The following is a 138,792-nucleotide window of genomic DNA, read 5'->3' as shown; positions in this document are numbered from 1 at the left end:
CTTCCGGCGGGGACATATATTACGCACCGCGTAATTTCTACTTTTCCTTGTTGATGCCTAATCTTCTTTTATGTCTATATCTGGGTTTGGTACCTGGTGTTTTGGTGGTTGTATTTTTTTTTTTGGGGGGGGGTTGATCATATCTACTTTTGAAAAAAAAGAAATACATATATGTATATGTATATGTATATATGTGTGTGTATATGTATATATATACAGTTGAACCTCTCTTATCCGGCCTCCCTTTATCCGGATCTCTCTATTATACGGACGCAATCTCGCCGTGATTTTTCTCTTTTTTTTTTTTAATAATTACGGGAGGAGAGGGGGATTCCCAACTCAATCTAACAATGGCGACATACAGTTAACTTTGCCGAGCCGTGATGATCAAATTTTGAAGCGTAGTATCGTCGACTCGTACTGTTTATTTTCAAGATCTACTTGATACATTTCTTAATAATTATTCAGGTAAATCATCCCAAGAATTTATAAAAGAAAATGATTTCATTCTTGCAAACACGAACCTCTATTTTGGGGTCTGTTACTGAGTGTAACAATGAAAAGGTTGCAGTATACACATGTACTGATGTAGCCCATTGTAGTACCACATTGTGGTACTATGGGCTACATCAGTACATGTGTATGTATATGTACATCTTTAAAGCATTGAGTCTCCCGTATCCGGCCAAATCCCTTATCCGGATGAACCCCGGTCCCGACTTGTCCGGATACGAGAGGTTCAACTGTATATACATATATATATATATTATTGTTGTTGTTGTTGTTGTTATTATTATAGGCATACAGTGTATATACACACAAACACAAACACACACACATACACATAATATATGGCACCAAAACACAGAGAAGCAAGTCCACAAAAGGAAATTCAAGGCCAGTATGTGTTACAAACATTATATGATGTTCATATATTTACATACAACAGCTCTGCAAATAATATGCAAAGTCAATTTCAGATTCATGTACAGAAGGTGACTTCCATATTAATGCAACTTGTCGGCAATTATGATGGTAATAAGCAGCATTCAAACTGATTCCCCATGTCACTTCAGTAGCTAGCTTTTAAAACATGAACTGATTGTTGTGAGATATTTCAAATACACTGACCAAAATGTGAGAAGAAAAGCTATCAAAAGACAGAGAAGCAAATACAGAAGACGAAATTCAAGGTAAATGCGTGTTACAATCATTATATGAGGTTCATATATTTACAGACAACAGCTTTGTAATGCTAGGCAATTTATTTCAGATTCATACACAGAAGGTGACATCCAATGCAACTTGTCAGCAGCTATGATAGCAATGAGCAGCATTCAAATGCATGCGCTATGTCACTGTACAGTGCAGTAGCTAGCTTTCTAAATAGGCAATGATTGTAATTCAATATTTCAAATGCACTGACCCCGCAGGGTAAGATGCTCAAGGTACAGCGAGAAATTATCAAGAAACAAAAACAGAATAATATACAAGGCAGACACAAAGAGTGTGACGCTATGTAAAATGTAAGAATGAACAATTATGCACAAGGCTAGATCTTCAAAGACTCAACAGATAAAAATGAAACTCCACTTATGCATCTGTTTAAAAAAAGAAAACAAAAATTCCAAGAAGATGCTACAAGAATAGACAATTTTTCTTCTGTTTTTATTTTCAGTTTTCAGTAAAAAAAAAAATGTATATGGAGGGGGTGGGGGAATAAAAGACATTAACAGCATTTGCCTTTATACAAAGTCAGGATCCTGTTTCATGTGTTACAATATGGGTTGAACCACTGAAACAAGTGTCTGATTCAGCCATGTACTCGCCCACACAGATTTCTGTAAAACAGATCTCAATGAGACATATGGGTTTTACAGCCTAGGAAGCCACTGATTAGTTCAAACAATTCTTTTTTAGTTCCTGAGTGACTGTCCCATAAAACGCAGGGAGATCAGTTCAAAAGACATGGCAGGATTCAAGGTCAATCTAAAACACAGGCAGGGATCCCAACTTGCCTCATAATACCAGCACTAAAAAACCAAAAAACACTGGTTCACTTGGTTATAACAATTTACAGAAGCTTTCTGTTTCACTCACTAGACTTTTTAAACAAGTTGGGGGCACTTCCGTCTACAAATGATTTGATTTAAACATTATCTGACATTCGTTGTAAGCTTTTACCTTGAAAAGGGTTTTAAATAGACTCACAGCCACAGCTCAAGTTATTTAAAATGCTAAATAAGGATAAAATACAATAATTCAAAGACAATGAGCAACAAAGCAACTCCACCTTTATTTTTGTAGAGACAAAATTGTGAAAATAATAGTAAAGAAAAAGTAAAAAGTGGGAGTTACCATCTTTTTGATGTGCTGAACCCCAAAATAGACAATGAAACAACGGCCACATATACCCTATCCCTTTTGCTCCCCATGCACCCTTTTGATGCAAGCACTCCCGTTAGTCTTTCGGATATGTCTGGAAATTTGATCTTTTACTGTCCGTGTGACAGACCTTTTCAATCCAGATATAAGGACACATAATATTTCACTGTGTTTTTGTAAATGTGTTTCATATTTTATTTTCAATTACTCTGGGTTGTAAAACTGGATATCCAATATGAAAATGTCTAGCATTGAAAGATATCTACAAAAAACATAATCACGCCACTAAGCTTATTTTGAGCTTGTAAGACTTTGTAGTTGTTGGATACGCCCTATGAACTTGGATAAGGAAGTATTAAACTAGATCATATTGAAGAAAAAAAAATCAGATCAGTCTTACCTATGCAATTTGACATGAAAGATCACAGAAACATGCTAACATTTAGAATTATTTTTGTTTTCTTTTCTCTTACTTTTTCCTATTCTTTCGTCAATCTCCATCCACTATATAATTCCTGTCAGTACATATAATATAAACCAATCCCACCCCCACCCTTAAACCCACCACACGTGTATAAACTCATACCTCATTTACACATCCTACACACACACACACACATAGAAACACACATAATTCAATGAAACAGTAGGCTTTATGAGAGAAAGCATCAGGAAGTTTTATCTTTTAAAGGCAGTTTGGTTGAAGATTTGAGAATGAAGTATTCTACGTTTTATGATGTTTAATCAATGATTCCAATGCAGCAGCATGTACCTTATTTTTACTATACAGCAGGTAACCACAGAATACAAAGAATGATTTCCAAATCAGACTAAAATATCAGCCACATTGGAAAAAAAAAAAACTATAATGGTCAGACTCACAATTATTTGCTCCAAAGTTCAAAACTGCTTGTTTCTGTCTGCAAATAGGCCTACAAAACTATTAATACCAATCACAAATGATGAACAAACTTCTTTAAAACATATAAAAGTGGTGAGAGTGAAGTCACAAATACTGGTCATAGCAGTCCTAAATACAATACTATAATGAATGATGCTGATATCAAGCTACAATAATAAACATTTATTAAGTGCATATAAAGAAATGGTGGAGTATATCTGATGCAAAATAATGTCAAAATATAGAGGAATAACATCTTCAATTACAATATGTACAGCATAGTACATTGACGGGTAGATTTTCATTCTTATGATAGAAAGACCTACTGTGGCTGGTGGAAAAAAAAAACAAAGACAAAAGAGCATATCAAGTTCAGACATGCAGACACATAACGTCACTGGGGCGACAAGACCTCATATCTACAAAATGTCAAATGTTCAGAAGAGCCAAAAAACATGGCGGCTAAAGCACTGTGGTGATTGGGATATCCTTTCTTTTGGCATGCCGTGGTAGCTTCATCTTTGGAGTAAGACAGTTGGGATTTGGACAGGAGATCACTTAACCCATTATTTGACTATTAATCAAAAAAAGTCATTTTCACCAAAATTGCAGATACAAGGTCTTGTCACCCCAGCGACGATAAACTGATATGTAGATGTTGCATGTGGCCCACCATCATGAGAACCGAGAACCGCATATAGCTACTGTGCATCCATATCCCTATTATAGTATCTATAAAATCTCCATGGCTCAGAGTTTTCCATTAATAATGTCTTCCCCAACTTTACTTGTTTCAAAACACCTGCCATATAAAGTGTAAGTAGGCCAGTCATGAGATAATCACAGTTTTAGAAAAATTATCTTTGAAGCTTGGTGCTGTCATGCATACAGGCATAAATCACTGAATGATATAGGGTCAGATCAAAACACCACATGAGCATGCTTTTTATTATTTAAAAAAAAAGAAGAAAAGTTGTTAACTTCAGTAATTTGGACAGGAAGAAGTTGAAATATCAAAACTATTAATTACAATCTTTTAAAAACAACTGTCAATTTCTTTTATTTCTATGTTATTGAGTTTTTTTGTTTGTTTGTTGTTTTTTTTTTTTTTTTTGGGGGGGGGGATAAATCACCCTTCTTTTTTTAGTTTTGTATTACAAGCTTATATATTTCAAGACTTTTATCACAGTTGGCATGGTGGTGGGCCACATGTGTGAGAGCAATTATTTTTGCAAAACTCAGTCCACCACTTTATGAACAGTTGGACTGAATTCATGTCTCACTACAATGTAAAAACACGTAAATACAAGCAGCAAGAGCAACACAGCAACATCTTTATTTCAGATTAGGGTAAATCAGGCAGCTTTCTCAAGCAGTGTACAGTACTATTCAAATGGATTCTGTTCCAGGACGCAATAGAGATTTTGACTCAAAGGCACACTGACTCCAGCTTTCAAGGCATGAAGATTAATTTGTCAGAGACAGATGATCAGGATTACATTTACCAAGTCATGTGATGTCACCCATTTTGTACTCTAAGTGTGTTTCACAGAGGACGCAAGATGGCGCACTGCCCGACCCAGCCCAGGAGACAGCATGCTGACAACCATGCCTTAGCCCCACCGTTGGTACCGGACTTTCCTTAGCCCACTTTCTGTTTACACTTGTTTTTGCGAAAGTGGGCTAGCCCCACCGATAATCCCGTACTATCTGGCCCTGCAAAATAGTAGGGTTAGCACCGCAATTGCGGTGCCAAGCAAACGAGTGTAAACAGAACGAAAAAATAATCCGGGGCTAAGCGACGGAGACGAAGTCCGACCCCCCACTGACAAATCAGAAACGAGGTAATCAAGTGCTGCCGGTGCGTGCGTGTACTTGTACAGTGCACAGCGTAATCATGAATATTCATGTGGTTTCGAAAGTACGGGGCTAAGAAATACGAGTGTAAAAAGGTCAGTTTTCTCCTTAGCCCAGGACAAGAGCTTAGTACGGGATTTATTGGCGAGTGTAAAAAGCTGACAAAATTGGTACGGGACTAACGATAGTCCTGGGTCAGAGAAAGTATGGGGTTAAGAAACACAAGTGTAAAAAGGGCTTATGATTATTTGCATGGCATTGTCACGTTTAATAATTTAGATGGAACAGAATTAAATGTAAATGTGAGAAACATATATTTTCTTATAAATGTGTCTATTTCAATGAGATCATGGCTCATTGAAAACTGTCACTCTATGGAAACACTGTAGTGCACTGCCAGTTAACTGGTGCAGCATCAAAACTGTAGTGATTTCTCACAGTGAATATGACTGAATAAATTGTGTGCACACATTTTGCAGATTTTTAAAAGTTTCTCAGACAAATCATTCACAGCAAATAATTCTATAAAATGTACTATTATCACAGATGTGGAACATAAAATGTATAAAACATGAAGAAAATTGTATGCCAGCTAACATCCCAATGACAGATAGATCCAGGTAAGTGATAGGTGGATGAGTTCGGATTGTACTGATTTATCTCTTGACGACCAGACTGTGACAACTTCATGCAAATGCATTCAAGGTTTTCATGATTTCAACAAGAGTTAAATGATGCTGGGTGCACATCTCTTGTAAACACTCGCTCTACACATTAGTGTAATATTTCAATCGAGAACACCACAAGAATTGAGGTTGTATGCAGTAGTTGAGGAATGCAGAACACCTAGAAATGCAGATCACACCAGTTTTTGACAAATGTGAGATGTTGCATGGACTATATGCCTGCAAGATCTAATGCAACCAAATTCATCACTTTAAAATTCTCGAGTGGCTTTCTCACAAGATATTGAAATAGATCACACAACATTTAAATGTCATTCCAAAGATTTTAGATTCACAGAAATATCTAACAGGTCTTCATGTTTTAAATCCACATTGGAAATCTCCACACATACACATCTTAGCATTTGAAATCTCTCAATATTTCAGCACAAGTGTAAACAGCCCCTTTCACTCTTCATTCAAAACACACCCTACACTTTTCTCTCCCCTAAATCAAACATTTGCAGAGTGAACAACTGCGTTGGTGTCATTGTGGCTGGTGGTCTCACTCTTCATCTGCAGTCCTGTGGTAAACACCATCTCTTCTTCCTCCTCCTCCTTGTTTTTCTTCTCATTTCTCTCAGCATCCACCCAGTTGACTGCATCAATTGGGGCATCTATCCACAAAGTTAAGAACAATTGAAATTTGTTTTGATTAAAAGTAATGTATATGAATATAAATAGATAGATAGATAAATGAATAAATAAACAAATTTAAAACATATATATATATATATATATATATATATATATATATATATATATGAAGACTTTAAATGTAAAAACTGATGTATGCATTTTATCAACTTGAGATTGAGATTGAAGCTGCTGAAAAACAAAGAAAACAATCAAATATCTTCAAAAACATTTCTTGCCATGTAACAAGTGCAGCATCATTGAAAAGATTTAATTTTCTCTATTTGATGATAACATTACTTTAAAAAAAAATTATCACTGAAAATGGTATGTTTTTTTTTTGCATTTAACATGATATAAACATACATAGATGTATATGTATATATACATATATATATATATATATATATATATATATATATATATATATATATACATATATATACATATATATACATATATATATATACATATATATACATATATATACATATATATACATATATGTACATATATATATATATATATATATATATATATACATCACATATACACTGTACAACTGTCCTTGTGAACAAACAACTTATCATAGACACAAACTATAATTTATGTCTGTTTATTTTAAAATGTCTTCTTACGTGACTGCATAGACATGTATTGTATATCTTACTTACTCACCTCTGCAGGCTAAAGTTTCTATTTGAAAACCCACATGCAAATGTGATCATCACATCCCCTTTTATACAATATTCTATTGGTAACTGTCATGAATTATGACATCTTCTCAATTCTGCCAAACTGAACATTGAGCAACCACAACTGTCAAAAAAAAATTATATGTCATCCTTTCACAAAAAGCTGTAAACCTGTCAGAGATCAAAGTAGAGAGAGATTGATATATTCCAGGTTGAAACATTCCACAGATTATTCCAGAGATTGAAATATTCCAGGCAAGATAAAGAGAGAATACACACAAATACTAGTGGGAGAGTAACATAGGACATAAGGATAGAAATCAAATTTAGAGACTTTGAGTATGGAATGAAGTTGTTTTGTGAAATGGTTTGTTGTTTTGCTGTAGTTAAGTAAATTGATAGTTTATCAAAATTATACAATTACTTCTTTGTGTATCTAATTAGGCCCCAGATATTAAGCTTGGCCTACTGGGGATCCTCCAGCATGTCAGTTTGATGTTTCCTTATGTTATATCTCTGCATTCTCTCATGATGATTCTTTACCTCTCAAGCACAAAGTTAGGCATGATAAATGATGAATCAATGTGGGTTTTTTTTTTCAAGTGATTTGTTGCTTTGTACCATGCAGAAACAATAAATAAACATGGAATGAAATTATCAACCCATCACTGCTGCTCACCTTTCTTTCTTCCGTCTCTTTCTTCTCCTTTCCCTCTGTCTCCTTTTTCTTCATCTCCTCCTCCTCCTCCTCCTCCTCCTCCTCCTCCTCCTCCTCCTCCTCCTCCTCCTCCTCCTCCCCTTTCCAGCTCTTTGTCTCCGGATCCCACCTCCATCTCCTCCCCCACTTCCTCCTCCTCCTCCTCCTTCTGCGCTCCTGATCTCTTCCCTCTCAGCAAACACTGAGTGAAACTAAAGTAGATCACCAGCGCCACGATGCACATGGAGCCCACACACCGGAAGAGCACCCTAGCTCCAAACTTGTGGTAGATCATGCCTCCAATAAAGTTGCCTATACCAGCACCTGAGACATAAAGACAGAATCATGTTTGTTTTTCATTAAATCTGGAGAATTCTATTGTAGTTGCACTAGACTTTGAATCAAACAGAAGTCAATAAAACAAAGCAGTTTCCCTCATATTTTTCTTCTTATCTCTTCCATTTTCTGTTCTTTCATGGAGTTCACATTACTACAGTCTCTCTCTCTCTCTCCAATACAAGCCGGTAATTACAACAATGATTATCAATACTCTTGTCCGCCTTGTCTTTCCAAATAGCTGTGGAAGTATAAGTTGTTGTTTAAGAATTTCCTTCCTTAACTTTCAGTGCAATAATCAATTTTAAGATTCCCTGCGTGAACTAAAGTCCTAGTTTGGGGGTTTTCCAATCAATAAAAACATGCAGATAATATCCAGGAATATATGGTATATTCTGGCTTTGCACCACAACGTGAGATGTATAAAGTCTAGAAAGTCAAACCAGAATAAGAAAAAAAACAAACAAACAGACCTACCAATTCCCATGAATGAACATGCCACTATCGACTGCAGAGTGGCGGCCATGCCCTTTGGGGCCACAGTATTGGCAAAGGCGGTGAACATGGGCCAGGCGAGGCCGTAGGTGACCCCATGGAGAAGCTGGACAGGAAGAATGAACCAAGGGTTGCGGACGAGGGAATAGCCGAAGTAACGGATGACGTAGGCTATCAGCGTTATGTACATCACACCTGGAATATGGGCGAGAGATTTTGTAGTAATAAATGGCATCCCATTGGCACAGATGGTGTCCTACATCTGAGCAAACACTTGTAAATGGTACAAAGTGTAAAAATATGATAATTTGCGCTAAACAAAGATTGAAGAAATGGAAGAATGTAATTGGGATCATGTGTGTATATAAATAGCACACAGACAAAAAAGTAAAAGCCTGTAAATATTTGGGAATTTATAGTGATGGAAGATTTATTATGGAATGCATACTGAATATTTGAACTCTAAAGTATAGAAACTTTTGAGTCTATCAAAGACAATACGGTATCGTATTACACAGCAACATTAGCATTACTTCATAATTATGTAATCCAAGCTCATTTTCCCAGCTGTTCCAAAGTGTGGGATAATACCAACAAAACAAAGTCAGACAAGTTACAAATTTTGCAAAATAGATTGGCAGTGTTAAGATTGTGAATCAGTTATTCCCAAGTAAATTATTGTACTCATTATTAAGATTAAATCGACTGCACATCCGCAGATAAAAGCATTTAGCTCAAGTTATGTATCCAGAATATGTTCATCATACTGCCCCTCTATATTTGGATGAACTTTTCACAGTACATCACTCACATTATTCCAAAAGCTCTGGCGACTCGCAATTAATTATGATACGCCCTAAAACAGTTTATGGTAAGAGATTTTTGGCATACAGAGGTGCTTCTCTATGGAATGATTTGGTTTAATATGTTCTATTTAATATTTCCCTTGATACATTAAAAAAAAAATGCATGATTATATAACGTAAGTATGAATGTATGATGTGCAGTCCAATGGAGTACCAACCTAGTACTTGCACTAATCAATACACAGTCAAGATATCAGCAGTACCAATTTTTTTACCCATTTGAATTTCAGTCTGAAATGTGTTTGTTTCTTCTTATTTTCCTTAGGCATGTTGTATCTCACAAGTTTGTTGTTTAACCCTTTTCTTTTTGTGTCTAAAAAATAGATTATATATTTTCATTTGCATATGTTTCATGAGTTATATGTTTGTAACTGTATGCATGTGCATGTACTGTATGTATAATGCTTGTATTATAAACCTGTGTGTGGACCCCTCTGAAAATCAGCCTTTGGCTGACAAGGGGGTTTCACCCCATGAGTGTAAAAAAAATGGATTGAACTGAATTAGCAATCATGATTTTAGCCAAGACATCCATATTACCGGTATATCATAACTTTTTGTTTGCACTTGAGAGTTTTTGCGGAGTAGGCCTGATAAGAGGTATATTATCATTATCTTTAATGACTGTGCCTGAAATTTATCAAGTGCATCATTCAAAGCCAATATTTCTATCATCACTCACTCAAAAATAGGAGGTATTTCATTTTCCTTGTTCTATTTTACAATAATCCTGGTCTTTTATCCAAGTAATAACAGTAAGAAAGGTTATGTCTTTCCATTATAAAGTGCTCTCAAAATGCAACTTTTAACAATTTTTGTGCCCCCCCCCCCAAAAAAAAACCCTTATTCATCCTCACCCACTCACTCACTTCACTCCCTCACTGCTTGCACCCCCCCCCCCCCCCCCCCCCGCATTTTAAAAATCCTGTGTCTGCCACTGCAGTATGAGTTCAATTTTATTTTAAAAAAAATGCTGTAGGCCTGTTGATTAAAAAAAATTCTTCAGGGATTATGGGAATATATGGGCAAATCAAATATTTCATGATTCTAGTCATTATAATCTCAATCAAAAATCTATGACTATGTTGGAATCCCAGTTGGCATATTCCTAGTTACCATCACATATGACAATGCATCACAAAACTAACAAAAAGTTACACAACTAATTTTACTCAAGGAGTCACAACACACAAAACAAGTCAACCCAGTCAATCTTTAGTTTTGTATATTTTCTTTCAGATGTAATTCTAAATCTTGAGATCATGGAATGATATTTTTTGGCATGTTTTTAGGCTGTCTCGGTTTTATGCATTAGGAGCATGGCAAATCACTCTAATACAGATGTTCCATGTTCCACTTTAATAACATTTGGGAGGATAATGGTAATTGCATTGGAAATTAATATCAGTCATGAATATATTGTTCTTAATGAGTGTGCAAAATTACAGCTTTATCTGATCATTTCATGTCATTTCATTTCATTTCAATTTATTTTCATATTTCTCACATATATCACAATAAATAATATAAATGCCCCAAAAAAAATACACAGAACATAATTTAAAATGGATTTCATCGAAATGTTCAAAAGTTTGTCTTGGTATAAATAAGAGGTCTGTATACATGCGAGTTAAACTAAGGTCATAATGCGAAAAATATGATAGGGCCTGCATAAAAGCAAGCTTGTAGAGCCTTATAGTTCTTGCTATGAATTTCACATCCTGTTTTTTTTTTTTTTTTTTTTGTCCAATGTAGGTTCCCTCCACACACAATTTTATTTATCTGTCATGAATGTACCCTTGAGAATAATTTCAATTGATTTTGTAGTATGTAAATCCTTTTTGTATATACCGAACTTATAACTTATAATTTTTGTGTCACTTTACATTGTCATTGATGGATGTTGTAAACACAACACTGTATGATTTGTGTGGAAACCTAATAAATGAAATGAAATGAAATGAAATCATCGCACAGAGCACCGCTGGTCAGGATTACACTTGAATATCTCAAATTAAAAGCCTCTTTTCTCAGTAAACGCTTTTCAAGTTGTGTACTTTCTTTCCATTATCTAAATGGGTACGGGAAGTCCATTTGTATTGAGTTATATATCATGTAAAGATTTGAGTTTTGTTCTTTCTGAATTTGTCTTGATCAAACATCCACGTCTGCCACCTTGTTCGGTAGTTTTGTGATGCAAGATCACTTATCATGGTGATGTGTTACCAGATATTACTACCAAAAAAATGTATATCTTTCTCTTCTTTACTGATGTACAATTCAGATATTGATTTCACCCTACAGGAATAGTTTCATACATATAACTGCCTTTCTGCCATAACATAAAACCTAATGAGTCCTATGAAAAAGTTTGTGGGCAAGAATACCAGAAGCTTGTCATGAAAATTCATGGCGCGTCTTGCCTGATACACAGCATTAAAGCACTGCAATTCACCTGACCACTAAGTGTTTAAGAAGTGGGTGCTAGCAGTTATTGGGGCATCACTTTTGATGGACAATTACCTGTTTGTTGAGGATCGAATGAGAGGGCATAGACCTCATAAATTGTGTTTCTGATTATATCATGCACATCGATCTACATCACAAAGGACTCAAAACATATGACCATCTATTCTGTCTGATATCAACCGTTCGCTACTGTAGTTGTGGTTTACGATTTAACCCCTTGAAGACTAGTCCCGAGAATATAATGTATGTTGGAGCAAAATCAGCCCATCCTCAACGGGTTAAAGGGATGGTACAGTATTTGTGGAGATGAAAATTGGGCTTTTAGCTTTTTGCAAGATACCAAGAAAACACTTATGAAATAGTACAGAGCATACCATTTTACGAGGAATTCAAAGTTTATTTGATGAAAACCGGGTTTGGAATGACTGAAACATCCAAAAACAAAGTAAAACAAAGCAATCGTAATAAAATGTGGGTCCCACACTTTATTAGAATCGCTGTTTTGGATATCTCAGCCATTTCAAAACCAATTTTCATTAAATAAACATTGAATTCCTCATGGAATTACATGCTCTTTCATATTTCATAAGAGGTTTCTCATTATCCCACCAAAAAAATGTTAGAAACCTGAAATTAGGTCTCAACAAAAACTATACAATCCCTTTAATGTAAATAAAAAATGAGCACAGAAATGGAATTCCATCAGGACTGGAACCCAAGACCTCCCTCGCACTTATCCAAAAGTCGATATCTACTCTTACGGTGTATATCAGGTTTATGTAATTTTCTGAGCATACGAGCATTACAGATAAAGGGGTTTCTGGGACGAACATCGTACTGAAGCTTTCCATAGCTAAGTCTGTAAGATCACCAATCTAACAGTCAGGTGGTCTTGGGTTTGACTCCATATGGAATCCAATTTTCCCTGCTCATTTTTCATTTATATTGTGAGTTTTTGGTCAGTGGCCTCTGTCTGCATTCACTACAACTGAAATCAAGAATTAGCCCGTTGAGGACAGGTTGATTTTGCTACCATACACATTTCCCACAGACACTTGCCCGAGTATACTCGGGACTCGTCCTCAACGGGTTAAGCCTCTGAGTGATTTTGATATACAGGGTAGAAGAGGGCAACATAAATTACATTTTGTATGAATAATTTCTAGATAAAACTGCAGACGAGAATTACCTGAATACCCCGCCCGCTTGATGATATTTCCTGAGAAATACATGAAGGGAATCTCAGCAATGGCGGTAAGAGTCACAGCAAGGCCAAGCAACAGGTAAGGGCTCTTCAGATCCGTCTTCATGAATATGAACACGTATGTGAATGTCATCACAAAGGACATGCCCGTTACCACGACGATGAAGAGGAAGAGGATGATCTCTCCTTTGCAGAGGAGGGACTGAAGATTCTTCTTCATGGCATCCGGCTTCCGGTGCTCTGGCAGCCTCATGTTGTAGACAATCAACCCGCAGATGGTCATGCCTACGAGGTAGATGACGAAGGCCGGCTCAAAGCGGTCAGTCTTAGCCCCGGTCAGGTCGGTGTAGACATCCACGGCCACTCCACCAAGGAATGCAAAGAGACCCCAGCTGACCGCACCCCACACTCTGTGCTTGCCATAGTCTTTACGACGGTCTGAGCAGAAACATTGATCTCATAAAGACATCACTTTCACCGCTTGTTCAAGGTGAAAATTACATGAAACATACACTCATTTGCTATACCTGGTACAAATCAGGACTATAAACAATAACATACACCTGAAATGCCAATGATTGACATCATTAAGTAATGTGCCATATTCACATAGCCCTGCCTCATTATAGTCTGATGAAAAATGGTGAATATCAAATTATTACTGTATGCTTATATCTAATTTGCATGTACTAGAAATTCCAGCATTAAACATTTATTAAATTGCAAGAAAACATCATAAGGATTAAATTTACCTCAATCTTTCATATCGACATATTATGAGAAATATTATTGACATCATATACTTCCTCTTTACCTTTCAGCAGCTCCATGGTAAATGCATCAAAGAACATCAAAATGTTGCAGTTAAACGACACGGCAAGAATGCCAAGAAAAATGCAGATGGCAAAGGTAGCCCCCTTCCTCGGGTTGGGAAGTTTCTCTCTCACACATTGGCAGCACACAAGCTGCTGGCAGGAATCACTAACATTTGTAAGAAGGAGATCAGGGACTAAGGCTGGGCTGCTAGTCCCTGTGTTACTGTCCGAGAAGTTGGCAGAATAACCATCCAAATCTCTGCCGCTCCCACTAGGGCACACCACGCTAAACACAACGAGGGCACCATCAGCAGTGCCTTCTACAGTTGTTCCAGCACACTTGTGACATGCCACTTCCTCATCTTGTCCAAAACAGATCACCAAATTACCATCTCTTACACTCCTACCGGCTTCTTTACCAGCTTCGCACAGCTCTGTGCACTGTTCAGTACTTGAACTGTTTGTGATATTTCTGGCATCTCCTCTTATTGAGCGCTGGTGCATCATGTGGTCGGTGCTGAGCTCATTGGCGCACACCAAGCCCTGGTCTTCTAGTCCCGCTTGCATCGGGCACTCCGTAGCAACATCGGCCACCAACGAATCTGGGTGGACCCCTGTCATGGCAGGTACAAAGAGGAAGGTGAAGTAGAGTATGCCGGCACCAGCAATGGCCACCGTGGTAGCCAACCGGTGCTTGCTGAACCGGTCAGCGAGGGTGCCCCACAGGGGACTGAAGATGAATGTTAGGATAGGCTCCAGTGATCGCAAGAGGCCAACCTGCCACACTGTAAGTCCGATGTGGATGAAGAATACTGAAATGAAGGGTAGCATGCAGGCGAAGGCTTTTAATAGAGAAGAGAGAGGGGAGACAAAAAGGAGAAATTCATCACAAAATGTACAAATGAATAAGTTTGGCATTAAATTTCTTTTTAAAGCATGATAAAGAGGTGGATTTTCTTAATTCCACCTCAAGACCAATCCACAATAATATATTCTAGTTTCAAAATATCTGAATGCTGTACAAGACAATTGACTTGGAATATACATATTATAGGACTGTCTTGTGGAAAAAGGGAAAAAGACCTATTTTTATATGTGTGAGTTGTAGTAGCTCTGACACTGGACATCCACTTAATGTCCTATATCTGAGGGACAGCGTGTTTTGCCTCATACTAGAGAGGGTGGTATGATTAGGCCTACATACCGGTACAACATTGCTCAGCTAGACTCCGGTATCAAACATGGGTTCTTTGGTTATGGAGGTAGACGTGCTACCAAGTGAGCCAAATCACCATCCCACACAGATCATATTATACCTCATGGACATCAAGTATTACGGGTGAAAAAATAACATGTCACTGAAGGATATCTAAAATTTTCATAAGCAAAACAAGATAAAAATCATTATTTACCATTTGCAGATGAAACAAAAACCCAGATATTGTGCTTCAAAATAGATCTAAATGTGAGTTTGGAATAAAAATCATTATTTACCATTTGCAGATGAAACAAAAACCCAGCTAGTGCTAGTGCTTCAAAATGGATCTAAATGTGAGTGAAGAATAAAAACAACCAGTGTAAAAAAAAAAAAAAAAAAAAAAAAAAAACTGAATTAGTACAATAAATATCAAGTATTGTTGAATATACAAAATGTGAACTATAATTATGATAAAAATGTTTATAGACTAAACTGTCTATGGTTATGGTTTATTGATAAAATTGTGATATCTCCCTATATTTTAGGCTTTATTGCAAAATGTTTTAATGGTAGGATTTTTTTTTTATACAACTGAACCTACACATAAGCATCAAAAGTGATATCTCAAACATTTTTTAAATCATTGCTTCCAATGGTAAACAGTGCCTTTAAGACAGTGCTAGCACTCTCTCTTCCTACTGAAAAGGCAGGATGCCAGCCTTTTTTTGTGTGTGATTTAATACAAGAATATTGGATAAAGATTATAATCTTTGTCATTGTTATACAAACATTTTTCGAGGCAGAGAAGAATGATAGGGTTATGCTACTATCTTGAAACATGGGACAAACAAGGAGAGAATTGATGAATTGTGAATTCAGAATTATGAGGGCACCCTCAGACAAGAAAAATAATAAAAATAAAAATGAATAGCACAGGGAGGGGGTGTCGCAGAAACACTTTATGATTTATTAGCCATTCCATGAACACCAGCTTCCCTATTCAATTCAATTGCAGAAAGCTGAATAATGTCTTTTGCTGTAATCATTTTCTTTGTCCTTTTTTTTGTGTGTGTGTCGTCAGAGTGGAGCTTGAATTTTCTGTATAATTTTCTAACTTTCTCCCTACGTCAACAATACAAGATATGTGTGGCCCACATCTCATCTGCTTGGTCAAATCTGCCACTATGGGAAAAGGCTGTTCCAAAAATCTTTCTGCACACAGTACATCCATATCACAAAAGAATGGCTGAAAGTTTAACAGTATGGATTCGAAGTCGGATTGATAGCTTGCCCCACCTCCCCCCCCCCCATATCTCTCCCACACTGATGGCATACCAGTAACTCAGACAAGAGGCAGTGGAAAAAAATAGGCTTGCCTGCCATTACATTCACACATGGTATATTCCTACTACAAGCAATATTTTTTTTTTTTTTTCAGGAAGGCATGAAATAAAATTGATGAAAAATGTATCATTATAAGCACTGGAAGTTAGCCAGGTGCACGATCATTCAATCTCACTTAATCTTAAGGCTGCCTATTTTAAAAGATTCTAATTTTCCCCCATATTTCAAAGAGGGACCTAACATGTCCAGAGAAGTCAAGCATTTTTGATCTCCGATGCTGTGAAAACATACACGTGGATGGCTACAATATTCCACATTGCATCACATATTGAATGCCAACTGAGTAATGGGTCCTTTCAGATCTACAAATGATCTTATGTTGTAAGTCCAACTTAAAGTTAATTAATCCTTCTATGATATGTCAAGCAAATCAAAAGTGGCTCTTCTTTGTATAAAGGTGTTTCTTGATTAAGTTTTTACTCAAATTTGACCAGTTTGACCTGTAACACACAATTGAGGAGGTTTAGCTTTACGTAACCTTTTAATCATTCACCATATAGTGATTAAAGTGCATGTTAGTGTATTGTGGAATGAAACCCAAGATGTGGATTGATTGAATGCAGCAATATTAGTAGAATATATCAACAAAGTTTAAAGAAAATTGGACAATCTTTTTAAGCTACAAACTTTTTATAAAGTTTCAGTGCAGCCATCTGGATGAGGAGACTGCTAGAGTTGGTGACAGTAGCCGGGTTCACATGTACATCAATTAGCGGGATACAAATCTCGAGATTTGCATCGCGATCGTCATCCCGAGTTTTTTGCACGTGTGGACAGAAAAAACCCGAAAATTAGCGGGATAAGCATCGCGATGCTAATCCCAAGAAATCTTGCGCTGGTTCGCCAATTAGCGGGATAATTGGCCCCGCGCTGGTACGTGTGAACGGTCGGGATTAGAATCTCGAGTTTTTACATCCCATCATGCAATGCGCACATCACAACAGCGAGGCCTCTGCGAGGAGGTCCTTCACCTCTTTGGAGAACAATAACAACAGCGCGCGAACCACACCAATGACGCGTAAAAGACAATGGACAAAGGAAAGTGCGCACAGGTGGTGATAGAGAAGGGCGCTGTGTGACCCAGTTTGCAGGCTTTGCTGTTATCTCTATCGGCAATTGGCGGGATAATTCGGTACGTGTGGACGCTCGCCAAATTAGCGGGATACCGATCGCGATCGCTATCCCGCTAATTTGGTACGTGTGGACGCTCGCAAAAAAACTCGGGAAGAGCATCGCGATCGTCATCCCGCTAATTTGTACGTGTGAACCCGGCTATTAAGTACTACAATATATTAAAAGGAAGTACAATGAGAATTCCACAAATTTTTGTTCACTTGTGACTGACATACAATAAAGGTAATATCATTTCCCCCAGCTTTCTGAAAGAAGTTGGTTAAGCGCTCTTTTATTATGCTAGAAAAGTGAAAATATGTTGAATCTTCTTGATATCTTTGTAAATCATCACAATGTGTTGTTGTCTTCTCATCCAACGATGGCTGCAGCAAAACTTTAAAATTTCACAGCTCTAGCTTGAACGAATTGTCCAAAATTCCTCAAATTTCACTCATGTCTTCTTCCAACATTGCTGCATTCACTCAATCCACATGTAATATATTTGGGTTTCATTCCTCTCAATCGTTCACCATATGGTAAATAAAGTGCATTCTTCCATGTAAGTGTATCACAGACTGGAATTTTTTAATTGCCAGATCAAGGAGTTAGTGACAAAGCTTCAGTGTCTGAATACCCTGTAACTCTAAACCCGAATTGGAGATTCATGACAAAATTGAAATTCAAACGAGAAGAAATGGGTAGTCTAACACCACTAACTCTGTATGCTGTGTTCTTGCTTGTTTGGTACGTGTTCATTTCCCTACTTTAAGTGCACCCCAATGGATTCGAGGGCAGAGTAACATGCAGCCACCAAACACACAGAAAAAACGTCTAAATAGCCAAGTTTGCCTCCAGACTCGTATCTTATTTCACTGCCTTAGAATGAACAGCAGTGGATAAATCACATCCTCCCTGATTTCCCATGGGACTGTTTTATCGGTGCAACTGTCTGCTATAAACAAGAGAAACACATTTCATCTCACCTTCCGTTCCCAGTTTCAGAAAGTGTTTGCAGAATTGAGCACCTAAGGAATGTTATCCCTCTGGCAAGTCAAGATACGATGATTGTTCTTTTGAGACACGATGTTCACTTTTAGCCAGAGTGTGGTAACCATATCAAATGCATGAACAACTGAACCTGATGTGATGTTATAGATAGAACAAAAACATTCTGTTTGTATACATACAAAACAGTCTGTAATTTTACACATGCATGCATCTTTGTGCATGTCTATGCAGGTACATCGTCATCTTGTTCTACTTTCTGTTTACAATCAAAAGTATTCTTAAAGTATGTTATGACATGAATATTCAGATGAGTGAATTGATAACATCATTACCTCATGACTTGCACGTAATATATGATTTTTCACAATGATTTTGTATATGATCAATGGAAAATTGTGATGCGCAGACATCATCAGCTTGCTGTTTTACATATTCAAATCAAGTATTTGAGAATTCTTCTGCATAAATTAAGGAAACTTCACAATTTCATAACTTTCCTAATCATTATCCAATTTTTTTACATATTTTCACAGTTGTGATTACAAAATATTACTTTTTCTTTTCATACTATACTTTTAACTAATCTGAAATTCCTATTTACAGGTATCAATGGCACAAAATATGGTCAGTTTTACGGTAAAGGGTGTAACTTTCAATTTTTAGCCTTTTGGCCCACCCTGAACACATAGATTTACAGATCTCAAAGATTTTTTCCCATGTGAGTCACCTTATGAGTAGCCACCTTGGGTAGCATAATCAGGTCCAGGTATTGATGCGTTTTGTTTTGACAGTCACATATGTACCCTAAAAATGACTATTTTGTTGCATTGAAATTTATATAACATTTTTGAAATGTTAATAATTTTCTACAGCAACTGCAGAGATCTAATTTTTTATGTTAAAAGCATAGTTGTATGGTCAATTGAAATGACCAAATTAGTTTGGTTTGTATCTGGCCCTTTATTTTAGAATACTATGACTTCAAATTTGAGGTTTCGGAGGCTTCATTTTCCGTTAACAATTGTTTACAAACTTTGATGGACAGTAATGATCAGTGGATGTGTTTTGGTTACTTTCTTTTATGCTGAAAATAGTAAGGTACAGCTAAACTTTAGACTTACATCAAAGTTTACTTGATTCTAGGGCTATTTGAAATTTTGTGATAATTTTATTCCATCAAGTGAAATTTCCGTTAGCAGTTTTGAAGCCTCCGAAACAAAGTGTTTAGTCAAATAATATGAATATAGATAAGAGAAGCGACCTAATCTATATGTCAAAATGTAGGATATGGGGCCCTAACCTAATAGACCAAAAATAGTTAAGATCCGCCAAACTCTCTGAAAATAGGAGACAATACAAATTTTCCGTTAACACGTGAAGCCTCCGAGACGCATGAAGCCTCCGAAACAGCAAAAACATCTAATTTGACATTTCTGATAAATTCTTTGAGTGTCTGCCCCAAATTATGCCATGAAATCATCAACAGACATGGACAGACAACAAAAATAATAAAAACATTATGATACTGCAATAATTTTTTGAGCTAATACACTTTATAGAGAAAAAGTGGTTTCGGAGGCTTCAAAAGGATGTTAACACTGCATTTTTGTGATTTTCTCTGGACAAAATCAAATTAGATTTATTGTTCACCCACCCAATGATCGCTTATGACATATCTAAAGATATTTAATCACATTCAGTTTTCTGGCTGCTTTGTTGACTCACCAATATAGATTTACTATACGATTTACCTATTTTTCTTAAACAGTGCAGACGTGTCACACATAACTCACCTTTTCATTCAGCAATAAAATATTAGCAGATGAGGATGTTGCCCCACAAATATGTTTAAACAGTGTATATCAACTAAAAAAGACACAATTTACCCATCACTTTCTACATAACATACATGATTTTCATAAAAACATAAGGCATACCAGATTAATTTTCCAGATGTTTCGGAGGCTTCATTTTATGTTAACAGCATGTAAATGGAATGTTTTGATTACAATTTTGTAATTCTAAGTCTATCAAATAACTGTTTGGACTGAATGAGACTTAATGATTCCTCAAGCAAGGTGTAGATAGTTGTTTAAATGTATGAAAAGCATTTATTTTGTAGGTTTCCTTTTGAAACAATGGAACAGGCTAGATATTGTGAGTAATGAAAGTGACTTCCAGCTTGCGTGCATGCCCACATCATGCAACAGTAGTGCAACAAAGCAAGTAGTTGTGGATACATCAATGTTCTTAAGTTGGATAACTCATTTTTACTCTTGAGAGAAGTTGAAGTGTTGTGACCATATTTGTATCACTCTTTTGACTGGTTAGACTTTGATAATGAAGACCAAACAATTACTTGATTATTTAGTGTTAAATACACTTTTTTCTTTTTTTTTTTAAAGAACTGAACACTATTCCTGTCCTGAAGATTCAAGGACTTTAATAGATGGTTATTCAAGAGGGAAGCATACACTTAACTAAGAAATATATTACTTTTGAATTTAAGGTTGTATCTTTTATGCATGATCCAGAGCAAATGGTGGAAAATACTTTTTGGATTTTTACACTTTCGACTCACTATCATCTGAGTGTAATAGTTTCGAAACACAATCTTTTACATGTCCATTTATAACCCATTGACATATCCATTCCATTGTTACTCACATGGCATTTGTTTTTGCCATACTAAAATCTTGACTTTTTCAGCTTTCCATTTCTTAACAGTTCTTTGGCTTTCATTTCCAATACTTATTTGGAGGAAAATAATTAATCAATAAATTTGTGATTGGATTTGAAAATAGCTAACATCTTGCAGATTATCATTTCTGTGGTGTGACTTGGATCACAGGGTACTGTTTTGGAATTTTGACATTTGATTACTTCATTCAGACAGGTTTTCATATCAATCTGTATGTCAGATCTGAGGCATGCAAGGTGCAACACAATCTTGATACTACACCCTATTTTCCATACTTTATCATGCTGGCAGTGACCACTTGACTATTTTTGATTAAACAAAATGTAACTTGTGTTACGAAACATCTCTTCGCATACATGTGTGAGACTCTATGACATGTTTGCGGATGTAGTTCTCAGTGCAGTAAATGGACAGTAATGGTTGGGATAGGATTGTTTATAAATGACATCTAGACCTCTACTTATAAATAGCCTGTTGCCATGGGGTACATGTAGTTTACATGGGTGGGTGACTGGAGAAGTTATGTTCATGAAGAACAATATTGAAATGATTGAAATCTTTATAATCTGTTTAGTCCTGGCTTTTCTGGAAAAAGTTACAAGCCCCTAACTATTTTGAAATTCAAAGGTTTAAACTGTAGTCTGTGGGTTTATATACTATTTAAAACAAACTTGTGGGTTTCTAAAAAACTTAGATATTTAAACACATTTGCTGCTTTTTAATTTTTTGCTAAAAAGGTTGTCATTTTTAGAAACAGTAAAAGTTCTGTTAGCAATTTCTCAATGCGTACCTTCAAAAACAGGCCTCCTAGCTGTCACAGGAGTCACACAAACTGGAATTTTATAAAATAACTATAAAAAAAAAGCCTTTGAAGAATTAAAAAAAAAGAAAAATAAAATGATATGAAACAGGGGTGACTTGTATACCACAGAAAAAGAAAGTAAAATTCTAACTATCATATATTATAGGGAACTATACATTTGGTCAACATTTTTTTTTTTAAAATTCAAATTCGTACACAGTCATGGGTAGGGTATGTATATTTATCTTTTCAACAGGCGATTCAAAAAGATGACTGGGATCTTGACCATTTCAATTTCTATTGAGCTCCATGATAATATCACCAATATATTGATTATTCCAACTCCATTTTGATGATGACAGTTTGATGATGACCCTTACATGGAATGGCTGATTGGTGTTTAAGATTGCTGTTCTATGACCATGATCACTGCATTTGATAGCTATAGTAGGGGATATCAGGCATGGTCATATGAAAAAGAATGTTAAACCTTTTTTCCCCTTTCTATATTTTACAATGCTATGTTGTAATCTAACCGTCATGCCATCACATAGTCTATTTTCTATCCCTTTCTCATCAACAGTTGAAATTGATTTCACATACACTGTGTACATATGTATATAAAACAATTATGATGGGTGGTTTATATCAATATACATCCCACAAACTGCACTTATAAAACAAGCAAACATAATCTTTGCATTAAGTCTATAGCTACAGTTCTAACTCATTGAAAGTAATTCTTACTGCATTATGATGAAAAGTTTGACAAATGCATACAGCTGTTCATGTGAGTAGCCTAATCATGTTCTGCATTGCCAAAGTCATGGATATGCAAATACAGTGTATGTATACAACTGAGCATAAAGATTTAAAATATTTTTCTTTGTCTCTTAACATATATGTTGGAAAGTCTTTTTTCTGCATACAAATAAATACTATTTTACATGTTACAACATTGTTAGTTATTTGGAAACAATCTGCTGCATTAATGTACTTCATATCACCTTAAAATGGACCATTTTTGCATGTTAACAGTCATGATGAAGCCTCCGAAACATGCGTTGCTGCTAACTTTAAGCCGCAAAAAAAAAAGATGTTCCTAATCAGTGTACTTTTATTGCTAAACCTGCAGTTTCCTTTAGAATCATATTGCCTCATGTAATGTCATAAATTCAAACTGAGCATTGCTCAAAGTGTACACGGTTTGTTATTCACTTTTGTGGAAGCCAATTTCCTTGTAATAATAAGTACATTTTGTATGAAGGGTAAACATTATGCACTGCCATAAAATGTACATCTGTATACTGTTATTCACATTTTATTGATGCCTTGTTCTTATTCTAGCATGTAGTGATAGTTGCTTACTGTAGTTTTATTATTTTAAGTGAATACAGGACTAGAACTTTGTGTTAGCAGTTTTGAAGCCTCCGAAACACACTAGTTTGTTAACTGAAGCCTCCGAAACTCACAAGTCTGAAAATTTCAACTTTGTCAAAAATAATCAAATTTCTTTGGGATTTGGGTTGATAAATGTTTGTTACCAAGAGATAATTTAGGGCTATGTTTAGAGTGGCTCTTGCTTCTAGAACATTCTTTTAACTTAAAAATAGTTTGTCAGGTACCATTTTTACCTTGAAATTTGAAGTTCACATCCAAATAATTGCAAGAGCAAATATCTGTTGGGGGAAAAGTGTTTTGATATCTCAAATATATGTTCACAGCAAATGAAAAGTTGCATTACCTCCACCATTTATCTTCATTTGGTTGCTGTGGGTGACCAAAACATTCTTGTTGTTTTTACCTAAATTTATCTAAAATTCCATAATAGTCACTTCATTTTTCATATTTAGCCTAAGAATTAAGCTCTGGAATGACAAAATATTGAAAATATAGACATTCCTGTATAAAATAAAGGCAAAGATAAAAATGGAAACACAACTTTAATTTTTGACCCTTGCCACATCAAAGTTACACCCTTTACTGTAAAACTGACCATATCTCAAAGCACATTTACGATCAAAGGGTAAGTGCGATAATATTTGAAGTGTTGTTTGCATCCAAATTTGGAAAAAGAACCACAACAAATCTCAAACCTCTGATCAAAACCCTTAAACAAGGAAAAAGAGCATCTCCCTGTGAGAATTCTACTTCAGGTTTAGTGTCATTGTCAGTGATCGTTTGCTCCTCCTGTGGCACCGGTGAAATCTCTGGTTAAGCCGGAGTGGAGTGGGGGGGGGGGGTGGGGGAGGGGAATGGAGTGGGGGAGGGGCATGAAGCGTGATGCCATCTGACTGGCAATAAATCAAGGACATCCCTAAGCACTGTACGCAGACTGTTTTAACACGTTCCAGGAGTGCGTATGTTGAATGACAATTGTAATGACGCATCACTAGAATCGAGATTCAAAGTAGACATTTTTGCCCTGTGTATGCAAACTGGAATCGCGGTTGGTGATTTGAATCGTAATTCCAATCATGATTCAAATGATGGTCTGGAGATGTTTTCCACTCATGATTCTCCAGAATTATGGAATGAAAAAATTAATCACGCTTTGTGGGGGGGGGGGGGAACTTACGGTGACCTTTCAACCACTTTCGCAGAAAAACCGCGCTCCTAAAATGCTCGCACAGCAGTCAAAGCATGCACAACTGACCACTCACTAGTGGTTAATAAGAACTTTTGAAAAAGTAACACCTCCCCTCCTCAATCCGAAAGCCAAAACTGCAGAATCCGCAAAGCCTTCCTTGGTCATACGTGTGGACACTAATCCAAATCGTAATTGTAATTCAGTATTGCAATTACGTTTCTCGAACCTATGGAATGGATGCTATTCTCAGCAAAGGTGTACAGCCATAACATATTATGATCCCCTTTTACACTGACATTACCCCTTCACTGCTCATCATTATAGCAGTGGCCCAGGGCCTGGCCCACCAAATTTCTAAAAAGGCTACCTTTTGGTAGCCCAATCAGGCAGCTAAACTTCAGATTAAATTGTTAAATTTATTTTTATTTTGGGCCAACCTTACATTTCTTTTTCATGCCATCTAAATTTCAAATTTAAAGCTTTCAGTGATCAAAATGGACCATCAGAGAAAAAAAAAAGTTAAGTGACGAGCCCTGCCCTTGGATAATTTCACTTGTTATCATTATCATTATCATTATTACTGGTGATGATTCACCTCCACTTATAAATCAAAGGTGACCAAGTACCTTAAGTCACACATGCAAACTGCAAATCACAGATATCAACCTTGCTAGCTCTGTGCGTAAATCAGCTCACCTGCCTAGGCAGGGTAGTAGCCCATTTCCCACGCCACTGAAAAGCTGTTGTTGATTTCTGCAAAGTTGCAGAGGGAGAATTTTTCAGACCAGTATGTTATGCAGGCTTAACAAGTGGGAAACTTGTATTTGTTTAGTTTTGTTTTATTTTGTTTTGACTTTTTTTTTTGGAGGGGGGGCTGTTGCTGTTTTTGGGGGAGGGTTACGTGTTATGTTGGAGTTTGAAAAAAGGGGTTAATCGCTGGAAACTTTTTAGATGAAAGAAATTCAGCAGGTGCAATTTCTGTTGCCCCACTAAGATTTACCCCTATTGGGAAGAATTTGGGGAAAATGGATTGTTTGATAATCTCACACCTGTTATAGTTTTGTAATTCATGGTCTAGTCCTTGACACAGGACTTGCGAAAAAGTCTTGGCCCCACAAACACAGCAAATCTCATTGAGTTGATGTTCCCACAGCAAGAGAAACTATGTGGATGGTAAATACCAAGAGTTCATAATTAAAATCAATGTATATGTTTCAGTTTTAGACATAGGTACCACAACTTGTAAAATACTAGTACTACACTGTCAAGTTATGTGTTGTTGCTGTTTTCATAGCTTTTCCCCCATTTATCTCTCTGACCTGATATAAATATAAATATAAGTATACTGTATATGTGCATACATATTATGTATGTATACTTATATGCTGTCTGTTACGAGTAGCTAAATAAACCCACTTGCAAATGAATCTTGTGGACCTTAAATAAAAGAAAAAAACATGCATTACATTTGTTTTGTTTTTTCAACCTCATACCTCTTTTACAGCAAAACAACTTGTAAATTAAACTGCAGCTAAAACATAACATAAATTCTCCTGCCAATGGATTCTGGTTATCAATACCTTAGTGTAAAAAAATTTCTGACAACACAAATTCCTATATATTCTGAGGGGAGAGCATTAAACAATAAAATCCTCTCTCCTTTCATTTAAGCCTGCATGCAGCCAAAAACAAGTCTCACACTAGTCTATACTGTTCATGTGTCATAAAAATACTGGATTTGTGCCAAACACAATAAAAGAAATTTGGCAAATCAAAAGAACTTTAGGGAGAATTAAAGGACAAGTTCACCTTCATAAACATAAGGATTGAGAGAATGCAGCAATATTAGTAGAACACATCAGTGAAAGTTTGAGGAAAATTGGACAGTCAATGCAAAAGTTATGAATTTTTAAAACTTTTGTGTTGGAACCGCTGGATGAGGAGACTACTAAGGCTCGTGATGTCATATGAGTACAACAGTCTCAAGAAAATGTAAAGAAAATTCAACATATTTTCACTCTTTTTCGCATAACAAAAGAGCACTTGACTTGCCTCTTTCTAAAGGCAATGGGAATAATATTACCCATAACATATGTCAGTAACGAGTCAAGGGAACGTGTACTTTTTCTCAAAAGATGAAATTTTGTGAAATTCTCTTTATATTTTCCTTATATTGTTGTACGCATGTGACATCATACACTGCAGTAGTCTTCTCATCCAGTGGTGACTGCGCAAAAACTTCAAAAATTCATAACTTTTGAACGGATTGTCCGATTTTCCTCAAACTTTCAATGATGTGTTCTAATAATATTGCTACATGCTCTCAATCCTTATGTTAATGAAGGTGAACTTGTCCTTTAAGGAACAGTATGTGGCAGATTTTGTTAACAGAAGTAGATTATCAAAAACATACCAGGCAAGATTGTCCAAGACATAAAGAAATCATTCATGAAATGAGCTACAATTTTTCTTCGCAATTTCTCTTCCTTAACCTCTTCTTTTCACCCTTTTTGTTCCTTTTGTAAATCTGATTCATTGACTAGCCCAAATCTCCAAAGCCTGTCATTTACATGGGCTTCTATTTTTTCAATACCACAATAATTTCGAACGAATAGAATCATATAGGTTATGGAGTTGCTCATTTTCTCTTCCACTTGAAATCTATGTTTAAATATTCTGTATTACATTGGCTTGTTTTAATTGTTGTATCTCAAAGAATTTGTGATATTGGAAATGAAATCTAATAGAATTGAATTGGATCAAAATTACAAAGCATGTTGGCAAGACACAATGACAGGATCTTGTCTATATTTTACAGTTTGCATTTCCCTTTAGATTTCTTGGTTTGTGTTTGTTTTTGTTTTTAAGCCTGCATTTGCTTGACATATAACTACTGGCTCGATATGGCAAAAAGGTCAATTTGAAACAGGTTGTTTAAAGATACAATTGTGAAACACAATGCTAATGTTCTGAGAAATTTGTGTAAATTTTTGATGCAACAGGGTTTGAAATCCTATAAGCTTGTAGTAGACAAACTTAACAAACAAACAACCCATGAATCCTCTCAACAGGAAGGAGTAACACAGGACAGGAGGGGAAGCTGGTCAAAATCAGCTTATAGTCCTCAGCTAATAGGGGCGCTCTCATCTGATATTTAATTCCACAAGGCTTTATCAATGTATTCTTGGCCAATTTTTCCTCTCAAGGCCTCCACAAAGAGCAGCAATACCTTAATGATTTTTCTTGGTCCGGGGTATATCCTGACGTTGGAAACTGAATCACTACAAATGATTTCACATCTTAGGAAGACAGTCATCTCTTCAGGCGATTCCTCATTTGTCTTTCCTAGCTAGCGGGGCAGGGAGTGGGCGATATAATATGATACCATGCATCTGCATTGCGCACTTGACTGAGAGAGGAAAAAGAGAAGAAAAAAATCCTGTTGTCATGGTAACCTGCAGGTACATCTTTCTGACTCTTTCATTTGATTATCTTTCCCCTTAATTGAGCTGTTGTGCTCTTCGTGTAGCCCAAGGAAACCACATCTCCGGCATTTGAATGCCTCTTTTCCGGCCCATCATAGAATATTGACTCAACGCGTGGGCATGAAAAAAAAAAGGAGATGGAGCAATGACAGCAAAGCAGTGTCCATCCTTGGGTGACGGCAACATCCATAAAAGTAAAATTGTGATGCAAACAAGAATGCCTAGCTGTAATAAGGGAAGTGTTTCGTAAGAACACAAACACACACGCTATATATATATTTATCACCAGTGCCTGTGATGGTGGCTTAAAGATTAAAACAAACAACCCCGTAGCACAGGAAATGATGATCATTAACATCTATGAATACAGTGTATCTAGTGATGGTGTTGGAGTGTGCAGATCTTGCTGGCAATGGACATGTTGCGACTTGCGAGTGATGTTATATACACACACACTTGCAACCATTAACAACATGACAATGTGATGAAACTCACTGTTCACTGGCTTGTGTGGGAAGAGAATTCAAGAGTCTGTGCACTGGATTTGGTTTGCCCTCAGCATGTTGAATAACTGATTGTGAAATGAAAACCTGGTAACATTCAAGTTGTGCAAAATATTTTTGAGGGGAGAGTTTTTAAGGACAACCCACTATGGTTACATGACTAATCTATCTCTCTATCTAATCCCTATGACCAATGTTATCTTTACATTTAGGCTTATTTGTGACCCCTCAACATATGTGACCCGCTACAACAAAAGGATCCTAAGGTCACTGACGGGTGAGCCGAGAAAATCGAGTTTGAAGTCAGATCACCAAAATCTGTCAAAACGTTCGGATTTCTGTTTTTAACATAATTTTGTAGTCTAATGTATCTTCTATCATCTGCCGAAATTTCCATACTAAATGATCAAAGGAAAGGCCTGAAAATAGCATTTTTCTGGGCCATGCTTGGTTCGCCCGTCAGCGACTTTAGGATCCTTTTGTTGTAGCGGGTCACATATTGCCAAGATAAAGTTACACATATCACAGCCAAGAATGCTGCAAAATGATATAGCATGAGAGAAAAGCATATTTTTTATACTAGTTAATTCAAAAGTGTGGATTTCATACTCAAATAAAAAAGAACAATAATATGATGTTCTGAAAGTTGTGGTAGGAAACCACAACTACTAAATGATAATATGAAAGAAAATAAACAAAATGTAATAATGGTAAAATAGATTGGAACATAAAAAGTAGTACACTGTCTTATGAAAATTTTGTATTAACACACGAGCTGCCACAAACGCCTGTATGTATGGTTATAGCATTACATCACTCTACAGTGGTACAAATACATAGTGCTCATCCCCGTACCAAGCTACTACTCCATTTTTTTTTCAATATAGTGACAAAATGTCTTGTTTGATTTGATGTGTCACTTTTCATACAATATATGGCCCATTTTTTCTAAAATGAGGTGACATTACTGTAACACCAGGGCCCCATTTCATAAAAAGTTGGTATGATAGCAACTCTTGCGGGAATGTCAGTCGTCATGGTAATGACGAGAATCCAGCTTCCTGATTGGCTGTTGCTATTGGAAGTTGCCATTCCAGCAGGAGTTGCCATCCTAACATCTTTTATGAAATGGGGCACAGAAACATGAAACTTTCCCAAATTGGAACCACCAGCCTCTTTTGTGGCAAAAAAAAAAAAAAAAAAAAAAAAAAAACTTTCTTAAATTGCTGCTGGCATTCAAAGCATTGTATAGGCAAAATTCACCCCAAAAAAATCATGCATGTCATCATTTCTTATGTTACAATATATTCTAATATTGTCTTGGACAATCTATAGGTCCTAAGCTTAGAGCGCTACCCCAAACACGATCACATAGTCCTCAGCTATCTCTGAAAACAATAAATGCACAAAAGATGATGAAGACACACACACAAAAAAAAAGTGGCAGGCACTGCGACCCCATGATCAGTTATGTGAGGTTTATTTCATAGATTATCAAAATCATCTATATATCTGCTCATTCACCAAGCAGAGCTCTGCAGTCCTGTTTTATAATGACGCATGCATGCATCGTCAACAAATTGCTAGCAACATTATCAATGCAACTGAATGAACACAATTCAGTACCAGCACTGAAAAGTTAGCGATACATTATCCAGTCATGTCTGAAATGCTTTGAAATGGTTTTGAATATCTACCTCCCAGATAGCTGAAGTACACCATCTTGATCGGCAAAAATTCCCTGTTGATTCTGCAGGTCATTTTGGTCATCCTTGCCAATGTTCAACTGCTGGAGAGAACTGTTCTAGCTGATTGTTCCTGTGTCACTGCAGCCTGGTTGTAAGTGACGAAATGTAGCTGGTTGAGCAGACTGGAGGGTTGAAAAAGAAGAATGCAACATTTATTGCATCCGTAAAATGAAGGGATACACAGGCTACCAAGGTCTATATGTCTTTACAAAATTATTCCTCTTGAAAAGATGGGATATTTTTCTCATCTCATTTGGCACAGAGTCTGAAGGAAAACTATGAAAGCCTTGAGGAACAGCCTTTAGTAAAGGTGTGACAAAATATTCCACCCACGCTTGAGATTCCGAGACATGCCAAGGAATAGATGTCTGGGGAAGACAAGGTAAATACCAAATTAACCCTTTCCACATCACTAAGACAATAGGTTTTGCTGCAGAAATTTTCACACTGTGATCTGTGATCACATTTCCTGGGGCACATCTTTAATGATTTTCAAGGTTACATGGCACTCAATGAAATAAGACTCTTTAGTAACTTCTAATAGCACATAGCACTCCATACCATACCATGAATGCATTACAAAACCCTGTGTTCTGGTAATCAAACAAGCAGCTCTTAGAACATGAATTACATTAGATTTGAAACATTTATCTGGACTCAACAGTGGTGGCGGCCCAACTAAATTGGTGTCGGGCCACCAAATTTCCAAAAAGATTTCCTTCCGGTGGCCCACTGGCAAACTATGATTCAAATTGGACTGAAAGATTTCCTTTTATTTCTGGCCAATACATTTCTTTTTTGGTCCACCAAACTTTCAAAATGAAAGATTTCAGCTGCCAGAACATGCCACCAGAGAAGTTAATGTTGTGCCCTGGACAGTGTGTACAATGCTATGGGGTTTTTAGTGCGAATCGGCACTCGAAGCACACATAGGACTAATCACATTTCATAGCCATAGGTCAAACTGTTCAGACTGCAAACACAGAACAACATTCAACAAAACTTGGAAAGAAAAAAAACACTCAAATCCCAAGGGGTTGACCTGGGTTTGAAACCTCATTAATTCTAATTTGCTTCCAGACTTAAATAAATAACTAGATTAGCAGTAAACATTATTTCGACAAACTTTTTTTTTTCTCAAAATATCAAATTCAACTGCAGTCTGAAAGCTCACATTGTTTCATCATAGATTTGCCCCAGCAAAATATCAACTCTGCCCTTATCACACTCCCTCACTGCCTCACATCTCCCTGCCTGGTGAGGACATTGCCCCCATCATGCCATCTAGATGGAGCGGGGGAAGAAAAAGAATGAACAGCTGTGATTATCTTCTCAGAAATGGTGTTCACATATGCCACATCGCATATAACATTTCATTGTCTGAGGGTTGCCTGAGAGCTTGATGGGTTTTTAAAGAGAGCTGCTTGAAAATGGTTTCTCCTTTTTGGTTTGTCTGTTGTTGGGTTTTTTTTTACCCAGGGAAAAAGCAATGCAGATGGAGCAACAGGTGTAGATATTTTATGCAAAATTGAAAAACCGGCCTTAAAGAGATCATAGAGTTCTGGTTGAGACCTATTTTCAGGTTTCTAACAATTTTGGTGAGATAATGAGAAACCTTTTATGAAATATGAAAGAGCATGTAGTTCCAAGAAGGATTCAATGTTTATTTGATGAAAATTGGTTTTGAAATGGCTGAGATACCTAAAACAGAGCAATCCTAAGAAAAGGTGGGACCCAGATTTTAATAGAATCACTTTGCTTTACTTTGTTTTTGGATGTCTCAGCCATTCTGAAATCAATTTTCATCTAACAAAGTTTGAATTCCTCTTAGAATGGGATGCTCTGTTTTATTTCATTAGTGGTTTCTTGATATCTCGCAAAAAAGTTCAAAGTCGTTCAGAATTATTTCATTGGTGGTTTCTTAGTATCTTACAAAAAATTTCAAGGTCCAAGTCTCATGTCCACCAATACTATACTATCCATTTAAAGAGCACCTCTTTGTTGCAGCTGAATTACTGGTGTTCCACAGGAGTCTATACTAAGTCTTTTGTTATTCATTCTTACGTAAGTAACATTTGCATCTTGTTAAATTGCTTGAATTTGATTCTGTATGCAAATAACACAATTGTGTTAATGTCCAACACTAACATTCAAAATGAATAAAAATGTTTTTAATACAAACTTAACAAATGTTTTGATATTTTCAAACCATAAAATAAATGTTAATTGTAATTCTACAAGAATTAAGAATGTTCCGAGTATACTCGGGCAAGTGTATACTCGGGCAAGTGTCTATGGAAAATGCATGTTGTAGCAAAATCAGTCCATCCTCAATGGGTTAAACATCTTTCACATGTCAAATATTTGGGTATGTGACAGACAAATAGAATGGAACCAGCACACTGGTGTTGTCTCCAACAAGCTTTTGAAAAATATTGGTATATCATAAAGATTCATTAAAATCTAAAAGAATTCTTACTATTACCATTCCATTCTCTTTTAAAGGGGCATAGTCCCGGTAGTGTAGAGGGCGCTGTTGATGATACTGCCGATCACCGTTAGCATTGATACGAAGATTACCGAAGTTGAGCTGTCCTCAAGAGTAAAGTGCGTAGGTGTTGCTAAGTAACGTTGCCTTTGTTGTCTTTTCTGCGCATCGCGCAGTCGTAGTAATGCCAGGGTGCGTGCATATGAGCTTGTTATTATGACATCACAAAAGAAGTTTGCTAAAGCTGTCATCCCCCTCAGCCGAATCATGAACCGAACTGTGATCTGACCACTGACTACAGTGAATCGGACTTCTTCGGACTCGGGGAAGTGGGCCAAAGCGTAAGCGCTAAAGAGGCGTCGATAGCGTAGGTCTCTATAGGAAACCTGCACCGTGCGCCCACGTACACAATTGACTAAAACACCGGGACCATGCACCTTTAATGCCCAACTTGAACTATTGTTTCCAAATTCAGGCACACTGTAGTGAACAGAATATGTCAAGGCTTTATACATTAAAAAACTAGAAATGTCGCTATGGCAACTGATGCCTCCGCCATAATGCATGATTCTCCCAATAGGTGTATGGTACAATGTCTTCACAATGTGTTATGACAGTTTCACAAAACTAACAAAATATTGAAATGACAGGTTTGTCAGAAATATCTTGAATGTTCACTTCCCTTGAACTAGATTTGCTATAATTGTCTAAGAGTGCAGGTACCTGTATTTGGGGAATTGAGAATTTTTACTTGACTTCTGACCTACCCTTTTATAAGTTTATGCATTGAGTAATTTTCAAGGTATGAAGAAAGAGTGTAATTACAGTATAATATATATATGTATTTGCATTTAAACCTGACCTTTGACCTTTGACCTTCTGGCCGGAAATTTCTCAGAGAATCTCCATTAGGGAATACATGTATATATCAAGTTTTAGTTTTAAAAATAATAATGTAAGCATTGCATATACTAGTATATGAGGGAAATAGTAAAATTTTGAGGAGTTGACCTTGACCTTTGACCCCCCTGACTAGTGACCCATGACCCCTACATTCCCTAGAACATCCCTGCCAGTCAGTACATGTGTATGTACCAAGTTCCATGAAGATACATTGAACCATTTGCAAGAAAAGTGAAATTGTAACATATTCACCTAACCTTTGACCTTTTGACCTTTGACCTTATGACATGAAACGCTCTCTGGAGAATCTTTATGCAGTAGTACATGTCTACATTAAGTTTCAAGATAATACCTTCGGGCATTGCATGGATATGGGGGAAATAGCAACGTTTTTAGCATTTGACCTTGACCTTATGACCTTTGACCTCTTGCCAATGTCACTAAAATCTTCTCAACTAATTGCCCCATCATACATCATCCTTGGACCAAGTTTGGTGAAAGCTGCTTCATCCAGTTTTGAGTTATCACGTAAACAGATAAATTTTAGGATTTGACCTTGATCTTTGACCTTTGACCTCTGTCCAATTTCACTCAAAAACTAATCAAGTAATTGTCCTATCATACATCATCCTCAGACAAATTTTGGTGAAATTTGCTGAATCCAGTCTTGAGTTATCGCGTAAACAGATACAATTTAATGATTTGACCTTGACCTTTGACCTTTGGCCGATTTCACCCAAAATCTAATCAATTAATTGCCCCATCATACTTTATACTTGGACCAAGTTTGGTAAAATTCCAGTCAATATTACTCAAGTTATCGCGTAAACGAATGCGGACGGACGTACGTAAGGACGTACGGACGTACGGACAGACGGACGGACGGACAACCCGAAAACATAATGCCTCCGGCACCACTTCGTGGCGGAGGCATAAAAAACCCACCATTTGAATTATTTCTTCATAGCAGTTACCATGCTCATCCAAGCAATTATTTGATCATCTAAAAACTCAGACATATGCAACATTCAATCAGGCACTCGTGTTTCCATGATTTAATATCTCACAGTGGAATAAAGCTACCACTACCACCAGATTATATAAAAACAAATTAAATATCCCATACTTCTAAAACTCATCTCAAACATTACCAGCTTCACATGCAATCCTCAGATTTTGTTAAGCCTAGAAGTTTATCATATAACATTCTGTTAAAATTTCACGTAATATTCAATCAAAATTTTAAAAAGGTCTGCCACCGATGGACTAGTCAGACTCTTCTGAATGGGCTTATTTGTTCGCTGCCCTGGTTCATCTTCCCCTGTAAATCATTTTCCTTCTCCTTCAGATCAGACAGGAAACTGTCCAATCACATTGCCATGATAGTGCTAAGTAGGGCAGGGTCAAAGGTCAAATCCATCACCTGCATTTCACTGTTCCCCTATCCTGCTCCCTCATCAACCCCCACCCCCCTCATCAACCCCCACCCCCCTCATCCCCATCTCCTAGTTTGGAATTTCATTTCAACTGGTGGGACCCACATTCCACAAGCTTTGCTTTTTAGTGGGTTCCCCCCCCCCCCCATCTCCATCCTCCAATTCATTTATCACAAAAATGCCTATCTCTGCAATCCCCATCAAAAGCATAATGTACCTCCCTTTTTTTTACTGATTTTTATGTTGACATTTCTCCAGTCAATTTTGAATTTTTCATATTTTCTGAAAAAGCAATATTTCTTCCACATTATTGTAAATTTTGGGATCATGAAATGAATGGAAAATTGTGTTTCTAGCCACTTTTCTAGAACACTTTTTTTTTTTAGAATACTAGTGTGATAAGGAGTCTCCTTTTCATTTCTTAAAGACCCTTTATACACTCCTCACCTTCAACTCAACTAACTTTTGAAAGGATAATGCTACTGCTTTGACAGTTTGTGTTAGACATGGGCAGAAGGTGTTAATAGAGCATGCTTGGTTTTAACTTAATTTGATAATCCTTTCATTGTTGTTGCTACGAAGTTAAACATAGTGGGGTTTTTTCCCATTCACTGCTCAGAGTAGGGCTGGTAAGATTTAGTAGCTTTAATAAACCCTATGCTTCAGGTCCTCTTTTCTCAGTACGGGTACACACTTTTCCAGAATGTGTGCATTCTTTGTAATATTTGAATAGGTTAGAAAAGTCCATTTGAATTGTGTTATATATCATTCTAAAGCTTAAATTCTGCTCTTTAAGAATCTCCTTTAAATTAAAAATCCATGTCTGACGACTTTTCGTTGGTTTTGTGATGCAGGGTCACAAATAATTCATACCTGCAGAAGGATATGACAGTTCTCTTTAAAGAAATCCTCAATAAATGTAAATTCAATAAAGAATCTCACATCAATATTTTGAAGAGTGTAAATTATCACACTGAAGAAGTCATATGATTAGAATAGGTTACAGTAACATATTGTACAAATCACTGATGATTAAAATTTCAGTTTTGGTTATGGATTGAGCAGCTCAAATTTCATTTCTTTGTCTATGATTATTGCTGAATCATATCACCAACAAAAAAGCAAATGATACAATTCGCCTTTCGATTCAAGTTCATATATTTGATAAGGGTGGTCACTGCAATTTGTGAGACTGAGAAAAGTGTGCGGTTATTATAACCATCAAATTATTCATAACCCTGGGGACAACAATCACTGTTTCCTGAAGACAGGTGAAACTCTCAGTCCGAAATATTTTTTTCTATGCTGTTTTCAAATTCAAACTCCACCTGTCCATTAATTCTTTCCCTAGCTTCTTCTTCTCATACAAAACTTGGAAGATGGAAGGGAATTTCACTCTTCAGGACAGTGCCCCCACCCACTCCCCACACACATAGAATATTTGGTGCTTTTATTTGTCTCGGGCTTATAAAAGAAATATTGTGTCATTTCCCTCATGGAAAATAATAGAGCATTTGCAACATATATATATACACAAGCACCTGCTGTTAACCGGAACTTCATGGTTCACCAACATGTTAAATCCAGAGCCCTTATGTCACAAATCTTGCAACAACTAGGACACAAAAGGCCTATAAGTTATAGTTATGCTGTCTATTCAAATTCACAAATCTATTTCCCTGATGACCCATTAGCCACCATTTGCAATTCACCTGTTCCTACTAAATACCTGGCAGCTGGATTGTATGCATAACTGGGTATTTGTGTTATTGTGTCAGACACAAGCCTTTAGTTAGTTCATAAGTTGTTGGGACTGAGCCTTCTCAGATGGGTATGTACAAAATTTGTGATAGTAAACCAGCCTTTTCAGAATGATGAGACTACCATAAAAATTATACATCAAAGAATTTACTCATTTTATGTTCATAGTAGCTTTGCAGCTACTGTAAAGCATGATATTTTTATGGCACAAAATTTTCATGAATTGGAGTCAACAGTCTTCTTAGCGGAATGACATTTTTTGTGAATCGTTACGGCCATTCCATGCATATAGTGTAGACAAGAACTTTTGCATGAAAATTAATTGTGTGAATCTTGGCTCCCACAAAATTTGAGAAATTAAAGTGCACACTCATATTCCTTGTTTTACAATGATATTTTGTCCCTGAAAGATACCTTACAATATCAAAAAGGCCCTCTTTACCCATTCATCTCCATCCCAACTAAATCTACTACAAATACCATCACAATCACCACCACTAGGATCACCACCATGCGCCAAAACTACCATCACAACCAGGACATGTGATGAATGGATGTGATTTGCCATTTCTCCGCAGGCTACCACTCGGATTGATGACATGCACAATGAAATCCTGCAGCAATTTAGTGAGATCCCACAAGCATCATCGGTAGTTAACGATCATGTGTGTGTCACCATTTACCCCAGTTTAAGAGTCTCTACTGAAGAAAGATGAAATGAGACACTGTTTGCAGAGGACTTTTTTTTTTTTTGGGCCTTGCCGGAGAGAGTTCATCATGCATACAATACCCATCTAGCTTCATCACTGCATGTGATTATTGAAATGACCATGTCCATTGTGAACAAGCAGGTTTAACTGAACACTTCTAGCTTTAAGGACAAGTTCACCTTCATATACATGCGGACACTTCTAGCTTAAAGGACAAGTTCACCTTCATATATATGCGGATTAAGTGAATGCAGCAATATTAGTAGAACACATCAGTGAGAATTTGAGGAAAATCAGACAATCTGTTCAAAAGATATGAATTTTTTAATTATCTGCGCAGTCACTGCTGGATGAAAAGACTACTGCAGTGTATGATGTCACATGTGTAGAAGGTTATAAGGAAAATATATAGAGAATTTCACAAAATTCAATTTTGTGAAAAAAATGCACATTTCCTTGACTTGTCACAGATGTGTGTTAAGAGTAATATTATTCCCCCTTCCTTCTGAAAGAGGCAAGTGAAGTGTTTTATTATTATTCAAGAAAAGTGAAAATATGTTGATTTTTCTTTATTTTTTCTATACATTGTTGTACACATGTGACATCACAAGCTGTAGTAGTCTTCTCATCCAACCGTGACTGAGCAGAAACTTCAAAAATGCACTGCTTTTGAACAGATTGTCTGATCTATGAAGGTGGACTTGTCCTTTAAGATATGAATGGGGAAAATAATCAACCAGTCTTAAGTGATTTTTTACCTTGAAGGATTGTGATAGGGTTTTAGGTTTGATGTGAGGATTAGGATTTGGGTTAGGGTTATGTTTATGGTAGAATTTTTGTTTGACTTAACGTGCAGATATTTCATGGGAGCAATTGTGGCAGATGCAAATGTAATGGAACCATCTGCACTATGGCAGTACATTAATGAATCACTGTCAATAAACATTGTTCAAGGGAGGTTCTATAATCCAAGACAAAGAATTCCTCAGACATAGTTATGAATGAATTGTTCATATAGAAATATTATTTGTCCTGTCATGACACATAGGGAATCCCTTGAGCCAAGAAAAGGTCAGACAGCGTGAAAAATATGATTCGTTCAAAAACCTAGTATCTTATCTACCCCCTGTCCATCTGCAAAGTCTCATCATGGAGCTACAAGAGACAGGCCCCTGGTCTCATGTCTCACTGACACACAAACTCTGGCCCAGAAGTGCTCCTGAAGTGCTTTGATTTATGTTCCTTTAAGTTTGTGCATACAGAGAATCACCGCTTGCTGACACCACTCATACATTACGTTAAGATACCAGTAACAAAAATTTTTATGGTGAATGATTGTTATTTTTATTCAATCTCTATTTTCTTCCTTCAACTGCATCATGCACCAACACCTGCCGTATCCGGCCAACTACCCCCCCCCCCCCCCCCCCCCCCCGCTAAATACTGGTTAGTGGTACAATTAGAGTAAAGATTAGGGTTTGGGCTAGGGTTAGGATTGGGTTCAGGATTAGGATTAGGATCAGGGCCAGGGGAAGGGTCCGGGGTAATTGCCCAGGGGGTAATTGCCCTAGACCCACACCTGCAACTGCAATGCACCATGGACCTACAGGTCCATGACTGCACCCACCCGATCTCTCAATTTCCTCCAAGATAGTTACGAGTGTCATTGGATAGTCCTTCTATGAGGCCCCATTCATTTCAAGCTTAATCGCTTACGATCAAGGTCTCCTGCATTCAATTATCTCTGTTATCTATGGAAAAAATACTGTATATTTATATTATGGTTCTGCGTATGTATACTGCTCAATGCAATCACTTAAGTGTATCTACTTGTGTACTGTTATGGTTTTATTTCACTGCACTTGGTATTGTTTGTCTTTGTGCTTTTGTAATTTGTATTCAATTTGTATCTGATTGAATGCAGAAATAAATCAAATCAAATCAAATCAAACCACTCTTAAAGTGTTTGAGAAAGACAAGACCTGTCATGGTGATCTACACGTACGTGGAAACTTCTAACATACAAATTAGGTACATTCTCAATGTAAAAATTTCAAAATTAATGTCGCGATTTGGGTCATGTCTCTTTGACAGTGCGTTCTCAATGTAAATCTTTTTTAAAGTTTCTGGGTTGTGATTATTTGTGAGGAGCTGACCTGTGCATGCACATGAATGGTATGCTTACTATGTCACAATGCCAATTTAATATACTACAGCACGCCACAGCTGGTAAAAATAGCAAGGAGCGATACACGCAGTGCATGTGGGATATTAACTTTTTCACTATCTTTCGGTCGCAATTCACACTGCACAACGTCACATCTTTTGTGAAAAAAATCGCCGAAGTAGGGCCTACTGATACTTGGATCGAGATGCAAATCTCGCAATCCTGATCGCCACCCAAAATAACATGTCATTTTTTTGATGCAATGAGATGACAGTAGCACTACAGTATGCAGAGCTTGCACACCACATTCCACTTCCAGAGCACTCTAAACATTGGTGACCATTTATAAAGAATTCAGAGCACATTGACCAGGAGGGCTCCTGAGTCTAGCCTAGAGAGGGGCATAACTTTGGAGTGCTCCAGGATTGTCTGTTCAAGTAGACTTTAGAGGGTTTTGGGAACCTTCCTGGAGTGTTCTAAATGCCCTGTATGAATGGGGTACAGGACTGTTGTTTCAAAAAAAAAAATGTTGAAATCATGTTATGAACAGACCTCTCATGTTTGAATGGCCAATTTCTAGCATACCTGACTCCATGTAAACGTCAGAGCCCATTTCTACACTACTGTGTTTATTTGGTGGCTGATGCTCATGCCATTTCTGTTGGGCTGTAGGGGGCATTCATGATGGTAGCAAAATGCCAGCATTTTTCTCACAGTCATCAGACTTTCAGTTCTAATGCAGCTGGACATCTATCCAAAGAACATGATGATAAGGATTTTGGAAAGCTGAGTTGGCAAATCATACATCACTGAAGGGCATATGGTTTTGATTTTGATTTGATTTGACTTATTTCTGCATTCAATCAGATACCGGTACAATTTGAATGCAAATTTCAAAAGTAAAAAGACAAAGAATAGCAAGTGCAGTAAAATAAATCGATAACAGTACACAAATAGATACACATAGGTGATTGCATTGAGCAGTGTACATACACAAAAACATAAAATAAAATATACGGTATTTTTCAGTAAATGACAGAGATCATTGAATGCAGGAGACCACCATTGTAAGCGATTAAGCTTGAAATTGATGGGGGCCTCTGGTCTAGAGAATACAAATACACCACCATGGAAATCAATGTTCTGAAACATTCTGTTGGTTTGTGGTCATTGGTTCTTTGCTAATTCCTGTGACTTCTCTCTAACTCTTCTGACAAGAACATTTCAATCTAATGTTAATCTAACTTTAATCTAATGTATCAAGGAACATTTTGTATCAAAACACATCCACACTATTGTCCGATTATTTTCTGGACTCTGTAGTATCGCAAGTGTTATTTGTTTAATTTGTTTTGTTATTTTAAGGATACCATACCATGTATGCACGTGACCCAGTAATGTATGCACACGACTCCGTAATGTAGCGCTACATTCAAACATTATAGACTCCATTAGTACAATAACGAAGTTTATTTACTGTTCTCTATTTGCTGTCTCTTTTTCAGGCAAACACCCAAAAAAAAAAAGAAAAATATTTCTTCTTTGAAACATAGTCAAATCAGTGAGCCTAATCCCCATGAATACAACAGCAACTAATCCTGATGATTAAAATATTATAATCACGTAATTATTTCTTTACAAACAATGCAGTGCAGCTTTCCAAATTTGGGTATTGTTGTTCTTTTTGTGTTTGTTCTATTTTTCTTTTCTTTACAAAAATTATGATTCAATAATCAATTTTCAATTCAAATAAATTTATTGGGAATTTTCTGCATTGGATATATATTACAAATGAAATACAGTCATTTCTTTTTATTTTCAAGACAATAAAACATACAGCATGTACAACCAAACATAACTGAGATATACGTGTACAGATTGAAGAAAAGAATAAGAGAATACATCACTTGGGAACCACTCGGGATAAAGTGAATCAAATGATCTGACTGAATTATGGCACATGTATTGGGAGTGTGAATGCAGAAGACTGTTGTCAAATAAGTATAGCCTGAAAATATGACAGCCTTAAAAGAGAAGAAAAAAAGAAAGTGGTCAAAACATACATCATGTATGCTTCTCAGAAACAAAAGAAAAAAATAAAACAGAGTCATTCTGGCATCACATTGCAACAACAAAAATTGTATAGACACTATATGTACACAGTATGAGCAATAGATAGGCCCTATCAGTTGTGTGGGTTTTTTTCACAATTATCACAGAAGCTGTTTCCTTCTATTTTGTCCCCTTTTGTTTACCCCTCAGAGATTATTGTTTTTCAATATAGAGAGACAAGGGGACTCATTGGTAATCCTTCCAGCAAGATTTGATATTATCCAACAGAGATTGATTGGGTGGATCACTTGTGCAGACTTGGAATGAGTTTGCTAAGCTCCGACATCTACACAGAGCAAGAGCAGCAGGCAATTGCTTCTGACATTTGGAAGCATTAGGCAAAGGCAATGAATAATAAATCTTTGCTGAGGACATTCAAGAACCTTGGGGAATCAATAAGCAATAACAAATATATATAAATTATTGTTGTCAAACTTTATTTTCAAAAAGAAGATGATGCACGTCATCTTTTGCAAGTGTCTACCAGCATTTTGGTTATATTCTTTTTTTACTTTACATTTTCCTTCTCTTCATGTAGGTTAAGTACAATAAATTTTAAGGCCTTTAAGGCCAGTTTGACTCTATATATACCTGTAGATTGTCTCACTATAGTACATGCTTTCTCTCCTAATAATGCATTGATCTATTTTTCATCAATCTATGAAGGGAATGTAAGAATGACCACCAGCATCCATTCATCTCAGTCAAGTAGAAACAAATCTTTTTATGTAACTAAACATGTCCTCATATGGTCACGTTTTCCCCCATGGGAAATGCGATGAGCTATTTCTATTCCCCAAAAAAACAAAGTACTTGTAATGAATTATGGTATCACTGCAGTTCTGTCTGCTTTCAGTAAATTTAACTCATGGAATCTCTGAAAGCACATTTCCTTGGTGGTTTGGTACTTACCTTTCATTTCTGTATACCGGACCCAGACTTTGGAATAATCTAGATAATAGCTTAAAAGACTCACCCTCATTCCTCCCATTTAAATACAAATTCAGAAAACATTTGTTATCTACTTATAATTCTAGATAATCTGAATTAATTGTTTTAATTTATGCTTGAGGTTTAACCTGTCCTGATGTCGCAGCACTTGGCGTGTTCTGTATGCAAACCTCTCTTCTCTCTTTATTCTTCTTTCCTCTTCCTTCCTGTCTTTGTTCCTCGTAGACTTGTATTGTCACCGTCTTCTCTCTTCTCGGTACTGTCTCGCGTCGTATATGTGTGTGGGTAACTGAATGTCTGTACGAGTGTGTCGTCCTTCTTATATTTTCCCGGTACACCAGTTCAATGAACACCGTCTGGGCATTAGCATTGATACTTATTTCCTATTATTGTCGAGGCCAACGTATAGCTACATTTTTACAAACGACTTAATTAATCTATATTTAATATAAATGCTGTAAGAAAATAATAAAACAAACTTGAATAATATATTGCTTACTCATCAATTATCTAGGGATCCACGTCCTACAAGCTTAGCTTTTTTGTGGATCGCTATTTTCCAAAATTGAAGTTATTTTCTGAAAGCTCGCGAAGTATACATGTATACGCATCGTTCCTTCTGATTATTGTACATATGTTGATGTATATAATTTATTTCGTATATTACATGAACCTTTTGTAAAAGTGTAGACAATATCATTTTATGATGTATACTTTGTATTATGTTTTGATTTTCTTTGATTGGAAATAAACTATGATTGATTGAACTTGAACCTTTTTGTCGTAATGTTACACTCTTCTTTCTGTCTTTGTTAGTATATCATTAGGTACAGTTAGACATTTTGTCTTTCACTTGTATCCCTTGTTGTTTGCTTTCTGTTGCAGAATGTTTAAAAGCCTCTTAACTGCTCAATTTACAAGTGACTGTAAACTTGGAAACACATTTTAGAACATCAAAGTTCTAGTTGCTTTCTCAAATTGGCAATTCTCTTGAATCCTTTCCCCCCTCTGATTTCAGGTAGAAGTAATGACCTTGTCCATTTCTGTCTGATCTCCCTTTATGATTATGAAATAAAATTAAGAGTTGCCAAATTAAAGGGGATGGCTAGTAACTGATCAGTGGGAATCAGTAGGAATGTTGGGGGATGATTGTTCCAATTCTTGTGGGATTCATTTAAGAGTACATTATATATCTATTGTTGTGTGAAAATCACTTGCTTCAGAATGGTCTCATATTCAAGTAATGTGCAGTTTAATGTTTCCAGGTTAGCATGCCTAATTTTCACACAACAATAGATATATAATGTACTCTTAAATAAATCCCACAAGAATTGGAACAATCATCCCCCAGCATTCCCACTGATTCCCACTGATCAGTTACTAGCCATCACCTTTAATGATTAAAAGCTAGCTGACGATTCCTGCAGGAAAATTCCTTTGGATGTCATGGGTTGATAGTACATAACCTCAGCATTATGAAATCAAATGATACCCATAATGGCTTGAGAGTGTCCAACTTCAGCACTAAGGAGAAGTGAGATGGGTGAATAAAGGGGGATTCAATTCTTTTACCTCACCCAGTCTGAGAACAAGACTATTCAGAGGACATTGACTGTGGGGGATTAGATCCATGCTTTGAACCCCTGTCAGGCTAAACCTGAGGGGTCTCTTTCATTCATTTTAAGGGTTTTTTTTTTTCCCCTCCTTTTTTATCCCTCAAACTTCTCAATCTAACCACAAATCCACTCTACCCGTTATATACCACAGGGCACATTCTTATCTTACCTTTTCCTGCTTATAAAAGAAAAGTAGTGTAAAACACACAAAAATAAGCTGTAGGGCATCACATTTCTAATCCATCAGCATGCATACTTACCCACAATGCATTACCACAGAGGCACTCAACACATGAGGAAAAAATAATGTTGTGCTTATTCTGGTAAGTAATATTTCATTGGATGTTGTTCAGCTAGGCAAGAATGAATGAGTCACTGGTGAGACTGAGGCAAGAATTTAAGTCCTCTTCCAGCAATTATTTGTTTGTTTGTTTGTCTGTCTGTCTGTATGTATGTATGTCTATCTGTTTCAGTTTGTTTGTTTGTTTGAACTCCTCTACATCAAATACTGTATACGCCATATATTTCGCGAGTCTAAATTTTTGTGAATTGGGAATTCTCTACTATTTCGCGAGTGGTTAAATTCGCGATCGTGGAGTTCCTGTACTGAACAGAGAAGAGTACTCGCATACGGTACATTCACATCGGGATGAGAGTCAATATTTTCGCAGGTCTCTAATTTCGCGAATAGCACCTGACTCGCGTAATTCGCGAAAATAAAAACCTCGCGAAGTATTCGGCGTATACAGTACACCACCTATTCTTGTAGATCTTTACTACCCCATCTAAGATTTGTCTTCTTTTACACTGCATGGCTTCTGTTGCTGATAAAATTAAGTTCATCTCGAATAGGTGCAAAAAGCCACACTGTTTAACGCCAGCACATCTCATTGCTGTTTGTCACTGGATATGCACAAACGGCACCAAAAGAATACCACAAGTCCCAAAATCGATGTATTTGTGAAATGGTGACATTTCAGCGAAGAAATCTAAAACTGACAGTAAGCCAGGCCATGAAGAGTATTAGTATGCTGGGGCAGAAAAACAAAGTACTTGATATCTTCAGCGCACTCACACTTGTATGCACTGCACATTAGGGAGCTTTAGATTTTAGACGCACGGACGTTCAAAGGGAAAAAAACATGGTCTGAGCGTGCGCAGTAACTTGACGTGCGCACGCTCAGACCATGTTTTTTTCCCTTTGAACGTCCGCACGTCTAAAATCTAAAGCTCCCTATTGTCTTTGTGTGCTGCCCATTGCATCCACTGCAGTGCCGTAGAACTGTCTTAAAGCTGCAGCTAATTTACAATGTGCTAAAAAGGAGGTGACACTCTTGCCCCATACCAGTATTTATGACACTTATTCAGAGTAAAAAAAAATAAATTTGCGTATCTTGAACTATTACGTTCTTCCTTGAATGTTCAATATCTAAAGATATTAAATATGTCCCAATTTGAGCATTATTTCAAACATGTGTACAATTTCAATAAAATGGTTACAAGGCACACATCATTGTGAAATTAGTATAAAAAGGATCAGCAATGACTGATGTTACTTTTTTCATCCTTGTGGCTTGAAGTCTTGTCAGTTAGATGCTTGTGTCTGGAGATTGAGTGTACAGTTGTGTCTTGTTCGCAGGTGAGCACATGTGCATGGGTGCATATATCCGAGACGTACATGCATTGATTAATCCTTTGAAGATGAGCTGATTTGCTGTAACACACATTTCCCGGAGACAAAAACCTGAGTATGGACCGATTCGGGTTCGTTGAGGGCAGCAGACATTTTATGGCACTGGGCGCAGCCATGAGCTCAAATTGCGGTGTCTCAGCCGACCCCCCCCCCCCTGCTCTCCCCCACCCCCAGGGCAACATGTTTATCGCGCACTTGTAACAAAGGTTCGCGCACTATGCAAGCATTCGCGCACTCAGTACGAGATGCCCATTGGCTAAAGCAACCATGCATCAGTTTTTCATTCCGCACGCGTGCTAATGTAGGGAGAGGGGTGGGGAGTGGGAAGGGGGGGTCGGCTGAGACACCGCGTAATGGCGCTGCCCATGCCAAAAATACACATAGCGCGTCACAGAATCGGTCAATACTAGTCTTCAACGGGTTAACTCTGTCATAATGACATTGTATAATCATATGAAAGCATTATGACGATCTTTTCTCAATTTACGTCCTCACTTTAAAAATGATGTTTTTAGGACAACACTTTCCACAAGCATGCTTCCGAAAGAGACAGGCAAATTCCAGTATGCATATAGTCTGAGAACTAACGTACTTACTGGTACTTGACTTCACATCAACCTGTCAGGATACATCATTCTACGTAAATGAAAACATGATGGAAGTTGCTGTTGTCTATCTACTCACTGTAAAGGAAGAAATTTTTTGTGGCATCAAAAATTTGTGAATTGGAGCCAACAGTCTTTTTGCCGCATGAAAATTTCCTGAATTGCCACTGGCTTTCATTCAATGCATGTAATGTAAACAAGAACTTTAAAGTATGGAATCCCCCCCCCCCCATCTTAATTTTTGTGAATCTTGGCTCTCGTAAAATTAAAATGCACATGAAAATTTCTGGTTTTACAGTATGAAATGCCTGGATCTACTACTTAGGCCTGTCGTCTACTTCTGTGCAGTCTCCCATCCTTAGAGGATTCATGTTCACATTACTGTGAATTCATGAATGCACATTATGACAGAGGCCTCATAAGTACTTGCATGTCCCACTCCTGACCAAACATGGGACTCAACCTTCAGATACAGTAGCTCTCTGGGTCTTTTGAGGTGGCTTGTACATTTCTGAATTATTTCCTTTCACTGTCACTTACATCAGTGCCATACAAGTTACATGAATACACACCTTCCATTTAAAAAACACCAGAATTAGAATGATGAGCACAATGATACTGATGCATGATAATGATTATAATGACAATAATGCTTATCATCATTATTAACATAATTATTGTCATTATTTTTACTATACTACTACTATTATTATCATTATCATAATCAGAATTTCATCATCATTATTACTATCATCATTATTATCCCCCCCCCCCTGCAATGTCTTTTCTTAATCAAATCAGTAACATATGTAAGTTATGCTCAGTCTATGGTAAGGTGCATTCCAATGTCTTTGGTTAATCATACATATTATTTTAGCAATGATTGACAGATGATGTCACTAACAGAATCTTGATTTGGAAGGTTTTTTGTGGGCATATCCATGTATTGTGAAAAAAGTATTTTAAAAAAGTATCAAAAAAATTAAAAAAAAAAATATATATATATATATTGCATATATGTAGATATTCTTTTGGCAACATGAAGGGATGTTGAAGGTATCATGAATCAACACAAGTCAACATGCATTTGCACTACACAGTTCCTTTAACTCACTGAGAGCCAGACACCACATTTGTGTGATTAAGTGCAGCATCTGGCTTTTTAAAATTTTTATTAGGTAGGCCTACAGTCAAACCTGTCAATAGCGGCCACCCAAGGGAGGCAAAAAAAAGTGGCCGTTATAGACAGGTGGCCGCTATAGACAGGTTATCCAATTTTGTGTGCTTTGCCTATATGTACATGTATCATCGTTGTATACATCTATAACTTACTTACATGTACATGTATGTGTGTACGTATGCACACGTGTGTTACGTGCATTGAACAATGCCGGTGTTTATGAAGTTGTTGCACAGTAGCATGTGTACAGTCGTGAAGAAAGCTTAATACTCTATGACTGAATGAGTGATGAATGCAGCGTTGGTGATCACTAAACGTTGCTCATGAACGACTGGCACGGCTACAAAGCAGAAAAACATGCTGTATTACCGGCTCGGGTACAGCTTCATTAGGTCTGTGGTCGCTATAGACAGGTTAAAATCTACCGCGGGAAACAAAATTTGTGGCCATTGGCCGGGTTAGACAGGTGGCCGCTATACACAGGGTCTTTAACAGGGTTTTTCTCTCGGGGGGATTTTTCAGTGGCCGCTATAGACAGGTGGTCATTATAGACAGGTGGCCGCTAAGGCAGGTTTGACTGGTATCTTGCTACAATTGCCTTTTCGATATCGGGGGGGGGGGGGCACCCTCTTTATCTTATTTATTTTTTATTAAAACAAAAGAAATAAAAAGAAAAAATGGGAGGAGCGCATGCGCCCTCCCTTTAATTTTGTAAAGGCACCCCTGCTTTATGAAATTCCTGGATCCGCCCCTGACTATACATGGGTATATTATGTTTCTCTTGGATGTAGACATTAAAGCACATTTTTTCATAGAATTGGGAGACTATTCCACGTTTTGGGGCCAAAATAGCTTTTTGTGCATTGCAAAAACTCACACCTGAAGGTGGGTAGTTTATAATAGTACTTGGCCTGTCTTGTGCAATATGTATTTACCTCATTCTTTTTTAACAAAATCAAAATCAAGAAAGTATGGTACCTTTAATATTACTTCAAAACAAATACATAACATATTGGTTAAATAAAACCAAAATATTTGCCAAAGCCCTAAAAATTATGAAAATCAGATATTAATTTCAAGTGAACATCTTCAAACTGAATAAAATCTGAATTTAGTTTAATTCTCATATGATGAAAGCAAAGTCATTTCATAAGGTATACATAACTTTAAAATTCCAAATATAATAGTTCATGACTTACCTTTTGCACTTTAGATCTACCACAGTCCAAGTTGACTTTGATTAAAAGGATAAAACCAAACAAACAACAGTATATTCTCCCCTCTTTTCTCAGTCCCTAATATACTTCATAAGAAAGAGATAAAAATGAATAATATAAAGGATAAAACTGGCTTTAATGATGTATTTCACGTTGATGTGCAGCAGAACAAAGAAAAATGTTGAGATCGATATAAATGATATCTAAGTAGGGTGCCAGCATGTCCTTTTAAGTACAGTCATTATTTTCTACTACCAGTGATGTGTACTTCTTGATGGGAAAATTTTTATCTCTCTTCCATATGATCTTTAGCAAAACAAAAATGAAAGTATCACGGCATAGAAATTTAAAAAAAAAAGAAAGCTGAAGCAATTATCTATATGATACATTAAGAACTAGAATGTAATGGACTCTTGGATCCATCTATCTAAAATAATATGATTGAAATGAAGAGGACTGTTCTCGTGTCAGAATGTTATTTTATCATTGTTTACTTTTCTGTATATCTTGTTTGTTTATTGTCTTGTTTGTTGTCTGTCTAAACCATGTATTAATTTGCATTAGTTTGCTTTTCAGTACTGTCTTGCAGTCTGGCATTAATTCGGTTAAGTTCATGATATAACATTGTTACTACAATCATCACCTGCATCATCTCATATGTATACCATTCATCATGGTTTATGCTCAGTGTCAGTCCAAAGCACAAAATCAGAAATACTTGCTGTGAGGGGGTTTGCAGGGCTTCAGGTTGCATGCAACAAGCTTGCAACAAGCTTGCAACAAGCGCCATGCAACAAATGTGCCAGGCTTGAGATTGCACACTGAAAGTTTTAAACCAGCTGAATTTAGGTTTTCCTGCAAGTTGGAGCGACGGGCTGTGGGCTGATCCTAGCTTGCCTGCATTTAAGAGAACCCTGGAATTTGGAATTCATAGGCATAAGTTGGGAAATGTAAAGAAAAAACATTATTTGAAAAGCCCACAGTTCTTTGCCCTTTTTTCAAAATAGGGATTGCCTTTGGTGCCAAGTAATGAAGATTTATCAAGAGTGCAATTCCATGTCAACACTTCTCAATTCCTGCAACCCAACTCTGCAGGAGATTTTCCCTGAAAATCTTGGTTCCCAGGGGAGCTGTCCCCCCCCCCCCCCCAAAAAAAAAAAAAAAAAATGAAGAAAATTGTAGATTTTTGAAAGGCAAAGGCATGCTGGTCTGATTAAATGGAAGCTTCAGTTCATGTTCACACTGACATGAACGACTGCAGTAAAATCAAATAATGACAGGGGTGGATCCAGGAATTCTGTAAAGGGGAGGCGCATTTAAAAACTTATAAAGGGGGCACATCCCCTCCATCTTTTCTTTTTATTTCTTTTGTTTAAACAAAAAATTAAGAGAGGGTGCACCCCCGGTGCGCCCCTCTCTGGATACGCCACTGTAATGAGGAATATTCACAGTAGCATCAAAGACAAATAACAAATGAAATAATCAGAACATTGAAAGTTCTGCTCACTTTCAAAGAGCAATCACATTGGTTACATTCATGTAGACACTGTTACATGAGAAAATGTCATTCCCTCACACATGCCTCCCATTTTCATCTATCCAAATCTTTATTAGATTTCCCATTTTTTAATAAACTTTAAAAACAAAAGAGAAACAGTGTATCTTGCATCATATCATTCTAGAGTTAGAATAACTTAGCAATGTTTATTTTAATAGAATGGAACCTTATTGGGATGCAATGACTAAAAAATGACCAAAAAAAAAAGATCTTCATTTCATATGAACAAAACAGCAAGAGAATTATGAGGGAAGTACACAATGCCTCATTTAAATTGCAAATATTGTAGACATATAGATTTGACCATTTGACACACAAAAGCGAACAGCAACACCTAAAAATAAGTTAGTCAGCACTGACAAGTTGTCAGTCTCTGACAATAACCATAGTAACAGTCAGTGACCAGAGCATCTCAGCCAATCAAAACCAAGCATTTTGCTGAAATTGTCAGAGACTGACAACTTGTCAGCGCTGACTAAATTGATGAAACACCCCCCTGGTGTTAAGTCCCACTGACATTGAACCTGGCTTCATCATCTTTCTGTACCTCATGCATCCTACCCATTCCCTCTCCTTTCCTTCACCCCATCTTCTCTCCCCCCCCCCCCCCCCCCCCCCGTCTCTCTCTCTCCTTCTCTTTCTTTTTGAGCAATCTACACAATTTGAATCAGACCATCACCTTGCATTTTTTAGTCCTTTCAACTGTTGATATGACAGACTGCATACCAAGACTTCTCTCCCTATGAAATTGATTGCTGCTTCCAGATCATTATTGTTATTCTATTCCCCTTATAAAGATTGGGTTGAGAGTTTAACTAGGATAAGCCCTAGATGAAAAAGGTATAAACAATACAGATTAGAATACCACAAAAATAAACAGTAGCATAAAGTGTCATCTGATGGATGGTCATGCCATCATATTCTCCTTATCAAAATGATGCTGAGAGTTTTACTGGATCAGGCCATAGATTGAATAAGATTGATAGATTATACATGTGGCACATGTACCATGAAAATAAACACAAGCATACAGTGACATCCCGATGAACTTTTGCTTGCTGTCTTTACTTCACCATGCACAAGTTGTTCATCTGTTGTCAAGATGTAATCATGATGAATGTGTGACAAAACTAAATTTCCATACCACATTTTATACATAACTTGGATATATGAATGAATGAATGAATGCACCCAAGCTCTTTGTTTTTAGTGAGGTTCACACAATGTTTATGATCATTACATGTTTAGTGTCAATGATTAGCTTGAAGTTTTAAAGGGATCGTATAGTTTTGGTTGAGACCTAATTTCAGGTTTCTAACATTTTTTTGGTGAGATAATGAGAAACCTCTTATGAAATATGAAAGAGCATGTAATTCCATGAGGAATTCAATGTTTATTTGATGAAAGTTGGTTTTGAAATGGCTGAGATATCCAAAACAAAGCGATTCTAGTAAAGTGTGGGACCCACACTTTATTACGATCGCTTTGTTTTACTTTGTTTTGGATGTTTCAGTCATTCCAAACCCGATTTTCATCAAATAAACTTTGAATTCCTCTTAAAATGGTATGCTCTGTACTATTTCGTAAGTGTTTTCTTGGTATCTCGCAAAAAGTTAAAAGCCCAATTCTCATCTCCACCAATACTGTACTATCCCTTTAAACTATGATGCGCTTCCACATGTCATCTAATCTTTCAGATTAAACTTTTAAGGAGAGCCAATCTCAATGTTAAACCACAGAACCAGAAAAAATAAATAGGTACCTACTTGCAGCCTTATCAAAGCCATAAACCCAATCATATATGATAATACAGGAATGAACAACTTGCACTGGAAGTTGACCCAGACACGCAAAGGGGAATGGGGTTCACAGCGAGGTCTCAGTAACGTCTGGGGTCATTGATTGTAAATTATGTCCACATAATTATTCAACTATGAGTGGGGACCCCATATGGCTTGTGGAAAGAGTGTAAATTCTAAGAAATCTTACGATTCTAAAACTTGCAATTGCATCAACACAGGGCTAAATTACAGGATAATCATTACAGTTTAAAACTTCGAGCTAGCCTTTAAGACCAGGAACATCATGTGAACATGACTTTTACCTGAACTGAGCTGCTAAATGGGACTTTATGGACATCATTGGGAGACCACCCAATATACTGCATCAACAGAACAAAGCCAACTGTGCCTTCTGAAACATGAAGGGGAACAGTATGTACCTCAGAGCAACCCCTCCCAAATTCTTTTTAAACACTTTTGTCTGTCAATGACATGCAGTGTCAGACTTATTGACTCTCAGCCGCAGACAAAACTTTTGACCTGATTGGCAGTAAGACATGAAAGAAATGTTTTCTTTCATCTTTACTTATTTTCCATCAAAGGCCTAGGGACCTCTCCATTTACCGATGGCAACAGATGGTTGATTCATAGCGGTGTTTTCTAATTCTACTCCATGACTTGTTATGTAAAGGAACATAGTGCTATCATTCTCTGTTCTTTATTCCATTTGTTTGTTTGTCTGTTTGGTTTTCTTTTCTTTTCTTTTTCAGGTTCAGGACCACTGATGGAATCTTACATAGTGGGGATGATAATAAATATGATTTTAATCAGTCAACACTGATAAAAGATATATACCTTTATTCACTGACGGGCACAAATTCAAAATCCATCCCATTTTCAGGTAAATCGCAAATAAAACAAATACTACTCATAAGGGGACACAAACTTGATGGAAATTAGCCTAGAAAAGAAGAAAGGTACAGACTTGTTGTTCCATTATAGTATGTGAAACATTAAATTGATTACAAAGGTTGCATGAACATTTCCATGTCACTACCCCACAACTCACCCTTTTGATTTATTGTAAGATTATAGCTTCAGCTTTGAAAATATTAAAAATGACATTCCCTCTTCCAATCTGAATATGCTACATGGAGAATAGTTGACAGTGAAACAACTCTTGATACAAATTGACAGATTTCTGCGTGATTGCAAAATATTTCTTTGAATGCACACAATGAACATGATATCAAGAGGTTTTAACACAACTGACACATTACTTCTCATTCAGCATACATGATCTATATCATGGTTTGACAATTTTTCAAGAATCTTCACGATATAGTCAAATCACTTCCTCATTTCTTCTGATTTAAATCATATATACCCTTCTTTCATTTCTTTTCAATCAACCTGCATCATCTAAAAATCCAATTTATGATATGATCCTTAACATGACCTGGGCAATAATGAATGAATGAAAATCTGAAAGATTTTGCAGAGTTGGTACCAAATGTCATCTTTGGAGAATAAGTTTCAAGTTTCAAGTTTCAAGTTTATTAAAAGTTTCCACAATACAAAAATTACATAAGAACAATAATATGTAACAAGGAATACATTGTTGAATATGTGATTAAAACAATTTGCAGAATTGAATATAAATTGACAATGCATGTAGATGCATATAGATGTAAAGTGGAGGGGTCTTAGAAAAGCAAGCTTGTATAATAAGAACCCCTGGAAAGGCAAGTTAAGACATGTAATATAACAACTCACTACTATATACAAACATTAAAGCCATAAAATAATTCTAGTGGAATTCCTCAATCCCTCACACACACACACACACACACACACACACACACACTACCTATGGAATTTTAAAGCAAAACATAATTGGCATTAGACTATGTTACTCAAATGGAAAGCGATGAGATGAAGTCATGTATGTAGAATTTAAAAGGAGCAGCATCAATGAGACTGAGAATATCGATGAAGCGAATACTTCCGAGCCAACACTTTAAATCTAGAAAAAGTGGTACTATCTTTAACATCTGAGGGCAACATGTTCCATTCTTTTATGCAAGACACATAAAAAGAATTTAGGGCAACACTGGTAGCTACACGAGGTAGATGCAGAAGGTTTTTCTGTCGTGTATTATGGGAATGAACAACTGAGTTTTTGACGAACAAATCTAGAAATAAGGAGGGAGAACTGGACATGTGAAGCTTGTACATGAATGCCAATGAGTTAAAACACACTAACTCATTTAGAGGTAAACAACACAGCTGTAAGAACTGGGGGGCACTTGGCCTAGTAAAGTGTGAGCTTGTTATTAGCCTGATAGCTCTCTTTTGTACAATAAACAATTTATGAAGATGGCTGTTATAAGTATTACCCCAGGCAACATTACAATACATCAAGTGAGGCATTATGATGCTATTATACAGTGTAGTCAAGACACTTTTAGGAACAATAAATTTTAGCTTATGCATCACACCAACACCCCGAGAAGCTTTGGAACATACATTTAGTATGTGTTGCTTCCATGACAGAAATTCATTGATAGTAATACCAAGGAATAATACATTTTCGCTTGTAGCTACTTGATGTCCACCAATAATGAGAGAAGGGGTGTTTACAGGTATCCTCTTATTCCTTGTTCTGAAAATAACACATTGTGTCTTCTGAAGATTAAGTGACAATTTATTACAACAAAACCAACGATAAAGTTTGTTAAGTTCTTCATTTGCTGAAGATATTAAACTGTACGCATCCTTGTGGGAGGACAGAAGACTTGTATCATCAGCAAACAGTGAGTAAGTAAACAATGATGTAGCACTGATGATATCATTGATATAGATAAGAAATAATAGTGGGCCTAACACTGAGCCTTGAAGCACTCCACAATCAATGTGGGTGGAAAGCGATTTGGTCCCATTGACAACCACAAACTGCATTCGGTTTTGCAGATAGCTTTTGAACCAGTCTAAAGGAACTCCACGAATACCATAAGATTTAAGTTTGCAAATAAGAATGTGGTGGTCAATGGTGTCAAACGCCTTGGACAAATCTAAGAAAATGCCTAGACAAAATTTCCCTTCATCAAGTGCATGAGCAATAATGTTAGTTAAATGCAATACACCCATACTGGTAGAAGAATATTTGCGAAAACCAAATTGCTCGGGGATCAAAATGCCTTCTACAGCTAAATAATTATTTACTCTTGAGCATACAATCTTTTCTAACAATTTAGAAAATACAGGCAGCAAGGCAATGGGTCTGTAGTTTTCAATGTTTCTGTTATCACTTTTCTTATACACAGGAACTACTTTGGCAATTTTCATCTTGTCTGGAACTATTCCTTGCGACAGAGATTTATTAAATATGTCACACAATGGGACAGCAATGCTATGGATACACTCTTTGACAACCCTAGGAGCTATATTATCAGAACCTGATGACTTAGAGGATTTCAGTGATAAAGCTAGCATTATTATTTCAGATGCAGTAGTGGGCTTCAAAAATAAAGATTTGCTGTTTTTTGTAGGTTTCAAATAATCCTGAAAAGTATTGGATGTACTTGGGATCTTTTCACTTATCTTAGCAGCAATTCCTGCAAAATACTGATTGAAATGTTCAGCCTTTTGCGTATTTGTACTTAATGAAATATCACCATTATACATTTCTGAGGGAAGGTTGTGACATTTCCCCTTTCCGATCAATTTGTTTATATGGAACCATGTTTTTTTGATATCCCCTTTTATATCAAAAATAATAATCAGGATCACACAAAACAGAGCTTATCCCTTGGTTGGGGAGTGCTCTAAGAAAGCATGACCACGAGGACATATTTTCTCCCATAAAATCACTCAACAACTGGAGTGCCCTCATACCTTTTGAGCACTTCACATACCTCATAGTTTTTCAGGTAAATCAATATAAAGGCCTAGGCCCTCATCATATGCATATGAGAAATTGTCTGTGTGGTTGTGGCGTGATGGCGGGGGAGGGGGAGGGGATTGAACACTCATCTTTCCCTGTTATTCAACTCTTTTACTTTTTAGAAAGTCACCCTGCAATATTGATGAAAGAGTACTTTCAGCTACAAAAAACAACAACACCAAACAAAGACAAACAAAATCACCACAGACACGACAAATATTCTGTAACCATCTTTCAAATACTAATTAAGTCTGGACAAGAAAAGGATTAATTATTCCGGCAGGCAGACGATATCCATTATACCAATTTACCAATGCTTGAAACCGTAACATAGGAAAAAATGCTGCCCACAGAGCGAACGTGACCAAATGCTGCAATATGGCTTCAAAGCTTGCAAAAATAAGCAGCCAATTTCACTCTCTGATCCCCTAAACAGGTCACGGGAATTGGGTCAAAAAACAGGTCGTACTTTCTTCTGGTCCTCCCCTGTCTGCAGCGTCTAGTGACCTAGACTGGGCTGAACCCAACTATGCCTGATAGTCTTTCATCTTCAGACTCTGTGATACATATCTGGAAGACCCACAATTAAACTTCTGATTTTTTTTTTTCTTCTTGGTTTCTTTTTCCATCCCTGAGCATTATGTTTGGAGGAGGTTGGAAAACATCACAACTGCGCTGAACCGCACAGTTCTCACTATGTACCTCCATTATTTGGAAGTCACACAAACAACTTTGAATAATTTCTTCTGAATCTGCCTAAGTTTCATAATTTCTAGGAGAAGGAGAAACATATTTGGTGTACACTGCATTGTGAGCAATCAGATAAGTCAACTTGTGACCGCTTTACACTGCAGTAGGCAGTATGCACTGCAGGTTGTTAATAGCACAATAAAGACTATATCTGCTTTCCTAATGGAAACAAATTATAAAGATGCAAATGTGTAGATTTCTCTGGACGGAAAATTTGTTCTGAAGTATATTGTGCCCATTGTAGCCTTCAAATTAAGACTCTCTCTATAGTCAACATGATACTAAATATATTCATGCAATGAATGGATGACTGACTGACTGTATCAAACCATTGATAAACAACATAAATACATATCTAGATATGATCTTAGAAACAATTTGACTAATTCTAATTACTACTTAGAGATATAATTTTCACTAAAAAAAAAAGTTTGAACAAAGTCTAAAAAGGAAGAGGTTTATCCAATGTCCATGTCACAAGTTGCCAGCCAAGATAATTCCTTTTATCCTCTGAGCACTATCAGATTAAAGGGTGTGTACAGTTCTGGTTGAGGTGAGGATTTAGCTTTTAATGTTTTGCGAGATATTCAGAAACCACTCTATAAGATGTCAAAGAGCATGCACTTCTAAGGGGTATCAAAAGTTTATTTGATGAAAATCAGTTTTGAAATGGCTGAGATATCCAAAAACAAGGTGAAACAAAGAGATCGTAATAAAAGGCGTGGCCTGTTGTCTTTATAATTATCACTTTTTTTGGATATCTCAGCCATTTGAAAACCAATTTTCATCAAATAAAAATTGAATCCTTCTTAAAATTACATGCTCTTTCATATTTCATAAGAGATTTCTCATTATCTCACTTAGGAATGTTCAAAACATGAATCCCCACCTCAACCAGTACTGTACAGTCCCTTTAAACAAACAGACAAACAACAACAACAACAACAACAACAATATTTAAATACTTCACAGTAAAGTTGATAGTGGGAATGATATGTTTAAAGGGATGGTACAGTCTTGGTTTAGATGGGGCTGCAGGTTTTCAATTTTTGTATGTGTGTTTGTGAGATGAGAAACCTCCTATGAAATAATGAAAGAACATGTAATTCTTAGAGGAATTCAATTTATTTGATGAAAATTGGTCTTGAAATGGCCGAGATATCCAAAAAAAAAGTGATCCATATAAAATGTGACAGGCCACAACTTTTATTAGGATCTCTTTGCTTTACCTTAATTGTTTTTGAATATCTCAGTCATTTCAAAACTGATTTCCATCAAATAAACTTTCAAGACCCCTTAGCATTGTATGCTCTTTACAATTTCGTAGAGTGGTTTCTAAATCTCTTGCTCAACGATAAAAGCTGAATCCTCAACCAATACTACACCCTCCCTTTAAAGGACAAGTCCACCTTCATATACATGTTGATTGAGTGAATGCAACACTATTAGTAGAACACATCAGCGAAAGTTTGGGGAAAATCAGACAATCCGTTCAAAAGTTAGGAATCTTTAAAGTATCAGCGCAGTCACTGCTGGATGAGAAGACTACTACAGTGTATGATGTCATATGCATACAACGATATAAAGAAAATAAAAAGAGAATTTCACAAAACTTCACTTTTTGAATAAAGTGCACATTTCTTCGACTTGTTACTGACATATGTTAAGGGTAATATTATTCCCCCTGCCTTCTGCAAGAGCGAAGTCAAGTGTTCTTTTGTTATACGAGAAAAGTGAAAATATGTAACATTTTCTTTATTCTTTCTGTATATCGTTGTACACAAGTGACAACACAGGGTATATTAGTCTTCTCATCCAGCCGGGACTGAGCAGAAACTTCAAAAATTCATAACTTTTGAACGGATTGATTGATTGATTTGAACGGAAAAAAACAAAACTGGTGACCTGTGATAGCACTTACTAGTTCAGTATTTATCAACAAATGCTGATATATAGCCTCTATAACAGAGGAGGAATGTACACACACAAGTGCAGATTGTTTACAACCCCTAGAATTGTGTTTTAGCCTCTGGACAAAGGCTCTGGAAACTACTTGTCATGCTGAAATCTTGAATAGTTTGCTGTTTTTCTCTTAAAAGATTTTGATATTTAAAAAGGCCATTCACTGGAATAAGTCCTCCTTAAAATATGATGCTTTCTAACTTGAGCAAATAACATGTGAGGGCAGTTTTAGTGAGGCTAATAGATAGATAGATACTTTATTTTCTGCAAATCAATATACATAAGTTACATAATTATGAACATGTAGGAAATAGACAAAAACACAGAGTCGTTTGACTTGCACAAACAGCAATATATAATCAAAAGTTACATAATCATGAACATGTAGGAACATATGCAAAGTAAATTTACTACAGAGTCGTTTGACTTGCATGAACAACGATATAAAAGGAAATTAATAATATAATATACAGTATGCATGTCTATGCAGCAGGGATTACAAAAACAATTGTAGTTAAAGGGTGTGTACACTTCTGGTCGAGGTGAGGATTTAGTTTTTAACGTTTTGCGAGATATTCAGAAACCACTCTATGAGATGTCAAAGGGCATGCAGTTCTAAGGGGTATCAAAAGTTTATTCAATGAAAATCAGTTTTGAAATGGCTGAGATATCCAAAAACAAGGTGAAACAAAGAGAAAGATGTGGCATGTCACCTTTTATTATTAGCACTTTTTTGGATATCTCAGCCATTTGAAAACCAATTTTCATCAAATAAACATTGAATCCTTCTTAAAACTACATGCTCTTTCATATTTCATAAGAGGCTTTTCATTATCTCACTTAGGAATGTTCAAAACATGAATCCCCACCTCAACCAGTACTGTACAGTCCCTTTAAGAAGCAATTATGCAGAGGGCCGCCATTATAAGCATTGCTTGAAAAGATGGCCGGCCCGAGGAAAAAATAGGGACGTACTAGATTCATAACAATACAAATAAATCATCATAATCATTAACCCGTTGAGGACTAGTCCCGAGTATACTCGGGCAGGTGTCTATGGGAAATGCGTGTTGTAGCAAAATCAGTCCGTCCTAAACGGGTTAACATCATCATTTTTATTACTGCCAATACCTCCACCATCAACAGCATAATCGAAAGTATAATCAAAATCATCATCATCACCATAACTATCAAAATCACAAAAGGCATCATAATCATTATTCTCAACATGACTAAACACCACCAACATCATCTTGATCATCATCCTCATCCTCTTCATTACCAAGAGCATGATAACTATCATCACTACAACAATCAACACCACCTGGCCTACCACTAATTACATCATCATCATCATCATCATCATCTTGTGAATCCATATCTGATATCATCATCAAACGTTTCAGTATCAACATCCTGTAGCGCATGACCATGAAACTTTTTTTCTTTTTTTTTCAAATTCTTCTCATTCCTTGCTTTCATTCACCATCATCAGCATTACCAATACTCTATCATCAGCAGGTAATGATAATTAATAATAATGATGACCCCCTCCTTGGAGATGACTACCAAGACCTCAACGGAAATAAGCTGCATATCATTCATACTGCCAACAATGGGCAACTCCCGCCACTTCATTCACTTATTTGTATCCATACCTCTCTGTTTACCCTTCATTTATTCCTTAACTGATGCCGTTCAGCCAAACAACATTAGCATCATTTGGGTCTTCAAACATTCATTAATGTTATATTACGTTCAGCAGCACCACGGTCATTTGATAAAAATTTCATTGCAGCCATGCATCTTTTCAATAATCCCATCTTCATCTTCTGCATCATTTCGTCACGCAAGGCCATCTTTCACACATTAAAGCCAGCAGTATAGATGGAATTTTCTTCAACATGACTGACATTAGGGATCATTGCATCCCCCTTTCATCGTACCAGCTCTCCCTAATTTTCCTGCAGACCATTTCGTTACAATCCAAGCTTCATCCTCTAAGGTGCCTCCAATGATGCATCAATCACCCACTATCATCCTCACCCACTATCATCATTACCCATCAGTGGCAGATCCAGAGGGGGTGCACTGGGCTCACGCCCCCTCTTTATATTTCAGTAAAACAAAAGAAATGTTTTTAAAAATTGGGGTGCCCCCTTTAATTTTGTAAAGGTGCATCCCCTTTATGGAATTCCTGGATCCGCCCCTGCCCACTATCATCATCACCCACTATCATCATAACCAACCATCATTATCATCCACTATCATCGTCACCCACCATCATCATCACCATATCAGCATCATTATGCCATCACTTTCACAACCCTGTCTCATGTTAAATGTTCTTGCCGATACTTTATATACTCAGGCCCATCTAACCAGACGTTTAATACAGAATTGGTAGGCATGCCTGGCAAAGATAACTTGCTAAATCCCCATTTTAATACCTCTCCATCTATCAATCTCTCCCTCCTCCCCCCCCCCCCTACCCCCTCTCTCCTTCCATCTCATATTGGTATTGCTCTAAATAGAAAAACAATTCATGTTCCATATAGTATACTATTATTCACACTGTCAATGCCCCATGATGCCTTATGCTATAGATTCCTCATGGCAACAAAAAGGTCTATGGACAAGTAAGGTATAGAATCAAGCAACAACTAAGGAACACAACAGGTGTGGACAGAATCTCTCGTTGTAAAAACCCTGTCAAATCAAATACTGACACTCTGAAAATACTCACAGTAATAGATGACCAAAAGCTGGAAACAATTCAAGTGAGTGGACCCTGCCAGATAGCTGCGTAGTGTGTGATGATGGCGGAGCTGGTTAGAGCAACGAAGGACTAACTAGTACCTCCTTCGGCTGAACAATGGCAGAGTAACGGTCGTTGGTCGATCTCTTCTCGCCAAAATTAAAGGGCAGTCCGTCGCAAGTTTTGTCAAACCATGGTCACAGACAGGCAGCTAGTGTCATCCATCACAACCTTATGCCGACTGACCTGAGGAAAAGGAGTCCTTTAGTCTGCGATGAAAAGTCCGCACTAAAAGGACAATCACCACTTCTCGCTCACGCTAGCACTAATGGGAGAAAATGAAGAAGGTGCAGCTAGAACAAGCAAGTTTATTATTCTGACATCAGTGTTCTGCATCCCTCGCTCACGACACTTCAGCTCGCGTGCGTACAACGCTACGATACCCGCAGAATTATGGACAACAGTCGGGTAGCTGACGAGGTCATTGAGGGAGGTACCCGGGAGTTGGGCTGAAGTTTAAACTTCAGGGTTTAGAGGGTTGCTGAAAAAAAGAAAAATAAAAATAAAAAGAAACTCCGTCACTTCATTGGAAAGTTGTGCACGCTACCATGTGGGATTCATTTCCGAGAGATAAATAATTGCATAAATTATACACTAAAATATTTAGCAGCTATATCCTGCCATGTTTTTATTACAATACAACCATACTTGTATAGTTAGACTAAAAGGGAACATGATAATCTTTTTTTTTTATTTTGTTTTTATTAGAAACAAATTGAGATCAATTACAACATTTACAACAATCATTACATGATTACAAATCACAGCAAAACAAAAAGGTTACACAAAATAGAAAGGCACATCAGCAAAAATATAATACTCTTAATTAACATCATCCATCTCCCTGCCCCCCCCCCAAAAAAAAAGCAAAGTGATGACTTTATATAAGTTTAATCTAGACAAACTTAAGTGATTTAGTAAATATGATAAAATTTACAACAAAAAAGTCATAATAAAAATGCAGTAGTTTTCTTAGCAAATAAATGATAACATTGGTGGACAACAGATGATCATATAAAGCAATATACATGTATAAGATTTTCAATTACTACATCAAATAAAATGAATTACAATTACTAAACTTGGGTTGTATGACAAAATATGAAATATGTCCACAATCAAGTATTGCTAAAATAAACACATAGGGTGCAGTATCGTAACAAAAGAAGAAACACTAAATCTCAGCAAATTATCTTATTTGAACATAAAATAAAACAATTATGTTCTAATGTTCTTATGATGTGTTGACTATAAAAAAAAAAATTATATATCAAATCGCCACTTTTTGAAATGTGCAGGTAACTTATTTCTTTTCTTGGCTATTGAATATTCTAGCTCCTGTTGTTTTTTCACAAATGCTAATCCTTTTTATTTCATATCAATTCTTAATATTTTTATTTTTACGTAACATGGAAAAGAATGATTATACATCAAGTTAAATTATGTATACTAATACTCATTCATATTCCGGAAGTTACTCGCCGAGATGTTGCAAAGTCAAACTTTCATTCATCGCTTTAACCTAGGCTATAGAAAAGTAATTTTTCACCTCCGTTGACTCGTAACATCGTCGAAAATATAGAAATTGGTTATCAGGTTGATTCAATCCATTCCAGTGGCGGATCCAGAGGGGGGCGCAACCAGCGCATGCCCAACCCCCCCCCCCCTTTATTTTTCGTTAAAAACAAAAGAAATAAAAAGAAAAAATGAAATGAAACCAGGAAGTGACCCCAGAAATATTAGTTGCGCCCCCCCCCCCCACCCCTCTTTACAGAATTCCTGGATTTGCCCCTGCATTCAGTCCTGTGAAAGAGTGTGCCAAGTATATCGTGACTACGGTGTATATGAACTATTTTACGTCACTAGAGACCTGCAATTAACTTCACAGATACCCCCCCCCCCCCACCGTTTCGGGGTTATCAGGATTGATAATTTCGTATAAATCCCTGCACGACTATTTTTGATCTTGTCATTACTTCTGGGTGACAGTTTCCTATGCAATGTCTTCAATATTTTTGAGATGTTGTTCCTTATGAGGGTTAATCTACAAAGCTATAATTCAACGATGAATGAAAACCTAAGTCAATTCCTTGATAACATTTAGACGATTGTGTCTATGGAACTTTTTTTTTACCCCATAACCACCCTGTTCTATCCCTTTCACCTTCAACAGTAACAACATCTGATGCAGCTTGGTGGATCCAGAGTTTGCTCACCGGGCGCGCGCTCCTCTTTATTTTTTGTTAAAATACAAGAAAAAATAGAAAAATGGGGAGGAGGCACATGCGCCCCTCCCCCCACCCCCTTTAATTTTTAAAAGGTGCCTCCCCTTTACGGAATTTCTGGATCCGCCCCTGATTCGTAATGGTTTCAAATATATAGAATATGAATAAACTAGTCGAATCATTGCATTACCTTGATGTTGTGTTATTTTGTGTATGAAAATGTTGTTGGAAATGAAATAAATGAAATGAAATGAAATGAAAAGTGGTATACTCGGCGAACTATGTTAGTAATTGAAGCAAATATAAGCAAATTTTACTGCATTTGATGCATATTATTATCAACCTGGGTACGGGCCAAATCTATTTTAGTTAAATACTTAATAATGGATTCCCCTCGTGCATAATCCACGCAATTCGTGCAAACCAGTCTCCGACTACCGACTGATTCCCCGAAAACCAGGGTAAGTACGAGTTGGCGTGTTCATTGTTTTCACTACACAGCTGATGGGTAATTTTTCGATTTTCCTGTACGATAAATGTTGATATCCAGCACGTGATTATGGGAGGTTTATTTATATTGACTCTTCGTGCGTCACGGTATCAAAACTTTTATTCATTGGGTGGCGCATTGCATGCTCAAGATTTATTGCGATATTACGATAAAAGCTTTGTTGCTTTTCTAAACACATCTCGGTTTTTATTCTTTAAAGGACTCTAAAGGATATTTTGGGAGAAAAAAAGAAAGTAGAAAGGTAATATTCAATAGAGCAAGCAACAGGGACATTTATGTGGGAGAAATTACATAAACATTTTTGGCGCACAAAAAGCAACAGTATTGTCTGAAAGTAATATTGCATGCTTAAAGGGTCTATGCAATGCAAATGATAAATGATGGCTTATGTTGATTTATGATACAATGTACCCTGATCATTATTAATAAAAGCCGAATGAATATCTGATTACGTCCCACGTAATTATTTCATTATATTTTTTCTATATTTTTCTTCAGATTTCTTTGATGAAAACAAATAAAAAACAAACGAATATTCAAACCAAGATTCTGTCTATGACATCATCTATTAATCACTGGTAATGTACTCATAATAATAATTGATAATAGATATGGAAGTGCATCTTCCCCTGAAGGAGCATAACCTGCATACATTCATATTCTGATATGGTTAACAAAGGACATATAGATCCTTCTTAAATGAACTCTCAATGTTCTTGAGAGGAACTGCTTTCAAACTCCTCTCAAATGGATCAAAGACACTTTGTTCTTACTTCGGAGACAGACACGACTTTCACACAAGTCTCACCAAAAGACAAATTATTATGACGGCTACAGTTTATCATTCCGAAGGTTCGTTAATCCGAAAATGAAATAAGGTTCGTAATTCCGAAAGTTTGTTAGTACGCACTTTTTTTCCCATTTTTTGGATCGACGAACCTTCGGCATAGCGAACCTTATCTAATTTTCGGATAAACTTCGGAATAACGAACATCACCCAATATGACAATGATCAATCTTTTAGTCTTAAACCATGCTTTAAAAAGAATACGGAGAGACGCACATGCTACTCGAACCACGCCCGTAAGAAAACCACGAGTCATCCAGGGATATGGAATTTGTTTGACCATTTCTCTCACGGCTATAAAACTAGCTTCTCTCACTAATATCTTACGATGCATTATGCTCATTGTGGTTTTGATATGTAAGTTACAGTCTCCATTTCAGTCTCATTTTCCTCTAAAGGTCTTCATATGAAAATTCGCATTACATTCGCACGTTTTGTATCCTTGTGCGTAAAATAAATAAATAAATAAATAAATAGAATAAATTTATACCTCGCAATCACGTGATAATTTTACGTCTTGTTTCATGTATGACTTTATTTTGATGATACAGAAATCAAAGATAATTAACACGTTTTTCTATTACGAAATTTGTGTGATTTGAAATTCTTTATTCATGTAAGCTTTATGTGTATTACCTTGTATTACTTTATATCGATATCGAAATAAAATTATTTGAATATTTCAGTTTGAAAAAAAAAAAGAAGAAGAAGAAGATTAGTTTGGGAAAAGAAAACTGACAAAGTGCTGGAAGACGAGAGAAATGCTTCAAAAAAAAAAGAAAGAAAGAAAGAAAGAAAGAGGCTTATTGACGAAACAAGAGAGACAATATTCAATATTGGATCATTTATGTATATTCAGTTGCATAAAGGTAACCTTCAAAATGTGTTTTCTCGATGCGCGTTCGTTAAGAATATAGTGAAGTACATTTTTATCCTACATGACAAAGAGATTCGTGATTTCATCTCTCTCCCTTACGAGTATCTGCCCTAAAAACAATAACTTCAACAGGAGACAATTTTCGGAATGATCTGCACAGAAGAATGATTCAATCACTTTATTCCTGTAAGCATAAACTCAAATTCGCTCTTCCAAAACCATCAATATCTGTAGCATTTTTTTTTTTTCTTTCTTGCTCTGCACTCTAGGTTCAAGCTTCACATTTCTTCAATTGTATTGGGGTCTAGTCTCGCTCGGCCGATCACGCCGCTCTTTTCATAGAAATGTAACGGATATTCATATTGTTACATCCTTCCACATTCATTTTCCCACCTCCTACTTTGTCATTTTTTACAAGTACAAATACTTATGATTCATTATAAGAATTCACTTTATATCATAGCTTCTGGCATACAGTGCCTCCCATTAAGTAACGCTTCTATTCAGATTCTTCATATTTGTGCTCTTAGTTGTTATATTACACAAGACAGTGTTTATGATTTACTTGTAAAATATGGAGTATTGGACCTAAAAACAAACAAACAAAATGAGAAGCATCTTTTGCACTGATTTTGTTTGGATCAATGTATTTCCTTACACTGTCGTTTTAGCTTCTTCTTTTTTTCTTTTTTTTTTTGTTCCCCGTGTATCGGTCAAAAGCAGCTGATACTTTCCAAGGTTCATGAATTTGTGGCCCTCTATTTGTTTCTTTTTCTGTTCGTTTGCGCCGGTTTGCGTGTGCGTGTGTGTGTGTTAAAAACATCTTGATACATGTATTTAAGGAATTCGTGTGCTTCGGAATATTGAACCTGCGGAATAACGAGCATCCCCCGATTTTACATGTATTCACGAAGTGACGGAGGTCGCAGTCAATTTGGAAATGATAAGATGAAGACTCGTATAAATCACTTCTTTCTCTGACATGAAGTCAAGAAAAACAGATTCAATCCTTTCCAATCGAGAGTTTAACAAAGACCGCTTTATCTTCAGAGAATTTTTACTAGACGGGGTTTGTTCCATGACATTTGCTCCTGCGACGATAATGCTCCCATGAAATATCTGCAAGCGAAGCCACACGTAAGTTTTACCCACAAACACAACCATAACCCTAATCCTAGTCCTCATACCAAAATATCCGAACTCAAAACCCTGTTACAACCCTAACCCTAAGTCCTTGGAGAAAGTAGCGCCGGAGCAAATGTCGTGTCACCAACGGGATTATGATTATGTGAGCAAAGTTAAGGCAGAAACAAGAATAGTGAGGAAGAGAGAGACAAAAAGGAAAAAAGGAAGGAAAAATACATGAAGTAAGAAAAGAGAAAGAAAGAAAGAAACTATAATCTACATAAAAGCGATGAGGGTAAGGCGGAGCAAGTCTCGTCAACGCGACAAAGTGAACAAACCATCGTAGATGGCGTTGTAGAGATTTGCCGAAATACAGTGATCAGCTGTTGCAACACGGCTGAAAACCACTATTCTTTTGGGAATCCGTTCCCCTGCTTACTTACTTAAGTTATTCTTATTACTATTATCGTTATTATCATAATCATCATCGTCGTCGTCGTCATCATCATCATCATCATCATCATCATCATCATCATAATTACCATTATAACCCCTGTCATTGTTATTACTATTTGCTCATCTTTACTTCCGAGTTTGGGCTGTGTAGAACTTTGAATCATACATGGGTTAAGTCCCGATATGTTGGTCAGATAATGGCACTTTTGACTGAATGCTCATAGTTACTGTATATTTTTTCAGTGCAGTGAAAAACTCCTGGTACCGGGTACAGAAACATGAGAGAGACAAAAACATAATCTTCCATACCTTACAGTGATGCTCCTACCTATCCTTGCCAGATAAAATTTCTTGTCTGTTCTGCATCACGTCTTTGTATAATTTCCGTCTATGCAGCGTTCCGTCTGTTTGTTTGTTTGTTTGTTTGTTTTGAGTGGGTTTTTTTTTTTTTTTTAGGGGGAGGGGGTATTTGTCAAAGCACGGGCCATACAGCCTGGACATCGTGGAAGTCTTGGGAATTCTCATATTACTAACGAATTCATCACTACATCAAGGAAGAATGAAAGATTTTGAACAAACTTCACCAGAGCTCAAATCTAAAAAGATTGACCTCTAGCAGTAAGCATTCAGATGATAAGAGATTATCCTGACAGTCGGAAGTAAACATAGGGCGCAACTAACAGTTGAGCTAAAAACTTCTAAACGACAGATGTATGATTCGTGTTGAAATAACCCTATTGTTATTTCTTTCATGTACGTATTTGCAGTTACTTTATCCCAGTGTGCCTTTTCACCTGCTTGTGCAAATAATCATTGTTACTTGTAATAGTTTTGCATAATTTTGGATACGGAAAATAAATGAAATGAAATAAAATTAATTTCTGATATGTAAAGGAATGATCTCACGAGGGATAAAATAAACATATATTCTTTTAATCCTTTGACCTGCCATAGCATAGAATTAATTTGAATCAAAACTTATTTTATCAATCTCAAGCCTTTTTAAAAACATTATTTCGAATTTTGGCTTAATGCAAAGGTTAACTTGGGTATAATATAATGTTAAGAGGGATGTGTACATTGAGAAGCAATGAATGAACTTTACGATTGCAATAATTGCATCCGCGTGGTGACACCACAACAGCTTTCGCTCAGGTGTGGTCATTGACCTGTAACAATATGCAATATTTTATCAACGTCTAAAATTGAAGAGCGCCACCTTTTGGTAGTGCGTTTGCAGTCGAGAAGTTGTGTCGGGAGGCTCAGCATAACACAGCATTTTATTTATCTCGTTTTGAGGTTAAGTGGTGTTATAATACATATAATTCTGCATTCTACACAAGTGAGTGAAAGATTCTGTTGACTTTTTTTTTCATCAAAATTGAGGCCATTTTAGGCCATCATTGATTTAGAACAGGGAAGTGAATTTCCTCTCACCTCCCTATGAATAGAATCACTACTTTTCTCTCCTGTTGACCGCAGATGCGAGGGTGTGGTCTAACATGAATCCTTTTGGTACTGGTATACAGAGTATTTTGTCATCCCAACATGGCTGTTGTCATTAAGAGAGATTGCCACAATTGATACCATCACCACCACCACCACCACCACCACCATCACCCCACCATCACCATCATCAGCACACTTCCCACTGTCAACATCTCCTTGCAAATTGTCACAAATTTTGGACACTTACATTCACAGCAGTAGGACAGAACAGATGAAGATCTTCAAATTCGTGAAATTCTTCCGTTGAGATGTTTTTATTGCAACTGATTGACAAATTGCCCTGCATTGACGTAAATTACGTTGATGTAGGGCAATTTGTCCATCGGTTGCAGATGTAGATCTTACTAAAGTGGTAGTTGTGTACGCATGTTTATCATATGTACACATATGAAGAGTTCAAATGCAAAAGCAGATACATTGTACAGTATACCCATTCTTATGAATTTGAAATTTGAGGTTAAAGCTGCTGAAAAACAAAGATAACAATTGAAATACATGTATGGGACAATTTTAATGTCTTCAAAAATATTTCTTGTTGGGCAACAAGTGCAGTCTCATTGCAAAGATTTTATTTTTGTTTGATGACCTCACTTTAAAAAATCTGTTTTTGTATTCAAACTCTTCAATCTATATATTTAAGTATAAATGTATGTATGTATGTATGTATGTATGTATGTATGCACTTTTTATAAATGTTTGTTCAAATGTGAAATGTCATTCATAAAAACAAAAAACCCACAAATCTGTGTTCTCAGCATGTTAACCAAGACATTCAGGGCGTTTACGAGACCACATTTGAATACATGGGACTACAACTTTATCGCATGTCCCTATCATCATCACACTCAAACAATAAACAAATGTCACTATTTTGTGACACATATGCTGTAAAAAATGAAAATGTTGAATTTTCTTTTGTTTTTTCTTTATATTATTGTCTTGCTGTGATGCCACCTTCTGTTGTAGACTTTTTATCCCACGATGGTGGCAACGACACCCTAAAAATTCATAACTTTTGAACAGATTGTCCAACTTTCCTCAAGCATCATTGATGCATTTTACTAATTTTGCTGCATTCACTCAATCCACATATAATTGGGTATTACTCCCTTGTAAGTTTATCTATACATCATACACTGTGATCAGCAGAGACACACACAAACACACATAAGGCATACAAACACACAATATACCAAAAGAAACACACAAATACTGGCACACACAAAGAAAGAAGTAGCCAGTTCAACATGGATTTCCACATCTCTTAAGATATATTTATCACATGAAACAAAATCAGAAACATCCAACCCCACTTTGTCTTTTCTTTCTGATAGAGTCAAATCACACAAGAACAAGACAGAAAATAGATTTTACACAAGACTTATTTTCTTCTTAATTATCTGTTATAGTTTACAATAAAGTTTTATCTTTGTAACATATGATACAATAGTTTTATCTGCTCACACTAGGCCATTATTCCTACACCACTAGCCTGTCCTGTTATAACTTTGGGTTTTTCTTTAAGAGCAAGTCAGTCCATTCTCCTATGATATGGATCACTCCACAAGGCAACGTACGTGGAACTCCCACACTACACTGATGGAGTGTTTACTTTTAGCACCGACAAAAGCTTGTCTCCTTTGGCTGTGAGGACCTGGTTTGTCTCTGTGCTGGGCAACTTGCCCTTCATAATTACACAGGAAATGGTCAACACTGTCTTGACCATCAATATTTGGACACATTGCAAATGGCTTATTTAGGAGGTGGTCCCTGGAGGATAAACTGACCACTTGTTTCTCAATGTATTTGGTTTGGTCTGTCTCTGACAAATAACACCAGGTCACTGATCTCCTCTTCCCCTCGGTAAATACCAAGACAAGTCTTTGTACATAGATGAAGTTGTCTATGCATCTGGATAAGTGAAAAATGTTGAGTTATATGGTAGACAGCCAGGTGTACAATTTACTACCTTCACCCATACCTGAAGCTGTGAGAAAAATGTAAATAAGGATTTCCTACACTTCATCATTTAGAGCTTCAAGTAGTGTGTTTACTCTTGCTGTGAAATATACCAATATCACAAAATTTTGTGACAATAACATGGTTTTCCTTGTCCTCACTGTTCAACTGTTCAGTTTATATCTGTTTTCACCCTGATCTAGCAAGATTGTGATGTAACAATGTGAAATCACTGGTCCCAAGGGGTTTTGTTATTAGGAGACTTCACTATTTCTCCGTTCACTCCTATTATATTTTCTTGTCCTTCATTTAGGTTGCCATCACTCACAAAGCAGTTTGAAAGAGTTGAAGATGACCTCTCAAATGTCCAAGCTTAGTGTAGACAGAAAAAAACCACAAGAATATTATTTTGCTTGGTAAATATCCACTTCTTCTCATAGGCACCAATGCTCTGAGAACTTGCACATCTAGATACTTTCATAGCATACAAATACTGAACATTTCTACCTTAACTCTTACCAAAAGACAACTTTCTTCTCTTATTTGAATACATTATTGGTAACTTACAAAAACGATACAAAATCTGTGTGATTACTTACAAGTTGATATGCTGTCGAATACAAGTCTATCGCTGTAACCTTGCAAACAAAAACATTTTCACATAGAAAAGTACACACGACAGCTTGAAAGATAATGCGCTAACTTGGGGGAAGAGTCTTTCGAAGACAAAATAAATACTTATGAATTTGTACAAACTTGGGACACATACCTTCCAGACTTGTGATTAACCAAATCATCTCACTGAAAGACTAATTGCACATCAACAGCTCAAACAAAGGAATATACAGTCTTTACAGCATTTATCCACCGAAGTCAAATCCCATAATGTCTAGTCTCAGCTCAAGACTTTATGCAAGAGTATAGCTTACCACACATCTGATATTTTCCATATTAATGAGTATAGACACACACATATACATATATACTCCCTAATGAGATGAAAGTAAGCACATCATAAAATGATATGAGCACTGAATTTTAGGAGATAAGGTAGCATTTGTGTGCAGCTTCACATTCACCTGCAGCAAAAAGAAACCCAAACAAGCAAAGTGTCTAAATATAACATCTAATATCTTTTCTCCCATGCCCACACTACCCCCCTGTAAAAATCCACCCAAAGAGAGAACGAGAAATAAGGGAAGTAACTGATATTATGCATAGAGATTGAATGATCATAATGTTGCAACAAACAGGCATCTACATGATGACAATCACAAAATAAGACCAGCTACTGCTGTCTTTTAAATAAATGAGAAAAAAAAATCTGCTTAGAAGCACAGAGAAAGTAATGCAAATAAACTCTATCTCTCCTTCATTAATACACTTCTATCACTCAGGAGCAAATAAAATCCCTCTTTCATCTCTTATATCATCTCTCTTTGTAGATGAATAAAGCATGAAGGCATGTGCAATTTCAAATGTCAACAATGAAAAAAAAAAGAGGATTACACCAAAGATGCACCACCTTAAGTTCCATTATTGACACATGCACCATACAATTGGATCAGTCAAACAAAAATTATGCATGGTAAATCCAACAGAACTTCAATCAAAGGATTTATCCTGAACAAGATGAAGTTGACATTTGCATTCATACAGCATTTTGGAAATACCTGCGACAGAGCTTAAAATCTTTAATCTGATTTTTTTTTCTTTTTGTTGTTGTTGTTGTTGTGCTGAATACTGCAGTTTCTCTGGTTGTGAACTACAAACGTATGATACAAGACAAGTATAAAATAAATGTCAAAAATTCAAAGAATATTAAATTCACAATGAGTTGAGGAGAGGTGATTGTTTGGTATTTATAGAAAACAACAAATGGTTCTGTTGAAAGAAAGTTACAATGTCCATATCTGACAATTCTTCTGCGCCTTCAGAACTACATCACAGCTATGTTCTCATTTAACATCAAAAAGCAAAACAAAACACCCCCTCAAAAAAAAAAAAAAAAAAAACCCTAAAAAGTGAACCAATTTCAACACTTCCAACAATAAGGACTGCACGTCTGAAAAATCTTAAATAGTTTGATATCTTGCATACAAAGAGACACTAACAACATCCTGCTGGTGTCACTGCCTACCATTATTACACCAGACAGCAACAAAACACGTAATTAAAGCCAAATTAGAGCATTTTGATGTAAAACACGCTGGCAGACGGCAAGAGAGCGAGACCAAATTAAAATACCAGCGATAGGTGTGATGTCGCTACTCACTAATAAAACCTGACAAGAACTGGTTTTTTCATTAAAGTAAGAGGAGGGGAAAAACATCCCAGCAGAGAACTAGGTAAAGTTATGAAGACACCATAAATACTGGCCAAGTCCTTGAGGCAAATACAATCAGGCAATATCTAAACCACTTACACAGTGTAACAACATTCATCTATAATTCAGGTGATTATCAATTAATGCTTTCACTTAACTCTTGATTGTTAATGAACAAGAAAGGTTTCAGTTCAAGAAACACACACACAAAAAAAACCCAACAAAATAAAACAATGTCAGTGGTTTTTAAATAAAACACAATTACTGCATCCAGGTCAATAACTCATTTATATGTAAATTCTTTCATATGACGAACTTGACTCTTAACTTGCCTACCACTACCTCTGTGAATGACAGATCCATAATTGATCATGAAGCATATTCCCAGACACTGTCATGTTTTCTTTGTATCAACCTCCACGAGCACTATGTCCTCTATTGCTGTAAAGCACAATTGAGCGTGACAGTTGACTCATGAGATCGTGTGAAGGAGAAATGGTAATATTCATCACATCACAATGACAATAAATGAGGCACGAGACTTAGGGTGCAGTCAAATGTATGACAAGGTTTTGAAAAATACACCAAAAATAATTACAAAGAAAAACATGAATTACCATACTGGCAAGTGTTGGGTTTTTGACTAAAAAATCACTGATTGTACACATTCATATAAAATACCATGATAAAAGAAGATGATAATCTGCTACAAATTTCAGTTAGGACAGTACACAAAGTTCATGTTAATTGAAGAATAAGGTTTTGGGAGTAATTTAAAAATTATTGACCAATGCTGCTTCTTCCTGCAGACTAACCTTATTGTGTTGATTTAAGGCCTGTGTACACAAGTGTTAATCTTCAGGTAAACCTACAAGCCACCTGCTACAAGTTTTCACCATAAAGGACAGAAATACTAAAGTCAAGACAAAGATTTCTATAAACAAGACTGTCTCCAGTGGGTACTTAAAAACACCTGCACTCAGTGGGAGACCTCATGCATTTGACCTGACCCTATTACAGTAAGATGACCAGATACAACCATGGCTGCCTTCACAGGGAATAAACCCAACCTTATCTCTTTGATTCAGGTAGAACAAGTTCAGATAACACCCATAAAAATGTCTACAAATTTGTCTTCATACTAGTGACACAGAAAAAAAAAATTAAAATGGAGAGGTTTTTATTTTTCAGAGTTGCACACTTTCTTATCATGTCTCTGTATAGCAGGAAAATATGCTACAACCACTAGCTTGAATTACTTCATAGGCAAGTTTAACATCAATCGTTATCACATTTACAATAATGCCAAATACAGAGAAATTTGAAGCTACTGTCATTTGAAACAGAGCCAGGTGCAGTCTTTACACCAAGTACTGACACTCTGGAACGGTTCTTTGGAATTTCTGTGAAAACTGGGCCTTGTCCCCTGCGAGGTCAATTTTATGCCAGAAAACCCAGGCACTGCATCAATCGACCTGTTGGAGGAGCTAGGTCACTCTCATCCTCACTAGCCAACCTTGTTTTGTTTGTGGCCTATTCTCAGCATGTGAATGCATCAACTGCTCTGGTTTGTATTCAAGTTTACAGAAATGGGATATAATATGGACGACAGGAGGGATAAAGACCAGGGTGACTCTCCTAAAAAAAAAACTGACCTCATTACACCTAATCTCCTTTGGGTCATGAGTCACTGTAAACACCTTATTAGTTTGGCAGTTAACACCTTTGCATCCACTTGAACTACAGCTCTTGATTAAATAGTATGCTGCCTTTTTATATTTCATAAGATTTTTCTACACAGATATATGTTCAGTTGCCTTTACCATGACTGTAGCCTTACATCAAAGCTGCATAAATTTATTTGAGTGGGTTCTAAACATGGAAAGAATTTGCTAGAAAAATGAAACCGCATGTTCATCTTGCAGCAAGACTGCCAATAAGAAAATGCTCTTGAACAGCCATTGCTCAACTTAAAGACTTCTTGTGGGCATACACATCAAATGTGGAAAGAATAAGATCCATTTTAGTGCTACAGGAATGGAATTAGATGAAAGATTTTTGTTTCGTTCTTTTTCTTCTTTTTTGGTGGAGGGTCTTGACTTTGCAACCACCTGAAGGATTATTTGAACATCATGTCCCTGTCAGAATATAGATTCCACATCGTGTGACTAAAATTTTCTTCTACTTTATTGACCAATATTTAAAAATAAGTAGCTAAATTCTTGATAAAATCTGCTTGCTATTTATTTACTGTATAGACTGGTGACAACAGGACTGAGGGGTAGGGGTCTAAATATACTAACATCAATGTATTTTGCTTAGTGTTCTAGTAGGACTGAAACATTGTTGTATTAAAAAATACTGAAGCATAAATAAAAACAAAGAAAGAAAGCATACTCATATGTTCATGAGCTTCCATCAGAATAGTCCTAAAATGGGCACCCATGTACAACTTCTCATACATATTGCATGAATTCATAAATAAACATAAGCATTCACAAATAAGGATAATTTTTCTCTTTTCTTTTTACAGAATATTTCAGAACATTTGGGCAAATCATTAATGTCTTTAACCCACTGGCTATAGAGGAACTTGCAGGGTTACATAAGTCTATGTGGATTTTAGAATCTTCCACAGAACAGGCTATGGAATGGACATTCTCCGACTTTGAAAAACAGGTCTATTAAAGGTGCACTACGCCGATATCAAAATATTTTAGGCGTGACCTCAATTACATTTACAGGCCTGCTGCGGGAGAAAATACGGAACTTCCTGATTACTTCCTGCCTTCAAGCCGCTTCCTCTCAAAGATGCAGACAAGTCGTTCAAGTCGTTTTACCAGCTGTTGTCAGGCAAACTTGGGAACGAAAGCATGTACACGTAAAAACAGAAAAAATAAAATCTGCATACAATTCAAAAGACATGATACGGCAGGCATAACGCAGGAAGCATATTTTGGAGCAAATTCCTAAAGCCAATCAAAAATGTTGCATCAGAAGATTGCTGATGCCACAAATGCGCAACATATTAATGCACTTAATACAATATGGGACTTGTATACAGTGGTGGCAAAAGCAAAAACAACAACAAAAACCCAGATGCCATCATGAGCAAATTAACCCTTCCCTTCTTTCTGACTGTTAGACTTGCATTTCTAGCAACATTTTTGTGTGCAGTCTGCACAAAAGATGCTCTCTGTGCTTTTGCTGGTGTCACATGCAAAATGCATACACTTCATTGAATTGCATACCACATGAGATGAAGCGAAAGATAGTGAAAACTACCAAGACTACAAATTCTTTTATCTTTAAATGAGAAAATATGCATTTCTTCACCATCATATCATACAATTTATGTGTTCTGTATGTTATGCAGCTTTCACACTATACACTGGTAATGATTTGGATTAGTGTATGATCATGATCATTTCACAGGTGTACTCTAAACTGAAGGATGGGTATGTCCCACATCATGTCTTGTCCCACAACAGACATTAATATCTCTGCCTCTAGTTGGGACCGTACATCTAAAAGCAAATGGCAGAACCACTCCTGGTAATCAGGAGCTGTTTTTTCCATCCACATGAAGTGACCGTGCGACTCTCCTCCTGCCTCCGCCGAAACACCATGAAGTTTGCGTTGAAAGCATGGAGGAAGGAGAAAAAATTGTATAGACGCCTGGGAAGAATTTCTCATCATGTCGGTGTTTGCTGTGACAGGCTTCCGAGCCACTGACATTCGTCTCTCGGTATTCCGGCATCTGGTCCGTGAGAAAAAAACACAGAAGTTCGTAGACCGGCGAGGCGAGGCCGCATTTGGCAGCTTGGTATGTTGACAGTGTGAAGCTCATTCCCCCGGTGAGAATTTTATGCTGGCAGGTCACACTGAAGCAGGTGTGTGGGACTAAAGGAGGAGTGGCCTGCAGTAGGTCCGTGCAACTGCTGCCGCTGGAACACCATGGAGCCGTCCTGCAGTTAAAACAGAGGAGAGAATACACAAAATGTATTCAGATGAGGCTGGCTGACAATGAATATCGATTCAAAGACTCTGCATTGCTACTTTAGTACGCAAAAACATGATGACAAAATACAGATTATATTAATGAGATATGCCCTACTTAGGCAGTAAGAAGTAGGGTACAATAATGAGGCATACATTAAAAAAAACCTACACCACAGTACTCCACCCTCCCCCCCCCCAAAAAAAAAAGGGGGGGGGGGGAAAGAGTAGTTTGTGGCTTAATCATCAATAGGCAGCACTTACTGCACAATATCTTGAAGAATAAAGGAGGAAATGGACCCAATGAAATGAGGTTAAAAAAAAAACAAATGAAGAGGAAATCTGCTCTGTAAAACCTTAGCCTATATTATGTGTATTTATAACAAGGTCATCCACTAATGGACAACAGGAACGGGAGCAAATGGGCTGCAAAGAAAGGTGTACAAATTGGAATCGGAATATGGCAAGAATAAGAAAGTACAAACTGTACAGTTCATTCTATGATAGTGAGTAATTTGTTCCCATCACCATGGGCAATCAAATAATTATCCAAAGAATAAATAGGTCTATTTTGATAGGTCGGCATGAGAGAGAGAAGCCTTTCCTCTCTGGAAAGCATCTGAAGTATTGATTGTTGGTGTTACAGCTCTCCTGGGATATGTGTTGGGGGGGGGGGCAGAGAACAAGTTGCCAAGAGGACCTCCTGTAAGGGTTTGCTGGCCAAGGGAGGTTATTACCCTCTGTCAGGTCACTTGGGGTCATTTTGGTCAGTATGAATAAATATGCAGTACCAATCCAACAGCCAACAAGAACTTGGCTGACTTTTTTTCCAAGAGTAAATCATATTTTGAGCAGCTTTCATGTTATATTTGCTGGTTTTTTAAAATCATTCATACTTATGTCACTGTAATAAGTGTGATGACAGTGAAAGTAGTTGCCATGACAACAAAGTGCCAGGGATGCATGGTCTCAACATTGGGTATGCAGTACGACAAACAGACTACAACCATGACTGAAATAAAGTGCCAACTGAAGTGTGCCTGCACCTACATTTGACACCACCACGAGTGACTTTCTCCACAAATATGTACTGAGAGCCATTTTGTTTTTCAGTATTCATAAAGAATTTTACTCAGACAAGAGAAATCATGAAGGATCACTTCTCTCCTTGCATGCATTCAATAAGGGAGCACAGTCCATTCACAGTACACCACATTAAAGAAATCATCTCTGATGCAGATTTGGTATGACAAGTACTGCCATCTCAAAGTCAAAATAAATCCACATACTGTCTCTACCAGTTATATGATTTTTGTGATATAATGATATAATGACCAAAAAAAAAAAAAAAATACACTACCTTGAGTTCAAAGATTTAAAAAACGCTGCTTGGGAATTATAGGCTTCGATGAGACAATTTTTTTTTTGGTCTACTCCCTCAGATGTTTATATTTTTTTCCCTTTTAATTCCCCACTTTGTACTTTATGTGCAATTGCCATGTTCTGTTTATACTTGTGTATTACTTCCAGATTCATAGTAAGTGAAAGAAAATGAGAGAGAGACTTTCATAAGATAGATTTGAGTGTGAACACATCCTTTACAAAAGGTGAGGAGGGGGGGGGGGGTTCAATGAACAGGGGTCACACCACATGCTCAATTAGCCAGGGCTGTGGTTTTCTCCGTCTGTCAACAGAAAAGATGAAAAGAGAATTATACCAATTAACAGGATGGCCTCATTGTTGGCAACAAGAAAGGGGAGTCCAAAAAAGAGAGAGAATTGGGAAAAAGATCGATGGAAAATAGGAGTGGTGGATGGGGAAGAATTCATGCCTGCAGCAACTGGTATTTTGTGTTTCATATGTTCACACGGGAAGCACAAACAGAAATTGATAGCTCAGACAAATTGATCTGAAAATATTGTGGGAATTCACTGGAAGTGAGGAAAGAAAGGAAAAATACACAGAACACCGACACCACAAAATGGATGTGGGGATGAAGAGAAAGAGATTGCGAACGGGCTCACAAACCATGGAACTTTCAATGTCCATGAACAGCGCCCATCAATTTCTGTCTTCAGAATTACAGCTGGAATAAACTTGATTTTAGAAATATCAGCAAGCATTTGGAGACTATGAATAGTATTGAAAATTGTGAAAATAGCTGTGGTTCTGGAAGCATTGCTTGTGTACTTTTAACCTGTTGGGGACGAGTCCAGAGTATACTCGGTCAGGTGATTATGGGAAATGTGTGTTGTAGCAAAATCAGTCCATCCTCAACGGGTTAAGATAAAAGTTGATATCCCACAGGGAGTGCCACTGCATTCAACATTTCAAGCAATTCAACAGTTTGAATAACAACATGGCAGAATATAAGAAAACGTGGCATGTGATACATTAAAAAAAAAAATGTACTGGTAACACGAAACCCTCCCCATCTCAGCATCTTTTTCGTGGGAAGCACACATGTCGCAGCTCTCACATATGCAAACATCATTATCATTGCCGGCTCTCTCAAAATATACACAGCGGCATCAGTCAGCGCAAAACGCCAAACGCGGTTGCCATTTATAATGGAGTCCTCGTACATCGGTTATTGGAAAATTGGACAGCCCTGAATGGGGTTCTGAAATTGGCAGCTTAAAGGTGCATATCACTCAGCAATTCCCCCCACAGAACACCATCCCTCTCACAACAGCTAAACTATGCATGATGGATAGTCTACACAGCTGGCAGAAGATTACATGCTGACTTGATTTGCAAATATATATTTGATACATAAATTGATCTGGTTGTAAAAGGAAATATTTAAAGGCCTATTAGCATGAGGATACAATGTTGTGGGAAGGCTGGCTCATCTCAAATATACTCAGGAATTCCCGTAACAAATTGCATACAGCTACAGCTGTATATCACTGATCTCTTTATTATGTAAATACACATATAGCCAAAGAAGCTTGTCTGGATCATTACTGATGAGCATTTGCTTCCATACACACATTCGCTGATGGCACAATTCTATTCTAGTTCAATTCAGGACTGCCTATTTGTGGTTTTTTTAATGTTGTTTGGTGGGCAGCGAATGAAGACCAATTCAATCGAGCCACCCATCTCTCCACATGCTCTCGCATCTTTAACCTGTTGAGGATGGATTGATTTTGCTACAACACGCATTTCCCATAGACACCTGCCCAAGTATACTCGGGACTCGTCCTCAACGGGTTAAGATATCATTAAAAATCAAACTATGAACGTAGTGTAAAAAAAGAAGTCTTTGACAAGTGAGTGGGCTGTGATTTGTGTATTTTAACACTGTGACTAATATTAGAAAAACAAACCTTGATCTTTATCTATCCTCCTTGTGAATCAATCAATTAAAAAAACAAAAGCAAAACACCCCTAAAAATAAATACACTCTGCAAACATACTCTGATTTCTGAAGGCAGAGGGTTTCCTTTAAACATCTCTTTTTATATCACAGCATCTGCTGCTAATACTTCCATGTAACTCCAACTCTGAAATGTCAAGGCAAATTTTTCTGCTTTTGTTCCTAATGCTCATATAGGAGATATTTTTATAATTCAAGTATTAACAAAGCTGAGGAAATGACAAATGTGCTGAATATCTGAAATAAAACAAAAATAGGTGAAATCACTGACACACCACATGTTGTGTCTTAACCCATTGAGGACAAGTCTCAAGTATACTTGGGCAGGTATCTATGGGAAATGCATGCTGCAGCAAAATCAGTCCGTCCTCTATCGAGTATGTGGTCTCAAAGAGATATCAGTGATTGAGTGTATTTGCACCTGTTAACCCATTTGTCCTCAAGTTTGTCCTCAGGGGTTAACCTGTTTCATTAAAATCCACAATAAATTATGATCTACATCTTCCTGCTTATTCATCCACTTCAAACACATTTAGAAGCAAAAAGTAAGTTTCCTTCTTCCAAACACCGAGCGAGGCAAGCTGCAACATACATATGTACTACTCTTTCAAATAGCATCCAACCTTCACCAAGAATTGTTTCAAGTCTACCAGTTTACCATCCACAGAAGAATCAATTGAACACCATTTTGACCCTTCCACTGTATTTGGCATTTTCCTCCCTTTTGTCTCTGAGTAATTGTCTCATCATACCACAGTCTTTTTGGGCACTGATGAGATGGGACTGATCAAATTTTAAAAATCTATACAAATAAGAAAAAATTAACATTTGCAAATTTGAGACAGACACATTAACTTCATTTTTTTTTATACACACTGTACTGCCAGTCTTAGGATCTGTTACCACTTCTGATAAGGTTTTGATAATTCTTAGAGTGAAATACGTAAACAATGGTTATGTATAACTGGAAAAAAAAAATCTTACGAAATATACAGCAATGGATGATACAAATTATTTTATAAGATATAGAGACTCCAGCTCGTCTGCTTTCAGTGAGAGATGTCCAGCTTTGAGGTCATTTTCTCAAAATCTCCTGCTTGAGTTTGAATTTTCCCCACACTTCAAATTTAGCCTTCTCCCACCCAACTTTAGTTCTGTCAAATTTCAAAAAAAACAACAACAACAACAAAAAAAATATATATATATATATCTATAAGGCTAGGATAGAACTAGAGAATATATACCTACAGGACGGGCTGATTTTGCTACAACATGCATTTTCCATAGACACTTGTCAGAGTATACTCAGGACTCGTCCTCAACGGGTTAAGGGACCCTGGACCAATCTCCCCCATCCTGCATTTCAGGCAAGTGATTCTGCGCACATGCCTGTAGTATCAGAGGCTCTAGTTTGCTATGTGTCTAAGTGGGAGAATCTCCCTTTTAAGAGATTCTTGGGGTTAGAATCTCTGAAGCTACAGCATCAAAACCAAAAAAAAAAGTGGTCACAGGGACCTTACGGGTTAAAGAGCGAGCGACCTAGATAATTGACAATGTACAGCTGGTCTAATTAGGGATGCGGGGGTTGCTAGGATCCGTCACATACAACCTTCGGATTCACCGTCATCTCTACAACTTGCAGCACGAGATTCTGTCTTTCTGGTCTAATGACGTCAACGTAGCAATGTTTGGTCGCAGCTAGTGACGCTCAGACGATATATTACCATCCAGGCTATTTATTCAGGAGGTTGTTAAAATGGTACATCCTGATTTTGATACTTGAGGTAAACCACTATCTTGTTTTATTTCAGTTTCCGTGTAGCAGTGATAATTCATGCAGAACCAGTCATACCCAACCCACTTTGCAGGTACAATATTTCATTTCCACTTAATCTATTGTTTCTGCATGGTACAAATTAATACATCACTTAAGAAAACACACAAATTAATTTGTCATGGCTGCAGCATCATGTGTGCATTTCTCCATAAGTCTTTGTTTTGTTTTGTTTGGGGTTTTTTTCACCCAGAAGGGAAGGAAAGGTAAACTGCTTTTTTTTTCAACCTCAACTCACAGTGCAAAAACTGCTATTTTTATAACCTGTTTAATTTGATCAAATCTCTTCTCACTCATTTTTTTTTTCTGTTCACAAAGAAATAACAAATTCTACAATAGGTGCTTTCATTTTGTTGTAAGCCTTGGCCATGCCACAGAAAAAAAATAACAGGGAGATTCTATGACAGTGTATTGGCATCCTGGATTATATGAGAGCGGGATCCTAATTGTATGCCGCTAAGAAAAATCTCCATTCACTGAGAGGGAACGCCATGGTTACTAACTTTGCAGAATGACTGCCTGTTAAAGGTACTGTTTACCATTGGGAGCAGTGATTTAAAAAATGTTTGAGTTTGAATATCACACTTGACACATGTGTAGATCAGTTGTATCACAAAACATCCTACCATATACAGATTTCCCCCATAAAGCCCAAAATATATGGAGATATCACAATTTTTTTTTTCTCAATAAACCATACCTGTGAATGGTTTAGTCCAGAACCAATTTTATTATAACTATTGTTCACATTTTGTTTATTTAACAATACTTAATGATTATACTGATTAACATTTTTACATACATATGATTGTAGGTTGTTCCTTTCCCTAACTCACATTTTAGAACTATTTTGAAGCACTAAAGCTGGTGTTTTGTGTTTCATCTGCAAATAGTAAATAATGCCTTTAAATTTTCCTTTTTTTGTCAATCATGCTCTGATTATAATAAGACTACATCTAGGCAGGAAGCTCCAAGAAGCCTCCTCATTAGTGCAGCGGCGACGGCCATGGAATGTTCTTTGTGCCAGAATTTCAATGCAGTTTTCTTTTTTCACTTCAATCACTCTTTCCCCTCACTTTAATAGCGAGTCCAGCGATCCAGCTGCAGCAGATCTCAATCACATGTAGCGGGGCTCATCCCTCATTCACTGCTATCTCCAGCCGTCTTTACACAGCAGACAGTGGAGATGAATCATCGTTCAGGACACATTAATGCAGCATTTAAGGAGAGGACTTCATGAAAGTAGTGAATAAAACAACTAAAATCTCATAAAATCTTGAGATCTGCAGTTACATGCACACACAGGTGCAGTTATCTGCAAATGTTGGGAGTAAATAAAACCACAGCTTCTCTTAAACACTTTAAAAAAAGTAATAAAAAGGTCTGTGTAAAGCTGCCAAGGGGTAGCTTGATTGATATCTTTTTATTCATGCAGTACTTCTTTGTTAACAAATGGTAAGATGATGTTATGATCTCTACAGTCTAATTTTCTCAAACCCTTCTCCCCACTCTTCTCTTTCATCAGTATGGTGATTTTTATTTTGCTAACACACCCTGCTGGTTACTAATGCTGAATTGAATATGTAGAGCCGTGTATCTACTGGAGACATATCATTTTCATCTTCACACATCTGTAGTTTATCTAGGCATTCATTTTATAATCACATTTCTCACAGTAAGTTGTCACAATTATCTACTACGTAAAATACTACTACCGGTATCTCACTACTCCCCATGTGCATCTATTCATGTATGCTGCTAATGCTGTCTCCCACCATGTGGTTCTTACTCCGCGCTCTGATCACCAAATTTCTTCCTACCATATACCAAGCTACTCTCCTCATCTCTAATAATGCTCCATCTTCTGCCTCTCTTCCTCTGCCCCCCCCCCCCCCTCCTCTCTTTCTCCCTCCATCTTTATCACACATATATATTCCTCCTCCTCCTTCTTCGGACCACATAGCATCTCATCTCCCCAAGGCTATGTCACATTCAAATCAGGCGGAGTGGATGGCAAATATGAATTTGGCTGTTCCGAGATGTACTTGGAGCGCATAATTCGTATGCGTGAATGTGTGCGAGTGTGTGTAAGTGCGTGTCAGTGTGTGTGTGTCAGTGAGTGTGCGTATAGGATAGAAGGGTGTTGTGCGGTATTCGATCACAAGCTCACAATGTAGGACATGGTGTACATGCATCGCCCCCTTGTAGCTCAAGCCGCTGTCCGCTCCGCTGCTGTCATGTCATCCTGACAGTCACAAACCCCGCCATGTTCCCTCCCCGAGATGGATGAGAGTAGGAAGTTCCAGCTGGGATAGAATAAGCACCTTTTATCGACAGAATCAGAAATGGCTGTATAACACCACAGACTCAAGCCAGCAATACACAGGAATGAAGCAAGAATGGAAGTGTGAGATACAGATAAAATAATATACAGAGATGGGAGAGATAAATGATGGATTTTGACTACTCCTGCATCTCTTCACAATAGTGGCGTTGAAGGTGGTATACCCCTTTTGCAAACATCACAAAATTTTGCATCGTTAAAGAATAATGTCTCTCAACATCGTGTATGAAACTCAACATGATAATACACCTCAATTTTTGAAGAAGAAATGAAAATCTAACCCTATGCTACTTGAAAATATGTATCCCTTTTGCACTGATAAGAACGATTGCATTTTTTTTTTCGTATGAATGAATTTACTGGATATCTATAATGTTGTTTCCCCTCCATCATAAAGAAATTTCTGGTTTTCATTTGATTTTATTTCATTTATTATATTTCCACACAGTCACTTGTTTCAGCCACAGGCCGTTCTTCCAGAAGTCTGGGGAAAGGTCTGAATGGCGTACCCCTACAATACCAACCTATGAAATGAATCTAATTTACAGGGTTGCAATAGGAACACACAAACTCGGAAGCATGGGGATACCATGGTGCTATTTGTGGTTTCCGAATGTACCCTGGTGAGCAGCAAATGAAGGTTGATTCAATTGGACCATTCATGTTTCCCAACGCTATAAGATCTTTAGCAGAAAGTCATATTAAGTGTATGAGTATAACTTACACAGGTGCATCTATAAAGTGTATGGATGGATAAAATGAAGGCTTGCTGATTAATTACAGTGGAGAAACAATCACTGTCTCAAAATCACTCTTCTTGTTGTACATGATGGCCATTTTCAAATATCATTCTATAGTTACTCATTGGCTAGATAAAATTCAAGAATAGGTAACTTTCATATTAAACACAACTTTGAGAATACCGTACTCAAAAACAGTTGCGAAAAACCCCCACCTAACGGATGCAGGAGGATTACCCAAAGAAATCCAGATTTTTATATCAAGTTTTTCCTTTAAAATATGGATATAAGCAATGTGCAATGATATCAACATGACAATAATACTACTTAAAGGTACCTACAAATCTTAACAAGGCCGAGCTATTTGGGCAATATGACTCACATGTCCTTGTGTAGGACAGAGTACAGGAGGGAAAATCACAAATTACTTTACTTTACTTTTACACACACTCTTTCTCTATCTATATGTTATATTTCTTCCCTCTTTAATTTCTTCAGGAATGTACAGATCATAGTTTCAGCCTATCAATATTTGAAATCTGCTACTTACAATTATACAAAGGTAGTATTTATTATACGATGGAAAATGGGTCAGAAGCATCCTAATTTCTCATCTCTTCTTTGTGAACGCTGCCTAACTCATCTGTTTTGGCCATCTGGCAGGCTCAACCGAATCTGGGCACTGCCCAGACAGACGGCACGAGAAAGCCCCTCAAGTTTATCTGACCTCAAATCAGAATTTCATACTCGAGTCAACACTGCCGAACCGATGACTGAAGCATGGAGGAAGAAAAAAGTAAAAAAGCACAGTGCTTTGATATCGCCTTTGATGTAGAATATATTCTTTTCTCAACAATTTTCCATGGCTGGATGGTTACGGGCTTGCAGAGACGACCTCTTTGCCTCTCCCTTTACTGGCATGTTTACATTTCTCATTGCATTTCATCTCCTCTCTTTCTTGACCACTGTGGAGCAAGACAAATATTATTCCTGCTCATCTACCAAATTCAGTGATTCTGCAGTGCCTCCTGCAGTCTGCCGACTAGGTGATGAATTTTTCATTTTCTGACGACTGCAAGATGTTTGGGATTGCCCCCCCCCCCCCCACATAATCAAATTGCTGCTTTTCATGCCCAATAGTTGAAGCCCAAATCAAGTTTTGATGAATCAAGGCACTCCGAGCAATATTGCAGAATCAAATATTTGATAGCCAATTCTGACAAAACTTGGCACACGATACACTTCCAAACATAAGAGAGGAATACACAAGGCAACCAATATCTGTATTTTAGGTTTTCTAAAATCCATTTCATATTCTCTCTCAATACCCTTTCTCTAACAAGTGCCACAGCTATGAATTTTTGCAGCTTTATGTCATTTGTTTGATCTAAATCAATACTCATTAGCTATTCCTTCTCATGCTCTCATGATGTACAATTTTTATGCATACAAAACAGATACATCATCTCCCCCCTCCCTTGAAAATGGATTCTGCCACGCAGCTTAATATTGCTTTCTTAAAATTGTAAATCCCCTAAAAACCACTGCACACAATCCACTTAAGATTCACACGCCTTGTTTACTTGCAGTGCTGACATGCAGTTAGGGAATTTTGACACAAATTCCTCATCTTCAGTCTACTGTTCAGTCTGTTTGGATTTCACGCCACATTGTTTCTGCTCGAATAATCTCATTCCGACTTTCCGATGATGATTCACCGGGCCTCAGATCCACTGTAGAGGGCCGTGCGTCATCGTCATGCGCCGCCCAGATAGACACAAGCCTAATGTCATTATACCACTATCTGCGAGTTCGCATGTCTCCATCATTTGTGGCTGAATTTGCGAGTAAATCTGCCAAAATGGCAGCAGCAGACGAGGATTAGTAGAGGAGCTTGGACTAATTAATGAGAGGGGAAAAATGCATTGTCTTTGAAGGATGAATTTCTTCTCATGCCTTTAATATATATGAAATGCTCTAAAACCATTTAACCCGTTGAGGATGGGCTAATTTTGCTACAACATGTATTTCCCATGGACACCTGCCCGAGTATACTCGGGACTCGTCCTCAACGGGTTTATATTTGGTTTTGTCTCAAATGCTATTTTGGCAGGACATAAATACATTATGCTTAAGTAGCACAGGCTGTAAACTAACCTAGATCTTTTTTAATTATAAAAAGGACGTGCTTTTGCTAAAACTCCCACAGGCATGTCTTCTACTCAAATTTCACTGATGTGTTCTACTAATATACTGTAGTAAATCAATCCAAGTATTCGGGTCAATCTTCCCTTTAAGATAAATAAGTTGATAACCTTGTGTCAATATGAACATGTTCAATGAATATCACACCAATCAATGTTATTCCCATATTATCATACACATTTTCTGTATAATACTGACACTTTACAGTATACGCAGCATACTTCAAATTTTGTCGCTATCATGCACTTGTCGAAGTTTTCAATTTTTTATAATGATAGTAAGTGCAAGCCCCTACAAAGAACAAAATTTACAATGTACACCTGGTTTCTCTAGAATCGCTCATTCATTAAAATATATATATATATATATATATATATATATATATACATATATATATATATATATATATATATATATGATATGATATGTACATACAGACACTCTGAATGAGACTGTGGTATATGTCTCTTGTTTCACCTGCATTCTATCAGAATGAAATATATCTTGGATGACCTCTCATGGAAATTGGCATTAACTGCCAATAAACATGTACTTCTACTCAAGCTGTAGCTCAAAGAAATGCTTCAAACAGAAAAGTATTTCCTTCAAATGAATACTTAGAATCTCAATGCAACATTCTGAGTGTAGATCTGTCTGATTTTCTGACACACTGTGTAGTTTGAACCTTCACTGTTAGAGGCATAGTGCCAATCCTATTTATCTTGACAGTTGAACCATGATAATCCTTTCCATAAATTCCTCTTCTGTCAAATGGCAGCTTGTCGGGCATTCTTCCATTCTGATGATATATTTACATTGCTGGCCAGACTGTATATACAATGTATACAGGGAATTTTTGTGACTCACATAATAAAGCATGTTTCATCCATGCAATGCTTCATAAGCTGCAGGGATTTAGAAAGGATTTCACTTACATTTCAAACACAATATTCATCATATAACCAACAACATACTTGTCATTTTGACTTTCACTATTTCTAGACTGTAATACTGATATTTTCCATGCTTCTCTCCTGAAGTAAGATCACCTATGATTGCTATAATACATTTCAAGCCAGATTCAATTAGTAACTTCCTTAAAAAAATAAGCCCATTACATTTGTACATTTGCTTCTTGAATGTGAGAAATATATCAGTCATGGACTGTTGAAGATTAGGAAGAGTAGTCTAAACTTGTTTATCATACAATAAATGATGTTACTGTAATTGTCCACATAATCAACAATATGGCTAACTTTTTTAGTGGTTGGAAATGGAAACTATTCCCCTCTAACCTGTACCTGTAGTTTGGTTCTATTCATGCATCTTGCATTTCTTTCTGTCTCAAGAAAAACAAAAAATAGGATAATCTGACTCATTATCTACTGATTATAAAATGTACATCAGCAATGAATATTGCATTACATATGGAAGCTGTCACTAACAGCTCTGGACAAGAATACATATTACAGGACAAAAGGATACACGTGTGCACTGTGGTCTATGAAGACTCCCCCCCCCCCCCCCCCCCACTATACAGATAGGCTTATGCACCTGTATATTATCAAAACATATACCAATCCTCTATATATCTTTTCAACCAGTAAGAAAGAAAAGGAAGCCATACAGATTTCAGTTAGCAAGAATTTTATGAGTGGCGGTACAGTGTCCGTGTCTCACAAATGCAGAATAGGAAATATAAATTTTCCAACCATTTCCAATTCTAAGAATTCATGCGAACACACACACACACACACAAACGCATTTATACTTTACTGCCACTACAGTTCTGAAGAGGTATTAAAGTTATACAAACTAGGCAAGTGCTGCATCGCTACACTGCTGGTTGTCATTTGTGGGGCCAATAGCCATGCCCATAGTATATGCACCATCAATAACAAGGAAAAGTAGAAATTACGCGGTGCGTAACATATGTCCCCGCCGGAAGTAGCATTTTGTAACAAAATGTGCAATATAGGTCAAAAAATCAAGGTCAAAGGTCAAAGAAGTCAAAGGTCAAAATTCTGTGTAGAAGTTTTGAAGCCCTCACCTAGTGCCATCACATAAAGCAAACGGAATCGAAATCGGGTTAGAAATGGCGAAGGAGTAGCATTTTGTAGCCAATGTACAATATGGGTCAAAAATCAAGGTCAAAGGTCAAAGAAGACAAAGGTCAAAATTCTGTGTAGAAGTTTTGAAGCCCTCACCTAGTGCTATCACATAAAGCAAACGGAATCGAAATCGGGTTAGAAATGGCGAAGGAGTAGCATTCTGTAGCAAAATGCACAATATAGGTCAAAAATCAAGGTCAAAGGTCATAGAAGTCAAAGGTCAAAATTCTGTGTAGAAGTTTTGAAGCCCTCAACTAGTGCCATCATATAAACCAAACAGAATTGAAATCGGGTTAAAAATGGCGAAGGAGTAGCATTTCGTAGCAAAATGTGCAATATAGGTCAAAAATCAAGGTCAAAGGTCAAAGAAGTCAAAGGTCAAAATTCTGTGTAGAAGTTTTGAAGCCCTCACCTAGTGCCATCACATAAAGCAAACGGAATCGAAATCGGGTTAGAAATGGCGAAGGAGTAGCATTTTGTAGCAAAAATGTACAATATAGGTCAAAAAATCAAGGTCAAAGGTCAAAGAAGTCAAAGGTCAAAATTCTGTGTAGAAGTTTTGAAGCCCTCACCTAGTGCCATCACATAAAGCAAACGGAATCGAAATCGGGTTAGAAATGGCGAAGGAGTCGCATTTTGTAGCAAAATGTACAATATAGGTCAAAGGTCAAGGTCAAAGGTCACGACTGAAATTCTGTGTAGAAGTTTCAAAGCTCCCATGTAGTGCTATCATATAAAGCAAACAGAATCAAAATTGGCTCGTAAATGACAGAGAAGTAGCAAATTGAAGATTTTGATCACACACGGACGCACACACGGACACACGGACGGACGGACGGACGGACACACGGACGGACGGACGGACGGACGGACGGACACACGGACACACACACGTACGGAGCCCGTTTCATAGTCCCCTGCTCGAACTCGTTCGGCGGGGACAATTAATGGCAACTGACAATATCTCTGTGTTTTATCACCACTGAAAGTGCACTCAGGCAAGTACTATCAATTTTCATCTTAACACAACACTGATACAGACGAGGGCGCCATTGCACTCACTTGTAGGCCATTAGCTAATTTGTTTCCTCTTTTCAATCCGACTGCTCTGAAACCCACTTTCCGTACAGCTATTGAGTTCTTTCAACATGGAGAGAGAGGTTTCTGGGTGAAGTTTTCCCTTTATCAAGCCCTGGCTGCTTGCAACAGCAAATTTTGATAAAACATAAAAACTGAAAACTGCCACAACAACTACAGCATGATAACTGTTTTATTGTTTTTCTGCATTTTTGAAAAAAAACTTTTGTTGGCATAATTCTTATCTACAAATGACCCAATCACACCACAAGAGAGAGTGTGTGAATGCTTTGAAACATTGTTGAGTGAAGTACCAAATCAGAAATCCATCTATAACAAATAAAGACAAAAAAAAAAATACATTTGTGATGCAACACTATGATGTAATTTACATTATTTCAAGTTCTTCCACAAAAAGCAGCCTGCATATTCACATCTCTAACATTGAAGCAGGTAAACAGGCTGATTCAGTACAGAGGGGAAAATAAATGAACTCGACTGGTTTGTTTTACACAGATCCACACATGGCTGTGGCATTTCTGAGCTCAAAATAGCTCCATCCTCGTTTGAGAATGACAGAGCATCCAGAAAGGGGGAATTGAGAAGGATACAAGATTATGACGGGGCTCCTGAAAATTGCTTGTATCCATGGGTAGCGATGGGGGGGGGGGGGGGGGTTGTCAGTCCACCTTAAAGGTCACACGCACTCTAGCTGCTGCATATATCTATGCCATGGATGGACAGGTTAATAATCAGTGGACATGCCTCAGCTGATGAAGAATTGACATTCAGTGGCTTAATGAGGCATATCTAGTGATTACAGGTCACTGGTACGCCAGGTAAACCTTGACAAGTGCAACTGTCATTGATGCCTTCTTATTCAAAGTGTGAGAGCAAATTAGACTGGTGTTGGTGGGTGTATCTTTCTCCTACTTTAACACAACATGCGCACACCTCTTGAAGGTAGTGGTAATGCTTTGATGTGAATGTAATCAACCTGTTACCTCCGTCAACAGGTTGGTGTGTTATTGTGCTTTGCAAGACTTAATTAGTGCTACATCTACTTGTGAATAGGGTCAATATTAACTGTACTTTTCTTCAGAATGATAAATTGAAACAAATCATCAATAAGTAAAAAACAATCAAAAAATCTGGCATTACATTTCAAGAATTTCAAGAATTCAAAAAATAGCAACCATGAGAAACACTCTTGATTTTGTACACACAGATTAAAAATTCACCTTGCCATGAGTGGCAATGTAATTTTCAAAATTGCATATTCAACAAAGATACGTTGAAGCTTATTCTTTGAATGATAGACAATTTCTAGTTGTTTAGTTCACCTGCCTCCCAGCTAAAACTGAACGAAGCCAGAGAAGTGCAGCTACAGCATCAACTGCATGAGACCCAACATACTGAAATTCTCTGATATCAAGACATCGCTTTCTACACGCATTGGTTACGGAAGAACGAAAACAGAGATCTAAAAGCAAGAAAAGATGACAAGGGAAGAGATGAGAAGGAACAAGATGAGATGAGATGAAAAGAAGAGAGTGAAAGATAAGAGAAAAGAGAAGGAAGGAAGAAAGAAGAGAGAGAGGGAATAGACCACTTTTATCTCCTACCTCCATATGGGAGGAGTCTCGCATGGTGCTATAAGAAGAAGCAATGACTCATCCGCCTCTATGCCCTCAACTCCTTGGATGACACTCATGCACAAAGAGGGTGTGAATCTCAAGCTTGACTGGCGTCAAATGGGTCGGTCCTCTGAATGCACAATGCACAGATTAACTCTCTCGTTACCAGTGGCCTCTGCAGACAAATATACTAGATGGCAGCAGTAGAATCTCAGAGTAGACTGAGGGTTAAAGAAGTAAGATTTACAATCCCATCTAAGGGTGTGGTAACTTTCTCTTCCCTAACTTACCTCTAAACCTTCCCCCATTCCATCGAAAGTGAAAGTGACAGACTGAAATACATTTCATAAAGCCTACCGATTGGAATGCTAAATATTCACAGCAAACCAATAACAAATGTCTTTACTGCACAAATTTCTGTTCATGCACATACTCAAAGGACTATCACTTGATAATCCCCAAAATAGAATTAAAAAAAAAAATTGTTGTTGAATGTGAATAAATGTTATATCCACATGCCACTGGAATGGCCATGTTACTAATACTAATAGTACGGTACTCCTTTTCACACCTCTGAAATATCTAAGCAACAAAGGTGCTGATCCTTGTATTTCCATGACAACAACACAACAACCATCACTTGTTTTTCTGAACATATTGTAGTACGCTTACTAAATGCCACTATACCATCCCTTTAAAGCTCTGGTATGTAATTGAGATTCCTACCTAATTAACTGAAGACATCCCAGTGACTCTTTATCCTCAAAAATATATTCTGTTTTTAAGAATGGACAGCAGAAAAAAGGGGCTTGATAGGGTCAATAATTGCCTTTGAATTTGCAGCTCTTAGGTAAACATTCCAGTAGTCTCAGTTCCAGACATGGGGTATTGCATTTCTTTACCTTTCAGTTAAAATGCATTATTCCAACCACAGCATGATCTTGAACATATCTGAAGGTAGAATGAATCTGATAATGCCTAAAAAAGGAGGGGGTTGGGTTTCTTTAAGCCATAATGTGACATAAAGTTGTGGTTAATCACAGACATGAAAGAAAGTAAACCTATGATCTTCACAACTACTGCAAAAAGCCAATTAGCTACCATAATTTTTCTTTGCTCTCATTGTAGCTGCTATTACTGGAAGTTTCAATACAAATAATCTATATGAGCAGAACCCCCATATTTTGGTGATGAAAGCATTTGTATCCAGCATTTACATAATCATTGTACAAGTGGAAATTTTCATAGTGTTGAAATTTTCGCGCATTTTGCACAACCAAAAACCAGTGCAAAAAAGCACGCAAATGTTTTGCTTGCTATATGTTCCAGTAGTTTGTGTCTTAATTCCGTAGAAATTAAAAACGTGTGAAACTCAACTAACCCGACCAATCGCGAAAAATTTCTCACGCAAAAATATCCACTTTTACAGTATAGTATACATTTTGTACATCAAGCTCCGATATTGGTCTAACTAAACAAAGTCTATGATTTAGAAACTAGCTAAAATCTGTGTCCATTACCACAAGGCATTATGCCTTATTTGTTTGACTTTGTCGTCTCCTTGACATTTCACAAACAAGACCCAAATCTCTAATCCTTTGTATCACAACCCACGTGTCTGTTTGCAAAAGTCTTCATTACATACGCTTGTCCAAGAATTGTTCACAGGATAAAAACTTTGTACATCTTAAGCGATACCTCAGGTGGTGCTATTAGTTCATGGTAGTACTAGGTCCTGTACATCCTTTGGACCTAACAAGGACTTTGTACTCCATTGATATGGCCATCCCGCTTCAATTCTGCCAATTCTCATCAAATCAGACAAGGGAACAGTCAGGGCCTTTTTTGCCCACTTTTTGCAGACTGGGATACATTGTACCTGGAATGTACAGAGGAAATTATGCCAACACATGTGGCGACTGATCCCTGAACCCCACAGTGGCCTACTTTTCACCATGGAACTACTAACAGAGTTAGTAGCTCCATGTTTTCACTATGTCCACTCTTTCTCTTTCAGAAACCTGAGATGAAAATACTGACAGGAAGTCCTTACTGGATGCCTGGATGTCGGGATTGCCTTACCTGGCCACATGTGGGGGCAAGTGGGGGGTATCAGACTGCACTGTGCAGTTGCTATGGCAACCAGAGGAGTGTCCCTTTTTAAAGCTGCAAATGCTCTCTCCTCCTGGGTCAAGTGGAAGAGCTCTGCATGAGGTTTGCATCTTGATTGACAGTGACACTGAAAACGAGCTATTGTGGGGGCCATAAGCCACAATCTACAAACTCCTAGCATGGCCTAAGATCCAATGTCAAAGGTCAATTAGTACACTACAGTGAACTGCACAATGATATACAGTGTCAATACTAGAGCACTAGTGTTGGGACAACCATGACAAAAACAAAACAAAAAGAGGATGAAATTCCAACCACAACAAACATACATATTAAAAAGATGAATGGTTATAAAGTTGTAACATGCACTCAATGCAAAGTGGCATTGCATGATGTGTCTGTGCAAATCTGAGGCACACACCATTGCACAGACTGTAAGCTGCCATGGCGGCTGCATTATTTAGTTTTTAAATGAATGCTAATCCAAGTGTATCACGCAAGGCGCTTCCCACAATCTTCTTGGCAGGATACCAAGTTTTTGAGCTAAAAAAAAGGGGAAGAAACTTGTGTCTGGCACATATCAGTGACTTTGCGAGTGTGTCATGGATGTTTATATAATGAAATCAGCAGCCATAGCTGGCCACACACACTTCTCATGGATATGTGTTTGCTGCTGTAAAAAATGCACAGGGGTTCATTACACCTCCTTGATTCCATATTAATTCATTTCAAATACGTGCATGAAAATTGTGGAATGAATTTGAGGGTCAGCATTAACTTTTTTTTCTCTGGTGGCCTGTTCAGGCCACTAAAATCTTTAAATCTGAAATTTTTGGTGGCCCCCAAAACAGAAATTTAGTAGCCAAAAATAGAGGAAAACATAACAGTTCATTTTTAATTTCAGTTACCTGATTGGGCCACCAAATGATAAGCTTTTTGAAAATTTGGTGGCTGAACATCAATTTTTAGTAGCCCCGGGCCGCCACTAATGTCAAAACCTGCTGTAGTTTCTCATTATACACACAAATGATGGAAGTTATCCCTCATATTCACTTCAACCAAACAGACATATTGGTGCTGAAAAATTGAAATGTCAAACAGAGTGAATTTTACATGCACAGCTTGTTTTCTTTGCTAGGCAGCATTTATAGGCCTACAAATCCAAGATACCATAATTTTATTGCGGCATCCGCCTAATTATGGCTACAGTGTACTAGAGATTCTTATTCCTAACACAGATCTATAGTTGACGTTATAAGGATAATAAGAATTTAATTGTGACTATGCTTCACTGGGTACCACGTAACAATATCTGCATCCTCATTAACTGAATGACATTTTATATTCATATGTCTAATGAGCTATTTCCCTTCCAGCCTCGTACAGCAAAGAGCAAAGTATTGGAAGACACTGTGGGAGAGGAGACATCGCTAACAAACTCGGGTGTTATTAGCAATGATGAAATCCACAGAGGACTCGTTCAAACTCCTCTCCTCCTTCCAACCACTCAAAATTGACTCCTGGAGCCATATTGGATTATATATGTGCCACTACTACTAAATATCACACACACACAAAAAAAAGAGGATAACATTACAAGCTTGGGAGGCAACATGTAGAACATCTACATGTAATGGCTGAGGCTTAGTCTTGTAATACGAACAACATCGTATGCTTGCTGAATAATTGATGTAATGACACGAGTCCTCAGTTTTGGTAAAAAAAGAAAACATAAACAAAATATCTAGACCATTGTTATTATCTGCTTCAGTTGCCCATGGTACCCAATATAAGATATAATTCTTTGTGGATAACACAAATGCATCATAATTTAGTTCAGTTATTATTATTATTTTCATATGATCACTTTTGTCATAGTCATTCCATTACAAGCAGTAACTAAATTTCCAATTCTGCAATGATGCTTACATTTTTCTAGCAGAAATTGTTAACTTTTTTATATCACTTGTGCAAGCACTATGTCATATTATGACTCCAAACAATGATGGATTTTTTTTATGTTCTTCAATACATTTGACATGTAATGCAAAAAGAAAAAAAAATACCCCCCCCAAAAAAAAAAAAAAAAACACAACCCACACACACACACACACCTGTATGTAAATCAGATGTGCCTCACAGTATTTTGCCTACCGTAACTCTATACTGTGTAGGGAAAAGCTTTGCCCTATAAAATGCCTCGCATAATTCATCTTCTACCACACCAGAGAAATGTGAAACGCCCTCCCACGAGCCCCTACCATCCATACTGTATGCAGCTTGAGTGTATCAGCTCCCCTATCCAATTAGCAAGTCTTGTTGGTTACCTCACTAATGGCCTGTAATTACCGCTAATCAGCTCACTGCACATCAACATCATATATGGCGGGCATCTGCCTAGAATAGAAATGAATGCAGGGGTGGGTGGACAAATGGCATGCGAGCTCTTCGGCCGGCAGGAGGTACACATTGGTACACATGTGTCAACGTTGCACGAAAGTTACCATCGAAAAAACCCCAACAACAACAACAAACTCTTCAGTTCAGTTTGGGGGTGATTTGTAACTCTTTCACACACATGTTTGCCATGTGCATATTCCTACAAGTCCTTAGTTTGTTCACTTTTTTTTTTTTTTTTTTTAAAGTTGAACTGTTACTGCAACAAGTATGTGCTCCTCAGGAGTACACAAGTATATAAATTCTTGAACAGGATGGAGTACATAGGTACCTTTATATGACAAGATGTCAGCTAAAAGAGAAAAAAGAATTGACTAGTTAAATCTCAACATATCTTCTTTTTTGTGTGGGTACTGGACTTTCTATGGGGAATTCCTCATTACTTGATGCTGCTAAGGGAAGTGAAAGAACTACTATATGACAGCACAGTGGATAAATGGAAGGTGGGCAGAAGGACATGTGTAGACTATGAACATACTACACAAAAACAGCATTCTTACTGCCCTGAAAATTTGTAAACTCTGCAGGAATGGAACATTCCATGGTTCAAGAATCTTGCATGCTGAATGTAGGCCTACAACTGTACACCATAGTGCACAATGGTACTTTACCAAGACCTTATGACATTTCAGATAAACAGATAAACTTTTCAACTTTGCTTCTTTCAGCTTTTTTTTTTTTATTCTCTCTCTTTTTTCCCCCTCAAGGTGTTAGGACAATGGGGAGATTCTTCATTACCTTCCCATATGAAAGCCTTGGAAGACGGTTCTTTGTACACCTATAGCCACACAGACCACAGACTAACAATAGAATCGAGTGGGACTCCAACCCTTGAAGAACACAATGCATGCCATGTCTGCAGTAATCATGAGTAAACATGTTCATTATTTGAGTAGACAAGTCATTTATCAGCCACCCCATGAGTGATACAGTCTAAAAGGCATGTTGCAGTCACTACTTGCGTGGACGTACGTTTTTGGTACAGGTAGTCATTTGGTAGCTGCATCAGTGACTGATGCGCCCTACAGTCCAACTGCAAGTGCTGCAGATTTTCTAAATACACACAATCTGATGGCACATTACTCCTACTGCACATGATGGACTGTGACACACTGAGTAAAATATACAAATAAATGTTTGAGGACGGATGTGGAAGAAAGGGGTAGGGGTGCACAATAGGCTGGCAGAGAGTGTTGGAGTAAGGGGGCAAGAGGGGACTGTTGTTTACCGAGGAGTCACTCACTATGAGCAAATTTAGGATGACCAACCTCTTTCCTTCATCCAATAGATAGTAACGGCAGACATCTTCAACTGACAAACGAATGTTCACTTGAACTGTCAACTGATGCGTATCCATTTTACTGTCATGCAATGTTGTCATCAAAAGTACTGTACTTGCATGATATGCGTTGCTCTCTACGTAGCACCTATTAGTGGAAAGATGCCCGTGCAAAAAGTGCAGTTAAGTCCCATTAAAGCAATAAGCATTTGGTTCTTGCTGCAAATAATGAGTGTATTTCTCAGGAAAGCAGTCAATAGGATTCTCCCACATCAACATTTGTTCAATGACTCACAGAATAACATTTTAAACATCTGTGTGGGTGTGATCTGACTTTGGAGAGCATTCCACATAAAATGAAAAAAAAAGGCAGTACTGGAATATGAATCCATTATTATTCATCTGCCTACATTCTTAGGCAAAAAAAAAAAAATTGTTGCATTGGCGTAACATGAGATTTTCAAATAGGGTCGGTCGGGCGGATTTTTTTTTTTTTTTTTTTTTTTGCTACCTGCATTTTACGTGTAAAACTCGTGATCATCTCAGTAAACAGTTACAACTGCTGCACCGAATGTGCTGTGTTCATTTATTCTACAAATCATTTATGAGGCCGATATTACTGGAATTATACCCCTTCACAGAATTTAAAGATGTTGAAATCCCTATCCTGAATGTTTTCACTTCATATTTTACTATTTTGACTTAGATAAGATAGATGCAAATTGACCCATATGTACGATCTTTTCATCGCACACGGCGATCTCTATTACAGTCCCACATATACAGAGTCGTGTAAGTTCTCCACACAAGAAACCTATGGTAAAACTGTGCACAATACATCGCAGTCTGAATGCTACGTATACACTGAATACTCAATGAGTACGTGTCCGTGTTGGAAACAGATGACGTACTGATCAAGGAAGGCTTATGCGAGGCGCTAGATCTCTCCCTCGTACATCCGATATCCCCAGAGCCGTTTCCACTTCCGGGTTTGTGCGATCGCGATCGCAATCAACAAGATATTTGATATCGATAGCAAAAAAAATAATAAAAAAACATGGGGTCGGCGGAATTTTTAGGGTCGGGCGGGTTACGCCAATGCAACAATTTTTTTTTTTTGGCCTTACAGAACAAACACGTACATGTACAATACATGTAATTACCAGTACACAGCCGTCATGTAAAAATCATAAGCCTATAGTTTCTCACTCAACAGCTTTATAAAGTGGGAGCATGGCTGCCCAAGTGACTATAAAGCAAAGATGTATGAGTCAACATTACACTACATTGTAGGCAGGGGATACTCAAAAGCAAGTTTTCTGCACAGAATATGCTTTGAATGCATAGAGCAGTTTTTTCCCCATTGTTTTTAATAAGTCATAATGTAACCGAGTTACGAGACTAGAAATCATTATTTTAATTGAACAAACCACACAGTTTGGTGGCATTATTTTCTTCCATCTATCATGACGTCACACAGAGGCGTTGCATTCCCCAGCAAAGTACAGGTTACTTTTGAAAGATAACGTTGAACATTACAAACGTTTCGATTACCTTGGCAAATAATTCTCTCCACTATGATTGTACCAGGCTAGGTCATGTGATCACATGAGCAAACAAAATGAAATGTTTGCTCTCCTTTAAATCAAGAGGCCAAATCAAACAAAGTCTCATAAATCGGGAAATTGTTGATTAAATGTAATTTTTGCTGGGTAAGTAGTGTTAGAACTAAATACCATCAGATCTGCAGGTTAAAGAGGGAAGAGGTCAAATATGAATGAAAAAAGGAGGCATGAATGTATGAACAAGTAGAACATTCAATAAAAGCCAAAATTCACCACAGGCCAAAACTGTTTGCTATGAAGTTGGGACTTCCATTCACACAAACAACAAAAACAGAAAATCAACAGTGCAATGAATGCACTACTGATGCAGGGTACAAATTTCATTTATAAGCTACATATCGTCTGTTGAGAATGAGAAGGGCGTTAAGTGGTCCTGAACACTATGGGTTTAGTGGCAACTTAACGCCCTTATCATTCTCAACCGACGATATGCTTGACAGATGAATATGAATATCCGTCATGATTTTGCAACAAACAGAATCAAGGCCTATTTACTGCATCGTGGTTGGAGGAGTAATTTTTGAAGGATGTGCATAAGCTTTGACTCTATGGGTGAAAAATCATGGAGGGAAGGGATATTTTTTGCCTAAAAGACCTGATTTGAAATCTAGTGATTTTTAATGTATCTACATGGCAGTAATGTATAAGAAGATTCTATAAATCTTTCTATAATTTGGACAGGATCCATCAGATAAGGCACACATAAAAACCTGGAGCAACACCTCCATTGGTGTTTGATAGGGTGGGTTTTATAATTTCATTCCTTCCACTATTATCATCTTGGTATGTTTCATTAGAAAAAAAAAAAGACAATTATGTATGATTTGAAATGTTTCTACAATCACTGAGTGATATACAGTAAACTTGTAGTTCAAGAAGTGTTCATGAGTATAATGTGGTATCAATATAAGAATGTAACAAAAAACACATATTTTCCTAACCATATGTTTCATCTTCTTTGAGTGGTAGTCATTGCAACTTAATGTCAGCAATATGTCTAATCATGGAGCTATCGTTTGTAGCTCCATAGTCTAATGGTTTCAGAACATATCTTGAATCCCAGAAAGTTGAGTGATTAGGATTTCTGTGATGCTTTCACATGTTGAGACCAGCATACACTACAAACACTTATATTGTATCATCACTTGTTTCAATAGGGATTTACTGTTCACAAAACCATGAACTATAAACATGCAATGTTTATTTATATTGCATTGTATGACACATTTCATTCTCCCACGTACTCCTTTAAACCATGCATTTTTTTTCTTACAATAAGACTTTCTTTTAAGGTTCCTATCAAAATCATATGCTGGATTTTAACCAGTAAAGTTTAACCAAGGACAACACATATCAAAAATAGGATCAGAAATCTATAATTACCCCATCCCTACCGCACAATCTCTTGTTGCCATGGATATAACCGACATATTGTGCACAATATACACAACAGCCCATGCCTTATGTAATATCTGGCCTCCCATACATTCACTGTCACACTAGTATGGGCACATTGTCTTGCATATCTAGCACACGTATCAAACAGTGCTCAGTCCCTAATTAGTATGCCGGGCAAGGACCCGCCATTCCATGCACTGTGAGTGGCGGTGTTGATCGCACTGCTAAGGCTCGTAATGGGGAGGGGGAATTTCATTAAATCGTGGTTGGCTATCGATTGATCGTGGGCCCCCTCGTAGGAGATTAAAGGAAATGGAGAATTAATATTTTCTTTTGTCTGCTGGCTTGTGGCAAAGAAAAGGCTCTGATTTGGTTTCATAAATCAGGTGCAGTTTAGCTATACATGTTTTGTCGACTCATAGTCTGTGCACCAGTACATTTAAATCCTGTCTGTAAATGTTTCCCCAATTAATGTTGTAATCTTTGCAAGTCATCCAGACACGGGAAATATAAAACCCAAAATAACATACCAGGTAAGTGGTTTCGAAATGGGCTGTACTAAATATAGTTGGCTAATTCCTTGGTATAGTGAAATCTTTCAGGGATGCATTATTTAGATGCTGGAATTTTAATGTCAATATGTACTGAAGCTCAAACATTTCAATTCAATACTCATATATGCTACTTGCACCATTACAGACTAAATGTGACTAAACATGTTCACCTATATGTGCACGGTAAAACTAACATTAAATTTCTAAACTTTTTCCTTTTTTTTCAGGGAGCACATTGTACTCAGAATTACTACTAGAAGGTGTTAATAGACTTTATTCTCACCATAATCTTCATGAAATCGGAAGAATTCATTTACAACCAGCCGTAAATGATAATTTGTGCAGAGCATCCCATTCCTTCCACATGCATGTACTATACTTAAAGGGTGTGAAAGGCTACCTAGAACTTGCAGATGGCCAAACGGGTCTAATGGCAGAGGGGAGGGGGTAATTTGGATCAATTTTTCCATTACCGTGTCTGCGGACCCTAGGGGTGGCTGAAATCAAATTTGCAGGGAAAATAGGGACTGGGTAAACAGTGAACTAGTGAATGAAAGACGGTTGTACAAATATCCCGAGTAGTTTGGCTCTTATAACATACTCACTCTATCAACTGCACCTCCACAACTTCAAATGCTTCTTATTATAACTCATTCATATCAAACTGGAGCTACATTCATGTACAATGTATGGTGGACCGAGATCACTGCAGTCACAGTGGGCTTCACTTTTGTATTTGGTATTTATGATAATAATGTCTGTTTTCAGACCCTCTGACCATAATCTGTCTGTTGCCTCATTTGAAGAGTTTGAAATAAAAGGCAGGAAAAGAGAACAACCTGTGCTCGACCATTCACTATTATTATTATTTTTTTTTTATTTGGCATTTGCAAAACAATACAAGTGATAACAGAGAAACAGAATAAACAAACAAAACACAAGAAAACGAAGTGTCCGGCTTTCCTTGTTGAGCTTCCCTAAGGAGCCGGGTTGGAAAAAAGCAATCAAAATCACTATGACCCTTGGGCATCTCCAACCAACTTTAGGAAGCACGTCAGGAGTAGTTGAACATAAAAGAAAAGAAACAGTACAATTTTGACTTAAGCGTAAAAGATAACCTTTACCCTCCCCCCCCCCCCCAAAAAAAGAAGAAGATAAAAACAACACACAACTAAAACACGAATGGTGGATGAATGCTCTTTGCATAACAACTTTACACTATGGTATCAATACAAAACAAAATACATGGTGAGGGAATGAATTAATACACATGCAGTGTGACTTCCTATATTGTGAATATTGGTGTGGAATCCAATGGGACAAAAATTAGTGACTTAAAAATATCAGAGCTGACGGTAAAGCTAAACAACCTTGAATTTATTGCCATATACTAGAAAAGTTTGTTGATTTCCCTTTTCAAGCAGACATCACCAATAGGGGGATTCAAATAGGGCAAGCAAGGCAATGCTGACAGAGCAAAGGCATGACAGGAGAGGAGATGGCCTCTCCTCCATGCTGATATGCTAATCTATTTCTATCTCATACCAAAGTATTTCTATAACACAAAGTAACCGATTCCTTCATCTGTAGTCTGAAAATATCCAGTTGTGGATTGAAATTCACTCATACAAATGCATAATACTAACAGAATACAAACACACAAAGAACAAATTGTCTTCCAAGGAATATACGGAAATGATCTTTATGCCACTTTCAAGCTGTAGATAATGAAAAGATTTATCCTGTCTGTGAGATAACATTATGTAGTCTTTCCTGAACGTCGATATTACATAGAAAATTTATTGTCAGTTCACATATTCCATAACTTTTCAGAAAGGGGATGGCTAGTAACTGATCAGTGGGAATCAGTGGGAATGCTGGGGGATGATTGTTCCAATTCTTGTGGGATTCATTTAAGAGTACATCATATATCTATTGTTGTGTGAAAATTATTTGCTTCAGAATGGTCTCATATTCAAGTAATGTGCAGTTCAATGTTCCCAGGTTAGCATGCCTGTACAGTGACGGGGCGATCGTTAACGGCCCGTCAACGATGAACTGCACATTACTTAAATATGAGACCATTCTGAAGCAAATAATTTTCAAACAACAATAGATACATAATGTACTCTCAAATGAATCCCACAAGGATTGGAACAATCATCTCCCTGCATTCCCACTGATTCCAACTGATCAGTTACTAGCCATCCCCTTTAAACAAGCTTTGACAGTTATGCTTTATTTAACAGGGGTCGCACTTAACTGTTTTTTTTAACTAGCCAGGCGGACTACTTAGAATCAATTTTTGAAGCAATATTTTGGCAAGCCAGACGGACCAGTAACTTCATAATTTTACGATTTTTAGCCAGTCCGACGTGATTTCGGGTGGCCAATGGCCAGCGGACCATCGCCAAATTCGAACCCTGGTATTGACCGATTCTGTGACGCGCTATGTGTATTTTTGGCATGGGCAGCGCCATTACTGCGGTGTCTCAGCCGACCCCCCCTTCTCTCTCCCCACCCCTCTCACGCGCGCTTAATGAGAAACTGATGCATGGTTGTTTTAGCCAATGGGCGTCTCGTACTGAGTGCACGAATGCTTGCTTAGTGCGCGAACCTTTGTTACAAGTGCGCGATAAACATGTTGCCCGTGGGGTGGGGGAGAGCAGGGGGGGTCGGCTGAGACACCGCAATTTGAGCTCATGGCTGCGCCCAGTGCCATAAAATGTCTGCTGCCCTCAACGAACCCGAATCGGTCAATAGGCACATATTTAGATATGATACAAATGTCATCTCAAAATGATTACTCTGAAATAGTGGGGCAGATCCTTTCTGCCAAGTCTGATAGTGATAGCGACTAGAATTGAGACTACCAACCATGCAGTGTTAGATCAAATTATATTCCAGACTGATGGAAAGCTGGGAAGCACTGGGCATGCTCGAAATTCCATCTGTGGGAGTGAGTTGGTGGTGCTGTATGCATGTACATGTATGTCCAAAGGGTTAGTTGAGGACAGCAATATCACTTTAAAGGGATAGGCCTACTTAGCTAGAATCACTTTGCTGAATGAAATTCAAAACAAAATATTCCTAAATCTTACAAGTGCATGGTTATAGATATATGCATAGCTCAGGCACATCTGTATCAATTCCCACCCCCATTTTTTTTTAACATCTAAACATAACTGGAATTCTATGCATTCTAATGTTTATTCCAACTACTCTCAAAAGGGACACTATCACAAAGATTCTCTTTAAGGTGCTCATACAGCAATAATGCACTATACCACAAAAAACACAACAATAATACTTCTACCAGAGGTTAGCAGAATTTCGCTATTTAACAAAAAATAGTGAACACGTGTATATTTGAGGACTAGCATATGACACTGTATGATACACAAACCCTTTTAACACAATCATTTCTTTGTTCTTGTTGTTGTTGCCTGTATGAAAATCATAGAATTTTTGCAGATCCCCTGAAGGATCTAGGAGAATCATGAAAAAGAATTGTGTACACATTTACAATCAACAGAAATCTCCAGCTTCCCATTCATCAAATGTTCATCGGACCATGCACAAAATTGATGCAAAAACTGCTTTCAATACATTTCTGGCATGTAACATTATGTAGACAGGTGCTGGTTGTTTATGAGTTAATACAATGAATGTCTTGATTTAAACTTCACGCTGTATATTTTATGTTGAAGAGCAGTTCATGATTCCTTTATAATGTAAATTGTTTGTTTGTCAGGAAGAGGGCACAATAAAAAATAAAAATAAAGCTATTTGTTACACCAGAATCAGTCTTGTCCAGTCATTAAATCATTCACACCTTCTCTGCCATAGAATTCAGAACCCAGCAGTCATCATGTTCATTCCTGTCTGGAAGACTCCAATGCATAACGTGTCAGAAATTTTAAAGATTCCTGAAGGCATTTAACAATTTACTTTTTTTTTAATGGGGGGGGGGGGCAGTGTCTATCACATTCACGAAATTATATCTTTCTGTAGATGTGAAACATGAATTCATCAGTTGAGAATGATAAGGGCATTCAGTTGCCATTACACCCACAGTGTTCGAGACAAATTAATGTCCATCTCATTCTCAACAGACGAATTTTAAACTGCATTCCTTTATATGCAAGAGGATCTTGGATTTTTTTAGACATAAATCTGACATATACGTAGTATGTTCTCTCCCAGACAATACTTATTCAACAAAATTCATCTTCTCAGTATAAAGGCAGTGTAACAAACCTTGAAAGACATACCAGGTATACAAAATCAGTTGCTTCCAGGTGAAAAATCAACAAAGATTCTGGTATGCTATTGTGTGCATTTTAGATGTAATATAATGGCAAAACTATTTGTAGTGGAGCTCACTTACAAATAGGATTCTTTCTTTGAGATATTAATCTTGGAATTATCATTCTTCAGTGCAATGACAGTAGGTCTTCCATCAGCAAAAGATAAATGTGTAAAAGTCAAAGAGAGGTATGAATACCATCAGTTCATTTTCTGGTACAAAGGGTATAGCCTGCAGATGCTATTCCATACTATGTCACAGATGCTACAAGGGTCAAGAGTACAACCTCTTCAGTTGCGTGGGAATGGGCACGGAGCTACTGGAGAATATGATACTACCCAAATGATATCTGCTAACAGGCAGGAAATGGAGAAAATATTCAGTTTCTGTGCAAAAAAAAAGGAAAACAACAACAGCATAGATATTTCTGTCTGTCTGTTGGGCACAGCAGTGCAGCCACCTCAAGTGTCCTGATTTAGTTTGGCACTTTCCTGTATACAATCTGTTGTTACAATTCTCCAGTTTCCACTTTGTGTCAGCCATGTCAACCGTGATTGGCTGCGGCAGAGGGCACACCACACCCTATACCAGAGTGTATAATAGGTGATGAGGACACTGGGGCAGGTGGTATCCACATATCCCAAACCGAGTAATGCTATTCCACTTCACAAGATCACAGTTCATCACCCACATATCACTTACACACCCAGAAGAGTTGGTAGCTATCGAGGGAAAACTGGTTATTCTTTTTTCTTTTCTTTCTTTTTTTTTTTTTGCTATGAGCGATATATTTAGTTGTGGGAACAGCTTAGCTTTACACTGAGTTACCAAAAACAAACTGGAGATAACATAAACAACAAAAAGTGCTAGATTTGATGCGAGTATGAACAACAAGAATTTTCTTTTCATTTAGAAAAGAAAAACAAAACAAAACAAAGTACAAGTCAGTCCATATCTTTATTGAAACTTACCTGAACACTTGCAGAATTTCCTCATGTACAGTGTACATAGGGCCTATGCCTAAAATTTGTATTATACATCAAGTTCACGTTGCTACAAATATGTTTGCAAAACTTGTGTAGGGAAGCAGAATGCATTCTACTGATTTAAAATGGCCTTCAATGGAACAGGCCTAGTTAAAAGATGCATTCCATGTATATATTTCATAAAATACCTCAAATTAAACCATCAACAAATGCAGTCAAACACTTTGAAGAATCATGGCATTTTTTACATCTAAAATCATTTGGGGATTTTCCCTAGGATTGTATGCCAATAAGTCAAAAGATCAGTGTCATACATAATTCTTCACAGTCATGCAAGAAACTCTACATTCTTTCTCTTCTTCTGCCACAGCCATGTGAAGACATGTTACTTAAAGGACAAGTTCACCTTCATAAACATAAGGATTGAGAGAATGCAGCTTTGAGGATAATTGGACAATCGATGCAAAAGTTATGAATTTATAAAATTTTTGTGTTGGAATTGCTGGATGAGGAGACTACTAAGGCTTGTGATGTCATATGAGTACAACAGTATAAAGAAAATGTAAAGAAAATTCAACATATTTTCACTTTTTTTCACATAATAAAAGAGCACTTGACTTGACTCTTTCTAAAGACAATGGGAATAATATTACTCATAACATATATATATACATGTCAGTAACGAGTCAAGGGAATGTGTACTTTTTTCAAAAGATGAAATTTTGTGAAATTCTCTTTACATTTTCCTTATATTGTTGTACGCATGTGACATCATACACTGCAGTAGTCTTCTCGTCCAGCGGTGACTGCACAAAAACTTCAAAATTCATAACTTTTGAACGGATTGTCCGATTTTCCTCAAACTTTCAATGATGTGTTCTACTAATATTGCTACATTCTCTCAATCCTTATGTTAATGAAGGTCAACTTGTCCTTTAATGTTCAGGTCATTTTAGAAACTTGTCTTTCATCTTAGAAAGTAACAAGTACAGTATTTTAGCATGTGAATCATGAAATATTTGTACTTAAATGCAAAGGTTTTTAATGGTGTCAGAGTAGAAACATGACATTTTGGCATTTTAATTAGTTAGCTTTTACATTCTTTTCTTCACCTCATTCATTCTCTATATGTATCTTTAGAAACAAACTTTTTGTTTTTCAGGTCTAATTTTGATAAAACTTTTACAGCTTTGTTCACTTAATACTCTTGAATGCAATGTGAACATGGCACACCACTGCAGTTTAAACACATGATAATGTGAAGAGTCAAGAACAAATCTGATGTTTTGGCATTTAACTGAATTGTCTGCATAATGTGAACTCACCGTTACAATGGTGTCTCCTTCTTGTAGCCATTTCTGGATGAACCCTCAAAGCCAACTTTGACTGCTTGCTTCATCTCCAGGTGTGATAATCCATTTCCATTGGTAATAATCTCAGGCTGGTTGAGCATCCCCTGGCTGCTGTGTAATCCAGTATTTCCATGGACATGGTTGGCCTTACGCTGATACTTTGGGTTGGTACATATTCCATTGCGCTTGGTGCGTGGCTCGGGGGAACCTGGCATACGTCCATTCTGCGCTCCCATCAGGCGCTGGATGTTGATCTGGTTGAAGGAGCCAGGTAGTGATGCTTTGCGAGCAAATGCCTGCATCTGGTCAGGAGTCATGCTGACAGGCTGAGAACTGGAACGGTGGTGAACAGGTGACGGTTTCATGGCATTCTGCTGCATGATCATGGACTGCTGGAAGGAATGCTTTGTGGCATGTGTTGGCGATGGCTGTGTCTGGCCACAGAGTTGACAGGAAGAACCACTCTTTGCATTCCCATTCAGCTGCTTGCGGGACATGCGAGGAGAGTGGTCCACTGGGATATAGTGAGCTGGAGAGCCACTGGTGTTGTGGACAGAGGTATTCAGGTCTTGGCTGTTCAGGCTTCCCAAAGAGCTTGCTCTATGGAGAGACTGCTGGGAAAGCTCCTGGTGTTGCTGAATGAGGTGCATGTGGGTCTGATGTTTGTGCCATGGAGACGGCACATTTTGCTGGTCCTGGACATATCCATTTCCAATCTTAGGAGACAGCTGTTGGCTATTTGTCCTTGGCACAGGACGCCTTGTTGGAGATGGTGATGCAGACTGGACATTGTGTACCACCACATGCTGCACAGATCCATTTGGTAGGGGATTTGATGATTTTCGAACACGTTGAGGGGTTGGGGGTGGCTTGGGCTCATTTGAATTAGTTGGTGAGCTGGGGGCACTGGAGGAACTCTGTCTCCTGGGAGAGTGCCTCGGGGATGGAAGTGGCGATGCTTCACTTGGAGTTGCTGATAACTGATCAGCCCTTGGTTGATGGACAGAGGGAGAGGATGACCTCGAAGACATGTGTGCTGGTGATGTTGATCTTCTTGATGCACCAGGTGGGTTAGACTGGTGTCTTCTTGCACTTTGCCTGGGAGTCCCTTGGAGCTGTTCAGAGCTGTGAGCTGTTGTGATATTTTCTGGTATCGTTTGAAATGAGCTGGTAGGTGTGATTTTGGTGGGGGTACCATTCCTACCAACATTTGCATCAGGAGGGCATGTTCTTGGTGATGGCGCCCGTTTGTGTGAGACCATATGCTGCTGGAGCTGCTCTGTGAAAGATGTCATTTTGCTCTGCTCTCGTAGTGCACTTAGATGTAGGCATGAGTTGTTGGTGGAGTTAGTAAGATTTGATGATGACTTGGTTGAAGGGTTTGAATTGCATGACTTCCTTTTGTCATACGTGGAATCTGGAGAATTTGAAGGAGAACTACCTTGAAGTAAGGCACCATTAGTCAGCATTGATGGCTTATTGTCACTGTTACTCGAGGACAATGAACTTCCACTTCTCTTTGAAGATGCTCTGCTTGAAGGTGGTGAGAGTGGATTATGGACTCCATATTCTTCCAAGAGTTTGCTTACTTCATCATGCCCACCCTTCAAGGCAACTTTCATGGGAGTTCGTCCATGTTCATCTGCATGATTAGGATTTGCTCCAAAGTGCAGAAGAGCCTTAACAATGTCTACATGACCCTCCTGGGCAGCTATGCAAAGAGCAGAAGCTCCTTGGTTGCATGTGTGATTGATATCGGCCCCTTTCTGTAGCAGCACCTGGGCAACAGATACATGGCCCTGCCAAGCAGCTGATTGTAGTACAGACCTACGCTCCTTGTCTACAGCATTTGGATTTGCATTGTGATCTAGGATGAGGCTGACCATCTCTGAATGACCCTGCCATGAAGCCACATGTAGAGCTGTTCTGCCTTCAGTATCAGCTAACTCAGTATCAGCCCCATTCTCCAGGAAAAATTGTGCCATGGAAAGTTTATTCTCCAAGGCCAGCATGTACAGGCTGGACCTGCCCTCTGCATCTCTGTAGTTGATCTCAGCACCTTGTTGCAAGAGAAGGAGCACAAGATCCTGGTGGCCCTCTGATGCAGCTGCTCTCATGGCTGTTCGACCATCATGAGAACAATGTGTTACACTTGCACCATGTACAAGGAGAATCTTTACACAATCCATGTGGCCTTCTTGAGCAGCTAGAATCATGGGTGTCCGCCCATCACGATCTGCAATGTCAACTGTGACATGGGGTCCTTGCTCAAGAATTGCTAAGCAGACATCTTGATGACCTTCATAGGCACACATGTGTAGGGGTGTCCAGCCATGGTTATCTTTGTGCATCTCATCCAAGCCTCTTTCCAGCAACATGCGGACAATATCACAATTGCCCTGTGATGCTGCGATAGACAGAACTGTTCTGCCTTCCCCATCTATTGTATCTACAGCAGCTCCCCAGTACAGTAATGTTCTCACAATAGTGGGATGGCCCATTGATGCAGCAACAATCAATGCAGTTCTGTTATTGTTGTCTGTGTGGTCAACATCTGCTCCACCTTCTAGCAACAGCTCAACAACAGTCTGATGACCTTCATAGGCAGCTACCAGGAGTGGTGACATCCCTTCATGATCCCTGTGATCCACAGCAGCACCCTTCTCTATCAAAAGGGTAACAACATCCGTGTGTCCCTGATTCACAGCAATTGACATAGCAGCAACAGATAGGGCTGTGCGGCCATCAAAGTCTTCATGGTTGATTTCTGCCCCACTGGTCACAAGATACTCAACGATTTCACTATGCCCCATGTAGGCAGCAGCAATGAGAGCTGTTCTTCCCTCGTGGTCAGCCTGATTCACATTTGCACCATGCTCTATCAGAGTGTGAACAATGTCTGCATGGCCACCCCATGCAGCTGCTCGTAATGCAGTCCTCTTCTCATTGTGATCACTACAATCCACTATTGCACCTTTGTTGAGAAGTGTTGTGACAACATCTGTGTGTCCTGCCCATGCAGCTGACCGAAGTGGTGTCCATCCATCATGATCCACATGGTCCACTTCCGCATCATGACTTAACAGAAGTGCAACTACTTCAACATGTCCATGTCGTGCTGCTAAGCCAAGGGCTGTCTGGCCTGTGCGATCGGTCACACTGACATCAGCACCATAGATAAGCAAGGACTGGACACTTTCCAAGTTACCACTGTAGGCAGCATTGGCAAGGAGAGAGCGGCCATTGCTATCAACTTGATTGATGGAGGCACCACTGTTAATCAGGGAATGCAAGGACTCCTGCTTCTCCAAGGCATCTTGCAGAATCAGTGAATTCCTGTCTATGTCAACAACTCTGGCTCCAGCACTAACCAGTAGCTGTGTGACTTGCTGGTCCTTGGGAGCTTGTGAGGCCAGGCAGTCATAAAGAGGAGTCCCAGCCCAAATAAGCCAAAGGGCAAGATGACTGCAGTCCAGGGGCGGTGAAAGACCAGCTTGGAGAAGATTCCTGGCAAAATCTTGCACTTGTGAGGGGGTCAGATCAGGAGCACTGCATGTGTATCTCAACGCAAGCATCGTGTGACCTTCTTGAAGGCTACACATGTATTTCTGGGTACAGTACTTGACATCCAGTAACCACTCTGCAAAACTGTGATGAAACAGCATGATCTTGTTGTCCCTACTCCTAACCAAAATCTTGCACATCATTTTCAGTCTGTCCTGGAATTCCTCACGTGTAAGTGCAAAATTGCGTGTCTTTGCACATGCATACAGTTCACTTTCAGTCAGTGGGCACTGGGCAGCAAGCATAACACTCAAAACAGGCCGAACTTTTGCAAATTGCTTCCTCAAGAAGAGTCTTTGGCATAACCACAAGTACAGTCCATTCAGAGTTCCTGGAATTTCTGTGATGTCCTGCAGAGAGATGAAGCCATCAGCTACACCATCCAGAACCTTCTCCAGATACATGATGCAACCATTGCTCTTTATGTGAAGTTGGTTTAGCATTTCTGCAGTGTCTCTGCTCAGTTGAATACGAATTGCCTCTTCGTGGTCCAGCCTCCTAAGGATGTACTGCTGCACATCTCGGACGACATGAGATTTGCGGAGATCATCCAGACTCAGCTTGCGAAAACCTGTGAACATGCGTGTCACTGTTTTGCTCTGTCGTCGTGCACTACACAAGAGACACAGCCAAGGCGGAAAGAGTTCGTGATGATTTGCAAGAAGCTCTGCAATGGTTCTACTACCAGATGGGCTATCACCTTCAAGCACAGGGTATGACTCATCCAGCGAATCAACCAGAATGAAGCAATTGCGTGATGGAGGATTCAGTGTGCATAGAGGAACAAGAACACCATTCTTGAATGCCTCATCTGGATTGCGCTCACAAGCTGCAGGCTCGAGGATGGCTTGGACACTGGGGTCCCTCAGCTTTTCCTCATAGCCATGGATGAGAGTCGAGCGCGTGATCATATTCACAAGTCCTAGGATGAACTTGGAAACAGACAGGGTCTCCCGGTTACGTGACTGGCAGAAGTGGTAGGCCAGCATACGCTTGTTTAGACTTCTCTGCTTTCCTGTGCTTGTAGGCCAGACAATTTCTGTACACAGAGCAGTCTTCCCACTGCCTGGCCCTCCCATTATCAATGTTCCACATGTTCTGGATGCCTGCCGATTGTCCAATCCATGAACAAGTTTTTGGAAAGCCCACTCCCTGCAGAAGAAGCGCTTCCCTTGCAGCATGCAGCTCGTCATCCTGATGGTCCAAGTAGTGTCCTCAATGAACAAATATATCCAGATATTCCTTCCTGGTGTGGGTCAGTGTTTGCCGGTTTCTTTTAATTGCTGCATCCAGCGCAAGATGTGGCCAATCATCTTTCCTTCAACACAGGTGAGGCAGTCTCTGGACAGTCCTGTATGCGAGATAAATGGAAAAGAAGACCTGCACTGATGATTTCAAAACCTTTATTTCTTTAACATCAGTACACTTTAAAATGAATCCACAATTATTATAAATGACAAATACATGATTATATGTGACATGCACTGCAATACCATGACTCTTCACAGCTAAGAAAGATAGATTAAGGTTGAAAGAACATACTAGTACCTTCTTCTCAAATTTTGAGGAAAATACGAAAATAGGAAAACTACAACAATAACTGAATGTATTTGCACCTATATACTTGACTAACAAAACAAGCGATTAAAAAAAAAAAATCTTGCTGCATGTACCAAAATAACTTACATGGCTTCATGATCTTTCTTGACAAGAGCCCTGCATTGTCACAATTTTTCATGACATCATTACATCATGATCATGATTGAGTTAGCAATTCAAGGTTCACATACGAAAACCTCAAGCTTGTGACTCGACATGTATTACCATGATGGGATGATTCACCAGGCAAAGAAAGTCATACTTGACTGTGTTTCTAACCACAGAAAAACACTGCAGCATTCTGCTTGCAAGAACATAACAAACATAGAACTTTTTATGTTCTAGACAGAATATGACAAAGCCCAAGTTGTTGGCATCTACTGTACGTTCTCTTTTGTTCCATTAGTGAGTGATACATAATTTGCCCATTAGATACATGGTTACCAAAGAGACTCTTTCTTCATCTGCTCCATTCAATTAACATTGTGTTTCTGACTATCGTAGCTAGGTGTGACAGACAGCACAAGCTATGCACTGTGATCGTCACGGGTACCTAGCCTTTTGTTTTGAGCAAACATACCATGAAAGGAAATCCACCTTGAGTTTAGGTTAAAGGTAACCGGATGTAATAAAAATACCTAGTCAGTCAGGTATTCCTTTTAACTCCTTATGATATATTTGGAATGAGAAGCCAAATTAAACGTGTTTTCTGAACAGAGATTCTGAAATGGACTTTTCATCGCATGCACCAGGAGAAAATAGGCAATGGCTGAACTTCATATCTTAATGGTTTATAACAGAATTAAGTGACACAATCTAACTTCTTTCACTTTTGTTTCATCTTTGTAGACATATATACAACAGATCTGTTTATTAAGCATTTGAGTGCAAGATACATCTCTTTTCCCCCTCTGTCATAGCACATTTACCCCATTCTCCCCCTTGCCTACCCCCCCCCCCCCCCCGCCACCTGCATATGCCATCTGACACAATGATCTATGTAAAGACATGATAGAAATAGATAAATTCTGGAAATATGAAAGTACTCTGTTTCATATACATGTCATGGAATGTAAAACAATAAAAACAAAATCATCTCTTGAATGTCCTATTTCACTCTCTGAATACAGCAAATGGTTTCCTAGTTGCTGCATGAATGCAACAGTTATCATTTTTAAAGGAACATTCCAGACGGTTTATAATTTCACATCATGTAGTACGTAAATGAAGAGTGCCATAATTTACAGATTTGTTGATCGTATTGTGTCCTTGAGCAGATAAACCAAAACTCCGCAAAACCTATAAAAAACATATCACACTGAACAACGATGATGACATAAGAGGCTCACATATTAGTGCATAAGTGCAGCAATGCCATTCCATTCCAATACATACCAACTGTTTAACAGTTTACTTGTGTAGGATTTATGCATACTTTCTTTTGTTCTACTTTTATTAGGCAATTATGCATTCTTATGTGGAGCTATGTCACCATCCTTGTTCATTGTGATTTATTATGAAATTTGTAAATATTTTTACTCATCTCAATCATTATAAATTCTGAAACTCTGTATCCAGTATTTACATAATCAATTTGTACAGGTTCAGATGCAAAAGTCTAAAAAAAAAACAAAAACAAAAAAAAAAACATCAGGAGGTCTCCTTTAGGTGCATAGGGCCTACTTGTGACCTTTTTGTCATGGAATTTATGTTATATCAACTTCACAAATGATAAGATTCAATGAATCCATCTGTTTCACACTCCACATTATATTGACAAATGGGAATCTGCACTACCAATTTTATGACCAGTATATTCATGAACCAAATAAATGGCCACAATATATTAACTGTTATAAAGAGATAGAGCCTAGAGGATATTCATTCATTAAAAAAAGAAGAAGCTTGCTTGCAGAACCAAACTAGTACCTTTGGAACTCAAAGTCAACAACAACAAACAGCCGGGGATTATCCTATTTGTCATAGCCTATTGAGGATGACATAAGTACATCTTTTTTTTTTTTTGTATTTTTGAGTGATTAGCTTATATTTTTACTCTTCCTGACACATAGAGAGCTTTCTAGACAACCATCAAATGCCTAAAATGTTTGAAACTCTTTCTTCGCCATAAAAAAACAAAACAAAAAACACACTGCAACACACACATATCATTAACACTGAATAGAATACTGAATAGAATACCCATATCATTACAAAAAGCAATACCACCACAATATCAAGATGCAATAATGAGAATCCTAGCAATATCTGGGAGGCCTACATGGCAAAATATAAAATTTGTTTCTAAATCATAAATCAGAACGTACGCCTATAAACCAAATTTTCACTTCATATTTACACTAGCTATGATGTGTAAATGTGCGCGCAGACCTGTAAAACAGAGCTCGGAGTGGACCTTGGAATTTGAAATATAATGCAATTAGACATCGCAACATATCCAAAACACGTGTATGCATTGAATGATAATGCAGCTAGATATATGCACCGACTACAAGGTGCTATTGTACGACAAACGTAGCCTTGTATCGAGGGTGGGCGGAGAATGTGAGAAGACAAGTGCATCTTTCTTTGTGGAGTCACAATTCAAGGAGCCCGTACACGTTTAATAGCTAGGAATAGGGCATCTTCTAAGGACGAACCGCTATAGGTATGGGAGAAGAATGAATCATCTCGTGTCAGACAGACAGACGGACACTATTCCATTACATGCACAGCAACATGCCACATGTGTCATGACATATGATACAAGCTAGAACTGAACATCATTTTGTACACTCAAGATAGGAAAAGGCTTTTTAACAACTGGTCGACTGAGAGTATTCCTAAGATCTGACGGGGGTGTTCTTTACTTGGACACTCAAATAATTAATCCTCTGCTTTCAAAAGTGCATGCCTGTGCTGTGGTTAGACCAATTCCAACAAAACCCTTCCTTCTTCAGGTTAGGGCAGGAATTTGATGTGAAGACGTGATGAGTTGAACATTGATTTTGATCAATGTTCAACATTGTTTGTGTGTGTCCTAACTAATAATTATCGAAAGAATACAAACAAACCGACCCCACAACATCCCAACGATACCGAAAAAAAAAAGAGTGAATCATGTACCCCTGAAACACTAGCGGCGCTTTACTGCAATAAACGAAAAACCCTCACACGACTCATTCAAAACAGCCGAATGGGGCACCGGTGCGAAGGCCGCTCTCTCGCCATACAAGACTGTTGCCGTAGACGTACAAAGAATGTTTGATATCCAAATATGTCCGACCTAGAACACCTCTAGTCCATTAAACACATTCTCCAACATATTACTTACAGCGTATTTGTTGAGTAACTGTCTAGATGGACGATATCCCCAATAATCATTCCGAGTAAATGCAGTAAAATACCACTAGTACAAGATATCCACGATAAATGTCCATAGGATTCCGTTAGAAACAGATATGGTTGCGGAGCACATCCACTAGTGCGTGCATATCGGCGTTTACGATCCGTGTGTATACTTCCAAAGAATTCAGTCGTCTGCTGGCAATGCAGACGGCCGCAAGTTGTATGTGCAGGTCTCGTGTTGCTGTAGACCGACGAACCAATCGCATTGTGGTTTGGCTTCGGTGGGCGTGGCGTCTTCGTACTGCATGAGTTGAACAACGAATGAAATCCCAAGCTGATTGACATATACAGCACATAGTGAAAAAGCCACACTGCGCCAGTTCATTTGAGGCGTCGTGTGCTCATTGCTTTTCAACAAAACCCCGATTTGAACGTGCGCATTTTATCATGAGGAATTGATTCTAAAGGCCTGTTTGTTAGGCTTGCCGTTCCTTTCTTACAATGCAAACTGTAATGAATAGATTGAAGTGGAAGAAAGGAGAAGAAATACGAGAGAGTACTTTATATCGCCACTAGAATGAATATATAGAACAAAATGCAATGCCCGGCTGCGCTTGGAACTGCTCAGTGTATGGGTTGTGGTAGGGCTGCCGTGTTCTAACAAGTTCTTGCCAATGAAAAGCTTCCGGGAGGTGAAACCGAGTCAACCGTGTTTCTCCAGACTGAAGCGGGGAAAAAAGAAGAAAAGAAAAGAAAAAAGTAGAAAGAGAACGACAAAAATAAACCCCTATTACACATCTCATTCACAATTTTACCTGTTTCATGCTTACCGTGCTCAATGAACCAATGTACAATCAATACTTCGACTAGTCGGAAGCAAGAGAATACAATATCCAAGGGTTACTGCAATCGCGGAAGGGGGAAGGGAGGGGTATGTACAATCACACACGCACAAAACCCCACACATCTTGTGCTTTTCTACGTCTTTTTAGTTTTTTTTTTTTTTGTTGTTGTTGAAACTCAACGTCATTAAAGAAGGAAAGAAAACCTGATATAATTTTACTTACTTTATACCTCACTCAGTTTCAATAGGGCAATCATGCCAAGGTGGTTTGTTTGTTCATTTTCCATCTGAGAAAATGGCTGGATAGCCCATATTCAGCTACGTTAAGCTGGTCTTCCATGGGGTCCAGTTGGATGTGAGGTGGGACCAATTCACCTGGTTAAACACCCCTGCACAGGTAGGGCCTACTATAGGCTATAGCCCGCCAAGTAGGCTACCTCCTAGGTTATTCTGCCTTTGACTTTCTTCATAGGATGGAAGAAGACAGAAACAAGATAATCTTTTTCGATATTCTTCTGACAAATTCGATCTCAATTTATCAAATTCTAACTAAAGACAGTTCATCGATACTACAATACTTTCCTTCAAGCATTCTAATCAATTATGGATGACAGAATTACAGAATTTCGTGATTCCACTGATACTAATTTAAAAGTCGTTGTTTAGAATGTGTCGATTATGGTGATAATCATGTAGAACACGGATTTGCTGTATACAAACATAACAAATGTTGTTTATATATATATATATATATATATATATATATATATATATATATATATATATATATATATATATATCGTTCACACTTCTTTGCAACGAATTCATGATGTTCCCTGTAGGGCAACTGGAAGATGTTACATACTTTCATTCCAAAATATCATTTTTTAATTAGCTATCGTCTTTTGAGCCATGAGATTTAAACATGATATTTCCAACTGCTATCTAAAATTCTCACTGTCACAAGTACTCATTTCAGTTTTTATCTGGACCCTGTGATCGTAAAACAGTGGTATTTATAAAGACATACAGCTCTTAAGGGACTAACCATTCACTGTTTGCTTGCTTTCATTTGGAATAATCTTATGAAGGCAAAAACTGTGTATCAATAGCCTAGTTATACTTGCTATCCTATAGAGGTGGGAAAAACAATGCATCATCATAAGGTCCTCGCTGAAAAGCCACAACATAGGGCGAGACTGTCGACAGCAAAGAGTTGAGGGAGCGTTGTTTCAGTCTATAAAACTCCAGCGAATATATAAACGTCATGATAAAAAAATACAAACATAAAACAGACTTCAGCAGGACGTGCTCTCCTGCTGACAAGATGGATATGAAAAACCTGGGTCAACGGAAATTTGTCGTTTCGCATCAACGCTCGTGCAGAAACCAGTCAAAAACAGTCCCTCTCTTTTTCCCCTTTTTTTTCTCCCGAAGTGAAGAAACCATTAAAGAGTGAGGAACCGTTTATTGTAACATAGAATGCATGTTGCGTTGTTATTTCACACATTTCAGTGTCAAATCCAGGTTAAAATGGACTGTCTCTTTTCTACCTTACGTCTGTCTGCCAGGCTTGAGGACAATTTAATGTATCACCACAAGGCCTAAACGTATCTCGCCCAGCAGGAACTCGCCCACATTATTTGATATCCTCGCCCTCGAGACCCAAAATAAACTGTATATAATATATTGAGCAATAGAGAGATGGAGAATTCAGTTGGATCATTATGTGTTTGCTACTTTATTCATTAATTTTTCCATTTTTTCTCATTTGTTTGCTACTTTGTTCTCCATTATCCACCCATTATCACACAATAATTAGTATTCACGCTGTATTCTTCGTCGCGTGTAAATATAAAGGTTTCTGAGTAAGGCGATTCCTGGGGTAGAATAAAACATTGTTGCCACTACATGGTTGTTACATGCGGGAATGGAACATTAGGTAATATGAATGGTGGATTGTCAAATTGTACACGAAAACAAACAAAATTCGAACAAATTAAAGCAATGACAAATCATGGGAAAAAAACCGGTGCGCTTTGTATATTTCCACAGAATTATCATCATAAAGCCTACTGAAAGAGAGAACAAACAATAGACGGAATCAAGATAAGACACGTATGTTTTTGTTGTTTTTTTTTTTTCAAGGGATGATAAGCAGTGATGCTAATCACAAAATTGGATTGTTGTCGCATCGGGTTTACAAACATCGCTTGGAGAATTCCAAGTTTATCGCACTAATTCGGACGAATGATTCATTTCGTTAGTAACCCGACCTGCTATCATAATAACATGTCCACCCTGGTTTGTCCTCAGGGAGCCTTCTGCCACACTGTCGCATGTCCCTTCCACACGAATGAATAGATATTCTGAAAAGATTACCTGCTTGCTCTCGATCAAAGAGACACCGGCCGTCAATTCTCTCACCCCGCGGTGGACGGGCCAGACACGTTCCCCCGCCTTCGATACCACCTCCTTCTCCTCCTCTTCAGTTTTTGTGTTTACGCAGGGTCAAGGCTAGTCTTGGCTCAAGTCCACAGGGAACGCCTACACTATTCAGAAGTAAAACATCGGTAGCTAATTATATGGTTACTCATGGATTTCTTATGAAAGCACCTGCTGAGCAAACGCGACTTTTTGATTACTTTGATACGTCTATACATACCACTTATCTCAGCAGGATTTTTTTTTTTCAACCTGATGTACTCGATACCCACGGAAATAAATATTCCTTTTTGCGTCTTTTGCAACGGAGTCATTGGATCATACCAAAAGGCTTGTTCTCTCGATCATCTGTCATAGTGTTTAGTTAATCGTATATCACGTTTAATAGTTGTTTTAGTGTTAGCTAATGAGTATCTCCCATCCAGAATGTCTGAAAGACGCGTTGAGGGAAATAGACTCTCGAAATGGTCACAGATCAATCGCCAAGGCAGAGTTCACCAAGGTACGTCGAGAAAAGGGACGTTGTCTGACTGCTGTAAATAGAGGCAGAGTTACTGTGAAGATTATGTTATTTGCTTTGTCTGATAACTGTCTGTGACATTGCCGCAACAGTAATCCTGTACCAGTGTCACGAAGTGACTCGACTGACGTCACAATTAGGTAGATGGTCTTCTGCATCAACAACAACAACAAAAATAAGGTAACAATAAAACCACAAGACATTGAAATAAGTGGATGAACACCAGCAGCTCTCTAACAATGATTTATCTGTCTCTTGCATTTCCTTTTATTCAGGATAGACAGCAATCACGTGAAATCAAATGAAAACCTATACAATAAAATGCTTTATATCGTTTGCACAATTCTCTGTGGTACTGATTTCTATACGCATGCATCTTTTATTTGCGCGGCGTTTGTTTTCTCTGTTGAACCACAGTCTCGATTTCAAAATGAACATGAACCCTTTCTTCTCTGTTAATTCTTGCCGTTTGCTCTCTGGTTATGCGTGTGTGCGTGCGTGCGTGTATTTGTATGTGTATTTGTAGCCCATTTTAGCTGTCGTGCATTTCCTTTGTTTCTGCCTTATCGTATCGACATCAAATTTCTTTATTACAACCTGCACGGACTATCGGTCGAGCGATGCCAATGCAAAAGATGGGTTTCTATCATTCTCCTGAACTGTAAGTCTGTGGTGTTGACTCTATTAGTCAGAGATCGTGAGTGCAGCCCCAATGGTATTGACACTCGCACCTTCCCTTGTTTTGTCTCCAGGACAGTCGTGTCCTTTTTTTGTCTTCTTCTTGTTCTTCGCCTGTTTTTTTCCCCACTGGATTCGTCTGGAACAGACCTAGCTAGTTCCTCGACGAATTTTCGCGCTCACCTGTGTCATAAGACACGTCATGATGAACGAACTGCAAACTTTGGCGCTCTCCCTCTCTCACAGTCCTCATCTTCTTGTCTTGTATTTTCTTTCTCTCTCCGGTCCCTTCCAAATATTGAGGATGTCCATTTTAAACGGCACTGGCATGACTGGTTATTATACTTTCGGGTATTGATGTAACCATCTTCCAATAATCAATAAATCAATTACCGCAGCTATTCGTCGAAATCGTGGGAAGGAGAGAAGATATAACTGCTTATCCATGAGGCGAGTTTCTCAAAATTATTAGCAACTCTTGCGCCTGGGGAGATCTGCGAAATCAAATCAATCAGTATGAGGTCGAATGTTGCGGGCATGTTCAAACGTTGTTCCACAGAACTGTCAAGAATATTTCATCTACCTCGGTTCACTGATGCGGTTATTCAAAAGAAAATGAGTTTCGTTGAGAAGACTACGACAAGAACGTTGCCAAATTTTTTGCAAAACATGATCACAACTGTGTATAAATTCTTTTTTTTTTATGTGGTTTAGCCTTAACTATGATATTACGCGATGGTAACACGACCCAAGGGTGTTGATTGTGCCACCCCAGAGCGGGAGGAGGGGGGCAATCAGAACCCCACTGTCTCTTTTTGTAGACCAAAATGATGCCTGGTGGTGTCGTTCCCACGATAACCGGTGGGATTTGTAAATTCGAATTGCGAGTATCTGTTTTATTTCTATAATGTCGTTTACATTTTCGGAAAATTGACTGCATTGTGATTCCCCAGTTTGTAGTCTAATATGGACGATATGATACAAATTACCACACAAAGACCGAATAATTTGTTTGATTGAAAACTTTGGCGAGTGCATAACTGTATCATCATGCAGTGATCACCACGACTGCTGAATCATAGTCTTGAACCGAGATCCAAAGTAGGTTAAATCCATCTTCTTCGTCTCCTTCTTCTCGTAGTTTTTTTTTCTTCTTCTTTTTCTTCTTCTTCTTCATCCTCCTCCTCCTCCTCTTTCTCTGCTCTTCTTTTTCCTCTTCCTTTTCCTCTTCTCTGCTCTTCTTCTTTTCTCTCTCTCTTGCTTCTTCTATAATTCTCTTTCCTCCTCCTTGTCCTTCGCTTCCACCTCCTGCTTCCTTCAATTCTGGAATCTCATGTGCATCTTATCACGCACCGTACACTTTGTAATTTAAAGAAAGACAATCGTTGATCCGTAGAACAAAAGTGTTTCTGAGTTTTAGGCTTAATGAAAACAACGAGATTGTAATCCGTGACTGCATATCGCCCATATTATTCAACAAACCCATGTGAAATGTTCCATTACAATGATGTCGCGGGGGGGGGGGGAGGGCTGGCAATCGCACAGACGGCAACTTGTTAATTTTCAGCAACTAAATGACTCTGTGTGACTACACCACAAAAGTGTTTGCTTTCTCTTCTGCTCAGACTTTCAGTTGATTGCTCAAGCACGTTAAGCAATGGCATCTTACCTATGCATGCGAATAAAAAAATAAAAAAGTAACAAAAGTAATGATGAAACATGTTTCCGCAGTGTGCAAGAACTTAATGCCCTGTGATTATCGATCGCGCCTTCCTGTTTTCGAAGTGCCATAAGACATTTTTTTTTCCATCAAAGATAATAATGGTGTCAATCCGATCGTTTCAATAGTAGGCCTAATATAAATACGTTTGGCATTGAGGCAGAATCTATCCGCGATTTGGGCAGAACTCTTGGATTGTATATAGTGACACAATAATATACACAAAAATATATTCCAAAAATATATACACAAAAATATATTCCAAAAATATTCCAAAAATATATACAGAAAAATATATTCCAAACTTGTAACAAAAAAATAATGACGGTATAGATACAACGATGAAAATATACAAAGTAGACCTATAGGTTATGATACTTTGATAACCATACAAACAAAACAAAAACTGCTTCGCGTTTATCGAAAAATTTGTCATTGTTGGTATATAATTATGTTGGTTTGAATATTATGTTTGCTCCGAATGTTGAGTTGTGTGACCAACATAATTATTATATGAGAAACGCCTGCCTGCCTACATTCAGTCTCTGCATATATCGCGTAGATACTGGAGATGAAGTCATAACTGCCTTGCATTCGTACTTCAACGCTAATGACTTTATCCTCTGCTCTCGCTGGAGTGAACAGTGCCGGGTAATTCACAGTTCTATTGCCACCTTAATCCAGGTGAGATGATACATCAACAACCCGCTTTTAGCTGTAGAGACACCGCCGCAAACTCTATTTTTAGGCAAAAGACCTGGTTTAGTCAGCAACGGTACACAAAAAAAAAAAGGAGAAAAATCCCCTGTCAATCCCTAAACTCTCTATAAAGTATGCTTTGACAACACATCCGTGGCCGACGGTTAATCGCTACGTCCTAACTCAATCAACACAATCAAAGCGTGCCAACGGGATACCTCGATCAGACCGATTTGACTCTATTAAAGGAAAGGTGCTGCACAAAATGTACAGTGTTAACTAGATTCAAACACCGATGAAAATCACTGCAACCAAACGTAAACTGGCACTTTAATATCCTACGATAAAAAAGGAATTGACCAAGGGCTATCCAACATGATTGGGGAAAGGGGGGGGGGGGAGGGTGGGGTGGAGGGGAAGCTCTTGCTGCGCACGAGTCTACTGATCAGCTATTGCCAAGGCATGTAAACTTATACAAAGAGACAATAGAGACTTCCATGACATGAAAAGTGCAACGATGTATGTAAAAAGTGCATTTATACGGCCAAATATCTCGGAAACGACGTTACGTGACGTACTTACGAGGTTACACAGATAGCAACATCCTGCGTTATTCAAATGAAACACATCAAATAGGGCAGTTTGGCTTAATGTCGATTAGGCCTATGTGCTAAAGGGTGAGCGGCGAGTGGTGCTGGTGGAGTGTTGTAGGTTTATTTTCCATACTACTAGGCCTGTGTAGTACCAGGAACGTTGCTGCTGAGGATGTATACTTTATGGACTGTACGTGCAGATGTCTCTCGCATAGTGAAAAACAAAAAACAAAAAACGTCTCAGTCATGAATCATAAAGTCGTTTGATATTCTCTTCAAAATGTGGTGTTGCGCTTTGGGGGAAGGGGAGGGGGAATTTATGTTTCACTGGGAGATAAACACCCCGTAATCAACTGCCATATCGCCAATTAGTATTGATTAGAGTTCTTGTGCGTAATAATCAACTCCCCTTTTGATATCAGTAGGTATTCCGTGAATTGTTACCTGTGGAGCACTGTTAGCTTGCTTCAACCATGGAGTTTCAACAGAATGGCAGTTTTATCAAAGTAAAATGTCTGGCAGGATTTTCGCATACAAGAATTTTATCGCAGTAACCCTGATGGTAACGTAAATTAGCCGGGGATATCTTAAAATTTCCCAACTCAAGCCCGCCGATAATTTGTTCTCGGCTGCAAAAGGCCTACTTAATCCCTATAGCTAAGAGCAGACGGAGGATTTTACATTCTAGGCGTGACCAGATTGTATCAATGTGTGTCTGTTTACAGACAAGTCAATACCTTTATCAATGATTACCCGTTTAGCATTAAGTAAATCACTGAGACGGACAAAAGTGCGGGGGCTCTAAACACTACTGCCGCGACTTGACAAACACGTCGGAGCTCATTTCTGGCCTCCTATCGAAGATGGATAAGCCTGGCATCAAAAACTCATTAACGCAATTAACTTCGCGTAAAACAAGGCAGCTTTCTGGCCAATATGCAGCTTGTCAGACACAATGGAATCATCTGTTATGTGTATAGTCTAACACCAGTAAACAATACTTCTTCACAACTTTTTGCAGAACATTGCGTAACCATTAAGCGAGATGCCTTTTGAATTAAGGCAGATAAATTCTCTTTCTGGATTTGATGTCTCTACTGATCTTTGTATAAATGAGAATTTGGCGTTGCATTGCCAAGAGAGTGAGAGAGAGAGAGAGGGAGAGAGAAAGGGGGGGGGGGTGATAAGAATACATTGCACGCACTTCACATTCAAGACATGGTACCTACTTAGTTATACTATCGGTTTCAACGGTCTTTTACATTGCAAAAAAATGCGAATAATCTAAATAAAGATAGAATTAAAATCAAAGAAATGTCTAATGACACTTAATTTCGACTAGCTTATCAAAAAGATAAACAAAAATTCACCGAATCCCATTCATTCTCTCTCTCTCTCTCTCTTCCTCTCTTCATGCCCGAAACAAGCATTTTATTTTTGGTTGTGTGCAACAAGTTGGAAGAAGTTGAAGTATGTATAAGGCGTCATTCACACTTGAAATAAGACTTAAATGGTACGCCCACCGTCATTGTGTAAATATTCGGTCTGAATTAGAACGCCATCGATTTAAAACATCGACAACAACAACAACCACGACAACTATATCGGTCGGACGACAGGGGAGAGAAATCTGACCAGTCAATATTGGGAGTGTAGGACGGCTGGCCACCCCCCCCCCCCCCGACAGGAAACTCGCTTCGAGCTGGAAGTGACCGTGATGAATCGAGTATTTGACAAAATAGAGAAATGGGTAGACTTTGGGGGGTTGTCTTCCACCAAACTACGCCACTTCACTCCTCCCCCTCCCTCCAAATATCGATTCAGGGATGATAAATTGTGAGCAAGAGTAGTTTTTGATTTCTTGGGGATAAACACCATCGCGTGCCACTTTTGGCCCAAGACTGGAGATATCATGCTATCATTGTGTCCTGGAAAGTGTGATGTAATGTCAACATCTAACAGATCTAAAAATTCTGTATCTTTTTTTTTTTTTCTTCTTCTAAGTCTTCGGTATTTTTAGAGCTACACTGTTTCAACATCTAGGGTAGATAAATCCCAATGGCATACATTCATTACAAATCCCATTCCCAAATCTTTAAAACTCATGTACAATGGATAACTTGCTGATGTACGGTAAAATGATTATAGTTGTGATGTACGATGTTATGTATTGTCTTTATTTTGTTTATTTCTGCATTTTCCTTTAAAAAAAGAACGCACTTATAACAACAATGACATATTGATTCGGAGTCCAATATTTAATATCAGTATAAATAAACACATTGATGTTATTGTTCGAAGAAAAAAAACTGTTTGTATATGGTCTTTGTCATTGACGAAAATTATAACAATTGAGTACTTAAGTTCTGGAGTTAGGTCGCTTTGACATATTCGTTGAGAAATAGAAACAGATTTGTATTCATTTCCATTCTTGCAAGACAACACATTTCTGCACTACGCACCTTTGTATAGTTTAAGACAGTATATAATGTGGTAATGGAACACACTGCATTACTATATAATTCAGTAGAGGTAGGCCGCTACTACCTAAAAGTTCCTCCTCAACTCAATGGCTGCTGATGGGGCTACTTTAGAACGTGAGTCTGTGGATTACCATGTTTGCGACCATAAACCGCTATTCATTCAGAGATTAGCTTCCCTATACTTTCATCCGCTGATTGATTTTAGACTTAATTTGATTTGATTATACTGATTCATTCACGCGTTCATTTATCTATCATTTACAGACCTGCTAGTATTCATTATACGTTAACTGTACTTGCATTTCAATATATTTTCTTTTTAACGTAAGATAGGGCCCATGTCAAGTTGTATAGTCTATACGTAAAAGTCTCATATAGTAAATGATCCTGAAATAAATCTGTCAGTGTTAATCAAACCAATGCAAGATACGGCAGCAAGTATTGGAAATGTGATGTCATGGGGGGGGGGGATGGGGTTAATGGGAACGAGACTAGTGTTAGAATCTTCTTGTTTAAATTCATTAAACAAAAAGAAGACGATGGGAATCGGAAGGGACACTGGAAATTCACCCTTTCATCTCCTAAGATGATGAAGTACTTGTCATGCTCGTACGATGGCCGCGGTAATGAATAATCCTAAGCGCGTCTTCCATCCAGTCGGGACATTGTGACGTCATTAATTTTCCAAGCCTCGTCTTCCCCATCATGTCACTCCGCTCATCTCGATCTTCGTCACGTGACAATGACGCCGCCAAACGAAGTCAGCGGGGATAAAGGGCGACTGAAAATGCAGGGTATATGTAGCGATTGACAAATCATGGTGAATATGGCGCGGGGGATTTCGCCGCAGGGTGTTTGTTGTTGCTTTTTCCCCTTTTCTTTTGTGTGAGTGCGTGAGTGTATATTTTGGTTCTGTTTTGCTTCGTTTCTTCTTCCTTTCTGCACCATAAGTTGTAATCTTTCGTTTGCGCACGAAAACAATCACATCAAACCACACATTTTATTAGACTGTCTCATTAAGAGATATCACTGCACGTGTCACGCAGGACTGAATTCCAGGAAATTCGTTTTCCTTGTTTTACCAGCTATTCAAGTATTATAGCAACATTTATGACGTATACAGTTGGATCCTAGTATACAAAAACACAAGCAGACTAAGAAATACCAGGGAGGTGAGTTTTCTCTCACCTCCCTGGAAATACTGGCCGTGTTGAATAAAAGCTTGTTTAAATGATATGCATGCCAAAAAAAAAAAATCATTTCTATCTGTCTATAAAAGGAAATGAATGTGTCGACGCTACTTAGGCACTAAATGATTACATCATGCAGACGCCAAGTTACATGCATCGAATCCAATCAATTCTAAATCTAATTTGCATCACACTCCATATACAATGAAAATACGGCAGATTCTATATGCCACGGGTTTGAAGCAAATCTTTAATTGTTCGTTCGTATACGTAAATAGGAAAGACACCTGAAGACAGCTGAAATTGCGAAAAGCGGAATCGCTGATAATTATACTAAAATGGTATGGACGGTTTGAATGTCAGAGGATCATTTGAATATGGCGACCATTTAGGGACTTTGTATAGTCTTCCTGGTTACGTGACCAAGGCGCCACTTGCGATGTACTGACAGAAAGATAAAAATATCATAATCTAGAAAGGATTAGTTTTTGGTATCTTAACTGATTGAGAACTCCGAATATCTTGCAGTGTCTTGAGCAGAGGTATGGATATAAAAAAAAAAGTTGTTCGAACAAAGTTTGCTTTCAAATTTATGAAATTCTTCCGTCGAGACGTTTTTCATTGCAACTGATTGCTTTGTAGGTCAAAAAAGAGAGGTACTCGGCTGGTGACGTCAGACACAAGACCCGAACGATTTATTTAAAGTGTCTGTGGATCGCAAGAAGATTGTTACCGACATTCAGGGCGCCGTGGATTTCTGGGGATATCATATCCGATTTCACATAACTAAACGCATTCATTCCCCGAAAACAACAATTAAAGGGCGGCTCTTGGCCATAGATCTGCATTAATCTCAAGTTCTGAGATCTCCTGAAGAAAGCTTATAAAGCTACTTCATACTTGCACACGATGAAAACGAACTAAAAACTTACAAAACACACATACACATTGAAGAACATAAGATCCGGGAGAATTCGTTCAGAGCGAATCTACGGGTACAATTGCTGATGCCTCACACGACTAAACAAACCCACTCGTCTTCTAGTAAACACGCTTCAAGAGAGGACAAAAGGTAAGAAAACATCAAAGAGGTTTCCCTTGTATGCCGAACTGTCACACAGCTTTGGGGCGAGACGGCCGAATGCTTTCATTCAGAGTTTCGTTTCGTCTCTTCTTCTTTCCCTCTCTCTCTGGTTTACTCCGTGAATGACGATGGCTTCGGCTCAATTCTGAAATCAATATCAAGCTCTTCAATCGGTCCTCGTGGCTAAAACCCCCTATTTTAGGCTTCTTTCCTCCATTTTTTTTTTCTCTCCGTTTTATCCCGTGTTGGCGGTGGCGTGTAGTTGTACTTCCTATTCAGTGCTTGACCACACACATTGCGGCGCCGTTAGCTGTCATGGTAACGTTGACTATCATCGATGCGCAAAGGGTATTGTGACGAGCAAGGTACTTTTCATCCTTATACATACCGCATGTCCCCCCAAAATTACAACGGTACTCTCTGCAATGATAACTTTAAAAATAGAGAATCAATCCAAACACAATTTCAGGGTATGAAAATATAACTCATTGCCCACATCTTATAGAAAACCCCATTCAATTTGCTGCAGTATAAGAGAAATGGGGATTTTTGAAGAGAATGTCAGGAATCCCTTCCCTCCAAGTTTAGTCTATTGTGTTTACAGTATAAGTGCTAAACTTGAAGAATCAGACCCATGACATGCTTTACAACAATCCACATTTCTCTGTGACCGCTTAACCAAATTGAATGGGGATTTCTGCAAAATAGAGCTAAGATGTTATATTCTAAGACGCTGAAGTAGCATTTAGACGGTTTAATCATGTTGGGTGTTATCAATGCAAAAATCCCATTGTTTTTTTTTTTTCGGGACATACTGTATATGATTCCGACTAAGACCATTCCCGTGACGACTCCCACTGTTTCTGGGCGCATTCTATCGCGTCGGGCCAATATACCTCGGTGTCAGCAAGGTGCAACAAGACTCTATCAGTTCATGTTAGAAAGCCTAAATATCCCTATATGCTCCCTGATCATAGCATAGACCGAACGTTACGAACCGTTACAGTGAGAAAGAACGCATTGGACAACAAAGGCAAAATTCGGGCGATTAGCAAGACAAAGCAAAATCAATACTTTCGAGGTTAAATATTTCAGGCTTGTCGGGAATTTGAGGCATCTTTGTCAGGGGTATCATGTTTGAGTAAGATACAATGTTGGAAAACAAGAGGTATACGTGGACAGGTTATTACAAACCTTCAAAAATATCCAGAATGCTGATATGAAACATTTACACACCTCATCCGATGAAGAAATGTATCACTAAAGCTAAGCTATATACTCACAGCGCTTATTCAACAAATAGATCGCCAAACTCTACAAGTGAATAATAATCCAATCACCACTTCCTAAATGACTTTGAAATGACTTTGACAGATATATATATATATATATATATATATATATATATATATATAATTATATATGTATATAATTTCATTTTTTTCACCCGTTCATGCCTCGAAATAATCGCAAGATGATTCACTGTAATGCATGATTGATGCATGCAACCAATAACAAAAGCTGAAATAATTATGTTTATTTACGGAGCTGGAGGTGGAGTTGTATTGGCGGACATGTGATAAATTCCATAACTATGGCAAAAACGTGTATGCGGTGGGAATGAGATGGCAAATAACATGGGTAAACTCCCTTTCAAAGTTATTGATGACTTCAGGACAAGCGTCCAAATGTGACCATATTTGTAAATGCAACTTACTCTGTTTTTACTTCATTTTTCAGTCCTGCCTTGAACTTAAAGTAACCCTTCGAAGGAGCCCACACACGATCTCATAAAAGCGCAGTCGGCAGCTATATCCTTTATTATGTGAGCTGAACATGCGAAACGACACGACTATGTATGCCTGTCGATCGCTGGAGCAAATCGCCATTGTCATCGTGCGCGTGAAGATCGGATTATCGATCAGGGTGTACCGGAATCGGAATGCCCGGCAAATCGATCGAATCCCTTTCTTCGGTTTTTCGGAAGCACGGCAAAGTGGGGAACACACATTGCAAGAAAGATCTGGGCAAAACTGTTGCTGAACAAAACCATGAACATTCCAATCAGCTGACTGCATGGATACGTCGCGCTTTGCGGTGTTTGATACATACGACCTTTTGTGAGGGCATAAACTGGCACGAATAATTCACAAATGACAATTCGCGAGGAATTTTCATCCGGTATTCAACAAATTCGCTGCTTTATAGAATCATGACGTACAAGGCAAGATGCATCCCTTGAGAATGTCTTACTGATTGACGGAAGAGAGTATTGATAGAACCCTGATCGAGTACGAAGACTTGCTGTGGAAAAGATTGTATCTTCTGGGCAGTTGCTCATGCGGCAAAACAAGTCACCAAATATACCGGAAGTACAGGAATTAATTTATGCATAGGCTTATAGGTGAAAGTAAAGAATTGGGTATACGTACTCATTCGTACTTGGTGAATACTTCGGCACTGTCAAAAAAGAAAGAAAGAAAGATCCACAAAAACTCTTGGTTTTAATGCGACATGGATACAGGTATTTCGCCACTTAAGTGTGTAACTGCGATCGTGATGTGAATTTTGAAGGGCAGTATAAGTTCTGATCTACGTAAGATATCAGTATAACCGTATTTGCATGATAAAAACGTATACGACATGGAGCATGTTGGATGGTGCGCGACGGTATTTGATACAACGTTTACTTATCGAATGGTGATTTAAATAGATACGACTCAGTCGCGTTGGTTGGCAAGTCCATAAAAGTCTATACGGCGTAATAATCCCCCTCTAAATCAAGAGTACTACCATACCGTTGTGGTTTGGTACTTTTACAATAGGCCGCGAATGTATTATCCAACTGTAGAGGGGGAATTGGAAAAAAGAATTGCTGATAACTTTATAAATCACTTATGCTCTATACAACTGGCTGGGCTCATTATAGACATTATATTTTACATTATTAAAGTCTGGTAATGTTTTCATAATTTATGCCCTGGACCCTTGTGGGTTTGAACAAAAAAAATATCACAATAAATACATATGATGTGAATGCTTGAATAAATTGCCTGCTTTCTTGTATCGAATCAATGCCATGGAATAAAGCAAAAAAAAATGCAGTGATTTGTATTTGTGCAATCTTACTGTTACATATTTCACAATGCTCTTGAAATGTATCACTAAAGCTAAGCTATATACTCACAGCGCTTATTCAACAAATAGATCGCCAAACTCTACAAGTGAATAATAATCCAATCACCACTTCCTAAATGACTTTGAAATGACTTTGACAGATATATATATATATATATATATATATATATATATATATATAATTATATATGTATATAATTTCATTTTTTTCACCCGTTCATGCCTCGAAATAATCGCAAGATGATTCACTGTAATGCATGATTGATGCATGCAACCAATAACAAAAGCTGAAATAATTATGTTTATTTACGGAGCTGGAGGTGGAGTTGTATTGGCGGACATGTGATAAATTCCATAACTATGGCAAAAACGTGTATGCGGTGGGAATGAGATGGCAAATAACATGGGTAAACTCCCTTTCAAAGTTATTGATGACTTCAGGACAAGCGTCCAAATGTGACCATATTTGTAAATGCAACTTACTCTGTTTTTACTTCATTTTTCAGTCCTGCCTTGAACTTAAAGTAACCCTTCGAAGGAGCCCACACACGATCTCATAAAAGCGCAGTCGGCAGCTATATCCTTTATTATGTGAGCTGAACATGCGAAACGACACGACTATGTATGCCTGTCGATCGCTGGAGCAAATCGCCATTGTCATCGTGCGCGTGAAGATCGGATTATCGATCAGGGTGTACCGGAATCGGAATGCCCGGCAAATCGATCGAATCCCTTTCTTCGGTTTTTCGGAAGCACGGCAAAGTGGGGAACACACATTGCAAGAAAGATCTGGGCAAAACTGTTGCTGAACAAAACCATGAACATTCCAATCAGCTGACTGCATGGATACGTCGCGCTTTGCGGTGTTTGATACATACGACCTTTTGTGAGGGCATAAACTGGCACGAATAATTCACAAATGACAATTCGCGAGGAATTTTCATCCGGTATTCAACAAATTCGCTGCTTTATAGAATCATGACGTACAAGGCAAGATGCATCCCTTGAGAATGTCTTACTGATTGACGGAAGAGAGTATTGATAGAACCCTGATCGAGTACGAAGACTTGCTGTGGAAAAGATTGTATCTTCTGGGCAGTTGCTCATGCGGCAAAACAAGTCACCAAATATACCGGAAGTACAGGAATTAATTTATGCATAGGCTTATAGGTGAAAGTAAAGAATTGGGTATACGTACTCATTCGTACTTGGTGAATACTTCGGCACTGTCAAAAAAGAAAGAAAGAAAGATCCACAAAAACTCTTGGTTTTAATGCGACATGGATACAGGTATTTCGCCACTTAAGTGTGTAACTGCGATCGTGATGTGAATTTTGAAGGGCAGTATAAGTTCTGATCTACGTAAGATATCAGTATAACCGTATTTGCATGATAAAAACGTATACGACATGGAGCATGTTGGATGGTGCGCGACGGTATTTGATACAACGTTTACTTATCGAATGGTGATTTAAATAGATACGACTCAGTCGCGTTGGTTGGCAAGTCCATAAAAGTCTATACGGCGTAATAATCCCCCTCTAAATCAAGAGTACTACCATACCGTTGTGGTTTGGTACTTTTACAATAGGCCGCGAATGTATTATCCAACTGTAGAGGGGGAATTGGAAAAAAGAATTGCTGATAACTTTATAAATCACTTATGCTCTATACAACTGGCTGGGCTCATTATAGACATTATATTTTACATTATTAAAGTCTGGTAATGTTTTCATAATTTATGCCCTGGACCCTTGTGGGTTTGAACAAAAAAAATATCACAATAAATACATATGATGTGAATGCTTGAATAAATTGCCTGCTTTCTTGTATCGAATCAATGCCATGGAATAAAGCAAAAAAAAATGCAGTGATTTGTATTTGTGCAATCTTACTGTTACATATTTCACAATGCTCTTGAAAACTCGCACACACACACACACACACACACAGACACACACATACATACATACAGAGAGGGAACGAAAGCAGAAACGAACTCGAAATCGACTCGACTCAAGATAAGACCGAGACCCTCGAAGAACGATCGATCGAACGATACTGCGAAGACAGAGACTGTTGTGAAGCTAAGATAAGGCGGATTAATTGTCTGCAGTTCTCCCTGCGGCATAATCCCAACATAGTCCTGGGAAGAGAATCCAATGTATGGGTTCAGAACTAAAGAGATCATGATTGTATACGAGTGTATTGATAACAGAAAAGAAAGAACACACACAGATAATGTTATCACATACCAAGTGGTCTTAACGGAGTGGGTTTTTGTGATTTAACGAGAGAACGAGACGGGAATGCTAGATTAATGCTGTAACAGCATGAACAGTATCGATGGTCTTTAATCGCTATCGGTATGTTGTGTTCCCTTGTGATTAATGACGAATGCTAAACATCACCCTATCATTAATCAAACAATTCTGTTATCGGTGTGTTCTTGACAGGAAAGAGAAAGAGAGGAAGAGAGGGGGTAAACTCAACAAAAATTAACGCAAGAGTTCATACCAATGTACCACAATTTATGACGTTGACACATCGTTCGTGACAGCGCCATTCCAATTGCAGCTATGTTATCTACATGCCGCCAGTGCTGTGGGTAATAATCATATTTATTTTCTTATTCTGGCCCTTGTAAAATATTATTAACTTCCTTTTTAGTCCGCGAAGATGAACATAATTGCCTACAGAACGTGACGAAAGGTTTTCCATCCCTTATCAGAAAGTTATAAATAATATTTGAGAAACGGAAAAAAAAACCACACAGCATAACTTTGCTATATAATGGGACTTGAGCGCTGTAGCGGCCGCTGATGACACCTGTCATTTCACTATATGAAAGAGAATTTGAAAAGTATCACAAATCGTCCAGATTAACAATAGGCGACATCAACTGTAACCCAATGGGTGAACTAAATGTACACAAGTGCCTTGAGAGCGAACATTATCATTATCACGTCTGACGTCACAAATTACGTCGTAAGAGGATTTCTCACTTGAATTGGAGGCGACATCGGCCTCTTTCATCGATGAACTGGCGGCGGGGAGAAAAAAGGTAAAGGGGCTGGTCCCAGAAGGGCACACCGAGACGGTATAAGAGCTCCCAGAAATTGCCACACGTCGTTCTGTGTTTGAAGTCTTGAGACGCCAAATGATGTTCGTGGGGGGGGGGGGGGGTGTTAGGAGACTTATAGAGAAACAGCGACATAGCGAACCGAAAGATATTAAAGTGGTTATTTTTTTAAGTCGTGGAGGAGGAAAAAAATGTCTGTCAGAGGTAGAGCGAAGGAGTTGGGAACGGAGGACATTGAGAGATAATCTATCATGTTCGAAAACAATGTGTCAAGATGACTATGGATTGTGTATATGGATATCATGCATTTGAGTATGTTTGGGACGTTTGTATGGATAGAGTGAAACAGAAAGAAGGAGAGCTGGAGGGAACTTTGACACAGTTTTTCGACAGATATAGCTCATAACTTATGCACTCATGCGATACATTTCACATCAACTTGGGGAACATGACATGAAGTTTGAATTGAATACTATTTCCGACTGTAAAGTTGCGGAATGCAGAATAATTATTCACTGTCTGGGAGGAGATTTACATCTGAAATAAAGAAGAAAAACGACCCATAATACCAGGATAGAGCGAAAACTTGAGGCATTATCTCTGCACGAATTGTATTGATATCCAACCCACTTGTCATGGCGACCGCGCCCACAGCGTCACTGCTCCGTCTGAATTAAGTATTACGCACTGGTTTTAAGGTGGGCTAAGGAATGCGATAAATCGCTGGCCCATTGTGGGGGAGAGGACTCACAAGTGAATGACACAAGTGCAAAGTTTACCCAAGTCATCGAGAGGGAGGGAGTTATTGAGGGCTCTGCATGCATAACTCATCGGAAAGCGGGGAATTCGGCATCGTTTTTGTTTTTGTTTTTAGTTTGTTTGTTTGTTTTGTTATGATTTCCTATAAAGCCACTCATTGGGAGTGTTGGTAAACTCACCTGGAGTCAAGTAAGATGCAATGGTTGTCGACCCTGTGATCATTGTTACATACCTTCCAGGGAGTGGCTGGTTATCTTAGGGCGACGACTGCTATATTTCAGAGCATGAAGTGTGCAGCAGCCTTTGCTTCTTCACTGACGAAACCTATGTAGAAGAAATTCAACTTTCTCCTCGTGAATATATTTCCAACTAGCGGTATCGCATTTAAACAAAAATAAACTCTATACACGTGTATGCATTATTGCGCAAATAATGGGAATTCCACTCAACACGAACTGTGACAGAGGCTGTATATACTTTTTTTTTTCGTAAACCCAACGTTCATGATGAAGCACCACTCATTTTATCTTCTTTCTCTTGTTTTATTGCTAGTTATGTTCTTAATTTTTCAGCAGTGGATGTTGCATCATGCTGCATGTTGCGTAAGTTTCCATAATGGTGAAGATAATATCAAATGGTCGACCATTGTAGACGGGTTGGAAGTGCAGGAATTCAATATCGCATACTTATGAAATCAGCCTAATGATGATTGGTGTTATTGTTTATATCCCTGTTTATTATCTGTCGTTCCATTGACTTGGTTTTATCTCGTAACGAAGCTAACTCTCTTCAAACAAAAAAGATGTCACTCAAAACTTTTCCCGTTTCAGCACCCACGACCACTGAACACCCACACAAGTAAACCAACATCTGCATATTATACACACTTATGCACCATATCATGCATTATAGTTTTGTATACAGTATCCACACACTCAAGACGCAATCAACCGTAATCATTATGCACCAACTGATTCGTTAAGGTTAAAGTCTTTAACGTTTTCCAGCGGAAACAAAAGCTCTGCTCCTGACGGCGGGATCAAGGTGAACAATTGCGTTTTGGGTATGATTGATGGTGAAAAACGCATCGATCAATAGACATCCCAGCGTTTGGGCAACCGGCTGTGCTATACATCGCAATAAACAATTCTTTCTCCCATGCACCTATTATCCGTCAACTCAATGTCAATTTGTTTGATACAGAAGAGGTACCTATAGTAATCTAGGCCAAACATGAGGAGGTGTAGTGAAGCTTAATGGCATGCGTGATGTCGCTGACATCATTTTATATTCAGGGCGCCATAAGCAGAAACAATCAATAACGCCCACTGTTAGAAGTAGGTCTATTGCGATTAATTAATAGTGAATAATTTATGTACTTAATTACGTTTCAAATTGACACTCTGCCTTTGACGGAATGATGATTACGTCACTTATAGTCAAATGTCATTCCATATTCAACTTGACTTCGATAACTAGAACAAATCTCAACATACAACTTGGAAGAACACTCGTTTAAA

The 138,792-nt window shown here is 37.9% G+C and overlaps 2 protein-coding genes across 2 annotated transcripts; both read right to left on the bottom strand.

The window, feature by feature from the left end:
• Window positions 1-6,321: 6,321 nt before the first annotated feature.
• On the bottom strand, window positions 6,322-30,737 carry LOC140235465 (major facilitator superfamily domain-containing protein 6-like). The gene is made up of 7 exons (XM_072315492.1): window positions 30,583-30,737; window positions 14,081-14,923; window positions 13,252-13,704; window positions 8,710-8,922; window positions 8,027-8,220; window positions 7,879-7,918; window positions 6,322-6,485 (listed from the first exon to the last, which is right to left on the bottom strand). Exons 1-7 carry the CDS (start codon window positions 30,653-30,655, stop codon window positions 6,322-6,324), a joined length of 1,980 nt encoding a protein of 659 aa, XP_072171593.1. The 5' UTR covers window positions 30,656-30,737.
• A 45,691-nt stretch (window positions 30,738-76,428) lies between these two features.
• Window positions 76,429-118,189, bottom strand: LOC140234675 (uncharacterized). Its single transcript, XM_072314709.1, has 3 exons — window positions 118,024-118,189; window positions 109,500-114,441; window positions 76,429-78,090 (listed from the first exon to the last, which is right to left on the bottom strand). Exon 2 carries the CDS (start codon window positions 114,281-114,283, stop codon window positions 109,502-109,504), a length of 4,782 nt encoding a protein of 1,593 aa, XP_072170810.1. The 5' UTR covers window positions 114,284-114,441; window positions 118,024-118,189; the 3' UTR covers window positions 76,429-78,090; window positions 109,500-109,501.
• Window positions 118,190-138,792: the final 20,603 nt, after the last annotated feature.

The sequence above is a fragment of the Diadema setosum genome, chromosome 11, assembly GCF_964275005.1.
Source record: "Diadema setosum chromosome 11, eeDiaSeto1, whole genome shotgun sequence".
NCBI classification, from domain to species: Eukaryota; Metazoa; Echinodermata; class Echinoidea; order Diadematoida; family Diadematidae; genus Diadema; species Diadema setosum.
This window is presented reverse-complemented; position numbering and strand designations above follow the sequence as displayed.

Coding starts and splice junctions, on each gene's coding strand:
- LOC140234675 (XM_072314709.1), bottom strand. CDS start 114,283: ATGACGAGCTGCATGCTGCAAGGGAAGCGCTTCTTCTGCAGGGAGTGG.
- LOC140235465 (XM_072315492.1), bottom strand. CDS start 30,655: ATGACCAAAATGACCTGCAGAATCAACAGGGAATTTTTGCCGATCAAG. Junction 14,924..30,582: donor GTACTTCAGCTATCTGGGAG/GTAGATATTCAA, acceptor CTCTATTAAAAG/CCTTCGCCTGCATGCTACCC. Junction 8,221..8,709: donor ATGTTCATTCATGGGAATTG/GTAGGTCTGTTT, acceptor TTTATGTCTCAG/GTGCTGGTATAGGCAACTTT.